This window comes from Chlorocebus sabaeus, chromosome 11 (assembly GCF_047675955.1).
Source record: "Chlorocebus sabaeus isolate Y175 chromosome 11, mChlSab1.0.hap1, whole genome shotgun sequence".
Taxonomy (NCBI): Eukaryota; Metazoa; Chordata; class Mammalia; order Primates; family Cercopithecidae; genus Chlorocebus; species Chlorocebus sabaeus.
The window spans coordinates 23,261,782-23,405,960 of NC_132914.1; the positions used below are offsets into that span (position 1 = coordinate 23,261,782).

The 144,179-nt window shown below is 36.3% G+C and overlaps 1 protein-coding gene and 1 pseudogene across 19 annotated transcripts; one reads left to right on the forward strand and one right to left on the reverse strand.

The window, feature by feature from the left end:
- Positions 1-270: 270 nt before the first annotated feature.
- C2CD5 (C2 calcium dependent domain containing 5) lies at positions 271-95,240 on the reverse strand. 19 transcript variants are annotated; one of them, XM_007967895.3, is made up of 28 exons: positions 95,017-95,239; positions 94,758-94,876; positions 85,640-85,726; positions 77,618-77,789; positions 75,547-75,642; positions 74,406-74,561; positions 73,050-73,248; positions 68,760-68,884; positions 62,961-63,046; positions 56,710-56,818; positions 52,731-52,796; positions 43,238-43,352; positions 40,178-40,273; positions 36,356-36,547; positions 34,189-34,375; positions 30,001-30,165; positions 26,524-26,664; positions 24,511-24,574; positions 24,077-24,138; positions 23,753-23,851; positions 23,174-23,263; positions 22,598-22,685; positions 21,477-21,563; positions 11,176-11,226; positions 10,168-10,239; positions 8,605-8,795; positions 5,560-5,706; positions 271-1,570 (listed from the first exon to the last, which is right to left on the reverse strand). In XM_007967895.3, the coding sequence occupies exons 2-28, from the start codon at positions 94,845-94,847 to the stop codon at positions 1,439-1,441; spliced, it is 3,165 nt and encodes a 1,054-aa protein (XP_007966086.1). In that variant the 5' UTR covers positions 94,848-94,876; positions 95,017-95,239; the 3' UTR covers positions 271-1,438. The 19 variants fall into 19 exon arrangements, 16 of the variants coding, with proteins under 16 accessions (XP_007966086.1, XP_037846189.1, XP_072876638.1 ...); XM_037990261.2 differs by having other exon boundaries at positions 10,168-10,269; XM_073020537.1 differs by lacking the exon at positions 68,760-68,884 and adding an exon at positions 67,637-67,788 and having other exon boundaries at positions 95,017-95,238.
- Positions 95,241-120,751: 25,511 nt separating this feature from the next.
- Positions 120,752-142,267, forward strand: LOC103218879 (leucine-rich repeat-containing protein 34-like; annotated as a pseudogene).
- Positions 142,268-144,179: the final 1,912 nt, after the last annotated feature.

A 144,179-nucleotide genomic window follows, 5' to 3' on the forward strand; every position in this document is an offset into this window, starting at 1 on the left:
TCATTCACTGCCTAAAACTGTGCCCTACCATCTAGCAGGCATTTAATAAATAGTTGTTGAATGAATACCTACCTAACCTGAAACAATAAAAGAGCCAAAATTGCAAACACACACCCCTTCCAAAATTAAGGCCAGGGCCTTGCATTTAATAGGTGCTCAATAGATGTTTGTTGACTGAAGAAATGAATGGAGATGATCAGATAGAAAGTGATTCACAAAACTGACAGTGGTATATGATGGAAATAAAAAAGAGATTTAGGAATATTCCAGTTTATTTTTATAAACTTTTTATTTAAAAAATAAAATTATAAACAAAATACAGAAAAATATTGACACCTGTGATAACAAGGAAATGACTCTTAAGGGCAGTTTGTTGTCCTGGGAGGAAAAATCATAAGTGTTATAAAGAAATATTACTGTGCAAAGGAGGAATGTAATATTTAAGGTTCATTTACAACAGGTATTTGGCATCGACAGAAGAAGTCTTTCTATGTATACATTCAACATTTTGCAGCATATTTACATTCAAGTTACATTTCCAAATTCTATGCCAAATACAGTCTAACTCACCATCAAAAATCCCTCAGATATTACTGAAATCCTGTTTATTTGGTAGGAGTGCAATATTATCTTATTAGAAAATAATTTTATGTTCCTACTAAGTCACCTGTATTTTTACTACTTCAACAAAATTCACTGACATTTTCATCGCAGTTGAAGTGAAGTCTCTTTTAGCCAAATACTAACTCAAATATTGCCAGTTATAAAATTATATAATAATCTTTTCCCCTCTCCTTAGAGACAGTATTAAAACTTTCAGTGAAAGGACACCAGCTATGACAGATTATTTTCTTTCATAGGAGTTAGGATGTATTACAGATACAAGTTCCAGAATTTTAACTTGTTTTCAAAAGATGGCTGAAGCACTTTTCCCTTTCAGTTGTTACCAAATTCCTCATCAAAATAAAACACATTCAGAAATCTACATAGTAGTTTTCTGAAAACTTTTCTCCGTTGTCCCCACACATTTCTCAAATCAGACTGCTTACTCACTAACAATTGGAGAATCTCTTGCTTAGTTTTTCTAAATTACACTACAGTAGCTATCCTAATTTCCTGACAATCTTCCCATTTCATTTTTTAAATTATGATTTTATTAAAATCAACATAAATTACAAAGGTTCCATCTTTGCTACAGTTCTTTTAAAAATTTATCTTAACTTACTGAAGGGTCAAGATCCCACAGGGCCTGTCTAGAACAGGCAAACAAAATGTCAAGATTAGAAAATTCTCATGCCTCCAAAAGACTCCAGGCAAATAAAATCTACTCAATTCTTCCTTATTTATCTCAAGTTCAATTTTAAGTCTAAGAAGATAATGACAAAATAACAGAGATTGATGAATTTCATTTACTTGAACTCTTTTTTCCTAATTTTCCTCAGGTTGTAACTTCGCCTTCAGTACATGATGACTGGCAGTTGGTAGTAGGTTGCTGAGATGACACCACTTCTAAGTCAGATTCACGAACAAAAACCACTGCATCACCACTTACATTTATAAGACACTGTGCCTATAAGAACAATAAACAGGACAGGTTCAGTTATACTCAACACATTCATACTCTTCTGTTACACAAGGGGCAGTGCTGTACAGCCAAAAAAGCACAGGCTTCTAAATTTTAGGATAAAGATAGACAATCCAACAGAAAAATGAGAAAAGGGCCAAGAGGGCAATTCACAGGAAAGAAAACTCAAGGAGCTCCTGTGAACATATGAAAACATATTCAAGCCCTCTATTAGAGATATATAATTAAAATGACAACAAGACACCACTTCATATATATTGGCAAAAAATGTAAAAGTTGGATGTTACCAAGTGTTAACAAAGACATGGGACAACAGCAACATACTTAACACTGCAGTGGGAAGTGCAACCATCCTGAAAAGAACCATCTCCTAAAGCAGAAAAAGAACACACTGCGTGATCCATTAATTCCATGTATATGTGTTCCCTAAAGAAATCTTGGACATGTATACAACAAAGATTAATAAGTGACTTTTCACTGCATCATGTTTAGCAAAATACTAGAAACAAACTAAATGCCCATCAAAAGGGAAATGAAAATAAACTGTGGAATATTCATATCTGAAATACTATATGGAAGTGAAAAATGACCTAAAGCTCAATCAATATGGGTAAATATTATGATGAATTAACAAAAGCAATTTGCAAAATGACATATACAATATAAAATCATTTACTTAACTATATATATCCTTATATATTTATATAAAGTGCAAAATATCTCAATGAAGGGGAACTTTGGAAATCTCTATGAAAATTACAAAGGTACTACTTTTGACCTAGCAATTCTGTTTTAAGAAATTTTCCCTACAGAGATGCTCACACTTGTGCTAATCACTTATGTATCACATTGTTTTTGTAGCACTGTATGTATTGACACAACATTTACTGAAAACAACCTAAATGTTTATCAGTAGGGGACTAATTAAAGAAATTCCAATCGACGTATACCATGGAGTGTTATGTGGTTGTAACAAACATAAAGGTAATCTTTATGTCCTGAAATGAAAACCTTGCCAAGAAAAATCAGGTGAAAGAGCAAGCTGAGCAGCAGTATGTACTGTAAAGCTACCACTTATATTAAACTGGAAAATAAAAGAATATATATTTGCTTGTATGTATAAAATCTCCCTGGTTACATACTCTGGAGTGTTACATCTCTAGAAGTTACCAAAAAAAAAATGAAAAATTTGGTTGCATGTGGGGAGGAAAACTGACTGGCTGGAATAGCAGACAAGGAGAGACTTTTCCATTCATACCTTTTTGAATTTTGAATCATGTACTACCTATTCAAAAATACATTAAAACATTTTAGATACAAAATAAGACTACAATTAATTTTTTTAAGATATAAAAGCATGCATAGGAATGACAAAATTAAGATGGTTCATTCAGTATAAAAAGGAAATAGGCCCACTGAGGCTTCAACCATATTTTTAATACTTTATTTCTTAAGCTGAGGGTTGTAAGAATGTCTGTGTGCAGTTCTCTACATTTTTTGTGTAACATGCAAGATCTCACATAAAAGTGGGGGGAAAAGCTAATGACATAAATCATGGCACCTGATATGATGTGTGCACCTCAGTGGTAATCAGCCGCTGACAGTTATCATTTAGGTACAGAGGAAGAGGGCTGGTGGTGGAAAATCTGGGTATATTCTAGCTTTTCTATTTATAGCCTCAAACCAAACTTAAGTTTTTTAACCCTCAGTTTTTTCACCTACAAAATGGAGTTAATATCAACACTACAAAGTACCAGAAATGGGAAAAAAAAAAAAAAAGCACAGTTCATTTGGAAAACCAAACAATTCAATCTACGTCTTGGGTATGTTAGGAGAGGTGAGGGGGGCAACAGATGAGTCTGAAAAGGTAGAAGACCTGAGAACTGTGGAAGACCTTGTAGGACATATTAAGAAGCATGACTTTGTCTTGTGAGAAATCACTGAAGACAAACATTTAAAAGATAATAGTAACAACCTTTACAGTGCTTACTATCCACCAGGCACAAAGCACATTACATATATTAACTCATGATTTCCCCAATTTTTATCCCAATGTCATAGATGAGAAAACTGAGGCACAGATATAAGTTTTGTTCTGGATAAGCTGATTTTGAGGCATTTGTTAAGGTGCTAATTAAGTCAGTGAACAAGTTGTATAAATTTAACACTGGGAAAAACCCAAAACTACAAATCTCATTCTCAAATACAAAGTAATTAAGCAAAAAAGGATTCTTAAACTAGGGAAAATCCTCTTATATCAAATAAATTATTACAAATAAGTACCCAGTTGAATATAATTTCAAGATCTAATAGATGCTTGCTTTATGACCAGATAATACCAAATTGTATCAAACACTCCTGCTCAGGATGTGCCTGGTTTCCATTCTACTTCCACTTTCAAATGATCTGTGTATAGGTAGTTCTCAGCGCTCCTGGTTTTCCTTCTGCCTTTCTCACTGTTCCTTTCTCAATCTTTCTTCTCCCCATGTACCCCTTTTGACCACTCCACACAACCTCCTTCACTCCAGATCTTATCAATAAGCTGGTTGCAAATCCAGAACTGCAGTAGCCTCACTGAGCTTTAGATATGCCCCAATTATCTACCAAAAATCCTCCTAGGATGTTTCATAACTTCCCTTCTCCCTCTAACGTGCCTTAGCCATTGCCAAAATTTATCAGAAGGTTGTCTCATAGTTTTGTTTATCACTATTTTTCTTCAACATCTTCTTAATGAAGTTTAACATACCATGAGTTATGAAAATGTGTAAACTATCAAGAAAACCTGAAAAGAACTTAGTAAATGAAGTACCCTTCTGAAGAAACTGATTAAACTTCATGACTTCAAAATAAAACTAAAACCAGTCAGGTGTGGTGCCATGTGCCAGTAGTCCCAGCCACTAGGGAAGCTGAGATGGGAAGATCGCTTGAGCTCAGGAGTTCGAGTTTAGCCTGGGTAATATGGCAAAACCCTATCTCTTAAATAAAGCTAAAACAATTTTGCATTTCCATAATGTCTTATCAAACTGCTTTTATATTTATGACAACAACTCACTTTCACTGTAAGATAATTTTATTAATGAAAAAAAATGATACTAAGAATTTAAATGATTTGTCTTTGGTTACAATTATCCAGATGTACAGGTCGGGGCAAAAATATATATATATACACACACATCTATTCATTTTTACTCCTGCTTAGATGATAAGTAATTAGTCTATATTAGAGCTTCTTAAGCTCTGTGTCTGCCAAGATATTGATCCCCTCTGCTCTCAGGGGAGTCACCTGGGTCAGAAACCCAGGGCCAATTACCAGCAGCCACATACAGCTTCATGCATTTACCATAGTATACCAGTGGACCACAGAAATAGGATTTTTTGATGTGTGCCAAGAGAAGCAGGTTGGGAAGAACTGCGTTTAAGGTATTTCATACTATTTAGTATAGTTAATTAATTTTTAAAAAAATTTTAACAATTTTAAGTGAGTTATTATCTTAACACAAAATTTAGAAATTTATTTTAAGATTTAAACTAACTGCTTTCATCCCCATTAACAGAATACACTACTTATTAGAAATAAGCAAGCACTTTGGTCTCACTATGATATACTCTTCATTAGTAAGGCAGCTAAAACTGGACAGCATCATAGTCCAAACTAAAGGACATCTTTAGCTCTCCTCAGTTAGCTATCACTGTATTCCAAACACTTACCAAAAAGAGGGTGGAGACAGTAACTCAGGAGGACAAATTCCAGACGTGATTAATAATAATACCTAGTTACCTGAGATGCTGAAATAGCATGTATTGACTTGTGACTATGTATGACTGTGGTTATTAAGAAATTCATTAAAATGTCTTACACATCTAGACTCAAAGGGTTCTAAAGAGCAATTCTCTTTTGGAGGGGGTTAGGGGTAGGAAGCCATGGAAGAAATTCTCAGGTTCCCGCCAATCAGGAATTTTTAACTGCATCTTACCTGGTTTTTATTTGGATTCTCCATGAAGACACACTGCTTCATTATGTAGGAGACAACAGCATTCCCTCCTAACGCAGCAACATGAGCTCTCACCATTGCAAACACTTCAGCAATAAAAGCATGGAGAAAACCACTGACTCCTCCTTCCTAAATAATAACGCACAGGAAAATCATACCATAGATATGGATATAGGAATATATACAAAATGTCAAAGAATATATATTAAAACATCCTAAATTATCTTAATATACCAAATAACTTAAACTTCCCTCACAATGGGGATTTACTGAATGAACAAACATTGACTGAACACATGTCCAGGCAAGGATTTACTACATTTACTTTACAGATAATAAAACTGAAGCCCGGAGAATTTGTAACTTGCCCATGACTAGCTATGATCAAACAGCTAGTAAGTAAATGGCAGGGCAAGAATTCAAATTGTGCCTCTACCTTCAACATCTCCATTAAATCATGCTCATCATCATTAAAACAAATTGATGATAAGCCTAAACAATTAAACTTACCTGCTATCCATATCTCTCATTCTGAACCTGAACCATGTTCAATCAAACTTGCCTTTTTTTCAGTTTCTCAAATGCACAAGCACTTTTCCTACCTCAGGCTCACTGGCACATGTTGCTCCTGAAGACTTTTCACTCAGTTTTTTTTTTTTTTTTTTTTTTTTTTCCCCACAGAACAACTCATTCACTCCTTGGTCCCAATTTACCTATAATGTCTTCAGAGATACCTTCTCTGACTGTGAACTATAAGTTGAATTCCTCTATTATATTCTCTGATAGCCTCTGTTCAATTTCTTTATATTACTTACTCTCCCTAGTAATTAGATACTAATTATATGATTATTTGTTAGTGTCTACCATGCTCCAGTTCTACTAGATTGTAAGTTCCATTAGGTCAGGGACTGTATCTGTTTTGCATACAACTATATGCTAACATCTAGTTCAACAGGTGCATATAATAAGAATTCTATACATAACTGTTAGGAAATAAAATCCAGTAGTTCAGGGTACTTTTTCCATATTCAAAAACAAGGAAAACAGAAATCAAAGGCTAGTCAATAGCTTAAAATGCTTTTCAACCTAGGTTTCCACAAATTCTATTGTACTTATTTACGGTCTAGGAGGAAATTTCCAACTTTAAACTGGAAGGGGAAAAATCCATCTTTCTGAAAAGCCTGAGGATACTACATATAGTTTTGTAAAGATATCTCTTTTTGTAGTTAAGGAATTAAGGGAGTTGCTTCAGCCTGCCTCCAACTCAATCATAGTTCAGTATATTTTTCTTTGACTTTTATCAATTTCCTCCTGTTTATTAAATCAAAAAATTCTGATGACACAGTAGCTCTGTAGAGGATTAATTTAAAAAATATTAATTAACTGTAAGGAAACAACTCAGGCAATTAACACATTTGGAATATTGTGCTACACAGTTAATATTATAAGTTTCTGTTGAAGGAAAATCCACCAAGAAGCAACATTTTGAGGTATGGGAGCTTAAGTAGTCAAGAAGGCTTAGAAAATAAAATTTTATGGATTCAAAATAGTGTAATATCCATGTGCTACCAACAGCAAGTAGAAAGGTTAATTCATAATACATGCCAGCTTTTTGCACCAAATCTTTGTCAAATGTAAATGGATGTAGAGAAGTATCATCTATTTTAATTCTCTATCAAAAGGTTTTTGAGAATATCTTGATATTTTTCATCTTAACATAATTAAGAGTGATATAAAAACTAATTTATCTTTTTTTGGGGGGAGGACAGAGTCTCACTCTGTCACCTAGGCTGGAGTGCAATGGTGCAATCTCAGCTCACTGCAACCTCCACCTCTCATGTTCAAGCAATTCTTGTACCTCAGCCTCCCGAGCAGCTGGGATTACAGGCACGTGACACCACGCCTGGCTAATTTTTCTATTTTTAGTAGAGAAGGGATTTTGTCATGTTGGCCAGGCTGGTCTCGAACTGCTGGCCTCAAGCAATCTACCCGCCTCGGCCTCCCAAAGTGGTGAGATTACAGGCGTGAGCCACCATGCCTGGCCTAATTTACCTCAAAGAAAACATCCATCTAAGTAATTAAATAATCTGTCAGAAGCTATTCATTCATTTACACAAAAACATATTGTGTTTACTCTGTGCCAGCTAGGCGCAGGATGGTGAGTATGTTATTAAAGATAGCGTGCAGGCTGTTATTCCTAAGAAAGTATAGAAACACTGCTGATGAAAAAGGGCACAGCTAAGTGTGCCTTATTCGTCTTTATAATGAATATACTTTTTAAAAATACAAACTGCAGCTAAAGTAAAATTTGAAAAGATTATTGGATGTCACACTTTAGTAATTAAAAAATTTCCCTATTCACAATATTAATTTGCTTGGTAGCCCCTGTTCCTTAACATATGACATTATATAATTTTTTTCAGTTTACATTCCTGTGTTAAAAAAGATATAACAGGCTGACTCTGATTCTGAACTTTTTCCACATCAAGTAAAATATTACAACTTGTTATTTAAAAACCAAATTAAAGTTTAATGATACTCAGTGTGAGATAAGATTGAAGAAATGTCATCCTCATACACTAATGGAAAGAGTAAAAGATGAGTAGCTTCATTCCTTTCTCAGTAGGAAGAAACAGCAGAGCTAAATTATATATCTATAATACAGTCCTCTATTATTTCTAAATGTGATCTGTCAAAAGTTGCTAAATTACTGAGAAAACGAAGCTGTTCTTTCAGGGCTATTTTAAACCTCTATTTGAACACAGATATTTGTTTTATTTACTATATGATAAGGTTCTAAGATTTTTAACAATAAATAGGTTTAAAACTAACACAATTCTTGTGATAATCCTAGCTGCTAAATGAAATAAACTCTAGACTCAATCCAGATAGATTATTAAAATATAAATAAATATTTGTAAGTTATTTTTGGCAAAAAATAACAATTTGAAACTTGTTTGGTTTTGTTACTAAATCTTCAATCAGAGAAAACTCAAAAAAACAATGAAATAACTTCTATAAAATTACCTCCCGAAGAGAAGTAGTCTCTCGAATAAAAAACATGTTAATTATCCCAAGATACTTAGTTATTTTTGCTCCAGGAATAAAAGAAAGAGGTGTCATCTTAACAACCCCAACTGTGGAATTTGCACAAGGTGGAGCAGAACGATTCCGGAAATTTCCATCACCCACTGGACTTGCTTTTTCAACTGTCACGGCTAAAATTGGAGAAAGAGGAGAAAACATTCAGAACAGACGCTGGTAACACAATTATTCCCTGAGGTTTCCAAATAAGTGGTGACAACATTCAGCTGTCTGTGAGGCTAAGCCATGTCATGAAAGAAAAGAAATTATCATGCACTGCATGCAATTAAAAAAGAGAGACAGAAAAACATGAGAGGAAATGCTGGAATGGAATTCTTTTGGAAGAAAAATGGCATTCCTGCAAAAGAAAATGTTGATGCAGTATAGCTACACACACAATGATTGGTTATAAAGTGAAGAAAAAGAAAAAGCGGCAGAGCATTAAAATTATCTGCTGTAGGAACAAATTATTACAAGGAGAGTGTGAAAGTTGTTATATTTCCCAGCGCAATTTTTCCATCTTTTTCAGACGACTTCATCATTGTCAACTTGTAGATAAACCTTATGTTATCTAATTGTAAGATATTTGCTTTTTCCAAACCTTTTTGAAAACCAACTCATAGTTTTAAAAGCTTAACACAATGACCTCTGCTAGCTAAAAGCTGGTTGTTTATAAAGTAAAAAAAAAAAAAAAAAACAAAAAAAAAAAAACAAAAAAACAAACAAACAAAAAAAACCAATAGCTACCACTTATTAAATAACTGCCATAAGACAGACATATATATATCTAATCCTTACAACAAACCAGAAACATAGGCTATCATCATCATCCCCATTTCATGTATGAGGAAATGGAAGCTTAGAGAAATTAAGTAACTTGCCCAAGGTCTGATAGCTATTAAAATGGCACTTCTAGGATTCAGAACCAGATCTGGCTGGTTTCACATCCTATGTTATTTCCTGTGAAATGTAGTTTTTTCCCCTTCTAATATACGGTAAGCTCTTTCACTCAAATACATTTACCTCAAAATTTACCAAAACACATGGGGTAAAGATCACATATAAGTAATGATTCTGATTCTAGCAGTAAGGTAATAACTACTTTCTCTCCAGAAATTCTTTATTCGTTTAGCCCTCTGCATTTCACACTTAATAAACCAACAGATGCCACATACTAAATAGTACCTTGGGTCCTGGAAGAATGTCTCTTCAATAAGAGAGTTGGTAATTTATTTTCAACTAGAACATATATATCTATTTATATACTTTTAAAAATGCCTGCACAAAAAGGAAAATTTTAAAAACACAATTCTATAGGTAAAACTAATAAATCTAAAGGCCTTTCAAAAGCTTTTCCTAAATGACCATTAGAGTCTGCAGCTTTCACACTCTAATACATGATGGATTGGCAATGTTATTACTGGGTAGTAAGGTCTAGCTTTTACCACTGGGAAATCAGGGATATGTTTCTCAGATTATCATAATGTGGTAGAAACATCCGCCTACTTGTCTTAATTGATCCACGCCTTATGGTCTGAGCTTTCAGTTTAATGAGCTCTATCCAGCTGCTGCATCTGTCTGCAAAGGAACTGTAATCAACTGACGTTGCTGAAAACACAGACAGAAAACAAAAGAAAAAACAAAGAAAAAAATATGGATGATGTCTCTTACTCGTCTTAACACTCCTTTCGATGATGTAATTTAACTGTAACTCAGAAAAAGAACGGTCCTTTTCAAGTCAGATAAGAGAGATAGTAAAGAGTCAAGCTTTAGACACTGATTTGTCCAAAACCAAGTTCTCAGTTAGCAGGCTGAGCATTTTTGGTGATGTCATAGTTGTGTGGTCTCTTAGGGAGAGCCTGATTGGGGTCTAACATAAATATCACTGAAAGGACCACATACTGTGCTTTAACTAACTTTATTTCCTACTCTTCTTAATTTATAATATTTCAGTTGTTCCTATTTTATAATCAAAACTTTGTGAATAATTCATTTCCCTAGTTTTACCCTAAAATTTAAAAAAAAAGAGAATCAAATGTTGAAGAACACATTTAAAAAAGTTACTAGTTGACTTATCTGTTATTAAAATATCTTCTTTCTACAGTTAGTAAGAGGAAAACCAAAGGGCCATTTTTGTTAATGTTTTGTTTCCATGTCTGATTTTGGGCAATGAAGCCTCTGATAATACGGGGTTGGGGCAGGTGTGAGCCTCACAAGTTCCCCCTTTTTAAAAGAATAACTTTTACTACTGCTAAGCTGGGAAGAAATTTTAAGGAGCTAAAATTTTATGCTTAGAAACTGGGAAACCATTAACATACTAAAAAATTTAAATATTAGTTTAATTGATGTTTTTTAAAAGAACATATTCTACCTACAAAAAAAAAAAAAAAAAAGCCAGATTTTGGTGTCTATGCCATATTGTCCAGTGCATTTCTTTGATGTCTATAATTTCATGCACCACCAAACTAGAATTTTACACCTTTGGTGACTATTTGCTTAATTAGACAAACTCACCTCTCTGTGCAGCTGGTATACCTGAGTTAGAACTTGCACTCTCCAGGTGTTCTAATAAGACAATATGAACAACATTAGCTCGGATGCTAAGTACAAGCCAGTACCTCTTCTTTGTTATTTGTTAATACCTCTATAAGCCAGAAGAATAGGAGGAAATCTTTATGGCTTCATTGCAAAAGCAAACCAAATAAAAGCATTTAGGTTTAAAATGCAGTTTCTATTGACACATGAAAACTAGCTCAGTTCATAAATACCATGCCAAAGGAGACTACTTGCTTACTATAACACAAAAAAAGTTTCAGAAACTTGATAGTCACAAGAAAATATAAACATAGTAACAAATGTGAGTATGATGAAAGCAGGATGTGAGACCAGGCAGAGAAAAGGGCCAATGTGTTGGGAAGAATAGCTGAAATGAAACATAGAGGGGAAATGTTTGCTGTGGGGAAGAGCCTGTAAGATTAAAAATTACAGACAAGATAATGATTATGCTTCATAGATCAGCATAAGCTGCTCCCTAGTCTTAACTCTCCTCACCACCAACTTCTTCATTCAAGGACTTCGATATCAACAGCTCCCTCTGGTGGTATCAAGACTTTGCAAAACTAAAAAATGAGTTATCACAGAGATAACTAGGAATCCCAGGCAGTATCACTCCCTTTCCAGTAACCTCATAACAGTAGCATCCAGAATTTTCCCTGATATTTTTTATTACAGGTATTTAAGGTATTGTACAGATTTAAATAGCACTATAAAAAAACTTCATAATCTATTTTTAATGCTCATGTTCTACCCACATTAGAATATTTAAAGTTTTGTTTGAAAGAATTTTACAACTAAAAGAATAGTGTTGCCAATTTAGAAATAACTCATGAAAAGCACTGAGAATAATTTCGGTTGGCCAGTTTAAGTATAGATAAATTGATAGATACAATTTTTAAATTTCTACTTAATGTGATTTTTTTGATAACATGCTGAAATTTAAAAAACTTTTCAAAACATTATTTGTACAGAATGTTTCTACCATAGAATATTGCTGCTAATTGAAAATCCAATGCAAGTATCTCACCACGACTCACCAACACAATTTTTTTTTTTTTTGAGACGGAGTTTTAGTCTTGTTGCCCAGGTGGGAGGGTAGTGGCACGGTCTCAGCTCACTGCAACCTCTACCTCCCAGATTCAAGTGATTCTCCGGCCTCAGCCTCCCAAGTAGCTGGGATTACAGGCGCCCACCACCACGCCCGGCTAATTTTTTTATATTTTTAGTAGAGATGGGTTTTACCATGTTGGCCAGGCTAGTCTCGAACTCCTGACCTCAGGTAATCCGCCTGCCTCGGCCTCCCAAAGTGGTGGGATTATAGGTGTGAGCCACCACACCTGGCCCACAGTTTTTATAAAGTAACTGACCACTAGCTAATACTGCAGCATATACAGAGCTGATAAATAAAAGGGATCACCAGGTGGGGTTCACGAAAGGCCTGTGAGGATACCACGCTGTGGACATGCCCTGACCATCATGCTCGCTGACTGGAGATCTAGACAGGAAAAGTCCTCCTGATTCAGGATCTTGAGGGACTTTGGAAGTCTAGGAGATGAGACCTACAGAAAGACCAGCACAGAGCTGACACTCAGAGGCTTACCTGATCTGCAGGGACACTCAGCACAGAAACTGACTCAATGGAGACACTGGGACACCAGCTGTCCTACCCCTAACTTACATATCCCGAGAGGGTCCTGAGGCTCTCATATGTCTTGTGCAGTATAGATTTGGTTGGTGTAGAATTACAGAACATATAGCTGGTATTAGGAATTCCGTGCATTTTTTTAAACTGCAAGGGAAAGAGGAATGGCTTAAAAATTTCTGAAAAATCACTAAAACTAAAATCTTTTGTATACCTTGATATTATCTGAGTAATATCGAATTCCCTAGTAGGAACTGCGTATATTTTAATGGCAAATGTACAAAGAAAGAGCTTACCTGAGTAGGTATTAAGTATCTGTTCCCATCTCTAATATCAAGTGGAAAAAACAAGGTACACAATGATATGTAAAATACTTGTGTTTTTTAAAAAGGATGAATAGAGTATCTTTGAAAGACAGACAGTAAACTGTTAAAAGTAGTTGCCTCTTGGGGAAGAAAATGGAGAAGGGAGCTTTATTCTGGACTATATGATTTTTGTAGTATTTGAATTTTTCGCGATATACATGTATTACTTTTACCCCACAAAATTTATAAAGGATGAAGAGGGAAAAAAGGGAGGGAAAATGTTTATTCCCTGCTCTCAAATATGAATGTATCTGAATAAAAATCTGAAAACCAAAGTTTTTAAGGGAGAAGATTTTGATTTCACTTAGGGAGAGCAGGTTCATCTTTTAACATGCTTGCTATCTTAATTTTTCTCCCAGAAAAAAAACGCCCAAGAGGCCCAAGGCCAGCTGGTCCCAGCAGCAGATAGACATCAGCACCTTGGACTGGTTTGAATACCTCAAATGTCTGATGACCTCAAACTCCCAGGCCCTCTGGTCCTCCTGATCAGAGTTTGGCTTCTCAGGTGATAGGCTTTTCAAAAGAGAAGGTACTGCAGATACATGCAGTCTGGCTCACTGACAAACTGGGAGTTCTGATTTAAAAGAAATAAAACAATATGCAATCTCTAGGCTAATACTAATTTAAAAACAACATATTTCATTATTCAAGGTAGAAATCTCCTCAAGTCTTTCAGACTTTGTTGAGTTGTGCTCAGTTGTGTGCCATTTGTAGATCTATATGGAAGAGTCTGAAACAAATGCTTTTTATGTCAGATCTCCCTTCTAGCTGCAGAGTCGCAAGCCACACAACAGTCCACTTCTCTTATAATTTGGTTTCCCATTTAATACAAGAAGAAGATTATTTTGCATTTTTTTTAAAGTCACCATTAAGTGATAACCCTGCAAGCCCCAAATAAATGACCCTAGAAACTTAGCAAAGCAAAACAGGGCTATGGTTTTATTATTCCCCTACTGCACTCTAGCAATATTTAACAAGCCCTGTGTCTAGTGGTGTGAGAGGGAAACTAACCCAGGTTAAAAGCAATTTAGTGGAAATGAGCATATGATTGACAAAAATGATTCTTCTTCCCTCAAACAGACAATCTCCAGTGCATCTAAAGTCTGAGACTTTTCCATTCTTCTAAATAACTTGTCGTAACCAATGGCAAAGGTATTTGTTAGCTGCAGCGATTATTTGAATGTATGTGCCCTCCAAAACTCGTTGAAATTTAACTGTCATTGTAACAGTACTAAGAAGTAGAACATTCTGGCCAGGGGCAGTGGTTCATGCCTGTAATCCTAGCACTTTGGGAAACCGAAATGGGCAGGTAGGTTGAGCTCAGGAACTCAAGAACAGCCTGGGCAACATGTTGAAACCCCATCACTACGATAAAACATAAACATTAGCCAGGCGAGGGGGTGCTAGTGGTCCCAGCTACTCAGGAGGCTGAGGTGGGAGGATTGCTTGAGCCCAGGAGATAAAGGCTGCAGTGAGCCAAGATCGCAGCACTGCACTCCAGCATAGGGGACAGAGTAACACCCCGTCTCATAAAAAAAAAAAAAAAAATTAGCCAGGCATGGTGGCAGGCACCTATAATCCCAGCTACTTGGGAGGCTGAGGCAGGAGAATCACTTGAACCCAGGAGGCAAAGGTTGCAGTGAACCGAGATTGTGCCTCTGCACTCCAACCTTGGCAACAGAGGGAGACTCCATCTCAAAAAAAAAAAAAAAAGGAAAAAAAAAGTACGACATTTAAGGCCTGATTAGGCCAGATCTCCACCCTCATGGATGGGATTAGTGCCATTATAAAAAGGGAGGTTTGACCTCCTCTTGCTCTTTTTTTGCCCTTCTGCCCTGTGATAACGCAGCAAGAAGGCCCCAGCCAGATGTTGGTACCTTGATACTGGACTTCCAACCTCCAGAAGTGAGAGCCAATGCATGCCTGGTCTTTATAAATTACACGGTCTCAAGTGTTTTGTCACAGTAGTACCAAACAAAGATAAATACAGTAATAAATTTCTACACTGATCAGTACCTTTTTTGACTACCCACTTTATATCATTCGAATTTACAGATCATCTTTGCTCTAAATAATTAAAAAATATTTGAGAAAATCTTATCTGAATGTCTTATAAAAATTACTAAAACTAAAAAAGTTACTACAAATGATTAGTTACTACAAAAGTTAACTACAGTTACTACAAATGATTCTCTGGCAGATTAAAATATATGCAATTGGGAGTCATTATAATTTATGTTTTATTTTCCTATTTAAACATTCTCAGTTTTATTACGATCAAACCTGGGTTTTATGTTTCTTTAGGAATTTCCATCAATCGATACTGCATTGATTAGCTATGCTTTATAAATATAAAATCTAACTTCATGACTGGGGTAGACAAATGATATACCTAAACATTCAGTATAAACCTGATCTATAACAATACTCAAATATTGATGAATTGATAAGGAAACTGCCATATTGCAGTTACAAATTACTAAGGCAAACCTAAAGATAAAACTAGCTTCAATTTGGACAGTTTACAAGAGAAAAATTCAACTGTGATATCTCGGTAGTACATATATTAGATAACAAAGACAATTAACTTCCCTATTTGGGTCATTTAAGTTTCTAATTAAAGGTGTACGACATCCTAAACCACTTGCCTTTCTTCTTCAATCTGCTTCTTACATTTTCCTGCTTCCATTTCCAAGCATGCAATCCCCCTCTCACTCCTATCTTTTAGAGCTTCTCTTCCACATAATTCATTTTCTGTCAGTAACTCAATGCAATTTTTCTTTGCTTTTTACTCCCTCTTCCTCTAACTGTGGATTTCACTGTCCTCAAGCTGCCTTGAAGAAGCTACTGAGATAAAGATTCTTTATTCCTATTTCTCTATCAATTTTTTTCCTTCCTTCCTTCCTTTCCTTTCCTTTCCTTTCCTTTCCTTTCCTTTCTCTTCTCCCCTCCCCTCCACTCCCCTCCCCTCTCTTCCCTTCCTTTCCATCCTTCCTTTCCTTCCTTCCCATTTCTTGGATGAGTTTTTCACACATTTTCCTCTAGTGAGTTTCTGGTTTTTGCATTTTCTTCCCCCGAGCATCTCTTTCCTTTTAAAACTTGCCATTGATTATTTGGTCATCCAATAACATCAAGAATTTTAGCAGCTTTTTATTGTTGCTGCCACTTGGTCATAGTGACAAAATGTATTTTTTTAAAAATAGTAACAACAGACAGGCAATGGACTATTAATATATAAAAATGCTTTTAATTAGTATAAGGAATTATATATAGTCATAAGAATTCAAACTGTTAGTTGGTAGGAAAAGTAAAAGATAACTTTTGTACTTTTTACAAATGTACACTTCTAATTGCTAGTTTAAAATAATGTTAGCAAGACATTAAACTTAAACAGTTAAACTATTTTAAAATCAAATCTGTGAGAGACACTGTCTCTAAAAAGAAAAAAATCTAACTTGGTTTAACAAAGAAAAAGTAACTCTTGTAGCCTACAATAAAAAACTTCCGATGTAGACACCTAATTTTGAAGTACAATGTATTGTGGGTATAAGCCAACTTGTTTTCTTCTATATTGAAATCCAGATTTTAACCTGTGCTTGCCACAGCAGTCAGCAGCTAATGTAATGAATAGAGTATTCCTGCTAGCCTATAGCTTATGCCACTGAACGTGAGGAAAGTACTCTAGTAAAAGCAAAAGGAAAGCAAGAAACAAGATGGGTATTTAAAAATATATACATATCTTCTATATAGTTTCACTCAATGGCATTTAAAACTAAAATTGACTTAATTAAACCTTTTTAATTTTTAAACGATCAGTGTTTTAATGAAAACTATTATCCTACCTTAGGTAATATTTTTTTAAGAACTTGAAATATATTTCAAGTGGTATATAATTTATACACACTTGTCTAATCTAAGTTCTTAAGCCTTACAATACAGCAACTAATAGCTCAAGATGTAAGCCTTTAGATATTTCTCTGAAGTAATATGCTAACCTTTTATAAAAATTACATGTATAAAATTCTTGAGATAAACTGAAATCTATGAGAAAAATCTTGCCGATTTTTTTTATTCTCCCAGATTACCTCAACCCAGACTCCCCCCATTTTGCTCATTCTTTTTTTCTATCTATCTATCTATCCATCCATCCATACATACATACATACATACATACATTATTTTTAAAGTCTCTTGAAAATCATTTCAGAGAAAAACTCAGGTTTGGACATCAATGATGAGAGAAAACATGAAAACTGTATTAAAAGTTTGCTATAGCTATCATTTTTCTCATATCACACTTGTATAAACATAAATAATTTATGTTGATATCATATCATCTATCCTTTAATAAATTATTTAAGCTCAGCACCAGTTAATATATCAAATCAGAAAAATCAAGATAACCAGCAAGGTAACACCAAATCAACCATAAATTTGAGACATACATCAAACTACTTTGTTACCTTTAAAAACAAAACCAAATATAATAAACGATGGAAAGAAAAAATTGAACATGGATGGACAATTCAGGCCGAGGCTTACTCTACACAGTGAAATAAGATATACGTTATTGAACATTTCTTTACATGACATTCACCCATTTTCAATAACACAAAAAGACAATGAAAGGTTTATCTACAAGTAAAAAGATGGAAGTATTAATAAACACACTATGCTTAGTTCTTGAAACTAATCTCCTAGTCAATATAAAAGGAAATAAAAAATTTTAACAATCATCCTATTTGTGATTAAAAACATGAAATATAAACTGGAATTCAAAGTTACTGAAAGTTAAAAAAAAAGCTATCAGCTTATTCAACTTAACAAAACGATTTAAAAACTATACTTTTATTTATCAGCATTAGTAATTGACTTTTAAGCCTCTTATGGATGCATATTTTATAAAGCAGACAAATCTTCTGAGCATTTATCCTTAACACTCTTACCTTCCTCTCTTCCTGCCTATTTCCACTAAATGGCAATGCTTAAATTTTTCCAGACATTGCCTTCTGTCATGTTACAACACTCGATTACTCCATTTTTAAGACTCTATTATATTTTCAGGCCTTTTCAAAACCTATCTTACTCTCAAATTTTCCAAAACATTTTGAGGTAACTTTAAAAACTATATTTAGCCCATGTCCTCCTGAAAAGACTTGAGGAAGCACAAGACAATAAATAAGCATGGAACATAAACCACAATTTACAAAACTACAGAAATATTGACAGAAAGGTACAGATATACTTTTAAGTGTTTACTGATGATTTTACAATGCAATATTCAAGGAAAAGCACATAGGTTTTACAGTTAAGCACTTAGTATAAAAAGTTTTACATATATTAGTATTAGATGTGATGGTCTCATGATGATGATGATGACAATAAAGGGTGGCATGATCAATTAATGGTTTTCAAACTTTTTGAGACCCTTTCTTCAAGTGAAATCACATACAGAAGATGGATATAAAAACACATGGAATCAAAGCTGCTGTTTCAGAAAAGTAGGGGATCCAGACACCTACCCTCAATCCCATCCTTCTCTGCTCCCTTTCACCCTGCCTCCTGGAAGGCCATGAGGTACCTCTGACAAACCTCTATGGTTCAGAGGAGCAGAATTTAAAATTAAAATTATTGGTTTAATTAATTAAAATTATTGGTTTAATTGATTAAAAGTTATTTGAAATCATTATTTATTTATGTATTTTTTTTTTTTTCTTGAGACAGGGTCACTCTGTCGCCCAGGCTGGAGTGCAGTGGCACAATCACAGCTTACTGTAGCCTCAACCTCCCCGGGTTCAGGTGATTCTACCACCCAGCTTCCTCGGTAGCTAGGACCACAGGCACATCACCATGCATGACTAATTTTTGTATTTTTTGTAGAGAAGAGACTCCTAGAGGCTCAAGCAATCCGCCTGCTTCGGCCTCCCAAAGTGCTGGGATTACAGATATGAGTCACCGCGCCCAGCTGAACGCATGTAAATTACAGAAGCTCAGTGTGACCTTGGGGACTAATTTAGCTTTTGATTTACTTTTCAAAAATGGGAATATGTTAATAATTGAAGAACCATAAACTACAGAAACCCAAGGAATTTTAAAGGTTAGAGAGAACCTTAATCTTTTCACATTTTACACATGAGGAGCTGAGGCTCAAAGAGGTTAAGCAATTGGTCCAAGTTCTCACACCTAATCCACAGCAGAACTGAGAGAAAAACACAGGTCGGTTGCTTTTCCAACCTACCTCATGGTCCCTCTCCATTCTCCCTAAAATGAGTTGCAAATATTTTAGGTACTGTTCAAATAGGACTTACTATACTCAAATTCTTATTTTCTTGTTTTTTAGTACACAAAGTATCATTTTGCATACCACATACTAACGATCACATAAGCACCAGTTATAATTCCTTTGAAAACATTTTGAAAGCTACTGCAGAAGTGGAAAGTTGTCTTTATAGACAAGTCAAACTTAGAGAGCTTAAATCTAATCTTCTGCAAAATTCAGTAGGTATTAACAATATAGTAAAACAGAGTTAACAGGGACCCCAAGTCCACAAATACCTTTTCCTACAGAATAACAATCAATCAAACCTTTGTTGATTAGGTTTTAGGTTTTTTTGTTTTTGGGGTTTTTTTTGGCCCCTATTGCAGGGTAAGGATGTAAGGATAAATGAAATTATACCTAGAAGTGATATGGAACTAATCATGAACAAAAACAAATTTCTGTATAAAGTAGATGTTAAAGAAAAAAAAAAACTTGCTGTATAGTGAGTTCAAGAAAGACTTTTCTTCTTTTTGAGAGAGGGTCTCCCCCTATCTCCCAGGCTGGAGTACTGTGGCACAATCACAGCTCACTGTAGCCTTAACCTCCTGGGATCAAGCAATCCTCCCACCTCAGCCTCCCTCGTAGCTAGGATCACAGGTGTACACCACCACATGCAGCTAATTATTTATTTTTTGTAGAGTTGGGGTCTCACTATGTTGCCCAGGCTGGTCTTAAACTCCTGGAGTCAAGCAATGTTCTCGCCTCAGACTCTCAAAGTGCTGGGATTACAGGTATGAGCCAACAGGCCTAGCCCAAGGAAGACTCTTGACAGTTCTGCTTTCTGCCTGGAAGCTGTATTTAATTCATAAATCTGAACTCACATTACCTTTGAATTTGATTTTTCCTCTATTCTTTCAAGGATATTGAGATATGCTACAATTCTCTATGGAGTTCTAAATCAGAATTTTAGGTGATGACAGAAAGGAAAAAGGATCACAGTTACCACATTACAAAGTTCAGAATCTGGAAGCAGCTTATTTTTCATCTTCGAAATATAAGACAAGATCTATTTATCTACTAAACAGACTTTGTACTGATTTAATAAAGATTCTGTTGACATATACGTAAAGTGAATATAAAACTGTTCTGTATTATACATAATTTGGTATCAAATAACGAGTAGGAATCATAAAATAATATCCATTGTATTATAAGACATAAAAGTTGAATAGCTGATTTCAAATAACTGTATCATTTCTCAAAACAAACTTAGTGAAAAACACATATTTATCTAATACATAATGCTACAAAATAAGGTACAGTAATTTTAATTTTTTTGTAATAAAAATTATACTAAAATCAGATGAGAAAGGAAAACAATACCTCCCACTTTTCTCCAAAGATTATGCAGCTCAAAATAGATTTATTGCTATTAAAGTAAGGAGCTATCAATTTGTACCGGAAAAAAAAAATTGCAGTGTCTTATATAAGTACATAACAATGTTCTTCAATTATCGCCACAGCAAAGACCGGAAGCTCATCCCTTTCTCACTTGTACTACTCCCACTCAAAACCTCTTCATATATCCTCTGAAAAAAAAAGCATTCTGTTGTCCAGGAAAATCCAAAACTTTTTGGGAAGGTTTAATTGTTGCTGGAAAAAACTTACCAAATATAATATAAATATCAAGTATTCTATGTGTGAATAGTTACAGTGGGAAATCCAAACCTTTGAAAATAAAGCTTTAACACATTAAGGTATGAGAATGGAATATCACAGGAAAAATTACCTTAATACCTTATAATGAAATTACTTGAGAAATTAAAATAAAAGGAACATTAATTTATCCCCTTTATGAATATGAAGAAACATATAATGAGGGAATGAAGGATACATTTTCATCTCAAGGTTAGTAAGATTGCCTATAATGAAGTAGCAGTGAAAGGAACTAGAAACTAGGATTTGTGTTTGCTTTTTCCCTTACTTAACCAACCTTTAACTGGTGGAAAAGGATGAGAAGGAAGTGAATCTGAACACAGTTCCAGTGGAAACTGTAAAAGTTCTTCATTATCTGTAGAAGCTAGAAAGGCAAGAAAAATACCAGTTATTTAGTAATGATCTATTATTAATTATTTTAAATTAAGAATCTGTGACAACATACATATACATATTCTCAGCTCCACCTTCCTGCCCCAATTTATTCTGGTCATTTTCTCCCTGATTTCTCCCATGGAAACCCTTCCTCTACATGATGCTGAGACTGGTGCTATCTTCCCTGGTATGACTGTTGTGAGGCTTTAAGAAATTAATATCTGTAAGTAATTTAGCACAGTGCTTTGCAAATAATAAATGCTAGATAATAATAATTAATATCCTACACTTTGTCCATTACTAGTTTTTATGCCACTTAAACCGGTTACATGTCTTCTTTGACAAATATCGGAACACATAATCATTTAATACATCTACCTGACATTAACTCACTGCTCAAATCTTATCAATGCTATACATGTAGAATGTAATCAACTTTTCAAAGTTTAGGACTAATCATGAATATTTCATTTAGCCAGTAAGTCATTCGAACTATACAAGAAAGTACAGTATCCCTCATTATGTGTTTTTCAGAACACATAGTTTCCAGTAATTTGGATTTCTTCAGAATATATTACGAATACTACTTTCTAAATTTTACTGGATTAAGGCCACCTTTGTGGATCTGTTGAACACTATGGAACTTGTCCTGAAAATAATACACAGGCACACAATTGTGCTTACTACATCAGTAGGTCCTCAGATGCCTTGAAGAACTTGCCAGAGATCGTAGTACAGAAACCCTTATATTACTGCAGAATTAATATGCTATAATTTAAGTCTAAAAAACCCAGCAGCATTCCCTATGTAAATATCAGTCAAATACCACCTAGTCATGTATGAAAAATATCAAGTCAGTCATATGCTTATCCACACAGTTAACTTCACAAAGATGAACAGAAAAAGCAGCAAATATTCTTCAAGAAACAAGTAATTTACTGAATCCACCTGTCCTGTATATTTTATCACTGAACCATAACACAGACAAACACAAACCGAACTTCCTATCCAGTAAAGATTTACCTCTTTGCAATGACTTTTCAACAGAGGTTTTTGTGGTTTGTAAAGCCTGATTTTTGTCAAAAGTTATTGCAACTGCCGTGACTGTAACCTAGAATTACAGAAACAATATGGTTAGCAAAATAATCACTGCCAAAACTAAGTTTCTTACATATTTTTTTCAGTACCATGGTACAACCTATACCAAATACCTTTCCTGGTTAAAATCCTCAACCAGAATTATATATAAATTCAGATACACAAACTACAACTATGCCAAACAGTTATACCTAAATCTCGATATTCCAGAAAGAGCTGAAGAACCTTCTCTAAAAAATGGGAACTGGTAAAATCCCACATGATGGGTACAGATCCTACTGTACACATGCTGGAGCATACGTGCACTTACTCCCTCAGATAACTAAAGTTCAGAAAAAGAAACACACATGGCCTGATACATACTAACATATATTTTGTAATACTCTGAGGTAAACTAGTATAAGTTATTTAATTATGGCAAAATTATGATAATGAAATAGATAATAAAAATAATAGATCAGATAAAGACTATTCTTTAATAATGGACTAAATCTTAATTACCTGAATTAATTCATCTTCAGGCAGAGATACTGTAAAATTTACATGGCAAAGGCAGCAGGGGATCATAGATCGTAGTTTAAAGTACAGGCTCTACACAATAGAAAATATTAGTAATGTCACCTTTTTTATTTAAAAATTTATAAAAGCTGATTTTCTTAATGTACATTATATTATAGTAAATGGAGAGTTAAAAAAAATTAAAACAAAACTGGTCCACTTTTTTTGTGTATTTTTACACTAAGGATATACTTTTTAATATTTAAGTAGACAATAAGATTTAATCATTTGTCAGTAAGTCACAAAAAACAATATAGTAAGTTTTTTTTAATGTACACATATACACTAGATTTTTATGGACGTTAAAGCTATTAACTAACAAACTATTTCTTTTATAGTATGATATAGTAAGGGGGAGAGGACAACTTTAGTATCTCACCTGCTGACAGAGGTAAGATAAGTAGGTAGGAGTGATTCAGCCCACAACTTTGTAAAGTATTACAGATAATACAGCAATATAGACACTTTTAAAGTTTCATTATCTTAGACGCATGAAATAAAATTTAGTCAGAAGGTTCCTACCTTGAGCAAATTTTCACAGAGATCATTAAAGTTCTTATTGAGAGCTTGATTAGTCAGGTTGAGGCTGCTTAATCTGATTACTCTTACTGAAGTGAACATCTAAATGTGGGGTGACAGAACATGTCATTTTATTATTTTTAACTAAATATTTTAACAGTTGATAAATTGCCAAATAATGAACAATATTAACTAACGTAGTAGAATAAGGATAGTATTTTAATTGCAATAAGGAGGTTAAAAAAACAAAACAAAACAAATATTTAGATGGAACTTATTAAGATAACTTATGTGTTATTTGCTTAAAATTAAGAAAAAAAGGTTTACCTGTATTTCAGATGTCCAATTATTTATACCGGGCATAATTTCTGTATTACAACTATAAAAGCCTGTCAAAACAAATTATAATCAAAATATATGATATTTCATTGATTTTTGTGTTAAATGACATTTTTCAATTATTACATGAAGTTCTAACTATAAAACCCTTCATTTTTTTTCTTCTAAAATTATACCTGCAGGAGACTTTAAACCATCCTAATAAATTATCATAGGTTTTTTTTTTCCATGTATAAATATAAAAGGACTAAAAATCACTTCCACCTAAGTTATGTTTTCTACCTTGGAGTAGCAAAGTACATGACAAGCTGTGACACTGTGGTAAGTTCTTCCTTTAAAGTAAAATTAGTACTGTAACAATTATGAGCTAAAACATTTATATATAAAACTAGTTTCATCTCAAAGGTAATTTTTTTGTTCACCTGAAGGAGGAGGAACATCAGTAAGTAGAGAATGGACATCTTCCATGGCATCGGTGTCATCAATCTTAAAATAGAGAATAAAACTATTATATATGTAGTAAATGCATAATTATTTCACATTAAAAAAACTATTAATAGAGTCAAGAAAAGCAGAGTCATTTTTCCCTAAGGAAAAATATGTAACAAGAAAATTCTAATATCAGTAAATTCCTCCACAGTAATAACCACAAATACTTCTAAGTGAAATATTTTACATACAAAGTACACTAAGTTAAAAAAGAAAACTAGCTCTTTCTCAAACCTTTATGAGAATATGTTTCTAAAGACTTACAAAGATGTCATAAGCAATCATTATTCCAATTTGTTTAAATTAATAAAGTGTAATCAAATCCTTTGACTAAATGCAGAACTGCTTTACAATGGAATTAGGCAGAGATAAATTTAAAGACATATTTAACAATAGGTCTAAATTCTATTTTTCTAATAAAATAAATAGGTCTAAATTCTATTTTTCTTATATCACCGTATTCCACTGTGAATAATAAACAGGGAAACTACCCAGCTGGACAGGTGCTGACATTCATCTGCATCTCAGTTTCTAAGTCCTAATCTGCAGACTTGCTAAGCTTCTTCTTCCCACATCACCCTCAAGACTTCAAGAACCACTTTCACTTCCACTTCACGTGGCTACCCACAGTCACAGTCATACCTCAACCCACTATTCCCCAAAATGCTCCACACCCAGGATCTCGAGCATTCTCCAACTACAGTCCTGTCTCTTTGTCCTCTCTTACTGGATCTTCTACTTGCCCTCTGTCCTCTGCCCATGTTTGAAGCACTTTGTTCTCATGTGCCTCTCTACTCAGCCAGGATCCCAAGATCAGACATATCAATAATGCCCTAGATCAAACTTCAGGTAATGTTTGACATCACCTGGAAGGTTTGTTAAACAGATTCCTGGGCTCCACGTTTAAATTCTCATCTACTAGGTCTGAGGTAGGGGCCCAAGAATTTGCATTTCTTACAAGCTCCCAGGTAGAGCTGACGCCACAAGTAGTTACATCACACTTTGAGCAGCATTGTTCTAAATAGTACCCTGGAACTTTTAGCCTCCTTGACCTGGCATATTTTCCATAACATATTTTCCATTCTCAGACTGTAGAGAAATGTGGGGAAAAAGTGGGGGACAAATAACCATATATGTTGGGTTTTCTACAAATTGACACTCTCACCTTAGTTAGGCCTGTGCGTCTCTCATAGATCCTTGTTACAGCCACTGGCACTGTTCCTGACTCTTTAAACCTCCAATCCCATCCCAACACTATTCTACCACCAGCTTCTGCTACACTGAGATCAAAGCATCTGATTTTTTTCTCACTCAACTTACATCTTACTCATTTATTTTTCCTGTCCTTCGATATGAAAAAGAAAAATCTCTCTCTTTGGGAGCCAACCATTCTACAGGGGAGTGCAGAGGAAGCAGATCTGGGAGGAAGGAGTCTCCATCAACTTTTCATGTGATATTTACTCTCTGGGAAAGTTCCTAAAGTGTTCTGAGTATCTTTTCATAAAGATGGATCAATTATACCTTTTGAATTCGGTAAGAAAATACTACACTCAGAATTCACAGTGTTTATATTAAAAAATGTTCTAACTACAGTAACATACAAAAAAAGTAATAATTATAGTAAGTTAAAGAATGACACTTTAATTTCTTATTTAAATTCATTCAAGTTTATGAAAATAACTTCAAAGGTTTAATACTATTGTATCATTATTTCGACCCATACATTAACTTTTTCAGAACCATCTGCATTATTGTATCAGTCACCTGGTATTGAACAAACATATGTTACCAAGTTCTGTTATTTTCAAGTTTGTTGTAATTTATATACTAATTTTTTAAATATTTATAACAGTTGCAATGATATAAAAGTATATTAATTTAGCATCTGAAAAAATGTGTATCTTAGCTTCCAAAACCTTTAAGAAATTAGTCCAATGTGACATTACCTCCAAAACAAAAGCATCTTTTTTCCCATGTGAAAGGTCTAATTCTGTAACTTCATCTGAGCTTTCTGATTGAGATCTTAGAAGTCTTGAGCGTTGCCTAGGTTCTGGGATGGGTGATCCTATAATCTCTTCAGATATCTCCTAAAAGAAATATAATTGTTTCATATTAAATGAGATTGTCTTTTCCAGTTTAAATTTTATATCTTTATATTAGTAGACACCTAGCTGTGGAGAAAAAGCCTGTAAACTATACTCAGTGAAGTCTGTACTTAAGTATAACCTTTATAACTAAACTTTTATAGAGGATATGGCAGCCTTAATGGTACGAGGATATGGCAGCCCTAATGATACATGAATCAGAAAAATATATATAACTGTCACAGACATAACAAGACAAAACTGACATCCAGTGTACACACAGGACACTACAATGTGTATGGAATTGGCAGTCCTTACAGCCCAGAAATCCAGTACTCCTGGGTGTGCATATTTTCTATTCAGCATTATGAAAGTCCTAATAGGCCATACAAATTTAAAGACTTATGTTCCTAGAAAAATTTCTAATCTTTTATATCTTTTCTTATCCACTGGCAATTTTTCAAAGCTCCACCATAGCAAAACGTGGAATATGATCAATGTATGAGTATGAATATATATATACATATACGATGCACGTATTTGCTATTTATTAAGCTAAATAAACTTTGGTAGTTACAATAATGATCCTTTTAAGGTCAATGTACGGTGCAATACTGTATGGCTTAGTGAGCTTTTTGCTGTTACATAGCCAAAGATCGCTAGAGGTTCTAAGCACCTGCTGGCCACAGTGAATGCTGGAAGAATGTGAATATGTGAAAACAAAAGCAAAAGGCATAGCCTATTGCTGATGCAACAGAGTTGTCTTTTTAATAAACAAGGAAATTGTACATAAAGTTCTTCAAAAATATATAGTTTTAAATGTTCATTGCTAGTACATACCTTAGATAAAACGCTACCACTGCACAATTTCACAATGTAATGATCTATGGAGCACTTTCACATCCATTTATCTTATTTGTACTCCAAATTAATCTGCCCTCTATAAAGTTAACATTATAATGACTACAAAATGGAAAAGAGCTGTAATTCAGAAGTAAATTAGTAGTCTGCCTAGATTTGAAAACTAGAAAGTGTAGAGCCAGTCTAGATCAGTCTTTTGATACACAGTGCAACGTTATTCCCATTAGATACCACACAACTTTTTATAATTTTACAGTAGTTTTAAATTCTGTTATGCCTTTGTTCACAATGCCACAGACTTAATAAATATAACTGTCTGGTATTTAATACGTTCTACATTCATACTGAAATTTCATCACTAGTATTGTTATTCCAAGAGATATGCATCTTATTTTGATACCTTTGATTATCTACAGAAAGCTTATGTGGTACTACACCTCTGTATTAGAAACATTTTTTAATGTATTGAGAAAAAATTCAAACAGCAGCATTTATTTCATTGAGGGCTATCATCCCAAGAGAAGGCACACCCGGATCCACATATTCAGGGTGGACATAACACAACACTGTAATGTATATAGTGGCCTGGTAATCAACCCTGTATACTGACTCTGTCAAACAAATGCTGAGAGATTATGCTAAAAGACTATAATGTAGTCAGTATCTACAATAAGGAAAGACATATTAGAAGATTCATAAACTGATGAGTACTGTTGTAAAAATATAGTCATCCTCAACACATGAAATTCATATATACTAAAATTTTTAAAATCATAATAGATTCACTCCCTCCTTCTAAATGTAAACTGTGTGACACACAGTAGCAGCTCAGTAAGTACTGAATGGATGAAGTAACTTAATTCATATTCTTATTTAAATACATCCCTGTCTCCAAAGACCTTACATTATAGTAAAGGAAGACAGATATATAAAAACTAAGTATAATAATATGTAACAGTTTCTATACAAGTACATACAGGTACAACAAGTACACAATGGAGGAAGAGTCCACTATCCCTGTGGGAGGTCAGGATGGATTTACAGAGGTAAGAAACACTATTAAGTAAAAGAGATCAGCTCATAGCATTAGAAATAATAAATGAAGAATATATGAAACCCTAACACAAAGTTTTACAAATCACTTTTCCCAAGTGGCAGACTATAAACAGATGTTCAAATATCAAAATATAACTATCAAATAAAAATAATGTACTATAAAAATAAGTAGTCAGTAAAGTGGTGCACAAAGAACTTTTACAGTCTATTTTTCAAATATAAATATGTTAACACATCAACATTTGTATTCATTTTAAAGAAGCCCTAAGTCAGTACTGTTCAATACAAATATAAAGCAAGCCACATACATAATAAAGTAAAAAGAAATAGATAAAATCAATTTTAATAAAACATTTTATTTCATTCAGTATATCCAAAATATTAAATTTTTGACACATAATCAATACAAAAATATTCATATTTTACACAGTTTTTTCACACTAAATCTTTAAAATCCAGTGTATATTTTATACTTACTACACATTTCAATTCAGACTAGTCACAAGTGCTCAAAAGTCACATGTGGCCAGTGGCTCCCACAGTGAATAATGAACAGTGCAGCTCTAGGTCATATCCTTAAAATTCCTCCCAAATTAACAACTATACTAGAATAATATGATGAAAGCTATACTTGTGACGCAACAATCCAGACACACTGTTCCAGAAGATCAGCCAGTTAGGTAAGACATTTAAAATAAAAAAAACAACAATGATGTTATAATTTCCTTTTGTGAAAGTATTTTATTATCAGAGACTCATAAAAAAAAAAAAGTTTCATTCTAACTCCAACACATTTTTCTTTCAATTCAGACTACTGCCATTAGGCATCCACAGAGGAGGAAGCATTGTGATATTTATTGCAAAGTTGGTAAAAAGACTGATTAAAGGAAATGACTGGGAGCATAATTGCAAAAAAAAAAAAACTGTAACTGAAAACCTGTATTCTTTCACATTTTTACCACCGATAAGAATCTCTTTTTACTAACAAAGAACATTTTAAACCATTTATTTCATCACTCAACAAATACTAAGAGACTAATACCAAGAGAAACTTTTCTAGGCAATAGAAATAAAGCCCTCATGGAGCTTCATTCTACTGGTACTAACAGGCAATAGACCAACAAAACACACACACACAAACACAAACACACTCACAAAGATAAGAGCTACAGAAAATAATAAAAGAGGGAAAGGTGATAGGAAGTGCCAAAAATGAAGTCATAATTTTTAAATAGAATGGTTAGAGTAGGCTTACCCGAAAAGGAGACAGTTGAGCAAAGACATAAATGAGGTGAAAGAATGAGTAATAAGGAGAGCTAGTCTAAACAGTGAAAAAAAAATCTTATGTCCTCAATAAGATAACCTAAAAATATACTATTAATAATAACTGATATATTCACAATGTAGGTTTGTTTTACTTACTGGAGGATTGATTTCATATAACTCTTTGTTTTTAGCAATTGTGTCATTTATCTTCTTCTGCATATGAGAGATGTGTTGTTCATATGAGCCATCATTGGGAGTCTTCCCGGCAATCTGAATACCACCAGGAGTTGGTAAAGCTGCTAAATATACACCTGTGGCAGACTTGTAAAAAATAATGGCGAAATAATCAGAAAAAAAATCTACAGAATAACAGTCCTTACGATTTCATATTTAAGAATGTGGTCAACAGCTGGGTGCAGTGGCTCACACCTGTAATCCCAGTACTTTGGGAGGCCGAGGCGGGCAGATTACTTGAGGTCAGGAGTTCGAGACCAGCCTGGCCAACATGGTGAAACCCTGTCTCTACTGAAAATACAAAAATTAGCTGGGTGTAGTGGTGTGCACCCATAATCCCTGCTACTCAGGAGGCTGAGGCAGGAGAATCACTTGAACCCGGAAGGCAGAGGTTGCAGTGAATCAAGATCATGCTTCTGCACTCCAGCCTGGGCAACAGAGCACGACTGTCTCAAAACAAGAAAAAACAAACAAACAAACAAACAAACAAAAATCAAGAATGTGGTATAAGGAAGAATATAATCAGCATCAGGGTATATATAGGACATCTCTGGAAAGGCACACAAAAACAACTGGTAACAAGGGTTGGTTTCTTTTGAGGAGGCCCCTGGGTAGGTGGGAGACAGTTATGAAATGGGGATTTACTTTTCACTACATACTCAATTATATTTTTTATGTTTCTACCTCGCAATCTTTTTTTTTTTTTTTTTTTTTTTGAGACCAAGTCCCACTCTTACGCCCAGGCTGGAGTGTAGTGGCACGATCCTGGCTCACTGCAACCTCCACCTCCCGGGTTCAAGTGACTCTCTGCCTCAGCCTCCTGAGTAGCTAGGATTACAGGCGCCCACCATCACACTCAGCTAATTTTTGTATTTTTAGTAGAGATGGGTTTTCACCATGTTGGCCAGGCTGGTCTCCAACTCCTGACCTCAACTGATCCACCTGCCTCAGCCTCCTAAAGTGCTAGGATTACAGGTGTGAGCCACTGGGCCCTGACCTACCTCATCATTTTTAAAAATACAATTAGAATTAAAAATAGCAAAAAAATATTAAAGGTTGCTAAAAAACAAATTTTTCATGAATGAGCAGACGCTCTATCTTTAAAGGTAGCAAAAGTAAAGAGGAAACTTTTGCAAGGCAAGAGACTGAAATTCAGAAAGGACAGGGAACTTACTCAAGCCAAGTCAGTAAATGTGGACAAACGATTTAAATTGAGTGTTTCTCACTTCAAAACCCAAACTTATTTCACTATATTGCCCTACCTTCCTAATTAGCAGAGAAAATTTTTTACTTGATACAGATTTATTTTAAATATCATCTAATGAAATTACTATTTAATATCTGACTGTGAAACAGTACTACATATCATTACTACTGGAAAACTATTATGAGAAATACAAAACAAGGTAACATTTACATATATCCTTATGTGCACTTATGTGTAAATATGCTAATACAAGCAAAGCAAAAAAATAGAAGTATAAACATCAAATTGTTAACATCAACGGGGTGGAATGGGAAAGAGAAAAGACAACTCTTTTAACTCAACACCAGTCCTAAAAAGGGATTGATGAAGAAGTCTGCATAGTAGATGAAATTATTCCTCAAGAGTGCTTACTCCTGGTTTGTTCATTAGTGTCCATCACTGTATACATGACCAAGTCTCTAATACTCAACCAGGGAACGCCCCTTCGCCATGCCTATGAAGCCTTAGTCCACCACTTCTAATGCGTTTTAGCTCCTCATTAACGAAGCAACAGCCCTGAACGGCTGAGAACATAGACTCTGGCATCATATAGGCCTGGATTTGAAATCCAGTTCTAACACATGTAACCACATCACTTTATAGTCTCAACCTATCACAGTACACATTTTCTCCTCCTGTAAAGTGAAGATAATATCACATTCCTTCTGGAATAGCACAGTGCCGAACATCTAGTCGGCACTCATCAGTGATCACCCCATAAAGAAGCTACTCTTAAGACCTTACGATTTAAGTGCACAAACTATAACAAAGCACAAAGATGAAATGTCAAACCGTGGTAGTTAATAGCACTAGTGATCAAGAAGGAAAAGATTAGTATGAATCAGAAAAGCAATACTGGAGGCAAGTCTTGAATTACATCAGTGTCATAAACTAGTTTCCTGGGACTCAATCATCAAAAATGTTTGCTATAGCTAGCAAAATGTTTTTTAAACCCCTCAATTTGAATCCAGCTCTTAATTGACATGCATAGGCACCCACCCATCATTAGAGTCTTTCATCAAGCACAAATTATACATTTATGTAATGTCCTCACTAAGCATACAAATTTTTAGACCACTGAATTAAAATAACCACTTTTCCCCAAGTTACTCTAAGTATAAAAGAGAGTTTTTTTTTTTAGACAGGGTCTCGCTCTGTCCCCAGACCGGAGGGCAGTGGCATGATCACGGTTCACTGCAGCCTCAAGCTCCCAGGCTCAGCTGATTCTCCCACCTCAGCCTCCCAAGTCGCTGGAACTATAGGCACAAGCTGCCACGCCTGGGTAATTTTTGTATTTTTAGTAGAGATGGGGTTTCGCCATGTTACCCAGGCTGGTCTCAGACTCCTGGGCTTGAGCGATCTACTCACCTCAGCCTCTCAAAGTGCTGGGATTACAGACATGAGTCACCATGCCCAGCCTAAATATCAAATATTTTAATATGAACCAAGTTACTTATTACAAATTTCTGCTGTTAGAAAACTGTTAATACCTAATTAGTTTATCGTCATCATACAATTATCCTCTACATACAAAAATTTACATATTTGCTCTTAGAGAAAGATGAAACAGGGAACAAATGTGCATTCGACCTGCAAATGTATAGAGACAAAAAAGCCAAATTCCATAAATTTCTTAAAATTAAATGTCTATGTATTCTCAAAAAGATGGCAAGAGAATTTAAATTTGAAAACTGCCAGTAACACAGACAAAATGCTGGTTAGCAAAGTACCTAGAAAATGAGAGAATTTCCATAAACGTAGTTCATCAGATTCCATAAGATCAATACACATTTTGCAGGCACCTGGTTCTCTAAGTCCTACACTACTTATAGAAGCAGCACTGGCTTGCCTCATTATCATCTTTCCAGTCTGAATTTATTTGCTAACAAGCCAAAATGAACCTTAAGCTAAGACACAGCTGTTTCTTCTTCTCTTGTATTTCATCAGCACTTAAGAAACACACCTTTTTTTGTTTGTTTGTTTTTTGTTTTAGACAGAGTCTCACTCTGTCGCCTCGGCTGGAGCGCAGTGAAATGATCAGGGCTCACTACAGCCTCAACCTCCCAGGACTCAAGTGATCCTCCCACCTGAGCTTCCTGCCAGCACATCTGGTTAATTTTTAGTATTTTTTATAGAGAGAGTAGTCTCACCCAGGCTGGTCTAACTTCTGGGCTCAAGTGATCCTCCCACCACAGCCGCCCAACGTGTTGGAATTATGGGTGTGAGCCAACACACCTGGCCAGAAACACCTGTATTTTATTACACAGTCTACCACTGGCCACAGGTGCACATTTATGATAAAGCTTAATTGTCTGTCTAATAGTGTCTCATGTTTTGCTTTATCTTCTCCATCAAAACTAAAGATTAATCCACATCCTGGGGTAATTTTGTTCTGCCCACTAAGGGACATTTGGCAATTTCTGAAAACATTCTTGATTGTCACAACTGGGGAGATGCTACTATCTTATAGTGGGGAGTTGCCATGGATGCTGCTAAGCATCCTACAAAGCACAACTCAGTTGCCGGCAACAAAGAGGTATCCTGCCCTGGTACCGAGATGGGGAAACCCTGTTTTAGCAATATGTAAACAATAATAAAGTCCAGAAAAACTGTGGACAACTTATTAAGCAAGTGACAAATGGTAACTTTTAGAAATAGAATTATTAAAGTTATGATCACAGTCCCTTTAAAATATGTGAAAACCTATCACCAGATATTTCACTTCTTAAAATGTCCTCATCCCATAAAGGTCTTAATGTCAAAGTCTTTAGATAAGTCTTTGAAAAGACTCTTTGAATCACATAAAATAGAATCTACTATAATTAAAGAAATCATAAAACAAAACCAAAAACATCTAAACTTACCGCTAAGCCCATCAACATATTTTCACCCACTGTGATCTGAATTCTTAGTCCAAACAAAGCATTCATTCCTTTGAGTTTTAGTTTATTCATTAGCTGAGTATGCACTTCATATTCCATAAATGGCAACAGATTACTGATAGCTGTAGCATTTGCTTCTGCCTGTGCTTTCTTTTTTAAGCGACATAACCTGTAAATGAAAATAAGTCAGTGAACAGTATTCTTGGTACCATCTTTAAAAATGTCAATTTTTAAAACTTTCTAAAAGTGTGCTGAATAAAACATTTACTTGTTTTTAATGGACTCACTGAGTTATATCAATAAACTTTTCTGTTTTTTTGTCATTGTATAAATTTGCACTAAAAATCCTATTTCATAATGGGTACAAAAAAATAGAAAGAATGAATAAGACCTAGTATTTGATAGCACAACAGGGTGTCTACAGTCAACAATAATTTAATTGTACAAGTTAAAATAACTAAGAATATAACAGGATTATTTCTAACACAAAGGATAAATGCTTGAGGGGATGGATACCCCATTTTACACGATGCGATTATTATGCATTGTATGCCTGTATCAAAGTATCTCATGTATCTCATAAATATATAGACCTGTTTACCCACAAAAATTAAATATTTTAAAGAACCATATTTCAGTAAACAAAAATAAAAAAATCTCAAAATCTCTAAAAATGAAATAATGACCAAAATCAGTAGAGAATATCATTTAAAATCTTAGGTTTTATAACTGCATGTGTTCAATATAAATGGAAAGCAGAAGAAAATGTTACTCATTAAAAAATACAAAAGTCACTTGAGCATCTACTTCGTGCCACATAGGCTATATTCAAAGGGACAGTAATTAGACTAATAGATTATTTCTCAACAGTAGCAATGAAAGCCAGAAGACAGTGGTGAAAGAGTATCTTCAATGTGCTGCAAAGAAACAGCTGCCAGCCCAAAATATTTTTTAAAGATAAAAGTAAAATAATCACATTTTTCAGACAGACCAAAAAAAAAAAAAAATAGTTCACTACCAGCAGATCCATCAAAAGAAATACTAAAGTGTACACTTAAGGCAAAAGGAAAACAATCCCAAATGGAAGGTCTAAGATGCAAGAGGGAAAAAAATAAATGGATTAGAAATACATTTTAGAAGAAAAATCAATGGACTTTGTAATACATTTGATGTAGGGAGGTTGAAAAAGAGGATAGTATCAAAGAATACCAAATTTGGCATGAAGAACTGGATAAAGTTACCATTTATTGAAACAAAAAAGGCTAATAAGAAAAGTGGATAAAATTAGCAGTTCAACGTGGAACAAGTATGAGATGCCTATGGCTTATCAAAAGGGGATAGAAGTAGACAGGTATATAAGTCTAAAGCTCAAAAGAAAGTTCTGGACTAGAGTTATAAATTTGGCAGTCACAGATACATAGATAGCATATAGATCTATATAAGTTGATGAGTTCAACTAGGGAGAGAGCTTTGAGCAAAGGGTCCAAACCCATGGCTCTCAAAGATCAAGAAATGAGAAGTCAACAGGAGGCTGAAGATTACACATAAAGGTAGGAAAACATAGAAGGTGTGGCATCATGAAATCAAAGGAATTTCAAGGCGAAAATAATGGTGTCACTATTGCTGAGATGTCAGAACTAAGATGAGGACAGAAGTACCTGATGGATTTGGTAACCTGGCAGCTGTTGTCATGAGTGTCCCAATTAGGATTTTCTACTCCAGTGCATTTTAAAAGGAACTCTTACCAGCTAATTAAAGCAGTAAAAGAAACACTTCATGGCACTATTCTTTAAAAGAAAAAAAGAGAGTCAATTTCTAAAATGTGTTACATATTGAATGTCATTGAAGCAGTCTATACTTTGTCACATCCCTAGCCTTTGGTAGGTTAATAATTCCCAGAATGATAAATATTTGTATAGAATTTAAAAGTTAAAAACTGTTTTTGTATAAAAACTTATTTGAGTTTTACACAGAGGATTTTTTTCTTTTTTTTTTTTACATGCAATAAAATACAAAGTTCCAGCAGAATTGCCCAGTTTGTGCAGGATCAAACAGGTTGGAAACTGTAGAGCTGACACTTGAAAATAGGTTTATGGCTAAATATATCATACTTTTTCAGGGACACCAAATGCTGTTTTCACAAACATACCTTGCTTGAATAAGACAACCTTTTCCAATAACTGTTGCATCTGTTGGGAGGTCTATAGTTGTAAACAGAACATCAGGAACTTTTTGTTTCCTGCAGTTATAGCAATATGTGAGATGAGCTGGAAATGGCATATTCAGTTCATCATATGGTATATGGCAAAACCCACAACGTGTAGACAAATTTTCTTCAAGCCTATATAAATAGATTAAGAAAAAAAAGACATACTTTAAAAACATACAAATTTTTTCAAAAATAATTATGTAAGTGATATTACATACACAGTACTTGTATACGAACTATCCAACTTCTACCACTGTAGGCTACAAGAGTACCACTATGACTGATAAGAATTAAAAACAACCATGAAATCAGAACCATGCATTTCTCCTATGAGAGAAAAGACTTACCAACTGCAAAGTTATTTTGCACCAATTTATTTGTGTGATGACTTATCACCTGACAAACACCACTATCACCTCAAAGTTTTTTCTCTGGGATACAACATTAAAAAAAAAATGGTTAGATGATGATGATGACATTTTCCCACTGGTTGACAAATATAACCACAAAAAAAATTCCCAAAGAAAAAAAATATTTTGGTTACCAGAGGCTGGGAAGGGTAGTGGCAGGCTGGAGGGAAGGTGGGGATGGCTAATGGGTACAAAAAAAATAGAAAGAATGAATAAGACCTAGCGTTTGATAGCACAACAGGGTGACTATAATCAATAATTTAATTGTATATTTTCATGTGCCCTATAAATATATACAGCTACTAGGTACCCCCAAAAATTGAAAAACAAAATCCAAGCATAATAGTTTTTAATTTAATGTAAAAAGTATTAAAAAAGAAAAACAGTAAGTCAAAAATAGGCATACTCTAAGATTTCTAATTTCCTGTGATAGTTTTAACTTTTTTGAAAAACCAAAACATCTATTTCATAAATGATATATCATACATAAACCACAAATGAACCATCCACAACCTCCCCACTCATTATAAAATGCTTGTCGTATTATGCTGTTTGTGAGTTCATTCTAAAATGACTAAGCATTTTTTTCATTCATTAAATTTGAGCGTGTTGGCACAATAAGGATGGAAACAGAGAGAAGCTCCACAAAAAGACTCCACACTTTCACACAACCAGATCCTCCAGAGCTCTGGAAAGAAGTGGGTGTCAATGCTCCCTAACTTAAAGGAACCCATTAGAAGCTGAAACTTGGCAACCAGACAGATTTAAAAAGTAAAGGAAAATTCATATTATAAATACCAGGAAACAAGACTTTTGCAGATTTTTTACATACTTTTTTTTTTGTTTGGATACAGGGTGTTGCTGTCACCCAGGCTGGAGTGTGGTGGTGGTACAATCATAGTTCACTGTAGCCTTCAACTCCTGGGCTCAAGTGATCCTCCTACTTCAGCCTCCCAAGTAGCTAGGACTACAGAATTTTTAACTGAATCTTCATAACTCTCTAACTCACATTAAATTACTCCCAGATATTATTCTTTTACTTTGAAGATGCCATGTTGGTATAGTACAACTAACAGAGAAGTCAGACATCTGAACCGAACTGTGTGATCCTGAACAAGAAAATTATTTAACCTCTCAGAAACTCCTTTATAAAACTAGAATATGTACCTAGAGAAGTTTGTGGGTTTCCTTAGAGATTAAATAAGAAAACTATAGCTAAACACAGTATAATGTTCACCATATAGCAGCAAATAGTAGTTCCACTTAGACTGAAACCAACCTGAGATAACTTGCTAAGTCACACTAAGCACCAAGTAGCAGGCCTCATGTTTGAATTTCAGTTTGTTTGAATCCAAAGCCAATGTGTTATAAGGGGGTATAAAAGGATGAAAACTGAAGCAATTTTTAACTAAACGGCTCACACAAATGTCAACATTAGTGGTATATATAAGGCATAAAAATAAAAGTATTAAAATTTATGAAAGCATTCGAAATATGAAATGTACACAGGGATTGTCCCTGAATAGTGAGATCATAAGGAATCTTTTTTTCCTTCTACTCTCCTACATTCTCCAAATTTTTTCTAATAAGCAACAATAATTTCATAGCAGAAAGAAAAGACATTTTCCTTATTTTTTCTTTCTTTTTTTTTTTTTTTTTTTACAACTAGGGGTAGCACCTATTGTACTGAACTACCATATAAGAGAATGTACTGTATCCACCCAAGCCATAATACAGAAAAAAACCAAGCTACAGGAAAAAGGTTATTTGTTAAATTAGGCTTCCTATCAACTTAAGAATGAAATCTACAGACATGTAAGAACTGTATCGTACCACTGGTACAACTCACTGACAAAGAGAGTTTCTCAACACAACATTCTAATTATTTAGTGTGCTTCAAAATGCCCCACCTTCACTTTCCTATTTACAATGACCTTTAAGGCTCTGGAATTTATAATAGTCAATATCCATTTTAATACTGACCAAAGAAACTGACCAAGTTCCTCTACTAGAATATCTTAAATGCTTGCAAGTTTATACTAAATTTGACAAGGTACAGAATTTTTTTGCTTTCTTTTTTTTTTTTTAAGATGGGGTCTCGCTCTGTTGCCCAGGTTAGAGAATAGTGGTGCCATCTTGGCTCACTGCAACCTCTGCCTCCCAGGCTCAAGCAATCAATTCTCCTGCCTCAGCCTCCGGAGTATCTGGGATTACAGGCGCCCGCTATCATGCCAGGCTAATTTTTGTATTTTTAGCGAAGATGGGGTTTCACCATGTTGGCCAGGCTGGTCTCAAACTCCTGACCTCAAGTGATCCAACTACCTCAGCCTCCCAAAGTGCTGGGAATACAAGCATCAGCCACCACACACTTGACATTTGCTTCCTTTCTTAATATATGCTTAATATATTAATACTGGGTGGGGGGGGGGGGAGTAAATAGGCACACTGTGGCATAAGGGGTAATTAAAATCTGTATTATCCAGGTAGACTCTGGTAACAAACTAATAGTTTATATGTGTGTGTGTGTCTATATATATATATATATATATATATATATGTATATATATTTAAATATACAGTCACCCTTCTGTATCCATGGGTTTAGCATGTATGGATTCAACCAACCACAGGTTGAAATATTCAGGAAAAAAATAAAAAATCCCACAAAATTCCAAAAAGCAAAAAATGAATTTGCCACGTGCTGAGCATTACACTGAATCCATGAAAATGAAATGATGAACAGGTATTGTATCAGGTATTACAAATAATCTAGAGATTATTTAAAGTATAGGGGAGAATGTGCATAGGTTACATGCAAATACTATACCATTTTATATAAGGGATTTGAGCATCTGCAGGTTTTGATATCTGCAAGGGGTCCTGGAACCAATTCCCTATGGACAGGGAAGGACCATATATATTATATCTATAGATAATCTTGATAAAATACAGTACTTTTATTATTTTGTAAATTAAGAATTGTTTTTATAAAAATTGTTTCATAACCTGTTTTTGGACGTGAGACACAGGGAAATGAAAGGAAGACAAAAATCAGAAGATTAGTTCTATATCATGACGAAGCAAAAAAAAAATGTACACTTGAAATTCAACTGGCAATCATACATGTCACTTATCAAGATACTAGAAACAATAATGTTTGCCATATAGTACAGAATCCAATACTCCTCTGTTACTATGGGTTAGTTAAAAATTAGTGAAGTGCTTGGTCCTGATTTCTACACTGTACCACTGTAAGCCACCCTACAGAGAAGAATTATCCCAACTCTGAGAAAAAAAGTCAACCTCTCCCTTCTCTGCCCTTATGGAAAATAAGCCAGGCTGCCATGACAACCTCTGTTCCAAACAGCCTTCCACGGTGCCATCCTGCAGAAATCTAGGATTCAGTACAGCCGCTGTACCAGATGCAGATAAAATGCAGACCTCTTCACTATAAAGGAAAAAACACAAATAAGTTAACATTTTTCAGACAGTGTAACTTTGGAAAATGCGAAATATCAAAATAATTGTAACAGTGACAATTTAAGTTCAAGTTAGACTCTACTAAATATTAATTAATATTTATGAGGTTTAACTCCTAAACCTAGCCTAGAAAACAGAGGTAACTTTATTTGAATGGAGGACAAGAATTCTTCATAAATTAAAAATTGAAATAAAGTATTAATATTAAAGACAGTAACTTCATTTAAAATATGGCAAGGCTGAAAGAATGAAATGTTTCAAAATATATAAGCGGTAATAAATTATGTTGCTGAATCTAGCATGAATCAAATTATATTAAAATATTCTTTAAATGTATATGAAGTTTTATTAAAATTATTCTAAAAGCACAACTATTTAAATATCTCTATATAGGTGATTTATATAGCTTAATCTAAATTTAAATCATTATAAAGGTTTCTGAAACAATACATAAAATATACTAAATGAAGCTTAAACTATATCATCATATAACAGAAAACTGATATTCAAAATAATTTTTAAATTCTTTATATGTCACCCAATTTGAAAGCTAAAAAATTAAACAATCAACATAATTATTGAATGAGATAACCTAAACAAATGAGAAAAGTAGCAACCTAGGGATGAACTGCTGAAAACCAGGTATAAATAAAACAGAAGCCTAAGAGAACAGGGAAGGAACAGTCACCTGAACTGTAAATAAACAAAGGGAGACCAGGCTTAAAGCGTAGGTAGGAATTAAGGATGTCAGAAGGAATAACATGAAACCACTGATGCCTTCAAATCAAGAAGTTGTAAGAGCAGAAGTGCATTTCAGAGAGTTTAATCCAGTAACAGAAAGTAGCATGGGCTGGAACAGAAAAGATTAGTAAAAATTTAAATACATAGATGTTTTTGAGGTCTAGAAAGGAAAAAAAGCTTCTGTCAGATGTACTCAAACTTCTAAGTAAATTAACTGAACTCATTTGCAGACTCCTCCAACTGTGACCTATCTTCAGCCATCCTGAGTCTACATTCTATGGCCGCCTTTTTTTGCTACTCTTTTAAGCGTCGAATGCATCTTGTAAGCTTTGAAACCTCTCCCTATGCCTTTTCTTTTTATTTATATAATTCATATTCATCCCCCAAAATCCAACTCAAGCATCAGGTACTTCATTGACACTTTCTTCCAATTCTACTTCAAGCTTTCAGCCCTCTAGGATCCCAAAGCATCTATATCTCAATTTTAAAATTTATTTTACATCATAATTATCCAGTAGAATATAAATCTGATACCAGGAACTATGTCTTCTTTATAAAACCATATCTCTGGTTGGGTATGGTGGCTTACGCCTATAATCCCAGCACTGTGGGAGGCCGCAGCAGGCAGATCATGAGGTCAGGAGTTTGAGACCAGCCTGGCCAACATGGTGAAACCCCATCTGTACCAAAAATACAAAAATTAGCCAGACATGGTGGCAGGCAGCTGTAATCCCAGCTACTAAGGAGGCTGAGGTGGGAGAATCATTTGAACCCGGGAGGCGGAGGTTGTAGTGAGCCGAAATCACACTATTGCACTCCAGCCTGAGTGAAAGAGTGAAACTCTGTCTCAAAAACAAACAAACAAAAAAACCATTTATCTGAGGCTTGAAAGTTTCTGACATTAAATCCAACAATGCGGCAAGACAACCAGGGAGTAAGGCAAGATAAGCATGACAAAGTTAGTAGTTAACAAGAGTAGAACAGCTACTATGGGAATAAACAGTCCAGGAGTGTAACACATGATCTGCAAAGGAAAAGAAAAGCCCACAGAAGATTAAATAATATGGCTCTGTAATGCCCACATTTACTACAGTTTAATCATTTTTCCCTAACAATAAGGATCACCACGAGAGCAGAGGATCTGACAGTAAGAATTATCTAAGAATAGATGGTAGAAAAATAAGATAGCAGGTTAAACAGTTTCTAGATGATATCAATTGTAAACTTTTGAGGGGGCTGAAAGTAGGGTTCAAGGATGGCAAAAGAACAAGAAAAGCCAGAACCTAAGTAAGGGGCTGAGAAAACAATTGGTTAAGGTAAGGTTCAAAACAAACTAGATATAAAAGAGCAAATGATACTGGTAGAAAAACGTTAAGTTGTGATCTGAGAGTAAAATTTTATAGTTTCAAAATTTTAAGGAGGAACAGTATCAAGTGATGCTGAGATCCAAAATATGGTTGAAAGTTAAGTGGGGTCAGAGGACTTGAGAATAAGAAACTATAATGCCAGCTGCTAGAATGAACATAATCATGTGTAACTGGAAGAGAGAACAGAGAAGTAACTAAGATAGGCAAAAGAATGCTTTGGAAGTAGATAACGGAACAGTAGAGTGGCATGTACTTTAAAGAAGGAGATTGTTCAAATGAAGGGAAGGAGAAAATGGAATTGAGAACCAAGAGTATGAAAGCCCCTCCCAAATTTGTCAGTATTAGGAAGAATGATTTGTTAGCAGGAGAAAGTTACATTACAGTAGGTAAAAGAAGGCAGAATGAGTTTGTGGACAAACTTTAAAGGCACATGGCAATTCATTTACAGTAGATTAAGGGTTCCAAAGGTTCCAGTGAAAGAAGTTAATACAGTTACACAGTAGAATAAAGGAAGCCTAGAGTTAATATTTGCTATGTGCCAGTATTATATTCTCATTTAATATTGATTTAAACAATTAATTGATATGTGGTATTATCTCCATTTTAATGTACAAACTGAGGCTCAGAGGAGTTAAATAACTTTCTCATAATTACACAGTCATTAACTGGCAAAGACAGCATACGAACCTTAATCTAATGTACTCCAAGGCCCATGCTCCTGACCACTTCGCTATTCTCTTTTCTTTTATTTGCATAAAGCTTTTCCCCTTTCAGATGGCAGTCTAAATTAGTGTCTAGAAAATCAAGTTGTTATTATCATTTACCAGATGCTAGTTGATTCACTGTAGCCCACTACAGCATGACAGCCTAATGCTTTAGCATGTGATTTTATTTCTTGTCTGATTTCTGCCCACCATGCATCTCGAGTTTCTGGTTCATCTGAAAAATAAATTTTAAATCAGTTTATTACTCAACAGCACATTATCTATATGAACATGAAATGTTTAAAATAAACATACTATGGGAAGTAAAGAAGTATTATTCTATAATGGATTTTTAAACTTCCCATCTTTAAAATGTTACTTCTCAAAAGGCATAAGATTTAACATTTTAAACTCGATTGCTGGAAAACAAACCACCTATCTGCATTTGCTTTATTACGTTAAGAGATAACTAAAGGAATATATGATTAGATATAATTTTAAATGTAGACCCAGAGTTTCCAAACTCTTATCTTAGCTATGGTTAGAATTTTAGAATTAGACTAAGAGGATATCCTACATCTCACCTCACTGAGTGAACACCTTATGTGTTATATCCACAAATTTAACTTCTGATTTCATTTCTTGGTACCTATTTTTTATAACTCACTATATTGTGGATTCTTTCCAAGGCAAAGATTTGTCAATGTTAAAAGAGAGAAAGCCATCTGTAAGCCATCCTTCTATAGAGATGTGGGTCTTCAGGCAAAATACAAGAAATTAGAGACTAATTAAAAAAAAAAAAAAAAGAAAGCAAACACACTTAAAAAATTAATTCAAATACTTTGGTAATGTATATAAGGAAAAATTTCAGATATAACACTCCATGTATTGGTCTGTAATTTTTAAAAATGATTTAGAATCACAGAATTGTATTTTATTACCAAAGAGAAGTCCAATATTGCTTGTAATGGAGCACTGTAAGTGGAGCATCTGTCATACATATTTCCTAATCACTTGCATTTAGCTGCGAACTACTGGTGATAGCAGCTGCAAATTATAGTAGCTTTTCATGTACAACATGTTAAAAACAGAAAGTCTATAATTAGTATATCATAATTTATTTCTTTTTGTGGCCAATTCTCATTTGGGAACAACTTGAGATAGAAAAAAAAAATCAACTCTAAATAGAATGCTAAGCTCTCATCGTAAATTTTCCATATAAAAGACACTAATAAATCTAAAAACCAAAAAATCCAAAGTTTCCATTTTTGAATTGCAGTATATATCTGATTTTCAAAATATGTTTTTCAAAATTAGTAGAATAAGTAGAATTATACTCACTAGTAAAATAGTGAAGACAGCAAAGTAAAGAAAGGTTAAGAGGCGTGTTATAGCTCACATTCCTATGATGAAATTTTTGTTTCCTCCACAGGGAGGAGGATCAGCAAAAGGGAGAATTAAGGAGATAAAAGCCAGAACTACAAATGATGCCAGCCAGTTCTTGAATTAAAGTTTTGGTTCCAAGACAAAGCTACCTTAAAACTTTCTTTCAGAAGAAAGAAATGCAGAATTCAGGAAACTGAGAAAAACATCAAAGTACAAGATAAAATAAGGATGAGAAATAGAAAAGACTACAATATGGTATTAGCAATCAATGTTATAAATTAAGAAATGTGTGAACAATTAAGTGAACCTATTTTACACAAATACTACTTGTGTTAAAGAATTTCTTCATATTCCCAAATGAAATATATATATTAACAGCAAAAATACACTTTCAAATCCATACTCTCTTTTTCTTCTAAGACATACACACTTACGGACCAATCTGAACATCCATTTAATATCATCCTTTCCTAAAAGAGAATTTTTGTATCATAAGATGAACTATTATTCAAGTGGTTGCTCTAATCTATTAAATTACCTATGATTCTGAGAAAATACTTATCACAAATAACTATAGAAATGTATCTCAGTTTAGAAAATACCTATTTCCCCAAAAAATTGCATGAAATAAAAAGTCTAACTTTTCATAAGCTCACTAATAAAACCTACTTACTTTTTAAACCATTCTAGAAGTTTACAACATTATTTTCTAAAGCAAATACTTATGTACTATGTTCTTATAAGAATAGATTTTTCTCACATTAGGTTTGCCTACATCTGTACCACAAGTAATACATGGTAGCTTTACTGTTTTAAAAAAGAACTTTACAGAAAGTAATCCATAAACAGTGTTTTAAAAATTAATAAAAAATGGAGAAAGCTACTTAAGTTCTACATATATTTATTTTTAAAAGGCCAGCATGTCTAAGTGGGAAAGTATATTATAACAATTCCTACGAGATATCACATAGAATACAAAGTTCATTTACATTAAACTTACCTTAGTATAACACATAAAATAATCAAATAATTAAACCAAACACTATGAAAGAATAAATGGCTGATTCAAAAAACAAACAAACAAACAAAAAAGCTGAATGCAGCACAAGTGGAGCATTCATATTCTTCTGACAAATTCACAAGCAGCCTTTATTTTAACACATGAGCCACACAATTGCACATGGGGATGCCATTATTGTATTTAATAAAGTATTTACAAGTTTAATACAAAGCTAAAGAGTTACATAACATGGGAGCTAAGGAAGCAAATGGCATATGTCCACACTCCAGAAAACTTGTTAAATTTGGTTTTTGGCTAAAGCAAAAGCTCAAAGAACGAAGGGTTTGCAAAGCAGATTCAGCATACAGGAGCCAGAAACAGTGGATATTTTGGCGCATGCTTGGATCAGGTGACAGTACAGACTGAAAACTATGGCAGCTCACTGAAATGGTTACAGAAAGTAATGGCCCTAAATTCTAGGTGAAAGCAAGGCAAGCATACAGTAGGGAGCACTTAATCACAAACTGGTAATTATACTAACAATTAACTACAACTGTAAGCAAGAGACTAAAGGAAAAATTTTTGGCTACTAAATTTAGGGGGCGTTTAATTAAAACAAAATTAAGATTAATTTGTTTAACAGTAAAGAAAAGTTAAATTTATAATCAAAGCTTATTTTATACTCATGCCAGACATGAGCTAGAGAATCTTCAAGTAGTAATTATGATTCCGCCTATTCTATTACCAATAAAAATTCAGAGATATCACAGCATTTAATCCCTACAATAGAATGTTTAAGGTTTAAAAACTGGTAGCTACAGTCTTACAGGAATGTATTGTGTTTTCCTATAAGAAATACACTAATGAATTTGAATTATCTTATTCACCCTACAAAAGTACAAAATTGAGGATACTATACTAACATAAAAGCAAACATGTTTGAATCTGGCTTAAAATTTTGTGGCAACTATATATGCCACACATGAAATGATACTATTTAGTTATTTGAAGGATATACAGCTGAGATGTGAGGTCACATTTAATAAACATTTCAAAGAAGTTAAGAAACAAACCTCTTCACCTTAAACACCATGTTTCTTCTGCTAATCTACAGAATTATTTATAATTATAAAAGTTATTTTAGGAGAATTTAAAATTTAATTATATACAAATTAATATATTTTAACATATTTTTATACTCAAATTATATATTTTATACATATAAGTTTAATATACAAATTATATTTTATACTATTTTATGTTTTTCTTCTATGGGTCAAAACTCTTTGTAGATAATATCACAAATCTTTTAACATATCCTTTTAATTGCAGGCATGAACTGAGCCCTAAATCAATCCTCACTGATGTCTCTTTTAGGGGTAATGTCAGCACACTTAGATTGATATCAGAATTCATTCATTTTTACTATGTTACATTCCTAGAGCATGGCCATAGCTCGATATCTTGCCATCTTTTTAACACTTTGTTTCTGAAGTACAGGTGAAACTGGTAAAATTCTAAAACGACAGTTTATATCTCAGAAAATAACAATGTGAACAACTCAACATGATATGCCCTTATTAAACTCAACCTCTTTGAGATTTTAGGCAATCACACAATTGGCAACTAAGAAACACCAACTACCTGAAATGTTAAGTTCAGTCCATTTTTATATAGCTCTGGAAGAGAATAACTCTGCCTTGCAGATTCTTTTAATATGGTTAAAAGAAAAAAGAAATTATTCTAATGTTTTAAAGCAGATTCACTATAGTTAACAACACTGTACTGTACATTTCAAAACAGCTATAAGAGAGAACTTGAAAAGTTCCCAACACTTAGAAATGATAAATACTCAAGGTGATGGATACTCCACATACCCTGATTTGATCATTACTTATTCTATGCATGTAACAAAACAAAACATGTACCCCATAAATAAAACAAATATTATGTATCAATAAAAAATTATTTTAAAAATGGACAGTTATTCAATCTAATTTATGAATCAACAAAAGGAGATAAAATGTTAGGTTGGATCAAATAAAGGTTAACACAATGATAATCTATCATGTTAACGGACAGTATAAAAAGCTGTATTCCCAAATACCTGAAAGTAACATTCCAACTGCTAACCTCTTGAAGAAGATAAATTTCCCCTAATGAAAAAGAAATTAGAGAGTTCAGGTTCAAAGGAGTATATAACCTCAAACTGGGTGGGGATCAGTAGACTAGGAAGAAGATTCTCATTATAGAGGAAGTCATGTGCAAATACAGAGCAAACATCAAGACGTAGTCATTTGGGATGTTAGGAGGAAACTAAGATATAATCCATGTTGGACCAAACTGGAGTCTTTACTACCTGTAAATTTAGAAAGTCAAATGTGTAGTCTACCCCATAATTGTGAAATTTCACTACACACACGCATGCACACACAAACACACACACACAATGTAACTGGATTTTCATTATTCCAAAGTTACTGGTAATATAGAAAAGCTCACGTCACACATACTGTATTTATGCCATCTTGCATCTTGAACTTATTTATCTACTTCCTGAAAACCTTATTAAAATACTGAAAACCATAAGCCGTATAACTACTTTAGGTATAGTTTGTACATCTGCTTATAAGTATCTCTCAGAGAAAATCATAATTGCTGAGATTATCAGTAGAATTAAAGTTCCAAGACAGCCTACCACCTATCTCCTTTAACCAATACACACATGTGCACACACCAAATAGTGTAAGAATTACCCTAGACTGGGTGTGGACAGGATGCCTGCCTGGCTTAACAATTTTGTTCCCAGTACTCAACACAGTGTTCAACACATGGTAGGCACTCCACAAACATCCACCGAAGAAAAACTTAACTGAATTGAAACTTAAAAAAAAAAATTCATTCAGATGAGCAGATTGATATCTACATTCTATAAATATATCCTTATATAATCAGCTGACTCACACTTTGTTACCATTAAATATTTTGTAAAGTAATTATCATACTTATTTTTATAGGACATAACTACTCACTTTTGCTCCTAAAATAAATTTTCTAAACAACTATAATTCTGATAGCTAACAAAAAAGACTAATATGTTCTAATTTTGAACCATTAATCCAAAGCTTGCCTTATCACCAGAAGTTTATGAATGAGAAAAACTTAAGTATAATATGTCCTAAGATCTATAATCTGTCTAAAATAAAATCTGTTTAAAACCCTTTTAAAAATATTCTCAAAAACAAACAAAAGGCTATCTAGTGTTACACAACTTGTTTTACTAACTCAGGACTTAAAATATCAACTCACAAATTTTGTCTACATCCGGAAACTATCTCCAACTAATATATAATTACATTTTGATACCACACTATGTAACTACTTTACTTCTTCTTGACACTTCTTAAAAAAAAAAAAAAAATCTAAGCTGATATGCAGTCTCCACAGAGGAAAAAATAGCAAATTGTCCACAACTATCAAGATTATCACTGATTTAAAAATTATGTATGTTAGCTACTCAAAAATACTTCTAGTGGTAACTCAAGGGAAAAAAATAAAAGATCATACTTATTTGAAAACTGAATTAGGACTATTAAAACTTGCTCTGTAAACATTTTCCCATCTCAACGCTCAAATAAACTTGAGTTTCCAAAGGGTAGCATCCAATTGCTATGTATAATTTTAGAGCTGTAGTTATGTGGGATAATTCCCCTTTCTTTCTCTTGTATTGAAAGCAGACAACAGCCCACTTCATTTGCCACATTTCACTGGTTACTAGGTCCTGCTATTATTATACTCAAAATATCTCATTAATCTATAGTTAAGAATATAGGTTCTGAAGCCAGAGTACGCAAGTACAAACTGTGACTCAACTACTTTCTAACTATTCACCTTTGGAAAACTACTATTTCACTTTGCTCACCTACAAAACAGGATTAGTGCCGACCTCAGAGATCTGTTTTGAGGATTAAATGGCCTACTATTACAAAACACTTAAAAGACTACGTGGCACATAATAAGTTATTGATCAATGTAGCTCTCCTATCACCACCAAAACCTAGGTTACCTATTTAGCCAAGGTTACCACACAGTCTACTAATTGGTCTCCCTGTCTATAGTCTTATTGCCTTTAAGCCCATTCTCCACCCTACAGTCAATGATCAAATGCAAATGTGAGCATAGGCTACCCTTATTCTTACACACTTCTAATCCTAGAATGTCACACATAAGATCTGTAATGTAAATGCTGCATTCTGCTTCCTAGCAGCAACACTCACCTGCCTGGCCTTTCTCAAAGTCTGTTACCAAGCCAGAAACATAAGCAGCATGATAAGTAAAGGTAACATTTTTTAAATAAATTCTAATATTGAGTTCCCTTCTTCCTGCTCTATAAAAACATTTCTAGGGCTGGGTGTGGTGGCTCATGCCTGTAATCCCTGCACTGGGAGGCTGAGGCAGACGGATCACTTGAGGTCAGAAGTTCGAGATCAGCCTGGCCAACATGGTGAAACCCCGTGTCTACCAAAAAATAATTAGCTGGGCATGGTGGCACACACCTGTAATTCCAGCTACTTGGGAGGCTGAGGCACGAAAATCACTTGAACTTGGGAGGCGGAGGTTGCAGTGAGCTGAGATCACGCCACTGAACTCCAGGCGATAGAGCAAGACTTCATCTCCAAAAAAAAAAAAAAAAAAAAAAATCTAACACTGTAGTTAACACAAACTAAGGCAGCAAAGCAGGAGAAAAGGAGACAGAAAAAAAAGCTAAACTAACCAAGATATTTTGTACTCCGTGGTAAGCAACCTAGTAAGCATGAACTAACTATGTAAACATCATCAAATGAGTACTGGCTAGGACATTGTTTTGCAAATGCTAGAAGTTTCAGAACCACACTCAAAGTATATATAAACATGGGTACCGAAATATAAATCTATGTGATTCTTCCATCTATCCTTCAAATCTGAGCTCAAGAATTACAACTTCTGTAAGTTTCCCTCATACAGAGTTAATCAAGCCTTCTTCTTTAACCTTTATATTGTATCACACCATACTACACAGTAAATTATTTAATGTTTTTCTATCCTCCAAGAATATGAGCTTCATGAAGGCAGAGGGACTGGCAATCTTTCCACCCTAACACCTAGCAAATTGCATGGCACAAAATAAATTCTGATATAAGCTTGCATGACCTGTCATATTTTATACAACATTACTGTATAATAATCTTCCCGTATCTTTCCATATTTTAATGTTTCTGAAATAAGAATGTCTAATAATTAATTATATTTAATATGGTGGTGTATATTTTCTCTTGGAAGGCTGTTATTAAAATGATGATGCTTCATGTAATACATGGTACAAAGAAGCCAGGAAACACAGTGTGAATGAGCAATTCTAGCCCTAATAAAAATGGTATCAACAATTCTTTTCCTACCATGGTTAGTTCCTGATTTTCTACATAGGAGAGCAATGGCTAAATATTCTCAAATTACAGAGAAGAATACATAAATGATTTGCATATATTTACCTATATCAAATTTTTCTTCAGAATTATCAAGTTATTCTTCCTAAACGAGTATGAAAATCAGTTGTTTCTGAATATATACTAGGTCTTACCAGAAAGATTCTAATTAATCAGAAGCATACTACGAGGTGTCATCATTTATGTTCTTTTAACATTCTATAACTTATATCCACCTTTTTTCTTCATACACTTTCTACCTGACATTATTTTAAATGATGGCAAGATATACTGCTTCCTCAACCATGTTTCTCTTTGCCAAACCATAATTCTGCTTTTGTGGGACAATGTCCTTACTATGTCTATAAGATTTAATTATTGCCATTTCCATTTCCAAGATTGTTCTATGATTTGACCAACACACATCTCATCCTAAACATCTTTGCCCTGACAAGATTTCAGTTCCCTACATTATTAATGATGAACATGCTCTCAATGTCCTTTTTCTATATATCTTTCCACTATACTAATCTGCCTATGTTTTAAAAGTTCTTATTTTTCATAAGAAATTAACCTAGCAAGGTATTTTTCAATTTCTCACTAAAAACCAATTATAAAATATTACACTAACAAATGATCATTTTAATTCTAATCAGTGACAGCATGCTGGTAAAAACTTGGATAGGAAATTTCCCTATGGATTTATCGATTGATATCAATCTGCATCTGTAAATGTTGGACTTATCATATGGTTTACCAGACTGAATTTAGGTAAATCTACATGATGAATATGATTTACTTCATAGTCAAACATGCATTACTTACATCAAAACTTATATCTTGAACTCCTAAGAACAAAAAAAGTTTACAATATTGAAAAGATTATGAGATATTATCTAAAATTCTGAGCCCCTTGGTGCCTTTGCTTTTCTGTAAGATATACTTTCTGAGACAAATAACTGAAAAGTTTCTTTAGGCAACATACCAGCTTCTGACTGAATCAAAATGGTTGTATTATTTCATTCTAAAAAATATAAACAATTAGAAATGTACATTATTATGTTTTTATCAAAAAGAAAAATTGCTTTTAACTCTAAAACACATCATCAGCTGTAAAACTTGCTATCTTAGTCTGGTTTATTTAAAAGCTACAAACTACATTCACATGTAAAATTACTTTTTAAAAATTATATTCACATGTGGAAAGGGAAGGAGGAAAGTTTAAGAAAGCTGTTAATCCCCCAAGTCTGTTCTTAGTTACCTATTTTGGAACACTTCTAGAATTATAAATAAAAATGCTAACAGTTACACTTTTACAGTATCCTACAGAACACTAAATATATTCTATTCAAATCTAAATGTGCATTTAAATATACTTTATTTTTAATTTATGAAACATTAAATACTTATATTTAACAAACACTTGCTTAATCTTAAAGCTAAAGCCTACATCATTTACCTGATATAAAAAACCATCTAAAACGTAATAAATATAATTTTAAATGATCATTCTGAAGTTAATTACCTAAGAAAAGTCATTGATAATTTATAATATTTCTATGGCTTTCATTAATTCATTTTAGTTAACACATTTTTATATTTGCATTTCCACTGAAATTACAAGAGTTATTACATACGTAGCACAGAATATATCTGTATAACTGAATTGACCTTAAACTTACTTCATCTAGAACATTTCTAAAAACTTCACTGAGCTGCCATAATTTTTGTCAGCATATGTAGTACTGAATGACCATTAAAATACCTGAATTGAAACTATTCCAGTCTAGCAGTTTGTAAGATCTTGTGTTACCCATAATTCCGACAAAGGCTGAGTTCAAAACAGCAAATTAGTAGATCAGTTTTAGGTGCAGAATAATAGGAATAAAACAAAAAACACTACAAACAAGAACGCAATTGACAACACCACTCGACAGGAACTGGAAAGACACAGACAGCAGAGTTAATAAGAACTAGAAATAGAAAAGGGGAAAGGAGCATGCTATAGTAATCTAACATTAACTAATCTAATTATTGAATTACCTTGATTTTTAAAACCACCCCATTCTTTCCCTTGTTGCAGTCACCTGTTTGCTCAAAATTTACCAAAGGAGGATATTCTTTAAAAAAGCCTCCAAAATAAAAATCCATAGTTAGCAGGTGGTAGTGGTTTTAAAATAAGATTTTTTCCCTTCTATAGTGAGAATGAAACAAAAATTTCCCATATTTACTAGTCAAAAAATAGCTGCAAAATTCATTTGAGAATGCAAACACAGCATTTTTAACATTAGCACATGCATCTCAATCCATCGTAAGTTTCTCTCAGCAGAGTAGCTGTCACAAAATTAAAACATCATCATTATGGTAGATGTTAATCTAGAGTTTTGTTTTGTTTCAACATTCAGCTTTTCTTCAATATATTAAAATTTCTTCATAAATAATTACTTAAAAGGTCTGGAGATTAGTAAATGTTCTTAAGAAAATGTTCCTTTTTAGTGTATTATAATACATAAAACAATCCAAAGAATGTGACATTTTATTTTTTGAGATGGAGTCTCCCTCTGTCAGCTACGCTGGAGCGCAGTGGCATGATCTCGGCTTACTGCAACCTCCATCTCTAGGGTTCAAGTGATCCTGCTGCCTCAGCCTCCCAAGTATTTAGGACCACAGACATGTGCTACCACGCCCAGATAATTTTTGTATTTTTGGTAGAGAGAGGGTTTCATCATGCTGCCCAGGCCGGTCTCAAATTCCTGAGCTCAAGCGATCTGCCCGCCTTGGCCTCCCAAAATGCTGGGATTACAGGTGTAAGTAACCGTGCCCAGTCAGAATGTGATACTTTAAATCAAAATAATATAATATTGGAACCATTAGAATAATTACATGTATTTAACTAAAAATAAACCAAAATGAAAATGTAACTCATACACCATTTGAAAGCACTTATATGTATATGTCCATGACCTTTTGGGAAATAATCCATTAATAACTGAGAATTTCTACATGTGAGCTGAAAAAATAAACTGGGAGGAAAGGCAGACAATGGGTGAGCTGGTAGTTACAATACCCAAAAGACATTCTGTAATAAGAATTACTCTTTTCTTTCCTGGGCCTGGATTCTTACATTTCTTGCACAGTTAGCATGAACTGGCAGGTAAAATAAACCCCAAAATGCAGTTAGTTTTTTTTTTTTTAAAGTAGTGACACTTTAAATACAGCTCTCTACTTAAACTTATTTAAGTAAACTTCACTTGTTCTCCCAGACTCTATAGCTTACTCAGAGTACATGGAAGCAAGAAAATAAAATCAAAATGTTTTTCTTTTTCTTTTTTCTTTTTTTTTTTTTTTGAGACAGAGTCTCATTCTGTCGCCCAGGCTGGAGTGCAGTGGCACGATCTCAGCTCACTGCAACCTCCACCTACCGGTTTCAAGCAATTCTCCTGTCTCAGACTCCCGAGTAGCTGGGACTACGGCACCTGCCACCAGGCCTGGCTAATTTTTGTATTTTTAGTAGAGATGGGGTTTCACCTTGTTGGTCAGGCTGGTCTCAAAACTCCTGACCTCAAGTGATCCACCCGCCTCAAAGTGGCTTCCCAAAGTGTTGGGATTACAGGCATGAGCCACTGCATCCAGCCCAAAATGTTTTTCAGTAAGCAGAAGATATCCAGTAATTAAATATATTCCTGAAACCATGTTTCGAACTATTAGATCAGTGGGTGCCATCTATTAAAATATTTGAGTCAATGGTCCATAGAAACACAGGTAACTGGCCTTGGGTCACAAGGTTGATGTCAGGTATGTTAACTCGGTACTTCCTTGCATTTTCCAAATAATTCAGGTTCCTTAACACAAAGATGTAGAATTTGGCATAGTCTTCAAGATCCCAATACATTAAACTGGCATCAGTCTGAATTTTTCTTTAAGTACTGTACACAAATACCACAATGGAGAAAACATCTTATATTGACCACAAAAATAAGAAACAGGGGAAAAAAAAAACTAAAGAAGGGAAAAAAAAAGAGAAAACCAGTGCTTAAAAGATGTATTTGCCCAGTTTTAGAGTTAAATGATCCTGACTTGCACTGTTTTTCTGAAATCTCATTCAAGGTCCAGAGAATTCTAGTCTTCTCTGAAATAAACTCAAATGACATCAAACTATAGGGCATAAACTTTAAAAAAAATTTTTAAATAGTAATGCTCTGTATCCTCAAAAATAGTCATTATTTACAATGTTTTGGTCCAATAACTTCAAAGCATTTTACCCGTCTTTTTTTCTTTTCTTTTTCTTTTTTTCTTTTTTTTTTTTTTTTTTTTTTTGAGACAGAGCTTCGCTCTTGTCGCCCAGGCTGGAGTGCAATGGCGCGATCTTGGCTCACTGCAACCTCCACCTCCCGGGTTCAAGCAATTCTCTGCCTCAGCTTCCTGAGTAGCTGGGATTACAGGCGCCTACCACCATGCTCAGCCAATTTTTGTATTTTTAGTATTTTACAGGCATGAGCCACCGTGCCCGGCCACCCTTCTTTTTATAGCTGTCAATACAAGCCTCACAAAGAGGTCACTGGATGTGACAATTTAAAATTTTCAAAACTATATACGTCTATATGCCAAATAAGAATACTAATATAACTTCAGGTTTAATGTATGTTGATTGAGCATCTAGTCAATGAGAGATATAAGAACACATTCTATATGGAAAGTTCCCACTATTTATCATGCTTATTTTAGACACAGAAAAATCACTAGAGTATTTCTGATCCAAGGGCCTGAATCCAGTAGGACTTTGATGCCTACTTGCTTTTAATTATGTTCCTATGTTTTAAAGAAGTAACCTACTATTCTTACTCGTTTGCTTAAACAGAACAAATAGCTACATAAAAGAAACTGAGGGACCAGATGTTAGTTTGTTTGTTTGTTTTTCAATTCTTAGCTACTCTAGACAAAGTCTACAATTACTTTGTTGCCCATGCTGGATTCCACCACCAATGACAGAGTGGAATCCCAGCACAGTGCTGGGATCTGTGTCTCCTAAGTGCTGCCTGGGCAGGCTGGAGGGGACAGGTGGCCATGGTCAAAGACAGTCCCAGTGTGTTCAAGTTACACAATGAGCTCTAAGAAATGACAGCTCCAGTCGCCTGCTCAGGAAGAGGGTCTTTGACCCATGGACTCATCTGGTTCCCTCTGCTACTTATCTGTTCCTATGACACCCACAGTGCTTACACAGGTCTTGTCATGTTGCCCAGGCTGTTGCCCAGGTCTGGCTATGTTGCCCTGGGCTCAAGCGATCCTCCTTGCCTCGGCCTCCTGAGTAGCTGGGACTACAGCCACATGTTACTGTGCCCAGCTTTACCATTACATTTTTAAAAATATCTGTTTTAAGAAAAATGAAAATAAGCAATCTATAAAGAGCTACTGCTAATGAAAAGAACTAACATCTTAAACTAATGGCCATAATGGTCAATTTATAAAAATGTTTATCTCCCCTGGGTCAAAGAAAAGTTATTTAAGGATTTCCTTAAAGTGATATTGTGACCAAAAATAAATTAAGATTTGTTTTTTACAGAAAAGTAACTAAAATACACTTAGTTTATTTATAATTAAGATCACTACAAATATATTAAAGTAACATGCTAGTTTATACTTTTCATTTCTCTTTTCAGATAGACTTGGCTTTAAAAAATCATGAAAATCAATTTTAATAACCACAATTTAAATAAAGGAAACATTGAAACTTTTTAAGAACATACCAGGATTGTGGATGCGATCCAAAAGCTTCACAGAACGTGCACTAACTACACCCCCAACGTGTACAAGGAATCCAGGAGGAAATGCCGTCAAGGTGAAAAATGGAAATTCCTAGTGGAAAGAATACGGGAAAAATAAACTTACCGTGTGTAAAGTGTAAAAAATTTGCTGATTAAAAAGCTTGTCATAAGCAAATGTATTACATCCCTTGAAATAAAAGGCCACCCATTCTACATTACACATGCTTTGTAATTAAAAATTTTATTAAATGTTTAGAGTTTCAAATCCATTTCCCCATATATACAATGTTATACAGAATCCAAAGACCCATTTCGTCAGTTCTCAATAAGGAAAAAAAAAAGTGTTCTTTCAATTTAAGATCTTTAAAACATACTCTTCCTTCCTCTGAATCTCCAACTCTGATGGAACTTCTCAATGAGATGAGGGAACTGCCCTATCACTCTACCCCATTATCTATTTCTCAGTGGTATAGACACCCCCTTCACATGAACACCCAGTATAAGACACTGGTAAAGACTCTAAAAACCTGGGGCCAAGAGATCTAAATGAAAGTGGGACCAAGGGAGGGTAAGTGAGAGGCTAAGCAGTGTGGGTTAAGAGAAAGAGGATAGGGGCAAATATCAAGTGGAGGTGGTTAAAGAATCATTGCCTGAGGTTACTCTATCAACACCAATGTGGCAGGAACAAATACAAGAGCATAAAGGTACATTAAGGAAAGGTGACAGGTACATAGATAACAGGAAGGCAATAAAACTCCACAAGTTCTTGCACGCTTTATTCTCTCCTTCTCTCTTAAAGACATAAAATTCATCAACTTAGAGACAAAGAGAAACACAAGAAAGAGAAATGAAAAAGCCGAGAAAGGAAATTCATTGAAATAGCACCCAATAAGAAAACAGAGCTCCTGCAGAAACATGGAGGCCCCTCACATTATACAAATTGGTTGCAAGTAAGGATAACTTGATGTTTGACCTGTCTGGCTGCAAGATTAATGTAGCTCACTTAACTGGAATCACTTACCAGTAGGCTCAGCTATTTAGAACATAATTGAGCATAATTGAGAAAAATAAGCAAAACGGGGCTCTCAACAGTCAAAAGAACTGTTACGGTCTCAAGCGCTAAAGCTCATATACTTTATTCATAGGAGACTCCCACAGATCATATTCATACTATATTATAGTAGTTACAAATTTTTATCTTAAGAACAAACAATTCTAAAATTTATCATGATCTTATTTTCAAGACCACCGCAGATTAAATGCAACCAATAAAAGTTGGTAAAGAGATAAAGAATACCACCAGAAGCAGGCACACTAAAAGCAGCAAGAATTATTCACTGGCTGCTTCAAGCATGGAAAATACAAACTCACAAAAGCATGATCACAAAGCACAGCAACTTGGAATCATTTAGCACAAAAGCAATCAGTCCTGTGCAACTCAGTAACCCATGAAGGTTGAGTATAAAAAACATGTGTACACACACACACATATTTAGAAATAAATTCAGTTCAAATTTAGAAGTAATCTTTAAACAAGAGAAAGAAAAATCTAGGCTACATAAGAAAAGAGTAAAAAAACTACTCTATGGAAGTGGTTAGGTTTGGCCCAGCAGACAGGTAGAGGGAAGATAAGGAAGAGGATGGAAGGAGAGCACATCACTTATAATAAATGTATTATAATATGTTTAGTCAAAATGCATCCTTATTTCCATTTAAACTTCTTTTTCTGTCCTCCAAGTTTTCTTCCTGGAAATCTAATAAAAACTGCAAACTAGAAGATTACCTCATAATGAATTCATATTTATTGTTAAGAAATTTGAATGTAAATGAAGTTTTGAGTCATAAAAATATTTGAATGGATTTATTGTTAGGCACAGCACACACAGGGGTAATTACACGATAATATAAGTGTTAAGAAAGAAGTTGGGAAAACAGTTTGGTAGTCACTGAGCAAGTCCATTTGAATTTTATAAATGTGAGTTTTAAATGAGAAATGTATAGGTAAGCTTATATTATTAATAATGTAGTTAGGTTCAGTGTTAGGATCACTTAAATTTTAATACTTCCTCAAAATATCTGAGGCATGTGGTGGTCTCACAGAATAAAAAATCACTTTATATGTAATCTTTCTACTTAAATCTTTCAAATATCTAGACAAGAGATACTGAAAGTAACATTTTTGTAAGCTAAATGGAAGACAGTACTTCCTTTTCCCTTCTAAAGAAATTAAATAGGTACATTATATATTAGAAAACATTTTCATATAAGATTTTATATAAGTATGAATAAATGAACCTAAATGACTTTTCAATTCAGGGTTCTTTACCCTTCTCCCTAAAGTTCTTTGTTTGGGGTAAAGAAATGAGGGGAAGCATCGTAGTGGAGCTGGTCAGAAAGAAACATATAGGGCAATGGCTGCCCAGAGGCCACAACTCACTCGCCACCTTACATGTCCCCAATTAACTTACTCGGCACACCAATTCATTCTAAAACACAAAATTAAACCTATAAAAAATAAAAAATCTCATTGTTATTTAACCAAAATTCTGTCTTCATACAATTCTTATTAGAAGAGCTACTGCTGAAATCTATACCAGATTGTTAAGTACCTATCATCACCACCATAACTAGCAACTACTGTCAAGTACTTCCATGTGCCAGGCCCTGTAGTCTGTGCTTTATAACCCTTCCCATATGAGGGAAGTACTATTATCTCCATTTTTTATATGAAAAACTGAACTCAAGAGGGCCTTGTATTCCTAGATTCTTTGTGAGCAACAAACTTTATCATCTGGTTTCACTGTCATTTAGAGTTAAGGATTTGATTTTATTACACCTGATGAATTTATAGATTTTTCTTCTGTTTAAAAGAATAGTTTTCGCTGGGCACAGTGGCTCACGCCTGTAATCCCAGCACTTTGGGAGGCTGAGGTGGGTGGATCACCTGAGGTCAGGAGTTCAAGAACAGCCTGGTCAACATAGTGAAACCCTGTCTCTACTAAAAATACAAAAATTAGCCAGGCATGGTGGCAGATGCCTGTAATCCCAGCTACTCAAGAGGCTGAAGCAGGAGAAATGCTTGAATCCTGGAGGCAGAAGTTGCAGTGAGCCAAGATCACGCCATTGCCCTCCAGCCTGGGCAAGAAGAGCAAAACTTCGTCTCAATTAAAAAAAAAAAAAAAAAAAGAATAGCTTTCTTAAGATCAGCCCAAGCACATCCTGCTTTCAACACCTAGATGTGAATTTTAGGAACTGCAGAAGAAATTTTCTCCAGAAAGTCTTCATATTTAAAGTAGCTTTCCCTGTGGTACCTAGATAAAGTTACATGCTGATGATCTGACATAAGCCAAGGGCAGGCAGCATAAACATATTTAATAGTGTGTGCTCAAAGACAGGTTAGTTGAAAAATCATGAGAGCGCAATGGGAGTATTCTTTTAAAAAGAGATTTAAATAGGATTTTTCTTAGGAGATATTTAAATAGTTTATTCTTTAAATCAAATACTCTTTATTATTGCAAAAGACTAAACTTTCTAGATAAAAAATCAATAACAGATTTCTACCATGATTTATTGTACAATTTTACTGTCACTTCTAAAAAGATCAAAATTCTTCAAGAGTTTACCTTATATCAATGTTTCCCAAAATGCATTCCTCACTAACAGGTATTTTAAAAGGAAAGTTCTAATAAAATGTACTTGGGAAATCCTAGGTTAAACTAAGTTAACTAGGTTTCTTGACTGAAGGAACTAAAAAAGTACTTCCATATTTTCTCACAGGTAAAATAAAAGTCTTATTGAAAAACATCTGGATGAGCACAGTGGCTCATGCCTCTAATCCCAGCACTCTAAGAGGCTGAGATGGGAGGATCACTTGAGCCCAGAAGTTCGCAACCAGCCTGGGCATCATAGAGAGAGCCTCTCTCCTAATTAATTAATTAAATATCTATTTACTTTACATCAAAAAATTCATAGGTGGAAGTTAAATCTAAACAAAACTTTTATCTCTATTTCTCATCTACCAAAAACCCGGCAATGCTTCTGTGAGAGTAAAGAATAACACTTTTAATTTTGATAACTACTACTTGAATAATCCGTAAAAGAGATTGGGCAAATAAAGTTTCTCTTTCCTCAAGAAAAAAAAAAAAAAAAGCCATATAATTTATTAAGGGTTGTTTACCAAGAGAGAGAAATGAATATGAAACATCATATAAGTAGATCATGTCAGTGACATAATCTAGCGTTCAGGTTAGCAGAATTAAGTCATATCTGAACACATATGGGGAGAATTCTTCATACTTCTTGTTTTTCCTAAAACAAAAGCCATACTAATGGCAGTCACAAGTGAATAGGAAAGCCAAAGATGATAATGCTTTTGCTGCTTACTTTGTACACAAGGTAGAGAAGTAGTTTCATAAACCTAAGTAACTGCTACTTCGAGGTTAGACGATGTAGATGTACTGCCAACTCAGGACTGACAAAGTTGTAAATGAAACTATAGTTCTCTACACCTTTGTTGTTAATTCCATGAAGACTATTTAGAAATCTATGTCCAATGAATAAATGTGTCCAAAATTTTAAGAATGTTTAAATGCATACTTGAAAACACAAATTTTATCCAAACTAAATTCAAAATGGTTTTCATTGCTTAATATTGTTTTCCCTTAAAGTGAGATGGTTTTTAAAGATTCTTGGTACAGACAGTAAAGTCACAGGCACAACATACAAAGTAAAATCTTATTACATAGAATTTCAAGGGAACCCACATTTTTCTGTTACTGTGAATTCCAGAATGGTAATTTGATTATAAGCAAGCATATTCCTATTGTGAAAAACTCTGTAGAGAACATAATAATGGAACAGGGAAAAAGATAAGAGCATTCTGGCCAAAAAAAATGGTAAGTGAATGCACACACACACCTTCACTCTGACCCTCTTCAATGTTTTCAGTCTTTTGTTACATTTGGTTTTAATAGTTGATTTGAATGTTTAGGTGGGCCTTTTGGTGGCAGTTGTAGGTTTGCCTGCAAGGTGCAAGAGTAGCTGGAAGGTAACTGCTGCTTGATAGAGCATGAAGCAAAAAATGAGCTAAAGCCTCATCATTGCTTAGTTCAGCTCTGCTCTCTCCAGCCTTGTCTAAGTAAACAGTGCATACACAGATACTGTCAGCATAAGGAGGGAAAAGTCTAGAAAACAAATTGTACCAACCTCTAGAGGAGAAATAGTTTAGTTTTATGAAATGTATCCTTTTACAGGTATTTACTCTTTCACCTTTTTCCCCCAAATGCTAGTGTAATATAGAACATGTAAAAGAAAATTCTGTGAATGCTTATAGCTTCCAAATCAGACATAATGAAAGCTATAGAACTATGTCTTAAAATTATTGACATGACATATATAACATGCACCATATTAGTTAGTAGAAAAAAAGAACATGAGCCTCACAGTGCTATTAAATTTAAAAAGAAAAAAAACTTTGCATTATGAAAAGACAAATGCTGTCAACATTTGCTAAAAGCTTAAATAAAACTTAAATGACCAAGATTAAAACTAGAAAAGCTATCAATACAAGAAATAGGCTCTCACACATTTTTCGGAAACATACCCGCCTTCTACAGAACCTATGAGGCGATCCTCCCTTAGCAATGAAGTTTATTAAAAAAAAGAGAGAGAGAGAAATCATCCAAAAACTGTAACTGCTTATTTTCCCAATCAACAAACATAGCTAAATATCAAACTTACAATAACTAAAATAGATGCATTATAATGAATAACCACATTATATTAATCTTTAGAAATACAGAATCTGTACATTTCTTATTCCTAAGAGATTGGCCAATGATAAAAGTAATCTCAGCAAACAAATGTATTTATATACTAAGGAATTATTTTTAATATAATAAAATGCTACTGGAATACTTTTTTCTGCAAAAATGTTTACCATCGCCTTTCCAATAATAAATGTAATGGAAAATTACTTCAGCATTCAATAGGTATTCTCAAAAATAGTATTTCTGATAAAAGATCAAATGACAAAACAAAAATTATTATTATGCAATTATTCCAAATCAAAGGTAATTATCCATAAACAAATTACTTTGACATCTTAAATCCATTTTGGACTTCAAAACTGCAATATTATAGATGTGTAACTAAAACAGTTCATGTACATGGAAGCATAAGATAACAAAGTCATATTAACAGTGTAAGAATAAAGAATATCAAGTGAATCTTACCCTTTGTTCCAAAGCTGATTGAGTCTGTTGTCTTAAAAGAGCTTTAAAGGGCCCCCCTTCTTTTCCAGCACTACCACTTCCCATTCCTACAGAACATCAGTACATAAATAACAACCAAAAAAAAACAACTATAGAAACAAAGTTTAATTGCATTCATCTTCATAAACATCATGAGTTGAAATGTGATAAAATGATCGAAACATTTAAAGCACTGGGGATGACAACTAAAGCACATATTTTACTCTACTTTTATTCACAAAGTTTTCTTTAGATGCAAGATGTCAGAGCCCTACGGACCCCAGCTAGCTTTGGACTTAATTTTTTCTGAAAATTATAAGAAAAATTATGTTAAGGTGATGAAACTTTCCATAATATTCCATTTTAAAAGCTGAGTCTTTCAATTAATTAAAATAATCAAGATAATAACAATTACTATGCTAACAATTTAGGAATACTAAAAAATGAGAAATATAATACGTCTGATTAAATGTAAATATAGAGACAAAAGCACTACTTGTGCTCACTTAAAATATTCCAAGATTCTCTAAAAAACATAAAATTTAGGTGATTTTGAAATATAGTCAAATCTATTTTCTTATAACTTCCCATTTCTAAACATATCATGACAAAACAGTATTAATTTCATACTTGTCAATACTCATTCACAAAAATCAACATAAACTTTTTTTAAATAAACAAAAAACCACGGACATGTAATAGACACATCACAAATGTACATAGTTATGAATGAAAGAAGTACCTTTCCCAAGCTCTTAGATATATTTTTTATGGCTTCATTTTAAATTTCTTTCCCTACCTTATTTTATTGTTCTGACCATGCCAATAGATAACTATGGTCAAAGAATCACAGAAAGCAGGGGACAGGTAAGAAGCCAGTGCTCTACAGACTAGAGTTAATCCCATCCCTTTCAAAACTGAAGATGCATACAGCCAAATGTACTACAATGACTTAAAAAGAAACTAACTTTTACATTTTTAGCTGTTCTTGGATAAGGAAACAAAGGTTAGCATATGTATAGTCCCATTCTGTTCTTAAAAAAAAAAAAAAAAAAAGATTTTTCTTACAGTAATCTGAACATTATTTTTAGAGACTATACAATACTAAACATAGAAATGAAACTAAGATCTTTATATGAAGCATATTAAAAGCCAGAAAATAAAATGTAAATTTGTAGTGATAAGTGAAATATCAGAAAATATATCAGAAAAATTTAATAATTAGTGCAACAGACAGAAAAAAAAAGATAATGAAAGAATACCACCAAAATGAGACTTAAACTGATTCAAACAGGATAATTTACTAATGTAACCAACTGGTTTAGCAACATGATGATACAGGTCCAATGTGAATGGAGTTGGTATGAAGAGAAAGAAAGTAAAGCATCTAAAACAGAAACTGTAGTAATAAGAATCTAATAATATTAGAAATACCCACATCTATGTCCTTAGACATATCTTTTAATATATAAAATAATTTGGCAGAATATTCATGATTAGCCATCAAGTAATCCTCAATTATATCCTTATAATTCCAATTATTTAACTGTCTACCAGTAAGAAAAATAATAGAAAGGCATCTTGTATAAAATATCTAATAATTCTTTACAGCATGAAAAATAAAGGGATTAAAAAGCTGACATAATGTGATCCTACCAGAAGCAGCCAGGAACAGCTCTTCACTGAAAGAAACACTTTTCCTCAGAACTGGGCTGACAAGGCTAGAATGATGAGGGGTAAGGCTAGATTCCGAGAGGAGGAGACAGGACTTTTTAAGATGAAGGGAACCACAAGAGAGAGAGGGGGAGCTGGGACACAGGTAAATCCTAGGTCCCTGTGGGTAAGGTGCTGTGGAGGAAAGTAGCAGAGAAAAGATGCAGATTCAGAAGATGATCAAAAAATGCAGGCTAAGGAAAGCAATGATGAGGCAAAATATAACAATAAAAATGAACTTTAAAATGTACAGACAAATTACACTAAGCAAATGAAAAGTCACTAGCAAGACCATCTATCCCACATAATGTAAATAAAAGGCATAGTCTAAAACTTAACAAAAACTTTACAAACTTCACATTCACTAAAATTTTTTAAATCACTAACTTAGGATTTTATGTGATTCTAATAACTTTTAATTGACATCTTCAAAAACACTTAACTTGCCTGCCCTTTTTGGCTTAAGAATTTGTAAGATTAAAATATAGCACATTTTCAAATGTTTAGAGCCAGACTTGCTGCCTAAAATATAAACACTTATTTAAAGTTATAAAGGTGCAGTACTTCAAATGTTACTAACTTTAGATAGCATTTATGGGCACTTTAATTGAATACCCATAAAAAATACTCAGTACTGGATTAGGTAAACAGTTGTCAGTATTAATTTTAATATTAACTTCTTTCTGTCCAGTTTTGAGATACATATTAATACTTTTCTTTTTCCTCTAAAATGTTTAATACTTTACTCTGATCATAGTATTATTTGCATTTACCGAGATTTGAGTACCCTAAGGGTCAAATATCCTCTGTAAAAACTATACATAGTTAAAAGACTGGCTAAAAATATTAGCTAAAATCAGGTATCAAATCAATATTCTAACACTAGTAAATCTAAAATTCCACTATTAAATACTTGGGAAAAAATATAAAAATAAAACCTTGTAAATGTCAAAATTAGTATCTAAAGAAATAAATATAAAAGTTTTTAAGAGACCTACCAGAAAAACAGATAATGTAGCTTGAACTACAAACAGAAAAAAAAAAAAAAAAATTCTGTCTAAACGTCATTTATTCTACTTTTGGATTCCCAAATAAATTATAATCAGCTTATGTCTGTCCATTATTTCTCAGGACACTGATTCTGATACAGGTAAATTAGAAGGCAGAAAATCATGAAATACAGGCTGAAATTTTAGTTTTAGAACTCTTACAACAATCACAATTTTCCCATTTGAAGTCTCCATAAGATAGGAGTGCTCCTCAGGACAATTCAGAGAGATTCAGGGACTCACAATATAAGGCCAAGGGGCTGAAAATTGCTAATGTTATATAAATAAGCTATTGAAGTAATAAATAATTTTAGGAAGAACAAAATTATTTAGAGGCAGCTTATAAATATAGGAATACATGGGAATAACACCCCATTTGTAAATAAAAATTTTTAAACTAAAAATTTGGAACCAGAAGATAAAATATGACAAGTTCATTAATAATTATTACTTGACAATCTTCTTTAGGCTTGGCCTTTTTGGTGAATTTAAAAAAAAAGAAAAAAGAAAAAAGAAACAGAAAGACCAAGGAAATGCTTTCCAAATGTTATCTATGGTATGGCAAAAAAATAAAAAATAATAATAATAATTAATAAAGGCTTGGAATATGCAGTCAGTGGACCACAGTCTCAAAAATATTTTTTAAACTTATTACTCAAATAGTAATGTAAGTCTTTGTCTTGATTGTCATGAATTTTAAGGCCAGAGTCTTTTACGCTTTATCTGAAAAAAAAAAAAAATCTTTTTTCACTACAGTCTGGATGGTTCAGTTTTTACGGCATAAACCTGGTAAGGTGCCAAATTCCAAAGCATATATTACTATCAAATAACTACATTATGTGTAGGCATTATTCATAATTATCTAGAAAGATGAAGCTGTTATCTTCAAGAAAACAGGTGTTTATCTTTATATTTTATGACTTAATTTATAAAAACAGAAATTAAATCTACAGCCTTTTTAAAAAATGATCTTTCCTTAGAAGTAGCACTGCTTTGGATTTAGACTTCTTTTCCTTGTTTTCACAAAATCTAGGATTGTTTTATAAATTTCTAACATACAAATAGGGCTATTAAAAAATATTAATTAAAAATAACAAATAACTGTTTTAATCATCTGATGGGAAAACTGTCACACAAAAATACTATTTATAAAAATTTCACATCATTAATTTTTAAGTTTAATTTATTTTAAATTTTTCTAAACAATAATACTTTAATGATTTAAATAAGTTAATTCTATTCTAAGGTATAAGGAACTAATCTGATTTTTCATCAACTTTTTATCATAAAACATTTTCATAAAAACCCAGAAATCATTCATCAAAATACAATAGAAAAAGATATAAATTTAATAAACAGAAAAATTTAAGAATAAGTAAAAATGCTATTTTCTAACCTAGAAAGACTAGTAAAACCAAACATTTTAAATATCCAGTTAATAAATAGATAGATGTACTCTAATACAACCATTTCAGTGGTTAAAAGTTTTTTCATAATAAAATCTTAGAATTATATTCATTAATAGGCAGAAATAATAAATTCAAAAATGCTTGTATGCAACTGATTACAAGCTACTAGTGTTACTTTTTAGTCAAATGTTTTAAGATGCTATTCCTCTTAATTTGAGCATAAAATGAAAAATGTCTATATGCCAAAATAAATCGTGGACTTTGATATCTACACTATGATTAAATCAGTGAAATGTAGACCAGATAATTTCTGAATTATACAAAATTTTCATATTTTAATTGCAGTAACTGAAAATGGTCAGTATTCACATTTTCTTTTTAACTTAAGTGCCAAAAACAAGAGGAAAGATTTGGATGGAAAGCTAATAAGAAATAGAAACAAATTTTTTAAAAAAGAAAAAACAAAAGGTGGGTGGAAGTGCCTTACCAGTTTTGGGTGTCAAACTCAAATCTGTGTCAGAAGAAGAGGACTGTCGACTGTAGGACTTGGAAGGTGAAAAGGAATAGGTTTGGTTTTTCAGAGGGGTTGAGGGTCCTGATGAGTGAGTATTGGGATTGGGATCTTCATTGAAGGGAATCCTGCCAGAAGAAGGTGGAGAAATATTAAGTAATCATGTGCCAAAGGGCTTGACGGGTGGCAGCATGATCCAAACACCAGGAAAGAATTGGGGCAGGGCCAGCAGTCATTTCTTACGTGTGGAGCTGGGAATGAGGCCAAAGACAACCAATTGCTGTTTAACCATTCATCACTCTCCAGATAAATATTATCTGCGTTGAAACAGTTAATAAGCCAAGTGAAAAAGCAAAAAAGCATGAAATGACAGACTAAGGGGATAAAAAATATCAAAAGGAGAAATAAAAAGAATATATGACAAAATATTTTCAAATAATGCTGTAAGTTACGAAATAAAAATGGTAACTACAAGCAGTGTGTGTAAATATTCATAATTGTTTTTATATTTGCACACACACAGATATCCTCAAAATAAAAAATGTTTCCTTATCCTATAGCAGCAAGAGTGCCACAGCTAAAAACACAGCAGAGAGAAAAATGAATACAGCTACACAGAAACATTGCCTTTAATGCAGAATAGTTGCTTACCTGTTCTCCAATAGCTCTCTTCCACAGAATGAAATAGAACCTACTGTAATAGGTTTTGTATATAAAGAAAATAAGCAAATTGGAAGCTTTGGCAGCTACTTCATTTAGAATCTAATCATCAATTTTATTTTTAAGCAAATGAAGAAATAATTATAAAATATGTATGGGAGGATTCGCCTCAAAACTCACAGTACACATACACAAAATAGCATTATTTGAGGATCTGTGGAAGAGACTTTGGAAGCTGGAAAAATACCTTCACTTCCATATAGTTAGAGACTCTGTGGCAGCTAAATACAGAAGTTCCTCACTGCAGCTGGACTTCGAGTAAGAAAAGGATGAAGCAAAGACTTGTGGTACCTGCCTACACTACCTGCCTGCCTGCCTCTGCAGCCACTCTGCCCGTGGCCTGCATCTCCCCAGCTCTGGAGTCTGAGCAGTCTCGTACCAGTATAGATGAGAGTGGGAACAGACACAGAGAAGTTCTGAGTAAGTCGTGAGCCAGTAGCAGTGTGAATTGGGCTGTTGTGAGTCGAGCGGCATCCATGGCTTGGAGGATGAACCAGCGGAGACCTGAGGGAATTTGCGGTCAAAGTGGAAGAAAAGAAAACAATACATACAACAGATTGCAGAGTTATGTTAAAATAATTTCAAAGGAGCTTTAGTTAGGGAAGAGAACTTATTTTTTTTAATCCCTAGCATGCAAAAAACAAGTTGAAATTGAAAAATAGCTCAATATTAATTTGTTAGGATACAGTCATAGTTTTAAAGTATCCGATTAATAAATTAATTGCGATTAATTTATTAATTGTGAATAAGAAAATGGCAAGCAGAATAGTCAATGAAATTAAGTGAGAACAAGACTAAGATCTGTATTTTAAGTTTCCTTAACATATTTGTTATTATTTTCATCACAACAGAACTCACTGTGCACTATTTATGGGGAGGGACACCCATAAAAGTAAAAAATCAAATATGAAGTTCTTATATTACCTTTGAAACTGAGATATGAATTGCTGATATAATTAATTATATTTTCTATAAAGAAAATTAAATAACTGTCTAGGTTACTAAGATAGGGGTACTTAAGAATATGAGAGATGACGGCATAAAGAGAAATGAGTGAACTGAACGCATATATGCAGATAAACATATTCCAGTATTTCTATACACCAAATAAATAGCTTAAAATCAGGTTACACTGGAAGCAAAACAAGGGGACCTTGCTTTTAAAGACACCTTCATAAAACAATGTCAATAACTTTGGCTCTCATACAGAATATATTATATAAACTATATTCCAAATCAAAATTTTCTAAGATATCAACTTACATCCTATAATAAACCATATCTATGTGTGTGTATACTTAGAGCAGTTATACGAGAATACATTGATATATAACATTTTAAATTTTTAAGAAAAAATTTGGCTAAAAGGATTACACTGAATGTTGTAAAAAGGTATATTACATAAATAAGAATCCTGAATTTAATATCAGCAATTATTTCATTGTGCAATGCCTTTGCTTACACACAATGAGGGAAACAGAACCATATGAATCATAAGTGAGTACACTCTGAAAAACTATCATCCCCACTTTAAAGGCAGGCCAAGAGCCCAACTTTACCTGACCTGTTTTTTCTTTTCCATTGCTACATTACTGACTGCCCAAGAACAATCCCCAATTCACAATTTGTCAAGGTTCAAACATGAGTTATCACTAATTGATCATAATAGTCCTTCCTAAGGTCTACAGACTACTTTCGGAAAATATTACTGATTTTACAATAGCAGAAATGTTTCTACGTTTGTTGCTAATAGAAATGAAAAGATATTTACTACAATGGACAAAAATCAAACAATTCATTGGTGATCTACTTTTACACAAAAAAATGAGTAAGGTTTTGTTTTTGTTTTTATTTCTCTGCTGAAGTGAGAAAAAGTGTAAGAATTCTCAAAAAGAATTTAAAAATCCAAGACTTAAAAATAAACAAAGCTATATTTATTATAATCAGTACTATACACAGGAGAATTTGTCTCTTAGCACTTTTCTTAAGTAAAGAAGCAATAACTCATACTTAAAAGCACTTTCTATCGTCAAGAGAGTTAAGCTGGAAAACACCAAAGGGATTTATAGTGTGCATGACACTAAACATCTAAAAGAAAAAAACAAATTTAGGAAGTAGAACACACCATTAATATAGGTAAAATAAAATGAAAAACTAAAATGAACAGTGTAAAATGTTCAAATTATGGCATCAAATTAAAATTCAAATGTACTGGAACATCACCATAATGTATTCTTGGAGTTTTCTGATTCGATCAGTGTCTCTGTATGAAAGGATGCCTCATAATAATAACCTGTGGTATTTATAATATTAATATTCCTTTCCAGTCAGTCAATAACATAATCTAGACAACCTTTTATCAAATTCCTGTCTAGAATCAACAATATTACATGATAATTAAATACCAGAATAGTTATAATCAGCTGAATCATAAAATAGGCTTTGAAATAGAACCCAAATTGATTCATTATCAAAAATACAATGAAGCTAGTTGAAATAAAACAGCCTGAGTATTGAGGGTTTTTTCAAAATAACTTGACTTTATTAGTAAGATGCCTTTCAGAAAATCCTAAGGAAGGAACTTAGGTTCATCATGAGGCTACAATAAGATTAGAAAAGGAGAAGACACATACAATCCCAGAAGATTTACGCTAATAGAACTCTTCCTGAATGCATGCAAAACATATACCCCCGCTATCCTTATTTCTAAGAAAGCAATAGGTAATATAGCTTTCTCATTCTCTTTCAACTAAGTAACTTACTTAAATTGGCTTAAACTTCCACTTTAATTTGCTACTAAATATTTACTTAAATTTGCTACAGAGAGAGGGAAAAACAATCTGAATCCCTCAAAAAGCTAAACCTGCAATCTGACTCTACTGCTGGCAGCTGGCAATTCTTATCTTTCTAGGAGATATTTCAAATGGAATATAAAGCAAATTCATTCTTCAATTTATTTAAAACAATTATTTCATTTGCTAATGTGTTTCCAAATAAAATTATGCAGTATGTAACACTGTGCTTCCTCTTATGAATAAAATTCAACCCAAATGACTAATAGCCAGCAGAAACAAAATGGCTAAACAAAAAGAATGCACTTAAGATGAAAATTTCATTTTAAAAAAGATTGTGAAAAAACATGTTTTTTCATACTACGATACCTTTCTATCCAACCCTTCCTGACTACAGCTGAACTGCAGAACGTTTTAGGTTTCCTGACTATACAACTCTGACTCCCTGATTATCTAGGACAGGAGTCCGCAAACTACAGACTGCAGGCCGAATGTGTCCTGCCATCTGTTTTGTAAGTAAGTTTTATTTGAACACAGCCACACTGTATTCATTTGCATAGTGTTTATGTTTGCTTTTGTGCTACAATGGCAGTTATGAAGCAACATCGGCAGAAACTGAATTATTTACCTGTACATTTTGTCATTCACAGACAAAGTTTGCCAACCCCTGACTTAGAAGAATCTCTAGATGAGTGGTCTTCAACCGAAGTTCTAAAGGCATTTAGGATGGAACAAATCTTCATTGTATAGGGTTCCCTTGCTTTGCAGAATAGTCAACCTCTCTAGTCCCCAACAGGACCTAGCCCCCTAATCATTATGATAGAAAAATCTTGTTCCAAACATTCTGTATTGACAGTCACCACTATCATCATGCTGAAAATCTCTGCCTCTGACACAATGATGACACACACAGGCCAAATCAAGTCAACAGAAGTGTTTTGCAGGATCACACATAGATTTTCTAAAATGTATGACTCTAAATTTCTTTAGATTAGGGATCAGCAAACTCTCTTTTTTGTAAATAAAGACAAGAGATCATATGGGCAGACCCTAAAATATTGGCCTTTCCCAAAAAAAGTTTGCCAACCTTGGCTTTACAGGCAGTAGTACACTTTATTTAATTACACTCGGTTAGTTTGTTCATATAAACTCCCTGGCCTCTAGGCATTTGAGTTTAAGACTTCCGCGCAAATCAATTTTTCCTGCTTTATATACTATGTGGCCATTAATAAGTATAATTGGATTATCTGGTAGAGGGTTTTAAGCATTCCTCAGAAAATAAAATGCCACAGAATGCATGAATATTCATTTTATGCTTCATATATGCAGTGTCTAAATATCTGGAATGTTTAATTTTATATTACTTAATTTGTTTCATAGTAAGATGGTATAGGCTGGGCACAGTGGCTCACACCTGTAAATCCCAGCATTTTGGGAGTTCAAGGCAGGTAGATCAGGAGTTTGAGACCAGCCTGGGCAACATGGCAAAATCCCATCTCTACTAAAAATACAAAAATTAGCTGGGCATGCGGGCGTGCCCTTGTAGTCCCAGCTACTCAGGAGGCTGAGGTGGGAGGATCACCTGAGCCTGGAAGGTCAAGGCTGCAGTGAGCCAAGGCTGTGCCACTGAACTCCAGCCTGAGCAACAGAGTAAGACCCTGTCTCAAAAAATAAAAATACAAATAAATAAGATGGTATAAATAAAATATTAGGAATATTTAAATATTTTTAAGTTTTAAATTTTGACAGTCATTGCCAATAAAAATCATCACAGAGAAAATGTTGAACCACCCTACTAAAATGTTTCAAATCAAATGAAAAAGCATAGATAAAAGATAAAAATCTTAGCAAGAACAATTTCATTGATTCATACTTACTCCTTCATTTCTTTGGATGGGGAATTACATGCAGGAAGGAATGCTGCTGGGCTACTTAATTTATCCAGAGTACACGCCGTTCCTATGGCTCTCACCACTAACCCAGACTCGCCCTCCAGATCGAAACACTGTAAGTACCCCACAACTGCATTTCCTCTCATTTCAAGTACTTTCAAGCCAATCTTCCTCTGCAGTTCACCTACAAAAAATGGGAAATCTCATTCTTGCTTCTCTTTACATTACATACTATAAGACTGGATATGGTAGTGGTAAAATAAAAAAAAAAAAGGCCGGGCGCGGTGGCTCAAGCCTGTAATCCCAGCACTTTGGGAGGCCGAGATGGGCGGATCACGAGGTCAGGAGATCGAGACCATGCTGGCTAACACGGTGAAACCCCGTCTCTACTAAAAAATACAAAAAATTAGCCGGGCGAGGTGGCGGGCGCCTGTAGTCCCAGCTACTTGGGAGGCTGAGGCAGGAGAATGGCGTGAACCCAGGAGGCGGAGCTTGCAGTGAGCAGAGATCTGGCCACTGCACTCCAGCCTGGGCGACAGAGTGAGACTCCGTCTCAAAAAAAAAAAAAAAAAAAAAAAAAGTCCAAGAAAATAACAGATTTACAGAACTTGAAGGAAACTTAAAAGACAATCTGGTTTAGCTTCTACAGAATACAGAACATAATTCTATCACAATATAGCATAATTATAAAATATAATTTATACTTACACAGCACAAATATATAGAATAAAAACAAATATACATATTTACTATATAAATAGAACATTGATACTTTGTGTGAAACATATGTATGCATATATATTCACGCATATACATATATAACTCTTAATATAAATATAAACTTTAAATAAAATGGTAAACAAGTTTTTCAAAGAAAAATTTAAAAAGGGAAGGAGGTCAGAGTGGCAGGAAAAGTGGTCAAATGGGTAGAGGGAACTACAGTACCCAGGGAAGAACTGTGAAAAGGCAACATTTGAACAGAAAGTATGACAGACAGAAGAAGGTGATTTGCTTAAGCTCTGACAAATTAATGGTAGAGGGAGGAAAACTAGAATCCAGGTTCCCATTCAGGGTTCCTTCCTGAACCCCCCTTGTTCAGCGCTCTTTCCACTACGCTACCTCAACAATACAATTTCCTTTTACTACAAGCTTCTGATTTGCATTTCCACTTGTTAAAAGAAGGCAATGCAAGTGTGTTCAGGAAGGCTGGGTCGGGGAAGGCATTCAGTCACTGCTAATTCATACCCTTCATTGTAAAAGTTGAGGTAGCATGTCAAAGGAAAGTGAAAAATTTAAGAGAGTACTAAATCAGTCAGTAATAAAGTTATTTTTTTTAAATACCTGACATTAACGAAATGAGTCTCTGTCTGGCCTCATTTGATGCCCTTGGTGTGCGAATTCGATCAATCCACTGATATTCTGGGTCTTCATTGACCACAAGTTCTTCTACAAATCCATGAATTATCACAGCTCTATAGCACTTTGGAATAGATGTTGCTGTTAAAACAAATTATTATGCTTCTGTTTATCAAAAGGTAAAACTCAATTTTTAAAAACTGTTCATCTCAGTTTTCTGACCTTTAGATACACAATACAAGAACATCTTTCACTGTAATATTCTCAATGTAATTATAATAATACTTCCCATCAGTCTTCTAAGATCTATTTCATTTTTAGAAATAATTATTTTCTTTCATGGAGCCTCTCACCTTTCTCATGTAAGCAAAGTAAATATAAATTGTATTTGTATAAATTGGAAAACAGCTATAGACGACTTTAAACAGAATTCAATACAAAGTTTAAAAAATCAAAATTTAAGTCAGCTAGCTAATTATTACATAAATAGGTAGAAAGCAGATAACGAATTTTTTTAAATCTTCAATTATTCAAAGCCCTTTGTGAAAGCACTTCTGTACACCACATAGCACAGTTTCAAAAATCAAACCACTACCTTTCTGACATAACCTGAGGAGTCAAGTTCAGATTCAAAAAGGAGAGAACCTGAATACATCTGTACCAAATTAGCCTCTTAAAATAAACATTAGCGCACTGAAGCTAAGTCAGCTAGTTAGGGATTTCAATCCTACTATTGCAGGCTGGCTGTGAGTCACCAAGATCTGCCCATTTCAGATCCATATATTTCATGGAGTTCCCTAGACCCAATAACCATAGAAGCCTGTATATTTTGGGACAGCACCACAGTGCTTAGCCGTAGTGTTCTGCTCCTTTCTTTCAGTGTCCTATACTACAGTAAAATGTCACTGGATTTTTCTAATAAAAATTTCTATAAATGTTCAAAAACTAAATACCATTTATACTCAAATCAGAACTACTGTAACTATTCTAGAAAATTAACAATTGTCTCTTTGACATTAAAACCAAGTATAATACCCTTTCTACTTGCCTTCTGAAATGCTAACTTAATTTCTCATATTTAACAGTTATTACATTTCCTGTTGAGTAACAGAATGTGTTTACTTACTGCAAAAGAATTTGACTCCACATGATGACTGCCTAAATCGATTTAAATCATTGAAGAGGTCTACTTTGACAACTACATTGATTTCCCCACGGATACCTATAAATTTAAAAAGAAAATCAAGTTTCTACCTTAAGAAAGTAATGTACAATTAAATAATGAAGCAAATTAATGCTAAATAATGATTTTAAAATACAACGATTTAACTTACAATTTTTTGAACTTTACCAGGGTGCAAAACCATTCTGTTTTTCACTTTCAGTAGATGTTCAATACTTTATTTAAAAAGTAGTCTTTGTTTTAGCTGATTCTGTCCAACTGTCGGCTAATATAAGTGTTCTGTGCACATTTGAGATAGGCTAGGCTAAGCTACAATGTTTGGTTGATTAGATATATTAAATGCATTTTCAACTTAGGATGAATTTATTGGGATATAACTCCATCACAAATCAAGGTGCATCTGTAATGTGTTGATCATGATAGTAATGGAAGCTTTGTTTCCTAATTATTTTCATTCTCAGTAGTTTCTGTATATTTTCTGAAGCACAACATGTATGCATTAGAAAATGAGTAATTTTCATTTTCACCACAAGTTTCCACTTTGACCCAAGATGAATTAGAAAGGAGTCCCATTTGAATTGATGATGATGTAATGATTATGGTGACAACATTTGCTGAGCAGTGAAAAAGGATGTACTAAATGCTTTACAGGTAGTATCTCAGAGTGGTCACATTAACCCAATAAGGTAGCATCATCCCCATTTTACAAAGGAAGAAATTAATATTTAATAAAAATGAAGGAATTAACATAGTGTCAACAGCAGTTAAGTGGCAGATCCAGGATTAAAATTCAGATCTTTATGATCCCAGATTATACATTCTTAACAAGTAATGCAAGAATCTGATTTAAAACAAAGGAAGTTTCATTCATTTCAATGAATATAAGTTAAAGTAAGCTAACTAAAAAATTCCAAGCCAGGAGTAGTGGCTCATGCCTATAACGGGAAGCAAGGCAGGAGGACAGCTTGGGCTCAGGGGTTTGAGACCAGCCTGGACAACATAGCGAGAAAAAAATTAAGTAAATAAAAAATTCCAAGAATACGGGTTTTCAAAACATGCTCTGATCAATAAGAATGACCCAGCTCTTATCTCTAAACATTTACTAAATATTTTCATTTGACTGTCCTGACTTCATGTCAAATTCATACTTACAGTGGAAGACCTAAGAAAACTGACTCAATAATTTACCTACTAAAATATTAAGAAAGCAGATCTCAACACTCTGGGAAGCTGAGGCAGACCTGAGCTCTGGAGTTAAGGCCAGCCTAGCCAATATGGCAAAACCGTGCCTCTACAAAAAAATTTAAAAATCAGCCAAGTGTCACGGCATGTACCTGTAATCCCAACTGCCCAGAAAGTCCTGCTTCAGGCAACAAAAAACTTTTAAATAATTTGTAAGCACAAAAATCAGTATTAATCAGTTTGAAAATGTGTTTTAGAAACACAGTATCAACACTAGAACAGTTTTAAATCATGCATTTACTTACCATACTGTACAAATTTAGCAAGCATTATCTCAAATTATGTTCAGAGAAGCAACAATTTTACTAACAATAATTTACTATTATTTGTTTATTTTTATAAAGGCATCATCTTAAGATATATATAAATATATACACACACATACACACATATATGTATATATGGTTTGTTTTTTTTTTTTTTTGGAAACTGTCTCGCTCTTGTTGCACAGAACGTGATCTCGGCTCACCGCAACCTCCGCCTCCCGGGTTCAAGCGATTCTCCTGCCTCAGCCTCCCAAGTAGCTGGGATTACAGGCATGTGCCACCATGCCCAGCTAATTTTGTATTTTCAGTAGAGACGAGGTTCTCCATGTTGGCCAGGCTGATCTCAAACTCCTGACCTCGGGTGATCCACCTGCCTCGGCCTCCCAAAGTGCTGGGATTACAGGCAAGAGCCACTGCACCTAGCCTAAAGATACTTATTTTAAACCACCAAATATAGCACAAATGTCCAAGATTGTTATTTTTAATACTTTCTTATTATTCCTTACCATGTATGGTGTCATAAATTGGAAACCATCCTGAGATGACTGTTGCAGCTTCACTATACAGTAAAGGATCAATATCAATGTACACTTTACCAATGGCATCATTTGCACTGTAAGTATCATGGTCAAGAACTGTGATCTGTAAAGGTTCATCTTGTAAGTCTTCATCATCCACCTAAAAGCATACCTTAAAATTAAATCTCACATAGTTTTTAAATCTTAATTACCACAAATGTACACCTATATCAAATGAAAAGGAGGACCATCTGCAAATAAAATCTTACAGATTTCTAAGCACCAAAGTAGAGAAAAGAATTAACACACAAAAAGTTATAGCTCCTTTTCCTACACAATATCCCATCTTCCTAAAGAAAAAAAGTTTATCTCTCAGCACAAGAGTGGGATGACTAACAACAAAAAAAGTTATATCTCAATTTTTGTACATATCATTCTGTGTTTTACAGCTTTGTCTATGATATACAGCAAAAGTGCCTAAGGAATGTCATATTAGAGTTCATGTAGTATCTATAGAGAGAAGAATGCTAATTGAGTACAATGACACCACAATTTCTAAGGGTGATTTCAGAGAACAAAACCATGAGGAAAACTAACATTATGTGTAAGAAACATTATGTGTAAGAAACTAACATTATGTGTAAGTTATGTGTAGTTATACATAACTAACATTATGTGTAACAAATTCACAAATTAAGTAAGTTCACAAATTAAGTTCATGATATAAACGTCTACCCTTTCCCCTTTTATTTAGTCATTATCGAGTTATTATCATATGCCAAACACCGTGCCCAACGGAGGGATTTACAATGGAGAACAGTGCAAAATGATTTCTCCCTCATGGAAGACACGTTCACTATTTTGGCTGCCACCGTCTGGATATCATGCCATTATCTAATTTGCCAGCCCCCTTCATCAATTATAGTGGCCAGAAGGGAACATATTATAGACAGTATTAAGACTGGGACAGAATGCAAAAGGATTATTTTCTATAATAAGAAAATTACACTTTTAAAATACAGTCTATGGATGTTCTTCTTTACATCAGACGTACCATACTATTAAGATTGAGTCTGTGGTTGGCTACAATCTCTGTATCACTCTTACATATGCTTTGGTCAAGTGATAACTCTACAACCCGTATACTTTGGTTGGTTTTTTAAACTTGGATATGAAACATTATGCCTTTCCCTATCCCCTGTTTAATTTCTTGTTCATGTTAAGCTAATAATCCAGCCTCTGAAGATTATTTTAAGAATTAAAGTACATTAAGGAATTACTGATATCATTAGTGTGATAATGTGATAAGGTTTTGTTTATTTATAAGGGGTCCTTCTTTATAAGAGGTATATAATTTGGAATTTATAGATCAAATCATACAACATCTCAAATTTGCCTTAAAATATCCCCTCTAGAAGGAAAACTGGGGTGGGCGGGAGTTAAAAAGAAAAAACAAGAACAGTAAAATGTAGACAGCTGTTAAAGGTGGGTGAGGTTCAATATACTAATCTACCTTTATGCATGCTTGAAATTTTCCATAATGAAATGTTAAAATAAAATGATCATTTTGAATCCCAACCCATTCCGAATCATCTGTCATCCAATGGCATTCTCTCCAGTACTATTCTGTTATGTATACATTTAATAAAAGAGAAAGAATCATAAAACCAACCACTAACCATTACGCCAAGACATTTCTCCCCATTTCTAACTCCATTAAAAATACTCTCTGTATATACTTATTTAACCACCTGTACATTCACCCCTGAGTATTATCATTTTTTCTCATGGTACACTAAGGTATCCCTTCCCTGACATTAGGGGGTGCTAAACTAACAACTAAGTCACTAAATATAGCTTGTGATACATACATAGATAGCTAATAATATGACTAATATGAATAGGGAAATTCAAGAATTAATTATAATGAAGTAATTAAGAATATTTAGTAGTGTAAATGGAGCCTCTCTGGAATCCCAAAGTATTATAAATTAGGACTTTCTGAGAGATGTTTTAAATGTTTAAATTAGCAATATGCACTGCTAAAACACTGCATTTCTTAGCCTCCCTTGCAACTAAATGTGATACGAGCATAAATCATTATATAGAGTTTGGTAGGGAGGGTGCAAACTTGTTAAAGAAGGCTTGCTCATCTGAAAGTGTTATGTTAACTCATCAGCTCCTCCTCCTGGACTCCCCTTCACTCTAGCTCCTTCTGCCAGCCTGGAATACTCATGTGCTCACTGGAACTCCAGGTGCTAAACTGGAGCCAAAAGGACCTTGAATCGTTTTAAGAGAAGCCACAGGCTATGTATAGATAACGGAGTCCAAAATGACTGTGTGGAGCAACCATACTACCCTTACACTGCCTGGTACAACATTCCTTTCATGTAAGATTAAAACATCTATTTTGCTTAAGACATTTATTTGAGTGCTATATATATATAGAGAGAGAGATAGATAGATAGATCTCCACACAACTGTATATATATACTGTATACATAAACACAGTTGTATATAGTTGTGTATATATATAACTGTACATATATACACAGTTGTATATATACAGTTGTATATATATAACTGTATAATACAACTGTATATATATGTATATGTATATACAACTGTATATACACAACTGTATATCTACACTATACATATATACATATACAACTGTGTATATATATAAACTGTATATATACACAACTGTGTGCATATATATCTATACAACTGAGTATATATATATAAAACTGAATGCAATTAACAACTGATAAACAGGGTTTTAAAAAGGGTTTAAAAAGTACTACATAATCAATGTTAACTGTAAACACAAAGTTTTAAATACATTTTTCACAGTATATACATTATTCAGGAAGACTAGTCAAAACAATAACTTACTAAATGTCTTTTTTTGTTTTTTAAGACAGAGTCTCACTCTGTCACCCAGGCTGGAGTGCAATGGTGTGATCTTGCCTCACTGCAACCTCTGCCTCCCAGGTTCAACCGATTCTCAGGCCTCGGCCTCCCACATAGCTGGGATTACAGATGCGCACCACCACACCTGGCTAATTTTTGTATTTTAGTAGAGACGGGGTTTCACCATGTTGCCCAGGTTGGACTTGAACTCTGGATCTCAGGTGATCCACCTGCCTAGGCTTCCCAAAGTGCCGAGATAAGGCGTGAGCTACTGCACCCAGCCACTAACTTACTAAATTTTAAGGGAACTGCCTGGTAAATCCCTTATTTCAGAAAATAAATATATTATTTTTCATATTGTTAAGTAAGCTGCTTGAGTACTCATTAGCTTTAAAAAAAATCAGTTTATTACCATCATCATTAAAATGAAATATCACTTTTTAAATATTTCCTAGTATCATGAAAATTACTCCGACATATGAAGCTTGCCTCCTCCCACCATTTCAATAACAATGTAATTAAAACTATTTGTTTTTAACAATTTCTAGGTTATAGTTGGGGGAAAGGCCATCAAAATAAACTATATAAACATTCCAGTGTTTTGCTTGGGTAATGAAGATAGACTCTGTAATTCTAATTCCATCTGAAATCATACAAGGAAGGTACTCTAATTATTTTTTGACTCATATATTCCACACCTTTAATAATGTAGTTTAAAATGTCACAATAGACTGAATACATGTGCAACGGGTCTTTCAAAATACATAGTGGCATTTTAGAAACAGCTAAAAGAAAAATCTGTACATAACATAAAAGAAAATGAGAAGAGAATCAAAATATTTCATGATGAAAATATCAACTAAAAATATAAACTTGTAGGACTCTCACTTCCGGATTTCAAAACTCACTACAAAGCTATAGTAATCAAAACAGTATGGTAATAGTATAAAGACAGACTTATAGACCAATGGAATGGAACTGAGAGTCCAGAAATAAATCTTCACATCTATGTCCAACCGATTTTTTTTAACTCGCCTCAAAGGTAAATTCCTAAAAAATTTACTGACCTCCAGTTCAATGTTCTAGCAGATAACATGGAAGTCCAGTTTAAAAGAGGAGTTTACAGAAACCAGGAATTATCTTCCTTAGAGAGATCCATCTGCTTGAAAACCTTTTGGTGAAAGCTACTGGGAGGTTAAGAGTAACAGTTTCTATAACTGAGTCCTTTTGGTAGAAGACTGAGACACAGCCAAGCTACTCTGATGAGGTAGTAATTTTGAGAAACACAGTTATATTCCACAGAGATAATAAATAAAAGCTGTCACTGCCCATAAATGCTCTGAGTCTACAGATGAGGTACACCTTTCTTATACAGACTGAGATTAAATTTGGTAACAAAATCTTTTCAAACTGCAGTTCTATTTTTTTTAGCACACCTACGCCACTCAGACTAACTAAACTATACATTAACGAAAGAACAGAAGATATACCCCAAAATGCTAATATTTAAACTCACTTTCTGCCAAACACCGAATGCCTATCCAAAATGCTGAGTGATTTAAAAATATTATTCCTGGGCTGCGCACAGTGGCTCACTCCCGTAATCCCAGCACTTTGGGAGGTCGAGGCGCGTGGATCACCTGAGGTCGTGAGTTTGAGAACAGCCTGACCAACATGGAGAAATCCCGTCTCTACTAAAAATACAAAATTAGCAGGATGTGGTGGCGCATGAGTGTTAATTCCAGCTACTCGAGAGGCTGAGGAAGGAGAATCGCTTGAACCCGGGAGGCAGAGGTTGCAGTGAGCCAAGATCGCACCACTGCCCTCCAGCCTGGGCAACAAGAGGGAAATTCTATCTCAAAAATGAAAACAAAAACAAAAATATATATATACACACACACACACATACACATACACAAAAGTCTCTTTTTTTTGACTAGTGCAACTCATATTAACATACAACATGCTTCATAGCCACCTCTATACTACTCTGGAAAGGATTCACATTTGAAAAAAACAGAGGCTCCAAATGGTAAGGCTGTCTGAGGTCATCTGCAAATTAGCAGGCACCAGAAATAGAATGTGTTTTCTCTTAATCCAGACCTTTAAGCTTTTCCAATAGAGGGCTGCTACGCAGTATCCCAACCACTACTGAATGTGCCTTCCAACACTAAAAGAAAGATCACGGTCCTAATATAAACCATAAGCAAAGCAGTGCCTAAACATCCTAGTGTTATTTCTTCCATCTTCAGGTATGAGTTTGGCAGGTTCCCCAGCATGATCAAAGCGTCTTTCAAGCAACCCAATACTTTTCTTCCCTTGTTCTCTTTCACTGAAGAATGACACCTTACCCTGCAAGAGCTAAACTTTACCCAGGCTCCATAATGGTTATGAAAGAGGCCTCAGAAAAGGCACAGCAGCCACAGTGCTGCCCAATATAAGGGCTGGCATGAAATAGCAGGGGAGGAAAAACCAAACTGGTCCTCACAAGGTTCTTAAGTAGTCCAAAGAAAATTCCAAAGAAGAAAAATTCTCTTGCAGCTGAGAGGTGAAGGAAGTGGTTATCAGAGAAATGGGCAATATGTGTAGCAAATATTTACTGAGAGCCTATTACATGTTCTTCTGGGGGTTGAGGATATAGTAGTGAAGAAGAATAAAAAAAGCAGGGAAAACACTGCTGGCACAGGGAACAATAACTGACAAGGATGTTTAATTTGGGAAGGGGAGTGGGTAGAAAGGGAGAATGTAAGATGGAGGTGTGGTGATCTGGTAATAGCTTTGGAGTCAAGCTGACTTCGGTTTGAATCCTTACTCTACCACTTAGCTAGCTCTGGGTTGGACTTCCGAGTCATCTTAAAATAAAAGGTGCCAGCTGGGCGTGGTGGCTCACACCTGTAAACCCAGCGCTTTGGGGGGCGAGGCAGGTGGATCACGAGGTCAGGAGATCGAGACCATCCTGGCTAGCACAGCGAAACGCTTTCTCTACTAAAAAACACAAAAACAGCCGGGCGTGGTGGCGGGTGCCTGTAGTCCCAGCTACTCGGGAGGCTGAGGCAGGAGAATGGCGTGAATCCGGAAGGCAGAGCTTGCAGTGAGCCGAGATCACACCACTGCACTCCAGCCTGGGTGACAGGGTGAGACTCCATCTCAAAAATAAATAAATAAATAAAGGTGCCTTCGAGGCATTGTGAGAACTGAATGAGGTTAACACATGTAAAGCACTTCACCAGTGCCTGGGCTATAATAAGCAGTCTGTAAGTGAGAATTGTATCTCCTTTTGTATGTCACCTTGTTGATCCCAAAGCCTAGTAAAGTCCCTATAATCTCTTGGAGGATTGGGGCATGCTGACAGACCAAATCAATGCATGAAAAAATAAACAGATATAGAGAGAAAGAGGGCAGAAACTGCAGGGAGGTGGCTGGGTGCAACATAAAACAGACATTCTAACAGTAACACAATGGACTTCCTAAGAAGAGCACAAGAGGAGAACATGAGTGATAGGCACCTCTACATTCAAGTGTCTCAAGGAAGGAAGCACAAGTGGGAAGATGGGAGGAATGAAAAGAGACCTGGGTGAGGAGATGGGAGGCTCCCCTTTTGGAGAAATCCCCTCAGATCACCAGGCCATGAGCCATTTGAACATAACCACCTCCTGTCTCTGTGTGGACTACCAATCAATGGGGAAAGAACAGTCTCTTCAACAAATGTGCCCAAACAACTGAATTTCTACATGTATGAATTTCGACATACATGAATGAAGTTGGGGCCAGACGTAGTGGCTAACACCAGTAATCCTAGTACTTTGGGAGGCTAAGGCAGGCAGATCACTTGAGGTCAGGAGTTCGAGACCAGCCGGGCCAAAAGGGTGAAACGCCATCACTACTAAAATTACAAAAAAATTAGCCAGGCATGATGGCACATGCCTGTAATTCCAGCTACTAGGGAGGCTGAGGCAGGAGAATCACCCGAACCTAGCAGGCGGAGGTTGCAGTGAGCCAAGATCACGCCACTACACTCCAGCCTGGGCAACAGAGTAAGACTCTGTCTTTAAAAAAAAAGGAATGAAGCTGGCCTCTTACCTCACACCATTATAAAAAGTAACTCCAAATGAATCCATGACCTATACATAAAAACTAAAACCATAAAACTCTTACAAAAACCATAGGGGTAATCTTCATGACCTTAGAGTTGACAATGGATTCTTTCATTTCACACCAAAACAAAAATAAATATATTGGACTTCATCAAAATTAAAAACTTCTGTGCATCAAAGAAAATTATCAAGAAAGTAAAAAGACAACCTACTGAATGAGTGAAAATATTTGCAAATTATATATCTGATAATAAGTTAATATTCAGAATATATAAAGAACTTTTACAACTCAACAACAAAAATAACTCAATTAGAAAATAAAATGTGGCATACATATACGATGGGATATTATTCAGCCATAAGAAGGAATAAAATTCTGATACATGTTACAGTGTGGATGAACCCTGAAAACATTATGCTGAGTAAAAGAAAGCAGATACAACAGGACAAGTAAGCATAAGCAAATTCAAAGAAACAGAAAGTAGATTAGAGGTTACCAGAGTCTAGGGAGAGGAGGGAATGGGAAGTTATTGGTTAGTGGGTACACAATTTCCATTTAGGGTAAAGAAAAAGTTCTGGAAATAGTGGTGATGGTAGCAAAACACTGTGAATGTAATTAATGTTACCAAACTGTACACTTACAAATGATTTAAATGGCAATATTCACAATATATAGTACTACAATTTTTAAAAATTTATTTTAATCCATATATTATTCTTAAGTAATTTTTGGTATATGCTAAAATTTAGAGAAAACTACAATAATAATAATAATATAATACACTTGAGGACTTCTTTTGTTCATGTGTTATCATATACTATATTTTCTTAAATGTAATATAACATTTTTATACTCAATATTCCTAGGTAAGCAGAAAAGAAAATATTTTTATGATGTAGAAATACTACTATGCCTGAAATAAAAGGTTCTTATTATTCCTGAGGGAAAAGATTCACCTCAAAAAAATATACTAAAAAATGTTGACATTTAAAAACTTACCTCAAATTTAAACCATTCCGAGTTCCACTGAGGGTTGAGTGACTTAAGGTACACATCTGTTTTAAAGGTAGTATTACCAAATTTTACCTAAAAATGAATAAGAAATTATTCACATATAAATATCAAAAATGTGAATAAAAGTAAATGTTAATGTCAGCCAACCAATAGAAGGATTAACCATAAAGGGGACAAAAGACTATTATCCTCTGAGACAAAGGGAAGAAAGTACAGATGGATCCAGGTAAGCTTGTAGACTATACCTACAACAAGGGATTACACACTGTTCTGCTTGACCAGCTCCACACATCACAAAGAACTAACTTCCCCCATTTCTAAAGAGCACGTACAGAGCAATAAAAGATCAACAACCCAATAGAAAAAATAGGCAAAGGATATGATCAGACAAGTCACAGAAATGGAAATACAGCTGTCTTTAACCACATCAAAAGATGATCAACCTCATTCACACTAAGAGAAATACAAACTAAAATATTTTTACTTATCAGGCTGGCAAAGATCAAAAGGTTTGAACACAGAATTCGTGAGGTACTGTCATACTTTGCTGGTAGGAGTGTAGAAAAATCTCTACAGAGAACAACTTGACAACATATACCAAAATTTTAAATGCCTTAAATCCCTTTTAAGCTAGCAATTCTATTTCTTAGAATTTATCCCACAGAGATATACAATGGCATATATCAGCTGCATTACTGTAGCAAAAGCTTGGAAACAAGCTAAATATCTATCAATACGGAACTAACTAAATTTACGGTAAAGCAACACAATGTAGCACTAAATAGAATAAAGCAGTTCTCCATGCACTGATAAGGAACAACTTCCAAGATACACCTTTCTACTGCAGATATATGGCATTCTTCAGCAAAAAAAAAAAAAAGGACAGAATTTATATAAGTATATGTCTATATATGTGCACATTATTTCTAGAAGTATATACAAGAAACAGTAACAGTGGTCACTAGAAAGAGCAGAGGAAAGGCTGGGAGAGAGAAGCTGACTCATTTTGTACCTTTTGAATTTTGAACCATGCATGATACTACCTATTTTAAATGCATTATTTTAAAATTCAAAAACATCAAAAATTAAAATTCAAATGGCAATAACTTCATGTTCATTCAAATTGCACAATCCTAGATTTGCTTCCAGGAATTTTAACCTACAGAAGTACTTTCACCTAAGCCCCCCCCCCCCCACCAAAAATATAGTCATTCAGCAGGAAAGTGACTGAATAAATCATGTGCCCCGATAAAGAATGGAGTCGATTATACACACTGTCATGAGAAGATATTAATTACACAATAACTGAAAAAATAAGTAGCAGAATATATAAAGTAGGATTATATTTGTTTCTAAAAATGCAATATAGATATACAAGTATTTTTTTAAGGGGATGAAGAAAAGATTAACATAAACCAAAGAACTGACAGCAATTATCTCTGTAGAAGGGACTGATTGGGTGTAGGGAATAGAGTACAGTGTTGTAAGAAGAAAGTAAGGGGTTTTCAAGTTATATTTGAGTGTTTGAATCTTTTTTAATGGGGAGCATTCAAGTATTACTTGCATAATTTTTAAAATCACAACAATAAAGAAATGAAACTTAATAAGGAAAAACTTAGGGAGAATAGAGGTTCTTGCTTAATTACTAATTTAATTTTCATTCCATTTCAATATTCAAGGCATGATGGAAATACTTACTGTCTAATTTATCTAAAGTTGCTTTATATGAAGTAAAATACTGTTAGGATTTATAAAAATATTCAAAATCATTCAAAAGCCAAATATACTTAACGGTTTTGGCTCAACTGCCAAAAGTAGCACATGATTTTTTAAGTGACAAATTTAAAGCACTCTACAGTTTTGTCCCACTATAACAGTTTTGCTATACTGTGCCTTTTTGTTGTTGTGCAACTGTTCATTCTAAATAAAGATGTGATAGTCCACAAACTGCATTAAACAAACAAAAAAGACTTTAGAAAAAAGGAAAAGGCATCAGCCAGGCAGGGTGGTGCGTGCCTGCAGTCCCAGCTACTCAGGAAGCTAAGGCAAGAGGACTGCTTGAAGTCAGGAGTTCAAGGCGGCTGCATTCAGGCCTGAGTGACAGAGCAAGACCCAGTCTCTCAAACAAGTAAATAAAGGACAAGAAACAAAAAGAAAAAGGCTGGAGTGTGTATTTTGCCAACATTGGATGATTTCCATTCTAGCACAGGAGAATCTCAGTTCACTTAGTCTTATTTAATTAAAAGGACATTTTATTACTCAGCAATTAAATGAATGCCTTATAACTTTGTTAAAGAACATCAGGGATGTTAATGGAGATCTTCCCCAGTAAAGTAAAGCATTCTCTTTACCTACTCATTAGCTAAATTACCTTGAGAAAGTTAGTAATCTGTTATTTAAATTGGCTTCTTCCTCTGAAAAGTGGGATTAAGTGAGCATTACGTGATACAACGCATGTAGAGACCTAGCAAAATGTATGTACGTAGGAAATATTCATTAAATATTTATTTTCCTCTCCCTGTTCCCTCAAAGGTTCCTGGAAAAACACAAGATGACAATGCAGTTTAGCCAAACAATTGGTAACACACATTAATATTGAGATATATTTCCATTAATACTTCCCTTATTCAGAACCCCATCTTACTCTAGAGATTCCTGCAAGACTAATCATCTTTAAGTATTACTTGGTCTTCGCTGGGTCCCTACACTCCTGACATCATATATAGTGGAAATTCTCTCAATCAATGCAACCAGGACCAATACTTGATCAGTTAATCAAATAACTTGGTTAAATTAGAGGATCACTAAAAATAATACAAACTGTAAACATTTTAAGATAAAGCATATAAACAAACATTCATTCCTGTCTTTTAATTTAAGGCTAAGACTTCTTTGCATAAAAGTCAACTGTTCAGTCATCTTTTTTGCATAAGCCACATTCATCTCTGATTTCCAGTTTGGGATGCTTTAAAAAGCATGAACAAAGAATACTCTATTTTTTACAATCTTTTCTCCACCTAATTCAAGAGTAATTTTTAGTGACCATTTTCATGTCTTTACATTCACTAATCCTCTATTTTTTACAATCTTTTCTCCACTTAATTCAAGAGCAATTTTTAGTGACCATTTCCATGTCTTTACATTCACTGATTTATATAAGCTTTAAATAAAATATAGTAACAAATACAGTTGACATAAGCAGATTTGGGAATAAACACAACTGCCTCTTGGTAAAGTATATCAGCCAACTGATGGGAAACTCCAGGCACACTAGAGTAGTCTTACCCAGAGGAGTATTTACGAATACGCTTTATGGAAGGAATGCAGAGCACTGAGGATTGCAATGAGTCAGTTAATGGAAGTTGTTAAGAGAGCTTCAACTGTATAGACTTCTCCTCCTAATTTTTGGACTATTCAGTAATCTGTATCCCCCTTTCCTAGCCAGATTTATTTCCCACTTCTGTTCAACAAGAATCCTCCTTCCGATTACATACGAATGAAATTCATTCAATTGAAATACATTCAATTACATCGATACATACCCTATTTCTTCTTTTGCTTTTATCAAGTTTATGCTAGTCACCTGAAAATTTTTTCTTCCTTTTTCTCTCTGCCTTTGGAAATTTTACCATCCTCTAGGCCCAGGATAAAGGTTTCTCATGACTAGCCCACGCTTCATTATCTCCCTCTTCTATGAACTTAGTCTATATCAAGCATTTTTCCCTTTATCATATTGTAATCCTTCATTATCCCCCTTTTCCTGCATTAATTTTTCCCCTTTCTACGGGATTATTCCTATTATCACACAAATAGTTTCTGTATCTTTTCATTTACTTTTTAAGTACTAAAACTATTTCTTAAATACCACACTATTTTTCCTCCCCCCTTCATAGCCATACACCTTGAAACAGTTGCCTATTCATGCTCTTTCTACTTCCTCACTTCCCATGTACTTTAATTCTCTTTAAATCACTACAGGATGGGATTCCACCCTCATCATGCCTCTTGTCACACCCCCATGTTGTCCAATCCAATAATTTTTCTGTCTTCTTACTTGACCCCAGTAACATCTGACAGTTGAGCTTCCTCTTTAAAGAAACTTCCTCTTTTGCCTTCTAAGACATTATGTTCCCCATTTTTCTCCCACCCACTGGCTCATAATCTCAGTTTCCTTCCCCTAGTCCTCCTCCTCTAATAAACCTCTTAATAACAAGTTTTTTCAAGGATTCATCCTGTTTCTCTCCCTTCCCCTAAGTCACAGGTTTGCAAAAAAGACAGAACCAACTCCTAAAGAAGCTTTAGAAATTTCTAGCAGTGTTTTTGTAGAAAATAGTAATTGCATTAAGTGAAGAAGGGCCAGAAATGCTAGGCATTTTTCAATGCAAGTGAGTTCCCAACAATGAAGACTTTTACCATGTCATGATTTTCAAATGTCCCACTAGACAATCACATGGGTAAGAAACCTACCTAGAAGGCCGGGTGCGGTGGCCCATGCCTGTAATCCCCGCACTTTGGGAGGCCAAGACGGGTAGATCACCTGAGGTCAGGTGTTCAAGACCAGTCTGTCCAACATGGTGAAACCCTGCCTCTACAAAAATACAAAAAATTAGCCAGGTGTGGTGGTGTACCGGTAGTCCTAGCTACTCAGGAGGCTGAGGCAGGAAGATCGCTTAAACCTGGGAGGCGGAGGTTACAGTGAGCTGAGACAGCGCCATTGCATTCCGACCTGGGCAACAAGAGCAAAGCTCTGTCTCAAAAAAAAAAAAAAAGAGAAAAAAAGAGAAAAAAAAGAAACCTACCTAGAACCTCAGTTTTAGAGATAAAAGTATTACAATCCGGTTTCAGTGTACATAATTGTCAAGAACTACAACCATCATGTAAATCAAGAGGCAACTCTGCTTTTTCCCATGAGTTGACTATTTTGAAAAATCAGATAACCAATGGCAATGAAGATCTGAGATGCCAAAACTACACAACTGTCTCGCTCTGTTTGAGAAGCAGTTATATTCACGTGATTTTCACATAGGCGCTGCACTGCCTATTCCGTGTCCCAGCTTTATTTTCTCCATATGGGGCATTTCTCAACATCCAGCATACTATATCTTTTATTTACTTACCTTATTTGTGAACTCTCTCCTCCCACTAAAATGTAAGTTCCATGACTCAAGTTTTTATAATTTATTGCTATAGCCCCAGTATCCAGTACAGTGTCTAATACATAAAAAGGTCAAATAAATATTCATTGATCCAGTATACTATATCTTTTACTTAATTATCTTATTTATGAACTCTCTTCTCCCACTAAAATGTAAGTTCCATGACTGAGGTTCTTTTAAATTTACTGCCATAGCCCCAGCATCCAGTAGTGTCTAATACATACAAAGGCTGAATAAATATTCATTGATTCATCTGATTACCTCATGTTTTCTATTATGGTCATGAAAAAGTACTTCCACATTAACATAATAACAACAGGCCGGCACGGTGGCTCACACTTGTAATCCCAGCACTTTGGGAGACCCAGACAGGTGGATCATCTGAGGTCAGGAGTTTGAGACCAGCCTGGCCAACATGGCAAAACCTCGTCTCTACTAAAAAATACAAAAATTAGCAGGGTGTGGGGGCGAGCGCCTGTAATCCCAGCTACTCTGGAGGCTGAGACAGGAGAATCACTTGAACCCAGGAGACGGAGGTTGCAGTGAGCCAAGATCACACCACTGCACTCCAGCCTGGGTGAAAGAGCAAGACTGTCTCAAAAAAATAATAATGATAACAACAACAACAACTTCTATTTCTCTGTCATAGTTAGACCATGATACTGGTTTGTTTTTAATTGTAAGAATACACAGGATATATTAACTAAAAAATATCATGCCAGGATAGAAAGGGTAAAATACCGGCTATTTAAAGGGAGTCCTGGGTCTCACAGGACTTGAGAAACACTGGCTCGTGTCCTCATTTTTACTCAGACCTTTTTTTTTTTGAATGCCACAGTCATAAATCACTTCCTTAACATCTCCAATTAAAGGCCCTACAGACATCACAAACCTAACATGCTGAAATGGAAAATGATCCACCTCAATCTTTACCATCTCCATGGAGTTTCAGAAAACCCAATACTTCAGAAAGCTAGGAGTCATCTTTTAATCTATCTTCAAAATACACCTGGAATTCATCCACTTGTCTGCATTACCAAACCCATCACCTTGGCCCATATCACCTGTTACTTGAACTATTACAGAATCTCCTAACTGCCTGATTTCTACTCTTTCCCCTTCAATTCATTCTCCATATAACAACAGTGCTCATCTTAACAAGGGCTTTTCAATGAATTTAGGGTAAAATTCAAACTGTTAATCATGGCCTTAGTCCTTGCAAGACTGGCTCTTTGATTAACTCTCCAACTTTATCTTATACTACTCTTCCCTTCACTGACTATGTGCCAGCCACAGGCATCTTCCTTCACTTCCTGAAACACACCAAATCTCTACATGAGATATCTGGGTTACCTTCTGTCCACCCACTCCCCTACACACACAAATATGCTCCCTCAGCAGCAGGCTCCTTCTCATCCACTAGATTCTGGGTTTGACAAACACTTTTCTCAGGGGCCTCCTCTGATAACTCAACCTAAGGTAGGTGTTCCCTGTTGTTCTCTTTCTATTGTTCTCTTTCATGGCACCCATCCCAATTTGTAACTATACATTTAATAATTTATTTACCTTTTAAATAATTTATTTACCTTTTTATTTAAATAATTTTAAATAAATTTAAAATTTATTTACCTTATTTACCTTTAAATTTATCTGTCTCTCCTACTAAAATATAAGCTGCATTAAGAGCAGGAACCAAGTCTGTCTTACTCACCATGTTTATCCATTGGCTAGACCAGTGACTAGCCCAGAGCCTGGCAAACAGCCGACACTCAATTTGTTCAAAGAAGGAAGTAGTAAGTAACCTGTGAATCAGCCCCTTCATCACCAGCAAAATCCACCTATCAAGGCCTGACAATTTTAACCTAAGAAATGTCCCACAAATCTTTCTGTTCAAATCCATTCCTATGCACATTCCCATATATTACTTGGATAATTTTACCACCTTCTTAATTGATCTCCCTGCCTGACTTCCCATCTGTCTAGTCCATCAATAGCATCCCCATTCAGGCCATCCTATAAAGAAACAAACTAATACAAACACGATCTTATTTTATTTCTGCTTTAAAAACTCCCCTGGCCAGGTGTGGTGGCTCAGGTCCATAATCCCAGCACTTTGGGAGGCTGAAGCGGGAGAGGCAGGAGGATGGATGGCTTGAGGCCAGGAGTTGGAGGCTGCAGTAAGCTGCATTCCAGCCTGGGCAACAGAATAAAACTTGTCTCTTTAAAAAAGAAAGAAAGAAAAAAAAAAGTTTCCTTGTCCCTCCTTATAAATATTACAGAAAAGGAGATTTTATAGAAAATAGGGCTTTCCAGCCTCATCCTTAACAAGCTCCACTACCCACATATCTCATACCCTTTCCTCCAGACACATACCAAACTAAGGCAGTTTCCTGAACATACTATATATCCCATCCTATGACTGCCTTTGATGTTCCCTTTGCCCGGTAAAATCCTGGGTGTCCTTCAAGGCCCATTTCAAATGTCACTTTCACAGCAAGCCTTTCTCAACCTTCAGAGACAATTGTTTCCATATTCTAATACAATACTCATCACTTTGTCTGGTGAGGCTGTATTAGCAGAGCGGTTAAGAGAACAAACTGTCAGGCTATGGAGGTTTGCAAGCTATGTAACCTTAAGCAAATTATTTACCCTTCCCGGGCCTCAGTTACCTCAACCGTAACATGGGACAATAACAATACTCCTATAGTAGGACTGTTGTGAAAACTAAGAATTTAATAGTACTTAGCACAGATCAGGCAATTATTAAATTCAACACGTTACCTATTAATTATTAAATAGGCTGTGTGGGTCGATGTCTGAACTACCGGAAAGCAAACACTATGCTTCAGTTATTTGTGGATTCCTATTACCTAACATTTGGCACAACAGCACTCAAAAACTTTCTCCAATGAAGTGATTAAGAATCACCATGACAATGGGGAGGGGCAGTGAACTGCAATTTTTAGGTTAGAGAACACTTAGGAAACATCAGGAATATTGAGATGAAATCGGGCTATATATTATGATATATCTATCCATCAACTCTAAGCACTAATAGCCCAAATGATTACTGCTCTAACGCTCTGGCTCATCACGCCAATTTTTATTACAATCTTTACTTGGCTTCTTTCAGACTCTGGGTTATTACCTTCCGGGCCCTAGGCCTTTACTAATTTGCATGACTTTTAAACTAATCATTAGACTTAAAAAGCAATTTTGCAATTTAAGTCCATGGCAATTAATTGACTTCCTACCTCAAGGCGCTAAATTACTCTGAAACACCTCATCAGACCTACCAGTCTATGCAAGAGCAGGAAGTGTTACAGTTGTGTTTTAGAACGTGCATGGCAGATTCACAAAATGTTAGGCATGTGGGACGCACTGTGGGACTCCAAGTGTCCATAAAGGGATTCATGCACCTTCTTAAACATGATGTCCACCACTCTGGCCATCCCTTCCAAGGGTGGGTGGGTGTGTGTGTGTGTGTGTGTGTGTGTGTTTCAGTGGCTGTGGGGGTCACACTTTGAGATCTCCTAAGTGGCAGGTGGCCTGTTAATGAGTCCTGACATCAGAGTCACCCCGGCATTCGTGTGTGTGTGTGTGTGTGTGTGTGTGTGTGTGTGTGTGTCGGTGGCTGCGCGGCCACGCCTTGGGATCTCCTGAGTGGCAGGTGGCCTGTTAATGAGTCCTGACATCAGGGTCACCCCCGCATGCAGAACAGTACGAGCCTCCCCGCGCAGCGGACTGTGCCGCGGACGCCTGCAAGCCGTGCACCCATCGCACGCACTGAAGTCTCGGCGGTCATCCCTCGTGGGACAGCTGGACAATCACGGCCGACGGGAGGGCAGTCGAGGGGGGAATAGGCTGAGGGGCTGGGGGCGAGGTGGGTAGATCCTTCACAGGGCTTGGCGCTCCCTGTGTTTTGAGGGGCAGGACCCCGCACCAACCTCCACGAAGGCATCAGTCAGGTCACTTGCACGGTCCATCACTGGCAAATGGCGCCCAGCCACGATTTTCACCTTCAGCTTCCCAGGCATGGTCTCGGTTTCGGCCTCTTCTTGGGCTCCTGCAGAAACAAACAAACGAGTCTGCGCCGAGCGCGAGGCCGGCAGGAGAGGGGCGGAGGCGCGCGGGGTAACTGACAGCGAAGGGGCGCGCGGGGGCGCGCGCGGGTGCCCGGCAGTCGCGCCGCAGGTTGCCACTCACTCAGGCAGGAGGAAGGGTGGTGTCCCACGCGGGTGCTGAGACCTCATTCCGGAGAGGCGGCCGGAGGAAGGGCTTTGCTGGGTTCTTCTGCCCCGGCCCCACAGGGCTGGGACGAGAAGCAAAACCCAGTCAGCATCCCATTAAGCCTCTGCCGCCGCTGCTTGTTTCTCTTCCCCCGCCCTCAAAAATGGCGGCTCTCAGGGCCCGAAGAAAGCATCGATCGTTCGGCGCTCTGCCCACTTGGCGGGGGTGAAACTAAACTCGCCGAGGAAAGATAAGGGGCGGGGCTGACTTTGAGAAAGCTGGAGGGCAGGGAAATGGGCCGAGTCCTGCATCATCCACCGAGTCGAGGCTGTGCATAGGTGCGGCGCTGCTTCCCTGGAGGGAAACGCTCCATCTTGCGGGCTGAAGCGCGAGTGCGGCTCTGTGACTTAGCTTCCGGCCGCGGCCTTCCCAGCTGCTAACGCCGCTTTTCGGATGGGCTGTGACAGATGGAGTAGCAGCGAAGGCTGCTAGAACAGCGTTTTCAGTCGGCCTTTAGTGACCCGTTTAGTGATTCGTAAAACCAAATTAACTGGTTTCTACTTGGAAGGGGTACAGTTGCGTGTGGTGGTTTCAGTTTTCTATGAAATAGAGTTAGATGGCGGGGCGCAGTGGCTCACGTCTGTAATCCCAGCACTTTGGGATGCGAGGCGGGCGGATCACCTGAGGTCAAGAGTTCCAGACCAGCCTGGACAACATGGCGAAACCCCATCTCTACTAAAAACGCAAAAATTATCTGGGGGTCATGGCAAGTGCCTCTAATTCCAGCTACTCAGGAAGCTGAGGCAGGAAAATCGCTTGAACCTGGGAGGCGGAGGTTGCAGTGAGCCGAGATCACTCCTCTGTCTCCAGAAAAAAAAGAAAGAGAGATACCAGGCACATCTCGAATAGTGAAATAAATATTATTTGGTGAAATTTTGTATTCAGTCATAGGCACTTGTATTGTTTACTGGGTCACAGATATTACTGTGGGCGGGGTGGGGGAGGTCACCTTGAAATCCAAAGTCGCCTCTTGAAAAAAAGTTTCTGCTGGTGGGTGTGGTGGCTCAGACTTGTAATCCCAGCACTGTGGGAGGCTGAGGCAGGAGGATCGACTGAGGCCAGGAGTTCGAGACCAGCCTCATGAAGAAGGAGCAACATAGTAAGACAGCTTCTCTAAAAGAAATGCAAAAATTAGCTGGGCCGGTGGCTCATCTGTGGTCTCAGCTACCTAGGAAGCTGAGGTGGGAGAATCTGGGAGAATTGCTTGAGCCCAGGAGTTTGAGGCTGCAGTGAGCTGTCATCTCACCACTGCACCCCAACCTGGGCAACAGAGTGAAACCCTGTCTCTTAAAAAAAACTTTTTTAATAAAAAAAAAAGGTTTGCCCTGCACTCTTCGATCGTCACAGTGTTTTTCTTAAGCATCCGCAAGCCTAAAGATAAGACCTACCATGGAAAGTATAGTCAACCACAAGAAATGAACCCAGAGAGCATTAAACATCTTGAAGCATTGACTCAACTATACATAAAGTAAGGTGTTATCTACAGGGTCAGACTACATTAGGGAAATTGAGGCACACACGGGATATAACATAAACCAGTACTTACCAAATATCAAAATCAGCATTAACTGTATACCCAGTATCAACAAAATCAGAGCTCATGCCGGCTGAAAGAGTATAACCTTTCATTCCTAAGTGAAGATATCTGTATGATCTTTTTAACTTCAAAAATACTCAATAGAGTAGATTAAATACTCCAAACAGTAGTGATCCCGAATTATCTTTTCATGAACAAAAATTCCTTCTGTGACAGGAATATTGTTCACATACGTGAGAAGTTGAACTCCCACAGAGAAAACGACTTCCTCAAAATAAAAATCTAAAAAAATCGCTTGCTTTTTGGACTAGAGAAACTTTTATCAATTCGAACTATGTCAAAAGATAGGGGTCATAGGTCCCATGCAAATTTCCTTAGGTCCACCTGCAGCTTTTTCTGGAGTCTGACTCTACCCTTAAAATACCCTTGCCAAAATTCTGAAGGTTGACTACACTGTGTGATCAAGGTTATTTATTTATTTTGAGACAAGGTCTCTGTCACCCAGCCTGGAGTGCAGTCACAGGATCATAGCTCACTACAGCCTCAATCTTCTGGGCCAAGCATCCTCCCCTCAGCCCACCAAGTTCCTGGGACTACATGCACACACGACCAAGCTCTGCTAGTTTTTTTAATTTTTTGTAGAGATGGAGTCTCCCTGTATGGCCCAGGCTGGTCTCAATCCTGGCTTAAGCCATCCTCCTGCCTTGGCCTCACAAAGTGCTGGGATTACAGGCATGAGCCATCTTGCCCGGCATGATCAGTGTTGTTTGTTGTTTTTGGTGGTAGGGTTGAAATGGTTTTTGTGATAAAATAGAAGTATTACCATATTACCAACTCATTTTTAAAAATATGAAATGTATAAAGAAAAAAAATACTAGAAAAATGAAGTTTAGCACCAATATTAATGGAAAATAATGCATTGCATTACAAAATGTAATGTAAAAAAAAATTTGCAAATTGCACAATTAGAGGTTAGCAATCTCAGCCTCCTAATGAGTAGACTTTAAGGTACTTGTACATACTTGTTGCCTTAGGCTTCATCAACAAGAGATTATAATTAAGATGCTTCCTGAAAACTATTTTTAGTAGACTTAAGCCTGACTTCAGTTGAACTGTTTCCTAATAATTGTTCTCGTTTGTTTTAATTAATGCTGGGAACAGTGCTAACTTTCCTGACAAATCTACCATAATGTGACTCCTGATTACCTTCTTTAGCTTCATACCCTGCCACTCTTTTTGAATTTTAAATTAACAATAACAAGAGTTAACATGTATTATTGGTTTGCTGCATGCTAGCTACTGAATTCAGTTTCACAGCTTTAAGGCTCCCTAAAATCCTGAGGTAGGAATTATCAGCCTTCATTTTATAAATGAGAAAATTGTGGGTTTTCAAAGCTGTGGTGATTACCCAAGGTCACAAAGCTGCTAATGATAGAGGCAGGTTTTAAATCTAGACAATGTCATTCCAAGAACCCACCTCTTTAAAGATTACATGTAGTTTTCCAAAAAACTATACTTTTCCTTCTTCCTAGAGTATGTCTCTCATAGTCATCCTACCAAACACGTATGAATTCATAACTCAGTTCAAAAGTCAATCCTGTTTCTTTTTAGAGCATATAAATCTTTTGCCTTTTACAGAAGTCACTTCTACGTCTTCTCTGATCTCCTTCCTAATAAATATGCTCTTCACTCTCACCTATGCTACTACTAAATCTAATACATTTATTATTATACTTTCCATGCAATAATTATGTATCCATCTCTCCCCCCCCAACCCACTAAACCACGAGCACTCTGAGGGAAGGGATTGCTTCTTACTCATCTCTCAATTCTCAGTTCTTTGCCTTGTGCCTTTCACGTGATCAACAAATTATTGTGGAATTAAATTAACAGTTAATATGCATGCTATTACTACTTGGATCGCTCTTATTTACTGGCTTCCTAAAATGTTCCTGTTAATCTTTCCCATCCTTTCAAGGTTAAATTTCTCAAGGGTTGTCAGTACTTAATGCCCTCTCCTCACTTCCTAAGCACTCCAAAAACTATTAATATCTGGGTTTAGCCACCACCATTCTACAAAAGCAGCTTTCACTAATGCCATCAATAACCTCTGGTTGCTAAATGCAATGGACACTTTTTAGTTTTAAGTTTTTGTTTTTGAGATGGGGTCTTGCTATGTTGCCCAGACTGGTCTCAAACCCTTGGGCTCACGCAGTCCTTCTGCCTCAGCCTCCCAGGTTGCTGAGACTACAGGCACGTGCTACCATGCCTGGCTTCAGTTTTTTATTTACATGACTCTCAGTAGCATTTGATGCTGTTGACCACGCTCTCCTTAAAATAATCTTCCTTTTGGTATTCAGAAACCAAGCTTCTCTTACCTATTCTGGTTTATACATCTGTCTTCTCAGCCTACTCACTGTCCTTAACTATTAAATATGTGTTTTTCTCAGGTTCAGTTTTTGTCTCTATTCTCTTCCAACTGTACTCTCTCCCTAGGTGATCTCATCCATGCTCATAATTTTAATTTCCATCTGTTTAGCCAAGGACTCTCAAATCGTTATCTTTAGTCTATAACTCACTTCTGGGATCTTGACCCATATATGCAACTGCCAAGTTACTATTTCCATTTGTAGTATCAAAGTGACCTCAAATGTCAAGATGTCCAAAACTGACCTGATTTTCTTTGCCTTTCCCATAACCACAACAACCACAATGACAACGACAACAACAAAAGACCTGGGGGTCTTCTACTAAACAGCAACACCAACTACATAGTCAATTGCTCAAGCCAGAAACTCACTGATTTTAAGTTTGAAGGTGGGCTGGGATTAGAAGTATAATTATACAAATGACAACTTGGGCTCAGTTCAGTTACTTTCGCTTTGATTTTTTTTTCCTTTGGCACAGGGTCCCACTCTGTTACCAAGGCTAGAGTGCAGTGGCAAGATCACAGTTCACCGCAGCCTCAATCTCCCAGGCTCCCAGCCTCAATCCTCCCAGGAGGATCCTCCAGCCTTAGCCTCCTGAGTAGCTGAGACTATAGGCGCACACCACCACATCTGGCTAATTTTTATATTTTGGTAGAGATGAGGCCTCCCCATGTTGCCTAGGCTGATCTCAAACTCTTGGGCTCAAGTGATCCGCCTGCCTCATCCTCCCAAAGTGCTAGGAATGCATGTGTGAGCCACCGTGTGGCCCACTTTTGCTTTGGTTAAGGAGTAAAAATGAGATAAGTAGGCATCTAGGTAAACTCATCATCTTGTTAGTTCCCTTATATTTCATGAGGGCATACCTAATGTACCATGGGCATAAGGACCACATCAAGTAAAATATTCTCTAAATTGGAAGATTATTACAGTGAAAGACATTGCTTTTTTAGGAGTTTTGCTCTTGTTGCCCAGGCTGGAGTGCAATGGCGCGATCTCTGCTCATTGCCACCTCTGCCTCCCAGGTTCAAGTGATTCTCCTGTCTCAGCCTCCCAAGTAACTGGGATTACAGGCACCTGCCACCACACCCAGCTAATTTTTGTATTTTTAGTAGAGACGGGGTTTCACCATGTTGGTCAGGCTAATCTCAAACTCCTGACCTCAGGTGATCAACCCAACTTGGCCTCCCAAAGTGCTGGGATTACAGGCGTGAGCCACCACACCCGGCCCACATTGCTTTTTATCAGTGCCTATCAATGCACTCAGTGAGTCAATGCACTCAGTGAGTCATGGTACTGAGATATAAATAGGCAGACACTTCCTTATTGGGTTAGCACCAAAACAAGTTCCCCTTATTCATGCTGGTACTGCAAAGCCTGCAGGTTTTCCATTTATGTCTACATAAGGACTTTGTGGAAACTCTAGTCTGAACTGACACTTATCTTTGACTCTTCCTCAACCCTGACCAATTACTCCTGTACTCCCAGCACTTTGGGAGGCCATGGCGGGTGGATCACTTGAGATCAGGGGTTCAAGACCATCTTGACCAACATGGCAAAACCCCGTCTCTACTAAAAATACAAAAATTAGCCAGACATGGTGGTAGGCACCTGTAATCCCAGCTACTCGGGAGGTTGAGGCACAAGAATCATTTGAGCTCAGGAGGTGGAGGCTGCAGTTAGCTGAGATTGCGCCACTGCACTCCAGCCTGGAAAACAGAGTGAGACTGTCTCAAAAAAACCTAAAAATAAAATTAAAATTAAACTCGATGGCTTTTCCACCTTGTGTTAGCTTGTCACCTAGTGCTAGATTGTTCCATTTTAATTTAACATTATCTACAAACTTAAGGAGGTCCCAGTTCACCTCAGTTCATGGGATCCAGGTTGTACTCCTGACTCTTAAAATTTTTAACCCCAAAATTTTAATCCAACACTACATATTTTCTCTTATGCACACCCCTTTCCCTTTGCCAATTAGATGGCACTAATAATTAGAGTTTTTTTAGTCCTATAAGCCATTATCTTCACAGAGGCACTAACTGTAACGTTAATTAGATTAATTAAATTGACATGTAATTTCCCAACCCACTTGTTAACTTCCAGTCTTTCCCTGTTGTTAGAGGAGCAATCTAATAACATACCCAATGTACCTTGAAAAGAAAAGCTAGATATATTTGCTAAATCTGTAAAGACTAGGATACCGTGGCCCTTCAGCTGAACTCGCTATGCACTAGCGTTATTTAAAGGAGTGCTGACAAGTGGGCAGTTACAAATTACTGCAATTGATGGGAAGAGCAAGTGAGCTGAATCCATGGCTAGTGTCCCTGTACAGCCCACGCAATATGGCACCTATCCAGTTTGTTCCAGACAGCTGCAGAAGAGAATTCTAAACTTGCTACAGGTTGTGTTGCTTCCCACAGAGGGAGTAGCTTCACTCATTACAGGTCACACATCATGCAGAGCAGCTCCTGCAGTTCAGATGAGGTGAAGTGGAAATTTTAGCTTTAAGTAGCAATACTTATGGGAAACATGTTAGAATGAGAAAAATCAATACAGGTCTTCTAATTCTAAAGCTATTGGGGCTTTAGTATCTTTAATACTAAAGATGCATACCCTGGGACTTTAGTCATTACTTCTGCCCCTTGTGGCTTGGTTACCGGGCCCTCAGTGTCTTGCCTCATATTTGAGCAAATAAACCTATAATCCCCAGCTAAAGGAGATTTGCTCAAACATCCCCTGATACATACTGCCTAGCTTGAAACTCTTCAGTGGCTGTCTACTGCTATTAAGATAAAAACCAGAATTTCCAGGGTAGACCGTAAGACTATGATCTGGTCCCTATCTACTTTATTAGCTTTATTTCACATGACTCTCCAACTACCCTATTCCAACTATATTGGTCTTATTTCAATTGCATAAAAACCACCATATTCCATTTCTTAATCATTGACGTTGGGATAACTGGATAGCTAGATGAAAAAATGAAAAATTGAATGTTATTCATAATATTTGGAACTTATATCACAGAAAAAGAATTAATATATAAAGGGCTGATATATGAAGAGCTTCTAAAAGAGCTAAAAATCCTTTTGAAAAATAGACAAGAAATATAAACAGGTGAGTCACAGAAAAAGAAAGTCAAATGGTCCTTTACCATGTAAAGACATGCCATAATAAAAGAGATGCAAATTGATCTTATAACGTTGTATATTTTTTGCATATTAGGTACAAATCCAAACATTTGACAACATACTCTGTTGAAAAGGCTGTGGAGAAATACACACCCTCATATGTTTCAGCTCAGCATGCAAATGATACAACCCCTATAGAGGAGAATTTGTCAATATCTAGCACAATTAGGTATGGATTTGTGCCTGATCCAATAATTCTACTTCCAGGAATCTATCCCAAAGAAACACCAGCAAAAACACAAAAAGTTGTGTGCACAGGGATATTAATGGCAGCACTCTTTGACATAGCAAAAAGACTAGGAACAATGCACATGCCTACCATAAAAAGATTGGTTGAATAAACTGTGATTTTGCATATTTGAATAATATTCAGCCATAAAATAAATATCTACATACGACTATGGTGTAATCGCCAGGGTTTACTAGGTAAACATTAAAAAACAAGCTTGTTTAGAGAAAAAAAGCATCTTTTATCTAAGAAAGGAGTGGACAAATAATATAGAGAAATCTACTTGTATGTATTATTTTTAAATGAAAGATAAACAAAAATGGTTATCTATGGGGGGCAGAGAGGACAGAGGGAGTAAAAAAGTGATGAAGCTAAACTTTTCTAAATGTACCTTGTTTGATCGTATGTATCAAACATATTTGGAAGCATGTAAGTGATTTATATCATTTGATATGGTTTGGATTTGTGTCCCTGCCCAGATCTCATGATGAATTGTAATCCCCAGTATTGGAGGAGGGGTCTGGTGAGAGGTGATGGGATCATGGGGGCAGCTTTCCCCCATGCTGATCTCATGATAGTGAATGAGTTCTCACGAGATCTGGTTGTTTAAAAGTGTGTGGCACCACCCTGCCTTCGCTCTCTTCCTCCTTCTCTGATCATGTGAGGCGTGCCTCCTTTCTCTTTGCCTTCTGCCATGATTGAAAGTTTCCTAAGACCTCCCCAGCCATGCTTCCTGTACAGCCTGCATAACCACGAGCCAATTAAACCTCTTTTCTTTATAAATTACCCAGTTGCAGATAGTTCTTTATGGCAATGCGAGAACAGACTAATACATCATTATAAAGTAAAATAAATGAAAATAAAATTTTAATGGAAAATAAAATTTTAATGGAAAATAAAATTTTAATTGAAAACAAAATGAAATAAACTTAACAAGGTAGAGATATGGAAAATTAACCATACAGAAAAGAATTATTTTAAGTTATTTTACAATATAGGAATTTATCTATACATCCTTACTGGGAAATAGCCTAAGGACAAAAGTAACTACAAAAAAAACCTTAAACTTTTTTTTTTTAAATCATACTGCTAGCAATAATACCAGTATTATATATCTGTAATTATATATATATATATATATGTATGTATATATAGAGAGAAAGAGTGTTCACACAATTATTTCAATCTTATCAGGAACCAAGATTTTCAGGGTTAGAAAAAAAGAGATACCATATAAAAATTAAATAAATACAGTCATCCTAATTCACAGTTAGAAATAACATTATGAACAGTATGAATTTATAATATATTTTCTCTTTTCTTTTTTTTTTTTTCTCCTTTTGTGGCCAGTCTTGCCTTGTCACCCAGACTGGAGTACAGTAGTGCAGTGGTACAATCACAGCTCACTGCAATTTCAACCTTCTGGGCTCAAGTGATCCTCCCAGCTTAGCCTCCCAAGTAGCTGGAACAACAGACACACACCACCACACCCAGCTAACTTTAAAAAAAAAAAATGGGATCTTACCATGTTGCCCAGGCTGGTGTGGAACTCCTGGGCTCAAGTAATCCTCCTGCCTTGGCTTCCCAAAATGCTGGGATTATAGGCATGATGTTTTATTTATGTATTTAAGTTTTTTCTAATGGCATTCATGGAAATGTCTTAGAAATATTTACCGAGAAGTAAATGAATTCACCCAGTGAGGAGATTGTGGCCTCTACAATAAATGCTATTTCCTACATAAAAGAACCAAGACATGTCTGTAGAGAAAAGGCTAATTGGAAGACTAGAGCAAGATGAGTTCATTATACTGGAAAGCAAGGAATCTATCCAAGACTAATAGGGTCACAACAAAGGAACACAGGAGCCAATAAAAGAGGCTCCCAGTGTCCAGAGATGGAGCATTTGAGCATCAAGATCATCAATACCTGCAATGAATTGGAACATGTCAAATTTGTAATAATCCAGAGTTCATAATGATATTAACAACAACTACTACTACAGACATTATTGGGGGAACCCACCCCCAACATTTCAATGTAGGTTCTTTCTATTTTCCATAAGTGTTGGCCAGTTGAGAAATAAAGAGAGATAGTACAAAGAGAGGAATTTGACAGCTGGGCCGCCAGGGGTGACATCACATATTGGTAGGACCGTGATGCCCACCTGAGCCTCAAAACCAGCAAGTTTTTATTAAGGATTTCAAAAGGGGAGGGGGTGTAAGAACAAGGAGTAGGTACAAAGATCACATGCTTCAAAGGACAAAGAGCAGAACTACTAAGTTTGTTAGAACTAATAAGGTTCTAACAAAGATTACATGTTTTGAAGGAACAGGACAAAGGGCAAAAGCAGAACTAATAAGGGTACAACAAAGATCTCAAGGCAAAGGGCAAAAGCAGAAATACTGATAAGGGTCTATGTTCAGTGGTGCACGTATTGCCTTGATAAACGTCTTAAATAACAGAAAACAGGGTTTGAGAGCAGAGAACCAGTCTGACCACAAATTTACCAAGGCAGAGTTTTTCCCCACCCTAGTAAGCCTAAGGGTACTGCAGGAGACCAGGGCATATCTCAGTCCTTATCTCAACCGCATAAGACAGCCATTACCAGAGCGGCCATTTATACACCTCCCCCCAGAAATGCATTCCTTTCCCAGGGTATTAATATTAATATTCCTTGCTTGGAAAATAATTTAGTGATATCTTCCCTACTTGCATGTCCATTTATAGGCTCTTTGCAAGAAGAAAAATACGGCTCTTTTTGCCCAACCCCCCAGGCAGTCAGACCTTATTCCCTAAAAATCTTCCCTTGTTCCTTAAAAATCACTGTTATTCTGTTCTTTTTCTTTTTTTTTTTTTTTTTTTTTTTTTTTGAGACGGAGTCTCGCTCTGTCGCCCAGGCTGGAGTGCAGTGGCCGGATCTCAGCTCACTGCAAGCTCCGCCTCCCGGGTTCACGCCATTCTCCTGCCTCAGCCTCCCGAGTAGCTGGGACTACAGGCGTCCGCCACATCGCCCGGCTAGTTTTTTGTATTTTTTAGTAGAGACGGGGTTTCATCGTGTTAGCCAGGATGGTCTCGATCTCCTGAACTCGTGATCCACCCGTCTCGGCCTCCCAAAGTGCTGGGATTACAGGCTTGAGCCACCGCGCCCGGCCTATTCTGTTCTTTTTCAAGGTGCACTGATTTCATATTGTTCAAACATACATGTTTTACAGTCAGTTTGTACAATTAACACAATTATCACAGTGGTCCTGAGGTGATATACATCCTCAGCTTACAAAAATAACAGGATTAAGAGATTAAAGACAAGCGTAAAAAATTATAAAAGTATTATTTGGGAACTGATAAATGTCCATATTAAAATGAAATCTTCACAATTTATGTTCCTCTGCTGCAGCTCCAGCCGGTCCTTCCTTTCAGGGTCCCTGACTTCCCGCAACAAGAAATGACCAACAAGCTGGACATGGTGGCTCACACCTGTAATCCCATCACTTTAGGAGGCCAAGACGGGTGGATCACGAGGTCAGGAGATTGAGACCATCCTGGCTAACACGGTGAAACCCCGTCTCTACCAAAAATACAAAAATATTAGCCAGGCATGGTGGCGGTTACCTGTAGTCCCAGCTACTCGAGAGGCTGAGGCAGGAGAATGGCATGAACCTGGGAAGCAGAGCTTGCAGTGAGCTGAAATCACACCACTGCACTCCAGCCTGGGTGACAGAGCGAAACACCATCTCAAAAAAAAAAAAAAAAAACAGAAATGACCAACAAAACTTACTGATCCCTTTGGAGAATGCCGGGAAACCAATACATTATTCTAAAAACAGAAACAACAAAAAGAATGAATCAAGTGTTTATCTTGCCCTTCCTGGAAGAACTGCACCTCAAGGTAACCTAAGGAAATAGTTGATGAGAGAAAGTTTTTCCATATAGAAATATTGTACTTAATAAATGAAGAAGAATTGGTAAAATTAAAATATCACCTGTCTGCAACCCCTAATGAAATCTTGGGTTCAGCCAATGGTGATTAGTGGTTGTTGACATCACAGAAACAGAACCAAGCTTATGTGTCTCCTGATTTGATGCAATAGTGCAAACACAATACTTCCCATGACGTATTCCTTCTTTAAAAAAAAAATTGAAACTGAATTGAATCAAACCTCATACCTATTTGCCAATTTTATAAAAAATACAGTAGACAGAGGAGCATGTTAAATAACACCATTGGGATGCAATCAGGAAGATCTAAAATAAAGACAATTCTGTAAACAAATTCATGTTTCTTCAACAAATACATTGCAAGAAAAATAAAGAACTGGACAAATGTTTTATATTTTAAAAGATTTAAGACATAATTCAACCAAAGACAATGTTTGAATCCTGATTGGATCCTTCTGTTAACAAACCATAAGATAATTTCTGAGACAATCAGGGAAATTTTAATCTTGCCTGGATATTTGATAATATTTATTGTGAAGTTTTTAGGCATAGCATCTGTGTTGTAAAGTGACAATTGTGGCCACAGGAAAAGTACCTAAAAGCAGCCTCTAGTTGCTGAGAGGAATTCCTAGCTGATAGCCAGCAAAGAAATGGGACCTCCGTTCCACAACCACAAGGGACTGAATTGTGATAAGTGTAACACTGAACTTGGAAGCAGATTTTTTTTCTCCAGAGCCACCAGATAAAAACTCAGTCTAACACCTGACTTAAGCTTGTAATACCCTAAGCAGGTGACCCAGTCACACCATGCCAGACTATTAAAACAGTTGGTGGGTTATAGGATGGGAGAGAAACAGGTGATTGTGTAATGACTTCTCCCTTTGAGAATCAGCATACTGAAATTACACTGTTAAATTAGGTGCTGTGGTCTGAATGTGTCCCCCCAAAAATCATATGTTGAAACTTAATCTCTGATGTGATAATATTAAGAGACGGGGCCATTGTAGTGATGTGGAACCCTCACGAATGGGATTAGTACCCCTATAAAAGAGGCCCCCAACAACTATCTTGCCCTTCCACCTCATGTGCACAGAGAGAAGATGTCATTCTGTGAACCAGGAAGGAGGCCCTCACTAGACATCAAATCTGCCAGTGCCTTGAGGCTTCCCAGCCTCCAGAACCATAATAAATATCATTTATAAGTTACCCAGTTTATGATATTTTGTTATATCAGTTGAATGGAGTGAGACATAGAGCATTACAAAGACTCACAACAAAAGGAAAATAGGAATAAAATGTCATGTGTTCCTGACTTGTGTTTGAGTCATATTCAACAGTAGCAGGCCAAGCACAGTCCCACTCAATTCACCACTGTCATGAATAAAAACTTCTCGTAGCTAGCACATATGTCATTTCTAAGTGTGTGTCTTACTATGTAAAAAACGTATAAGCCTATGTTAAACTTCAGGTTTTCTTTTCTTCTTCTTCTTCTTCTTTTTTTTTTTTTTTTTTGAAACAGAGTCTCTCTCTGTTACCCAGGCTAGAGTACAGTGGTGTGATCTCGGCTCACTGCAACCTCTCCCTCCCAGGTTCAAGCAATTCTCCTACCTCAGCCTCACCCGAATAGCTGTGATTACAGGCCTGTACCACCACACCCAGCTAATTTTTGTATTTTTAGAGACAGGGTGTCACCACGTTGGCCAGGTTGGTTTTGAACTCCTGATCTCAGGTAATCCACCTCGGCCTCCTAAAGTGCTGGGATTACAGGCGTACACCACCACACCCAGCTAATTTTTGTATTTTTAGAGACAGGGTGTCACCACGTTGGCCAGGTTAGTTTTGAACTCCTGATCTCAGGTAATCCGCCTCGGCCTCCTAAAGTGCTGGGATTACAGACGTACACCACCACACCCAGCTAATTTTTGTATTTTTAGAGACGGGTGTCACCACTTTGGCCAGGCTGGTCTTGAACTCCTCACCTCAGGTAATCCTCCTCGGCCTCCTAAAGTGCTGGGATTACAGGCGTGAGCCACCGTGCCCGGCCCAGAATTTCTTAATTACTTTACCCTCTCTTGTTTTATTGCTTCATCTGCTTCTCTGAAGAAAGCAGTTTTCTCATTACTGTCAAGGTAACTGCTTCCCCCTGCAGTGTTCATGGGATTCTTAGAAAAAAGCCCACTCTGTGTCCTTTATGTTTTTATTTTTTCTTAACAGGAAGGCAAATTTGGTTGCATTTTTAGCTTAGTAGTCATCATTTTACACATAATTGTAGTATAAACACATAATCCAAACCCTCTTTGACTGAGAAATCACATTCGTTTATTCACTCAACAAACGTCTGTTGAGCTCCAACTGTGTATCTTTAAGTAACGTTCTGAGGATACAAAAGAACGAGATCCCAGTCAAAGGAACTTACCACCTAGAGGTAGAGATGGGCTCATAACCAGGAAATGCAATGCAACACAGTGAGTGCTGCGTAAGAGGCAAGAACAGGAAATTGTGGGAACATTTGGGAAGAGCATCTAATATAATTTGAGGGGACCAGGAAAGGCATTCCAGAGGAAGTGTATTAGTTTTCCATTGCTGCTATAACAAATTACCAGAAATTTAATGACTTAAAATAACACAAATGTATTAACTTGCAGTTCTGGACATTGAAAGTCCAAGATCAAGGTGTCAGCAGGGCTCCATTCTCTCTGGAGGCTGTAAGCAATAGTCTGTTCTTTGCCTTTTCTGACTTCCAGAGGCTGCCTACATTCCTCATGGCCCCCTGCCAGCAATGGCATCACTCTGATCTCTCTGCTTCCATCATCGTATCTTCTCTCTCACTCTGATCTCCCTGTCTCACTCTTATAAGGACCTTTGTAATTACAATGGGTCCATTCAGATAATACAAGGATAACTTTCCTATCTCAAATTCTGAACCTAATCACAACTGCAAAACCATTTTACCATGTTAGGCAACAGGTTCCAGGGATTGGGATGTGAATGCCTTAGGGGAGCCACTAATCCACCTACTGCAGGAAGTAACCACAGCAGGAGAATGGAGAGTTTTCCAAGGAGGGGAAATGTAGAAAAGCATAAAAAGACTTAGGGGAAGGGAACTGTGAAACTTTATAGCTTAGTGACTGACATGGTTTGGATGTGTGTCCACTCCAAATCTCATGCGGAAGTGTGATCCCTAATGTTGGAGATGGACCTAGGGGGAGGCATTTGGGTTATGGGAGCAAATCCCTCATGAATGTCTTGGTGCTGTCCTCATGGTAGTGACTGCGTTCTCTATGAGTTCACGTGAGAGCTGGTTGTTTTTAAAAGAGCATGGCATGACACTTATCTCTCTCTCTGTCTCTTGCTCCCTCTCTTGCCATATGGTATGGCAGCTCCCCCTCTGCCTTCCACCATGATTGTGAGCTTCCTGAGGTCTCACTAGAAGCTGTGCAGATGTTGATACCATGCTTGCACAACCGGCAGAATTGTAAGCCAAATAAATTTCTTTCTAAAATAAATTCCCAACCTCAGGTAACCCTTTATAGCAATGTCTTTGGCTATAAAATAATATAGAAATAATATAATAGCATCTATATCACCTCATCATATAGAATAAAATAATACATGTAAAGCTCTAAGAACATTATGTGTTCATTCTGTGTCTGTACATAATGTTAGCCATGGCAATGACAAATAGAGGAAAAAGAGGAAATCCACAATAGAGACTGAAATAGAAAGCAGGGACCAGAACAAGATTGATCTTGGTGAGGTCTCATTGAATTAACCTGAGGGGAATACTTTGATGAATTTTAAGCAGGAATGTGGCATGATTACTTACGTATTTTATTTGACTGGCTGCCTGGCTAAATGGAAAACAGATTGAGGGAGACAAGACTAGAGGTAGGAGAAGGGCTAGGACAAGAGTGAAGTGAGGACAGCACTTGCTTTTTGTGCACATCGTAAGGAGGCACCAAAATATTTGGGTATCAAGATAAATGAAATTTTAATGCAATATTTTACAAAATCAAATTAACACAAAAATCAATGATGAACAACTTATGAAAATTTAAATAAAGCAAGATTATTAGGGAGTTCATTGAAAGGAAGTTCTAATAATCCAAGTCAGAGTTGATGGGAGCCTAAAGCAGAGGGGTAGCACTGGATACGAAGATAGTTGGACAGACTAAGGAAACCTATGGATGGAGTTGGGTAAGGAGAGGGGCTGGTAATATCTTTTACTGAAAGAGTTACACAAAAGCAGGAAGAAGTTTACCTGGCAGCATGGGCAGAATGTGTCAAGTTCTATTTTGCGCATATTGAGCTTAAGAAGCCTCTGATTCATTCAGCTGGAGATTCTAGTCAGCAGTTGAAATATATAACCACAATGGAGCAAAACCTGTAACCTATAAACATCCCCAGCTTTTCTATTTCTTATATGTTAACCTCTAAATTTCTTCACTAATGTTTTCTTCCCAGTTCCTGGCCGGTTCTTTGGGAGGAAAGAAAAGGATCTTAAAGGACCTAAGTCCTTGGGGTATAGAAGCAAAAGTTGGGAGCTAATTTTTGGAAGGGAGAGGACAAGAGAGTGTCAAGCATGAGTTAAAGTGACTGATCTTCCCTTTGTCCCTGAACCATTTCCAGATCATTACATTTTTACTGTCATTGTTTCTTTATGTTCGTAACATCAGCTGTGTCAACCTCTAATCTCTGTCGGTGCTGTCACTTATTGACAATGTGGCCATTTTCTCTTTCTCATCAAAGACTTTGACCCCTTGGATGTGCCACACACTACATCGTAAAATTGCCTAAACTCTTTCACTCTTACATCATACATTCAAACATACCTCTCTAGGACTTTAATGTTCCAAATCTTCCCTCAATTATTCCTATTATATTGGTTCCTTGAGCTCATAAACACTTAATAGGGCTGGGCACAGTGGCCTGTAATCCCAGAACTTTGGGAGGCCGAAGTGGGCGGATCACCTGAGGTCAGGAGTTCGAGACCAGCTTGGCCAACATGGTGAAATCCCGTTTCTACTAAAAATACAAAAATTAGCTGGGTGTGGTGGTAGGTGCCTATAATCCCAGCTACTGTGGAGGCTGAGGCAGGATAATTGCTTGAACCCGGTAGGCAGAGGTTGCAGTGAGTCATCTCATCATTGCACGCCAGCCTGGACAACCAGAGCCAAGAGCAAGACTCCATCTCAAAAAAGAAAAAAAAAAAAAATACTTAATGGCCCTTGATCCCCTTGACTGGATGTCTATCAGCACCTTTCCGCCTTACCTCCCACCCCTATTCAGATAACACTAAAGTGACCTGTCTTTTCAACCATTTTTGTGCCAATATCCTCACTTTCCATGCTGTATCTGAAACAACCATCATTAGGGGGTCTGATAGATTCCAAAATCTGAAAGCATAAGAGCAGTTTGTGCACTGCACAAAAGCACCCAGCAAAGGGGACAAATGGAAAACAAAACTAAAACTTTGTTCAGAGTCCTGGGGTAGATCTGTCCTGAGCAGGTACCTTTCTCTAATTTGCCCCAAAGTTTAGGGCAAAGGTTTACAAACTACGGACCCCACAGATCAATCAACCCGCTGCCTATTTTTGTATGGCCCACAAGCTAAGAATTGTTTTTATGTTTTTAAATAGTTGAAAAAAATCAATGGAAGAGTAATGTTTTGTGACATGAAATGTCATGGCACAAAATTCAGATTTCAGTGAATATAAGTGTTACTGGAACGCAGCCATGCTCATTTGTTTATATATTATCTATAGCTGATTTTATACTACAAAGGCAGAGTTGAATAGCTGTGATTGAAACTGTATGGCCTGCAAATCCTAAAATATGTACTATCTGGCTCTTTACAGGAAAAGTTTGCCTACTTCTGGTCTAGTAGGTTTATTGTCTACTTTCTCTGTACTGATACCTGGGCTCTTAAATATTTGCTAGAGAAAATCCATCAATCATATAGATTGGTGCCACAATACGTTCATAATTTCTAACCCCACCTGGCAAGTCAACATTACCTGGAAACCCTCTAATTTTCCTCGTTAGCTCTCTCTCCTCATTTCTTCAGCCTTTCACGTTTCCTACTCTCCTAAGCCTCCGAAACACTTCACCCCCTCATTTCAAAAGATGCTTCACTCCTGCTTCAAAGTGAAAATAGAAACCATTAGATTGACACTCCCTCCGTTTCCTGCTACTGCACCTACAAATTTGCCCACAACTGCCTTCATCCTTTATTTACTACCTCTTGTTTCAGAAGTGGGAACTTTTCACTCATTTAAAACAATTTCTTCAACCAGTGCCATGAGTCAACTTGACTGGTTAATTGATACCCAAATAGCTGATAAAACATTTCTGGGTGTGTCTGTGAAGGTGAGAAGAGATTAGCATTTGGCTCAGTAGACTCAGTAAAGATTATCCACCCTTGCCAATGTAAGCAGGCACCATCAAATCCCTGAGGGCCCAGATAGAACAAAAAGGCAAAGAAAAGGCAAATTCTCCCTGTCTTGTGTAGCTGAAACAACCATCATCCCCTGCCTTGGCATATCAGAGTTCCAGGCTCTCAGGACTCATACCAGCAACCCCTATACACATACCCTACTTGTCCCCGGCTTTTAGGCTTTTGAACTGAGAGTTACTGTGTTGTTGATTCTCAGGCTTTTAGATTCAGACTGAATTACACTATTAGCTTTCTTGGTTCTCCAGCTTGCAAAACAGCATATCATTCTACTTCTTGTCCTCCATAATCACATGAGCCAATTCCCATAATAAATCCTCTCATATGTCTATCTTTCTATGTATCCTATTAGTTGTAATTCTCTAGAGAACCTTAACTAATACAGATTTTATTAACAAGAGTGACTCTAGAGAAATAAAATTTTTAAAATGAGTTTTCTGAATTGGTTTTGGGGTTTCTGGAACTGGCTCTTTAATCTGTTTAGATCTAAAAATGCTAAGGATCTCATTTCCATAGTAAAGAAAGCACTAATAGTCCATGTTGTGAACTATTTATAGAAATATGCAAAATATCTGCATTGGATACTCCTAATCAACCCCTTACAAGAGGCAAGGAGGTGAGTAACTCTGTATGTGATAGTTTCAAATATTGTTGTAAAACTGAAAAATATAATGATGTTGATTGGTTGCTACTAATGCCACTGGATAAAGTAATGAAAGAAAATGATGAGCTCAGGAATTTAAATTCCTGGGTCAAGCACACCGTAAATGACCTAAGAGCTTCTAGGCGTGCCATAAGGGACAGGCTTATTTCCTATAGTGTAGGGTATCTACTATCAAAGTATAGGCACTGACTGGGAAATAATGAGATCCTATAAGTTGGAATGGGGACATGTGGGAAGACCCTGATAACCGTGGGGACCTTGAGTCCCTAAATTCTGATTAGTCCTCTTTGCCAGTAGATGAGGTCTTCTCACCCTCAGCAAAGGCCTCCCCAACCCAAATGGACTAAGACAAGTGCCCTGGATGCCTTCCTCTTCTCCAGTATCCTACAGTCCTATTAGCCCTACTGTCTCTTGAAACTCAACAAGCTCAACATTTCGCTGTCTATTGGTCCTTTATCATTAGCATTTTTTTTGAGACCAGTATCTGGAGTGAAGTGGTGCAATTATGGCTCACTGCAGCCTTGACCTCCTGGGCTCAAGCGATCCTCCCATCTCAGCCTCCCAAGTAGCTGGGACCACAAGAATGTGCCACAGCACCAAGCTAGTTTTTTTATTTTTTACAGAGATAAGGTCTTGCTATGTTTCTCAGGCTGGTCTCAAACTCCCGGGCTCAAGTGATCCTTACTCCCTGGCCTCCCAAATTGCTGGAATTACAGGCGTGAGCCACCTGACCTGGTCCTCCTCACCATTAGCATTCTGATGATGCTATTATCAGATGACACAGTTAGTCTCACACTCTCCTCCTTTAAACAAGTTGTTCACTTGGTTTCCATGATATCCCATTTCCAGTTTTCCTGCTTCCTCAATGGGCCACTCCTCCACTGTCTCATTTACTGGTTTCTTCTCATGTCTCCTGCTTACAAACCAGTAGTTTTCAACCTTTTTGGTACCAAGACCCCATTTCCATTCTGAAAAACTATTAAAGCTCTCAAAGAGCTTTCGGTTATGTGGCTTTTATCTATCAATTATTACTGTATCAGAAATTAAAGTTGAGACTTAAAGAATTATTGATTAATTTGTTTAAACATGATCATTAGAAACCTACTACATATTAACAGAAATACATTTTTTATGAAAAAATAACTGTATTTTCAAAACCTACATACAATTTTTATGGAAAAAACTGTTTTTCAAAACAAATTAGTAAGAAAACTGGTATTGTTTTATAGTTTTAAAAATATCTTTACTGCCTAGTGTGGCGCTAGGTTCTGCAAACTACAGCCTATTGGACAAATTCGGACCACTGCTTATTTTTATAAATATTTATTGGAATACAGCCATGTTCATTAACTTACATAGTATTTGTGGCAGCTTTCTCACTACAATGAAAGAGCTGCATATTTGTGACAAAGAGAAACTATATGGCAGGTAAATCCTAAAATATCAAGTATTTGGACTTTCATGGAAAAGATTTGCCCACTCCTAGTCTAGTTTAAAAGAAGACAGCTAGAGTGTCATTTCTCCTTCTAATTCAATCTATTCTAATGCATTGTTTGGGTTGAAGCATATGAAGAAAATCTGATCTAACTTAGATAATATATTTGGAAAAAGGAAGAGTATTTTAATAGCCTTTTGAAATAATTTTGGATGTTTCCCTTTGATTTTGTACCTAACTCCAAGTGTTAGTTTCTTGAAGGTTAATTGTAAAGTGCAGTCTAAAACTCTATCAGTAAACTTTTTGTACTCAGTTATGTGAAAATCTATTGTCAATCCTGCACTTTAAATGGCTTCTTTACCCATTCATGATTTTGTAACATTATGCATTAGTCAATGGGAAAATATTAGTTCCCTGAATTTTGCAGATTATTCAAATATTGACACGTCTCATTATATAATATCAAAAAATCACATTTCCTAATATCACTACTGACCTCACCTGACAATATTGGGAAGCTGTCAAGCTTACAGAGGCAAATTTTCCAAAATTTTTGCTTGAAAGTTCAAATGTTATCACTGGCAACGAAGACAGTCAGTTGTTTTCTTTAAAGTGACAATGTCACTTGGTTTATTTTCAAGAAAATGTCTGCCAAAAACCCAAGTTTGAATAAACCTAATTTTTCTGTTAGTTGATTTTCGGATAAAAAATGTGTTCCCTAAAGAAAGTCATTCAGCCTGCAATTCAAACAATGGCACAAGTGTCTTTCCTTGAGCCAATTTCACTTTGGACCAGAAGTAGTTTATGAGAAGTTTCCATGTTTTTATACAGAATGTTAATATTTCTATGTTTTTATACAGAATGTTGTTAATACATAGATGTGTAATAAGTGGTCATCAGGAATGGTTACCCTCTCCTCAAGGGCATTCTTACATTTTCATTTTAAACTACAAGAGCAATAGTTGGCATTTCATTTTAAACTACAAGAGCAACAGTGGTGAAGCATACAATTAACTTCTAATTGAGTTTAGTACCACTGTCTTCGATTTATGCTAAAGTGACAGCAATTTACCCACCATTGTTTTTGTATTTCAATGCAATTGTCAATACAGTTAAAAAAAAAAAAAAAAAAAAAAAGCAGACAATGTCTTTGTATGATTATGAAAATGTGGTTTTGATCTCCAGGGTTCCATGTAAGAGTGTCAGGGAACCCCATGGGACCACAGATCATACTTTGAGAACAGATTCTCTAAACATTCAAGTGTCTGTCTCAGAATTTAGTTATTGGATCTTCTCTTCTCAATTTGCTCTAAATCCCTAGAAAATTCCATCTAGCCTCGTGGCTTTCAATCTTATTTATATGCTCACAGCTCTTAAGTTTATAGCTCATATATAAATCCTGAATCATTGTCCTGCAGACTAGATGTCTACAGGTATTTCTAACTTAACATTCCCCAGCAGAATCCCTGATGTTATTGTCTTCCCCTAGCTTACAAAAAGAGTTTTGCACTCTTTCTCATGTTATCATCTGACAAAAAAATCCATGAGCCTTCTGATTCTCTTTCTTTCACCTCACATTCAATCTATCAACAAACTTTCTCTTAATTTAGAACCCAGATTCTGACCATTTCTCATCATCTGCACTGCTACTACCCAACTGCCACCATCATGTCTCATCTAGCTCACTGTATCACCTTGCCAAAATTGTCTCCCTCCTTTCTTTAGTTACCGATGTCATTGTGTTTTGTTTTTCTTTCTTTTCCAGCATAGCAACCAGAGTAATCTTCTTGAAAGGTCAGATCATGTCGCTCTGGCTCAAAATATTCGAATGTCTTCCCATGTCACTCAAAATAAAAACCAAAATTATTACAATGGTATATTAATTACCTATTGCTGCACAAAAAATCAACACCAAAACTTAGTGCCTTGAAACACCATCCCTTTTATTTGCTTAAAATTGTATGGGCCAGTGCAATTTGAGCTGGACTCGAGTGAGATATTCTTCTATCGGTTTTGCTGGGAATTACTCATGGGACTGAAATTGTGAGGTAGCTTGACTGGGGCTAGATTGTCTGAAAAATGCACTTACATGCTTGGCGGTTAGTGCTGCTGTTGGTTGGGTCAAATGACTCCAGCATGAAGGCTACTAGCTCAGGCTTTTTCATATGGCAACCTCAGGGCTATAAGAGAGGGCAAAGCAAATCACAGGGCCAAGCCTGGAGTCAATGTGTTGCTGCAGGATATTTTCTTGACCCCTTTGCAGGACTTGCAACAGAAGTGCCCCATTGACTCAGTCCACCCCACTCAATCCCTCACAGGTGGGAGAACTTAGGTGCTGGCGGGAGCAAGCTCCACTCACTCAGGTCTGCTGTGCTGCAATCCTCAGGGGAGGGAGTGCTCAGGTGAGCAAGTGTAGGACCCAGCTGCTTTAGTACCAGCAGGAGCAAACGCCACGCAGTCCCCATGGCAGCATCCAGGTTGGGGTACCTGTGACTCCAAGGCCCTGGAGGGTGTGTTGCAATGCTCCCTTAGTTCCACTGTCCACAAACAGCAGTGTCACATGGGGCAGCTGCCCTCCACCAGTGAGGGCAAAGGGCCAGTATGACAGCTTTTTTGGGGTACCCATGCTTAGTGTATCCCGAATTCTTTTCTAGTGCCCAAAAGGAATGAGGTCATACAGACGACCTGAAGCATGGTGAATGTATAGAATTTTATTGAGTGATGAAAGCAACTCTCAGTGGAGAGGGGAGCTGGAAGGGGGATGGGGAGGGCAGGTCGCTCTCCCTTAAGGTTAAGTCACCTCTCTGCTTCTCTCTTCTGAAGTCAAATTGCCTCTTTCTGACATCCAGCTGCTTTCTCTGAAGTCAACTTGCTTCTTCCCAACATCAAGCCACTTCTCTCCTCTGCCAGCTGAGTCTGGAATCTTTACAGACACAGGATGAGGTGGGGAAGGCCATAGACAGTTTTGGAAAAGGCAACATTCAATTGGTAGAAAGACATTATTCAGAAAGAACCAATAGGAAGGGAAAGAGTAGGCACACAGGGATGGAAGTTCTCACTTTGAGCACTGGGGTTCAGGCTTTTCAGCTGGAAGGTGGGGTTTTGCCAGAGACCCGCCCCTGTCTGCCTAGAATTTCTCTTCCAACCTCTATCACTGGATCAGGGAGAGGGACTAACAAGTATGAACCAGTGGTATGCCAAGGGTGGGACCGTGAGAGCAGCCTATCCTAAGGCCAGGCACTAAGCAGATGTATTGTCCATTGAGAATCTTGAAACAGTACTAAAACCTACTGAAAATTACTTTTATTTTTATTAGCACAGTGAGCCATTAATTCTAGATAATGGCAATGATAGCATACTCCTTCCTGAAAAATTATTTTGTTGGTTTAGTTTTAATAATTGTTGCAGATACTATTACTATTTTATTTTATTTTATTTTATTATTTTTTATGAGACGAAGTCTCACTCTGTTGCCCAGGCTGGAATACAGTGGCATGATCTCGGCTTACTGCAATCTCTGCCTCCCAGGTTCAAGGGATTCTCCTGCCTCAGCCTCCCAAGTAGCTGGGATTACAGACGCTCACCACCATGCCCCACTAATTTTTTGTATTTTTAGTAGAGACGGGGTTTTACCATGTTGGACAGACTGGTTTTGAACTCCTAACCTCAAGTGATCCACCTGCCTCGGCCTCCCAAAGTGCTAATATTACAGGCATGAGCCACTAGGCTTGAGGTTGAGAAGTGACTTAACCTCAGGGGAGAGCAACCTGCCCTTCCCATCCCCGTGCAGCTCCCCTCTCCACCAAGAGTTGTTTTCATCACTCACCCAGCCACATTTTTATTACTTTTTAAATAAACATTTTATTCTACATGGTAGCTAATTCAGAGAACTTCCAATTATATAGTTGCCTCCAACATACATAGATTCAGCTACCTGTGTTGGTTGCAAGATTACATTTGCAACATTTATGAATAAATTGAGCTCCCTTGGATCCTGTCTCCAATCTCCATAGCACTACCTATTCCTGAATTTATACGGTAGATTCTAAATTGGAAATCAGGCTGGGCACAGTGACTCATACCTGTAATCCCAGCACTGTGGGAGGCTGAGGTAGGAGGATTGCTTGAGCCAAAGGGTCAAAGTTCAAATGGTTTGGCAGACAGAAAAGACGTTAAATAAGTCATTGTGCTTTTTAGTATATATTTGCTCTTTATTTTTTATTGGTAGTATTGTATAAAAGTTGAATAGAAGAACATTTTTACTATGTTTCTTTTATGGTCATTATTATGATTCATTTTATTTTATGATTATTTTTAAGAATCATTTTTTCATGTCAAAGAGGGAGTTGTTAAAAATTATTGCAAGATGAAAAATTTCTGGAAATAGTTGCTAGTTATGGTTGCCAACAATGTAAATGTATTTAGTGACACTGAATTGCACACGTAAAAGAGGCTAAAATGACAAATTGTATGCCATGTATATTTTACCACAATTTTTTAAAAAAAAACTTGCTTGGGTCACACTCCAGAGTATTCAATTGGTATCTCTGGGAGTGGGACCTAAGTATCTTTTATATTTGTTATTTGTAAGTTTGCTTTGAAAGTAGTAAAGAACAGAATAAGTACAGAGAAAATGGGATTTGTGATAGAGAGGGCAGATCTGAGAATTTTCTAAAAAAAGAAAAGCCCACAAAAACAGATCAAAATAATGAGAAAGATGATAAAGATGGAGAAGAGTAAAAAAAAAAAAAAATCCCATTTAATAAGTATAGGATTGCCTGAGAAGCAAATGAGAACAACGGGAACAGAAACAAAAATCAAAGATGTAATTGAGGAAAATGTTGCTGAGAGAAAAATAAAAAGAAAACAACCAATTTGAGCCTATAAATTAGAAAAGTTTCCTGTATTTCAGGTAAAGTCAGTAACAAGGGATGCATACCTTTATAGAGCCTAAAGAGAATGACAGTTTATTTTGCATTACCAATAAATTTTGTTTAAAAAATTGTTCTGTGGGTCAACTGTACTAGGTATACCACCAGTATGTATATAAGGTAGCATAATTCACTTGGAACAATTATGGAAACAATCTACCAGAAAGCCTTATGATATAGGTGACCACAGGTGGAACGCGGTGGCTCACCTCTGTAATCCCCGCACTTTGGGAGGCTGAGGTGGGCAAATGACCTGAGCCCAGGAGTTCGAGACCAGCCTGGGCAACCTGACAAAACAGCGTATCTACAAAAAATACAAAAATTAGCTGGCCGTGGTGACATGCACTTGTAGTCTCAGCTACTTGGGAGGCTGAGGTGGGAGGATCACCTGAGCCTGTGGGAGATCAAGACTGCAGTGAGCCATGATTGCACCACTGCACTCCAGCCTGGGTGACAGAGTGAGACTGTGTCAAAAAAAAAAAAAAAAAAAAAAAGTGACCACATATCCTACTGCCTGCTCACTTTAGCATCTTCCTGGATTTTTCATTTTAAATAAAATATGATTATCATTTTAAATAAAATATTATAATGCAATAGATGCATTTTAATAATCTGAGATGATTTTGGTAAGCCTTCACTTTCTATTTCCAGCTTCTGTCATGGTCTCTTCTAGTAGTATGTGAGATGTAAGTGCATCAAACAGAGACTTCAGCTACACACATGTTAAATCTTAAATATGATCAGGTTATCACTCTTTCCCCAGCCCTTTCCAGACATAGAATAACTTATGCTCCATTTTGAAGATACCCATTCAGGGAATCTGTGAATATAAAAAAGTTCACTTGGACATGAGCAGTGAGGGTCAGCTGAATTTGTTCTCAGATGGCAGTGAGTGAAGTTATTAATTAACACAGCTGTTCTTTCCAGCCACTTAGTTGATCAGCCAGTTGTGCCATGACCTGTGCCTGGCATGTGTTTTAGCTTGCAAGATGCAAATATCCACCAGTCTGCCAGTCACTGGAGATGAGTGAGAAATATAATAAATTGTTGGTTAGAAGTACATTAGTTACAAGTACAGGAGATACATGCAGGGAATAAAGGCGGCACAGTCCTACTATAAAAGTGTATTGAGAAGTCTGGGAATTTTTTTTTTTTTTTTGGAACGAAGTTTTGCTTTTGTTGCCCAGGCTGAAGTGCAATGCTGCGATCTAGGCTCACTGCAACCTCCGCCTCCTGAGTTCAAGCGATTCTCCTGCCTCAGTCTCCTGAGTAGCTGAGACTACAGGCATGCGTGACCACGCCGAGCTAATTTTGTATTTTTAGTAGAGACGGGGCTTCTCCATCTTGATCAGGCTGGTCTTGAACTCCTGACCTCAGGTGATCCACCCACCGCAGCCTCCCAAAGTGCTGGGATTACAGGCATGAGCCACCACGCCTGGCCGGGAATTTTCAGTACTGTATATTATCATTCATCGCACAATTCACATATAAAATGACTTACTTATGCTATTGAGTGGTAATGCATTTTTATTTTATAATAAGCCTTTTTAGCAATAATGTACTTAAAAATAATGTAAGCTCATTATATTAGTCTGTTAAGGTTGCGATAACAAAGTACCCACAATTGTGGGTTGCTTAAAGCACTTAAATTCATTGTTTCACAGTTCTGAAGGCTGGAAGTCCAAAATCAAGGCGTCAGTGGGATTGGTTCCTTCTGAGGGCTATGAAAGAGAATCTGTTCCGTGCCTCTACCCTAGCTTCTGGTGAATTGCTGCTAAACTTTGGCATTCCATGGCTTGCAAAAATATCACCCCAATTCTCTGTCATTATTTTCACATGGTATTTCCCTTGTATTCATGTCTGTGTCCAAATTTCTCTCTTTTTATAAGGACACAGTCACATTGGATTAGAGGCCACTCTACTCCAGTATTACCTCATCTTAACTGATTAAGCCTAAAATGACCCTATTCCCCAATAAGATAATATTCTGCAGTACTGGCGCTAGGACTTTAATACACACATTTGTGGGGGTGGAGTGGGGCACAATTCAACCCATAACATACATGTTTAATGAAAAAATGACTGTGTTTCCATTTCTTAAGAACATTAATGGTGGACATGTTATCTGAACAGCACGTTTGCCACTATTTACATCTACCATAGGGACCATGGTAGTATCACCGACTGCTGAAAATCCGAAATAAACAAATCAGTTAAAGAAACATTGGCTTCTACTTTAAAAGTGAATACTTAATTTTAAAAGACTGTACCCAGAGACAAAAATTTAAAATATGAAGATGTAGAAAGCCTATTTACATATCACTTTGTGAAGCACACCTTTGAATTAGATCAATGTTTCAATTAATTTTGCCCGTTTTTATTGAAACTTCTTTTGTGCACTTATGAAAAGTGGAGCAATAGCTATTAAGGTGTTGGCTCCATTAGCAGAAGGAAAGGCTTTGCAAACAGTTAAATGGTGGCTGTTTTTTTTTTTTTTCTCCCAGTGTTATCAGATGCTTAAAATAGAATATCAGTTAATTTCAGTAATAGAGTTTCTTCATTTGATTCTTCACAAATCTTTTGGACGGTCATTTTTCTGTCTAAAGTGAATTACCTAACATTATTGTAAAGGCTCATCTCTTTACAATCAAAGAGATGAGGTAGGGACCTCATCTCTACAAACAATTAAAAAATTAGCCAGGAATGGTGGTGTGCACCTATAGTCTCAGCTACTTGGGAGGCTGAAATGGGAGGATCACTTGAGCTAGGGAGGTTGAGGCTGCAGTGAGCCATGGTTACGCTACTGCACTCCAGCCTGGGCTGCAGAGCAAGACCCTGTCTCAAAAATTAAACAAATAAACAAACAAACCCCCCCCCCCCCAAAAACGAATTAGTATTGAATGGTGGCACAGCTGCTGAAGCCTGTGGGGTAAAAGGAGTACGTGGAACAGCTAGTAGGATGCCACCTCTTGCCCTGGCTGGTTCACCCCCTCTGCCACCCATTCTGGCCACAACTCTGGCATTGACCCCAATGGGCATAACTAGAAGAAGGAAGCACATTAAATATTGCTGTTAATAATTACTTATTACCAGTGAAAAGAGTAACAGGTGAAGATTTTTGGGTTCTTTCTAGAATTTTAAATAGTTAACTAGCCTGGATGCAGTGGCTCATGCCTGTAATCTCAGAAATTTGGGAGGCCAAGGCAGGAGAATCACTTGAGCCCAGGGGTTCAAGGCTTCAGTGAACTATGATAGTGCCACTGCATAATCTTAGTTCCTTTTTTTTTTTTTTTTTTTTTAAGAATCAGTTATATATTAAGAGTTTGGATGTTAGATACAACCTCATAAGTGATGTTGACACATACTATAGTGTAAAACTGCTTCAGAAATAACTTAATCTCATTTACTTAAACCTTATGTTTGATGATACTGGGCCTGAAGGAGGAGTGTTTTTTTGTTTTGTTTTGTTTTTTGTTTTGTTTTGAACAGAGTTTCACTCTGTTGCCCAGGCTGGAGTGTAGTGGTACAATCTTGGCTCACTGCAACCTCCACCTCGCAGGTTCAAGCAATTCTCCTGCCTTAGCCTCCCGAGTAGCTGGGATTACAGGCATGCGCCACCATCCCTGGCTGATTTTTATATTTTTAGTAGAGACAGGGTTTCACCATGCTGGCCAGGCTGGTATCAAACTCCTGACCTTAGGTGATCCACCTGCCTCGGCCTCACAAAGTGCTGGGAACACAGGCGTGAGCCACTGCATTCAGCCAAGGTGGAGAATTGATTGGCAAAGCAGTAAATAAGAACGGAACTCTGAAATACTTAAGAATGACTGGAAACAAGATTAAAAATAAGAGTGGAACATTTTTTGCTGCAATGCTGCAAATTAATTCATCCTTAGAGAAAGTAGGTCTGGATTACTGTGATCTGGGAATGCAAAGTCTGATAGCATTTGCTACAGTACTAACTAAAAACAAAGCAATTAAGGGAATGAACCTAAACGGACCTGTGCAGTATGGCAAACACAAAGAGTCCACGGCCCACCTAGGCCATATGTTGAAAGAAAATAACTGCCTTGTTCAACTACACATGTGTAAGCATAATATAAAAAACTGTAGTATACAACATTTGCATGTTATTCACTGTATCTGAACAGTAGCCTATGCTGCCTTGATGTCAGCTGCAATCAAATAACTCAGGATGGAATTATGTATCTGGCTGATGTAAAAGCAATATTACCCTAGATGGAGTAGATTTTTCTTTTAACAGAATAGAAATTTCAGGAGCAAAGTATCTCCATGAAATTCTTACTTCACACACTGGGAGTTTTAAAGCATTGTCAGTAGTCAGCAAAAACGTAGAGGAGGACTTGCACTTTCATAATCAATGAAGACAAATCCCACATTTTCTAGTATCTACATTTGGGGAAACAAATTTAGCCTGGGCAACATAGTGAGACCCCATCTCTACCAAAAAATTACAAAAATTAGCTGGCCATGGTGTTACGTGCCTGTAGTCCTAGCTACTTGGGTGGCTGAGTTGGTAGGATCACCTGAGCCCAGGGAGGTCAAAGTTGGAAGTGAGCTGTGATGGTGTCACTGCACTCCAGACTGAGCAACGTGAGACCCTGTCTCAAAAACAAAACAGAACAAAAGGAAAACAAATTTGATGAGGCTACATGTGTATCATGTTCAGACAAAATTCAAACATAATTCAATCTAGAAACAGACAATAGGCCAGGTGCACTGGTTCATGCCTGTAATCCCAGCACTTTGGGAGGCCAAGACAGGCAGATCACTTGAGGCCAGGGGTTCGAGACCAGCCTGACCAATATGGGGAAACTCTGTCTCTACTGAAAATACAAAAATTAGCTGATCATGGTGGCACATGCCTGTAGTCCCACCTACCTATTCGGGATGCTTAGGCACAAGAATTGCTTGAACCCAGGAGGCGGAGGTTGCAGTGAGTCGAGATCACACCAGTGCACTCCACCTGGGTGACAGAGCAAGACTCTTTCTCATATATAAATAAATAAACAAAAGCAGACAACACAAATATGGAGTTATTTGTGGTGGATGGATGCTCACAGAAGTCTCCAATGACCTTAAAAAACATTATTATTGAACACCAACTTATGGAGAAGTTTAGAGCCTCTCATCTAATGCAGATTTTGCTCTTGTTCCAGTAAGTCAACATCTATGAAAAAGAAGACATAAAATCTTTTTTTTGTTGTTGTTGTGGGGGATAGACTCTTGCTCTGTCGCCCAGGCTGGAGTGCAGTGGCGTGATCGCGGCTCACTGCAACCTCTGCCGCCCGGGTTTAAGCGATTCTCCTGCCTGGGTCTTTTGAGTAGCTGGGATTACAGGCGTGCGCCACCGTGCTCGGCTAACTAAAATCGTTTTTATACATTTGTCTTATTGCTTTCACAGAGATTTTTATAGTTTATTAAATTTTTCTTTCATAAATTAAAACAAGTTACTTTTATCAAATGTATAAAAGGTAATCACTATGTTAAACTTTGTATAACTGTCCATTGTGGGAAAAAGAAAGCTTTCAGCCCTGAAACATAATTTTTGCAAAAATTACTCATCGAAACACAGATGCTGGTGAGTCACAGAATGATGGTAAAGACAATGATCCTAATGAATTAAGAAATCTGTGGAGCAAAATGTACTAAGAATTGGTTTTGGTGCACAAAATTATGAATTTTATGCAGACATGCACTTCATAAAAAAGAGCTAAAGATACAAATAAGCACATGAAAAGATGTTCAATATCATTAATCACTAGAGAAGTACAAATGAAAACCACAGTGAGATACCACTATACAATCTGTACTAGTCTGCTTGGCTATCATAACAGAATACCACAGAATGGACTGCAACAGGAATTTATTTTCTCACATTTCTGGAGGCTGGAAGTCCAAAATTAAGGTACCAGCATGTTGGTTTCTGGGGAGGCCTCTTTTCCTGGCTTACAGGTGGTGCCTTCTTGTTGTGGTCTCACATGGCCTTTCCCCTGTGCACGTGTATCCCTGGTGTTTCTTCCTCTTATAAAGATGCCAGTTCTGTTGGATTACAGCACCACCCATGTGATGTCATTTAACCTAAATTACCTCCTGAAAGGCCTTCTCTCTAAATACAGTCACATTGAGGGTTAAGATTTCAGCATATGAATTTTGGGGAGGACAAAATTGAGTTCATAAGAACACCTATTACAAAGACTAAAATTAAAAAAAAAGTGAGAATATAAAATGTTGGCTAAAATACAGAGCAACTTGAACTTCCATACATTGCTAATGGAGATCCAAATAATACAACCATTTTGGAAAACAGTTTGGCAGTTTCTTATGAAACTAAATATACTGTTAACATATAACCCAGCAATGCCAGTCCCATGTGTTTACCCAAAATAAATGAAAACTTATATTCATACAAAGACGTCTGCATGAATATTTACAGCACCTTTATTTATAGTAGCCCCAACTTGGAAATAACCCAAATGTCCTTTGGCTTGTGAATTAAAAAAAATAATAATTATACACACACACACACACACACACATATATATGGCATACTACTTAATAAAAAGAAACAAATTTGTTTGTCCATTCACCTATTGATAGACATTTGGGTTGGATTCAGTTTGGGGCTACTATAAATAAAGTTACTATAAATACTCAGATTTAAATTATTATGTGGATATGTGTTTTCATTTCCTTTGGATAAATACCTAGGAGTGGAATTGCTGGGTTGAACTATATGTTTAACTTTAAAGAAATTGTTAAACTATTTTCCAAAATTCCCATACCATTTGCGTTCCCATCAGCAATCCATGAGTCCTGGTAGATTCACGTTCTCTCCAACATTTGATGTTAGCAGTCTTTTTAGTATTAGCCATTCTAATGGATGGGCAGTGGTTATCTTATTGTGATTTAAATTTGCATTTCTATGATGACTTAAGATAATGGACTTTTTTTGTTTTCTTTTTTTGCTATTCATATATTTTCTTTTGTAAAGTGTCTTTTCAAATCTTTTGCTCAGTTTTTTTTTAAAAGTGGAATCTTACTATACTGCCCAGGCTGGAGTACAATAGTTATTCACAGGTGTGAGGATAGTGCACTAAAACCTCAAACTCTCAGCCTTAAGTGATCCCCAACCTCAGCCTCCTGAGCAGCTGGGACTACAGGCGTGTGCTACCATGCCTGGCTTTTTGTTCAGTTTTAAGAACTGGCTTCTTTGTCTTTGTGAATTGTAAGAGTTTTGGATGTAAGCTCTTTATCAGTATATATGTGTATGACAAATATTTTCTCTATGACTCACCTTTCATTTTCTTGATTGTATTTTTCAGAGCAAGAGTTCTCATTTCGATAAAGTCCTGTGTATTCATTTACTTCTTTTATAGCCCATGCTTTTTATGTACCATCTAAAAAGTCTTTACCTATGCCAAGGTCACAGATTTTTATAACTTTTAACATTTACATGTAATTCTGTGACCCATTTCAAGTTAAGTTTTGTGAAATGAAAATTAAGGATTAAGCTTCATTTTTTTTCCTTCTTGTCTTAATCTGTTTTGTGCTGCTGTGAAGAAATACCTGAGACCAAGAAATTTATAAAGAAAAGAGGTTTATTTTGCTTATGGTTCTGCAGGCTGTGCAAGAAACATGGCACCAACATCTGCATCTGGTGTGGACCTCAGGCTACTTCCATCCATGGTGGGAGGTGAGGGGGAGCTGGTGTTGCGGAAATCACACAGAAAGAGAGGAGGAAAGAGCAAGAGGGATGAGGTACCAGGCTCTCTTTAACAACCAGCTCGCTTAGGAACTAACAGAGTGAGAACTCACTTACCCCCAGGAAGGGCACTAATCCATTCAAGAGGGATCTGCCCCATGACTCAAACACTTCCCATTAGGCCACCTCCATCCTTGGTATCAAATTTCAACATAAGATTTGCTGGGGACAAACAACCCATATCCAAACTATAGCGCTTCTGAATCACCAGTTCTTCCAGTACCATTTGCTGAAAAAGATTATTCCTTTCACATTGAAATACTTTGGCATCTTTGTCAAAAATCAATTGGCCGTGTATGTGTACAATTCTATTTCTGCCTTTTATTCTGTTTACATCTATTTCCATATATAAAAATACATAATTTATATAAATATATGGAATATATATAGAATATATGTATATATATGCATGCCATATATGGAGTATATATAGAATATATGTGTATATTCTATATGTGTATATATGTGCATATATGTATATATGCATGCCATATATGTATATATTCTATATATATTCCATACACATACATATTTATTGTATATATATTCCATATATTCATATAATGAAGGTCAAGACTTACTATAAAGCTACAAAAATTAAGGAAGTGTGCATGCCAGTACACACTTTCTTAATTTTTGTAGCTTTATAGTAAGTCTTGCAATCAATAAGTGTAAGTCCTACAAATTTGTTCTTCTAGACCATAATATTTTTAATACAGAAAATATTCCCTCTACAGATTCTGAGGTACTTCGGAAATTCAGAGAAAATTCTGCTAAACGGAAGATATTATAAATTTTATTTCATTTGTATTGATATGTAAAATACTTTGGGCTCAAATATTTTCAGAAGTAAAGATTTTTAACCTCCATTCATATTATCTTGTGTGTGTGTGTGTGTGTGTGTGTGTGTGTGTGTGTGTGTAGAGATGGGGTCTCACTATGTTGCCCAGGCTGGTATGAGATTTCTGGCCTCAAGCAATTCTCTTGCCTTGGCCTTCCAAAGTGCTGGGGATTACAGGCGTGAGCCACCATGCCTGGTCCATAGTATCCTTTTTAAAAAAAGATTTTTTTCAAGATAGACCTTCTTAATTTGTGTCTAGGTTTTGTAAGAATAATTAATCAAATGTAGCTGTGGTAAAACTATTAGATTTATCAATTTCATTCTTTTCATTATAAAATATATTCAAAGAATGAACCTATTATGATGGAATTCAATTTTTATTAATTTTACATTCTCGTTAAATGTTCTACTTTTTCTTTGCTTTCATAGAGGTAATTTTAATGTCTTCCTGGTTGAAAGTTTAGTTTTAATAATCAGAATTTCCTAAAAACTTAAAAAGCTGAAGTCTTTTGATTCTGCAATGTTTTAATTAAATTTTGCAACTGATTTTGAACAAAATTAAACCCAAATATAGTGTACTAGTTTGCAAAAAGTTCAATACCATTATAAAACACTTAGATTGGTTCACAAAGTAATTATTAAAAGGCTCATTTAAAAAATCTTTTTCATATTTGAGAACAAAGAGAAAGTATGTACTGTAATGCTAAAACTTTTGATTGCTGTATTCAACCTCAGCTTTATTTTTTTTTTTATCTTGCTCTGTCACCCAGGCTGTAGTGCACTGGTGCGATTTCGGCTCACTGCAACCTCTGCCTCCCAGGTTCAAATAAATCTCATTGCTCAGCCTCCCAAGTAGCTAGGAAAACAGGCATGTGTCACCATGCCTGGCTAATGTTTATATTTTTAGTAGAGATGGGATTTCACCATGCTGGCTAGACTGCTCTCGAACTCCTTGCCTCAGGTGATCCTCCTGCCTCGGCTGGAATTATAGACATGACTCACTGCAGCTGGCCCAATATCAACTTTATAACAAAAACTTTTTTGTTTTGTTTTGTTTTGTTTTTCTTTTTTTGAGACAGAGTCTGACTCTATCGTCCAGGCTGGAGTGCAATGGCACGATCTCGGCTCACTGCAACCTCCAACCTCCCGGATTCAAGCAATTCTCCTGTTTCAGCCTCCCGATAACAAAAGTTTTGTAGTCAGTTTTTCTGAATGGATAGATAGAGATAGAGATGGATAGATAGATCGGTGGACAGATAAATATAGATATTTATCTTTTATAACTACCATAAAAAATAGAAATAGAGACGATGTCTCACTATGTTGCTCACATTGGTTTCAAACTTCTAAGCTAAAGTGATCCTTCTGCCGTGGCCTCCCAAAGTGCCAGGATTACAGGCATGAACCACCACACCCAGACATTAACTACAATTTTTTGATAACTATGTATTTCTATTGGTAGAATATAGCAACTTGTTTGTACACAATTATTAATTATGTATGTATTGCAACCAATTTCAAGTATGTTTATACCTCATAACTTTCTTAATTTAGTAACCACCATTTTTTCCTTAGTGCTATGCTTCTTTTAGACAGACACACACACATACATATACATATATTATTAAAGTCAGGTTTATTGAAGTAAAATTTACACCCAGTAAAAATCATCCTTTTTAGGTATACGGTTATATGAGACTTTATAAATGTATGTAGTTATGTAATGCCCATCACTTTGAAGATTTGGAATATTTTCACCACTGCTAAAGAACTTGAATCAGAATATGTGTAGCTGTTTTATTCGTAGCAGCTAGAAACTGGATCCAACCCACATGTCCGTTAATAGGTAAATGGATAAACAAACTGTAGTGTGACATAGTCATTCAAAGTAACACTATTCAGAAATAAAAAGGAATTATGGATACACGTCTCAACATGGATGAATCACAAAAAAATTTTGCTGAACAAAAGACCAGACACAAAAGAGTACATATTATATGATTATACATTGTCTAGATAAGGTGCAGTTGATGAAGTCAACAACTCTTAATTAAATAATTAAATGCAGCCCTCAAAAAGATTACAGAAAAATGTTATGAAAAATATACTAAAACACCATGTTAGGAAAAAACACATTCTTCACAAAAGCACCAGTCACACTATATAAGAGACAGAGGGCTGAGCACGGTGGCTCACACCTGTAATCTCAGCACTTTGGGAGGCCGAGGTAGGTAATCACTTGAGGTCAGGAGTTCCAGACCAGCCTGGCCAACATAGTGAAACTCCATCTCTACTAAAAATATAAAAATTAGCTGGGTGTTGGCACATGCCTTCAGTCTCAGCTACGATCTTGTATTTAATAATAAAGGCATATTAATTGCATAAGTGCAAAAGGGCTATACCAGGTCAGGCGCAATGGCTCGCACCTGTAATCTCAGCACTTTAGGAGGCCAAAGCGAGAGGATCACCTGAGGTCAGGAGTTTGAGACCAGCCTGACCAACATGGTAAAACCCCGTCTCTACTAAAAAACACAAAAATTAGCTGGGTGTGGTGGCAGGTGCCTGTAATCCCAGCTACTCAGAAGGCTGCGGCTGTGAGGCTAGAAAATTGCTTGAACTCTGGAGGCAGAGGTTGCAATGAGCCGAGTTCGTGCCACTGCACTCCAACCAGGGCAACTGAGTGAGACTCTGTCAAAAAAAAAAAAAAAAGGGGGAGGGCTATACCATTGACCCTTGAAAAATGGGAGTTGGTGCATTAACCCCACTTGCAGTTGAAAATCCATGTATAACTCCCCTAAAACGTAACTACTAATAGCCTACTGTTGGCCAGAAGCCTTACTGATAACATAAACAGTTAATTAACACATATTTTACATGTTATATGTATTATACACTATATTCTTACAATAAAGTAAGATAGAGAAAAAACAAAGAAAGTTGTAGGAAAGAGAAAATATGTTTACTGTGCATAATATTAAGTAGAAGTCGATCATCATTAAGGTCTTCAGCTTGGTTGTGTTCACATTGAGCATGGAGTAGGTGGAAGAGGAAGAGTTGGTCTTGCTGTCTCAGAGGTGGCAGAAGTGGAAGAAAAACCACATATAAGTGGACCCAGGAAGTTTAAGCCTATGTTGTTCAATCGTATAATGTAAAAACACATAATTTGTAGCAATAGACACTTTTATTCCTGAGATATTTTTCACATCTGTAATAATTTGCTGATAGGAATGAAATTTTCTAATTTTAAATATTTTTCTAATCTTTCTTACATTCCACTTACACATAATTGTTACCACAGAGTTATGTCTTACTGTTCCATGCATTTGTCCAGAATAAAATTTCAAATTAATTTCCCCCATAGCTCCATGTGAAACAGAGTAATAGCACTGAATCAACACACAAATAGTAGCACTTAAGATGAAGAAGGCAAAGAAAAATTCTACTATGTCACCTGGTATGGATTAAGAAATAAGATTTATCTGAGAAATAAAAAATTAAGGGTCAGGCTGGGCATGGTGGTTCATGCCTGTAATCCCAGTACTTTGGGAGGCCAAGTTCGAGACCAGCCTGGCCAACATGGCTAACCCCATCTCTACTAAAAATACAATAAAATTAGCTGGGTATGGTGGTGCACACCTGTAGTGGCAGTTACTTGGGAGGCTGAGGCAGGAGAATCACTTGAGCCTGGGAGGTGGAGGTTGCAGTGAGCCAAGATCACACCACTGTACTCCAGGCTGGACAACAGATCAAGACTGTCTTTAAAAAAAAGAAAAAAGAAGGATCAGCAAAAAGAGACATATATAAACTTTAGGCCCCACAAAATCCTAGATCTAGTCCTTCCTGGAGATCTTGGGGCCCGTGGGAAATTGTAACCTTCCTGCTAGGGAATAAGAAATCACCAGCCTATGGATAGCTAAGTTCATTGCATCCCCATCCACTGGGAGAGGGAGCTGTTAATTGTCTGAAAAGCCTACAGTGAGTTCTCTGGGTCACCTTTGGACAATTCTTGAAGTGCAATACTGAAAAATGAAAAAATAAAACCCTCTCTCTTTAGCAGTGTATTACTTAAAATGCTTAAACACTCAAATTAAATTTTAGAATTGTAAATTTTAGCTATTAAATTAAATAGAAAAATAAGTCCAAAGAACACACACACACACACACACACACACACACGATATTCCTTCATTGTATTCCTTTTCAATGAAAGCTGTTGTCAAAGGTATTTGAACCAGAACGACTCCGTCTTGAATAAGGGCTGGGTAACATGAGGCTGAGACCTACTGGACAGCATTCCCAAGTCAGGCATTCTTAGGTACAGTTAAGGAAACAAGTTAACAATGTTTACCAAACAGACTCAGGACTTAACAGACATAGAAAATAACAAACCCGGAAAATGTCCTGAGGTCCCATATCTCAAGAACAAAAGCATTCTTAGTTTAAGAATAAATTTCACTTTAAAGATAATACAGGCCAGGCGATGGCTCACACCTGTAATACCAGCATTTTGGAAGTCTGAGGAGGGTGGATCACTCGAGCTCAGGAGTTAGAAAGCAGCCTGGGCAACATGACAAAACCCTGTCTTTACCAAAAACACAAACATTAGCCTGGCATGGTGGCGCACACCTGTGGTCCCAGCTGCTTGTGAGGCTCAGGTGGGAGGATCACTAGAGCCCAGGAGGTGGAGGCTGCAGTGAACCAAGATGGCATCCCTACAATGCTGTCTGGGCAACAGAGCAAGGGCCTGACTCAAAAAAAAAAAAAAAAAAAAGAAAAGAAAAAGAAAAAGAAAAAGAAAAGATAATATATATTACTGCAGAAGAGAGTAGTTACACAAAGAATAATCATTCTTTGTTACACGCCCTTGTAGGACAGCACATCTCCCCATTGGTGTGCTCCCCATTTTTTTCTTTATTATATTATAGTTAAACAAGCCTCTACCTAAGGTGGATGTGTTCCTCCTCTTGCTTTATCTGCTCTTGAATGCCCTGCTCTATGTAGTAACCATTCTTACTGTTCTTTTACTTCTTAATAAACTCGCTTTCACTTTGCTCTGTGGACTTGCCCCGAACTCTCTTGTGTGAGATCCAAGAACCCTCTCTTGGGATCTGGATCGAGATCCCTTTTCGGTAACACTGTTACTTTACACTGATGAACTTGATTCGTTTTTGTCAAGGACAATATTTTGATGTTCTTGAGAATGACTCAGGAAAATATTACTTGAAGTTATTAAATTCATATTTGATTTATTAATGTTACAAATTCAAAAACCTATTTCTTAAGCTTTTAAGTTATGAATCAAATTATTAATTTATAAATCTGACAAATTTTAACAGTTACTTTTATGAGGCCTTTGATTTATATTTGGTTTCATTTACAATTTTAGTTAAATGTTTAAATTGTCCATTTGACAAAATTTCCCAAGAATGTGTATGACTTGTAAATCTGGCAAATTAAATATGTATACATATTAATATTGAATCTCAACTTACTGTAGGGGTTAAAATGCCATTTATATAACTAATAACATTACCTTATACCTTTCAACTTGAAATTGCAAGCCTGAATAAATGAGACATTTTGTATTGGAATCATAAAAGCAATCTGTAAGATACTAAATATACCAAACTTCTTAAAACATAAAACAGTAAAATATATCACAACAAACAACTTATTCTCAAACCTACTGCAAAAATATTAATACTGTGACTTTTGTCTGCTTCATCATCTTACTATTTCTTTTTTTTTTGAGATGAAGTCTTGCTCTGTTGCTGGGCTGGAGTGCAGCGGCGTGATCTCAGCTTACTGCAACCTCTGCCTCCCAGGTTCAAACAATTCTCCTGCCTAAGGCTCCCAAGTAGCTGGGACTATAGGTGCGCGCCACCACACAAAGCTAATTTTTGTATTTTTAGTAGAGACGGGGTTTCACCATGTTGGCCAGGATGGTCTCGATCTCTTGACCTCGTGATTCGCCCACCTTGGCCTCCCAAAATGCTGGGATTACAGGCTTGAGCCACCACCCCCAGCCCTTACTATGTATTTCTTATTAGAATTATGCTGTATTTTGTCATGGAAGGACTATAATTTCTGTGTATATTAAAATGGTATTCTAGTGAATATATTGGTCAGAAATTCATCTATGACTTACATTTATTATAAGATACCACTTACCATACACTGACATCAAGGCTATTGGAAATTGGTGGAGGGAGGTAGACCCCACCTACATTTAATTGTTAGAAGCTACCAATATTTACAAAAATATTCTGAAAATTGCTAACTGGTGAAATTAAGTTTTCTTGCAACACTAACATTGTCTCTTAGCTCCTATCACAGTGTCTGGCACAGCATAGATTTTCAATAAATAGCTGTTGGATAAATCAGTGCTTAAATCAGTCTCTACAGATTACAAGCTTGATAATTTTTCTGCTACTACATACTCTGGGTTCCCCTTTTCTAGTTTCCAATAATTGCCTCATTGCCTCTCCAGCCTCCTCTAATGCTCTTTTTGCTATTTCTCCAGTCTTTGTTGACAGCCCCCTCACTGCTTTTCCAGCCTCTCCAACAGTCTCCGGGCATCCTTCCATTCTCCGTCCACCACCTAGTCCAAAAGCCATTGCTGTGTATTTTTAAGTTTTTGTTATGACTGAACTCCACACCCAGTAGCAATTTCTGTCTAAGTTTTCTGCTGCAGAAGATCAAACTCTCCCAAAAAGCAGAGATTAAACAACAACTAAAGGTTGAGATTCATAGAAGGTAATCAAATCACACAATGGCTATTATTCATCATTCTTTTGATTCCAAATATATTTCATTTTATGCATTAAAAGTTATTCTGGGAGTCCATACACTTAACTAGAAGACCAATGGAGTCCACAGCACAAAAATAACTAAGAATTCTTTTTCTTTTTTTTTTTTTTGAGACAGAGTTTCACTCTTATTGCCCAAGCTGGAGTGCAATGGCGCAATCTCGGCTCACCGCAACCTCTGCCTCCCAGGTTCAAGCGATTCTCCTGCCTCAGCCTCCTGAGTAGCTGGGATTATAGGCATTCACCACCACGCCTGGCTAATTTTGTATTTTTAGTAGAGATTATGTTGAGGCTGGTCTCGAACTCCTGACCTCAGGTGATCCGCCCGCCTTGGTCTCCCAAAATGCTGGCATTACAGGCGTGAGCCACCACGCCCGGCCAAAAATGACTAAGAATTCTTGACTTAGGCAATGGTGAAGAGACAGGATGGAAAAAATCAGGGCCAATTAATGACCATGTAGAGCAGAAACAGCCAGAAAACTTGGTCCAGTAGCCTCAGGATTACATGTGAGAAAACTAAATACTTACATTTTAAGTCATTATTTGTTGGAGTATCTTTTCTACAACGGTTTACCTTAAGAAATATACAGGAACCCTCATCAACATAGCAATACCCTGTCTCTACCAAAAAATTGAAAATTAGCTGGGTGTGGTAGCATGCATCTGTAGTCCTAGCTAATCAGGAGGCTGAGGCAGGAGGATTGCTTGAGCCCAGAGGTTTGAGGCTGCAGTGAGCTGTGATCCCACCACTGCACTCCAGCCTGGGTGACAGAGGGAGATCCTGTCTCTAAAAAATTCTCCTGGGCTCAACTGATCTACCTACCTTAGCCTCATGAGTAGCTGGGACTACAGGTGTGAACCACCACACCTGGCTGATTTTTATATTTCTCATAGAGGCAGGGTTTCACCATGTTGCCCAGGCTGGTCTCAAACTCCTGGCCTCAAGTGATTCACCCACCTCAGCCTCCCAAAATGTGGGGATTACAGGCATGAGCCATTGTACCTGGTCTAAAAAAAGTTCTTTAATTAAAAGAAAAAAAGAAGTTTGCTCTCCATTCTTAGATCATCTCAGCATGCTTATTAGGCATCCATACACCTGAAGATACCTACAGTACTGGTAGAAGTTCAGAACCTCTTTATCTGGATGTTCATTTTTTTCCTTTAAAACAAAGGAAAAAAGAGAAGAAAATGTATGATGAGACCTACTATTTGAACAGATAATAAATAGGATATTCTAGAATTAAAGAATGTCATAAATCTTGAAAATCATAGTGTACACCAAAGTTTAAAATAAAATAATCTGCACTTAAACCCATCATAGTGAAAGGAAAAATAGATTATCTTAAAAGTAAATAGGTGCAGTTGCTCACACTTGTAATCTCAGCACTTTGTGAGGCCAAGGTGGATGGATCACCCGAGGTCAGGAGTTCAAGACCAGCCTGACCAAAATGGTGACACCTGTCTCTACTGAAAATACAAAAAAATTAGCCGGGCATGGTGGTGGGTGCCTGTAATCCCAGCTACTTGGGAGGCTGAGGCAGGAGAATCCCTTGACCCTGGGAGACGAAAGTTGCAATGAGCCGAGGTTGCACCATTGCACTCCAGTCTGGGCAACAAGAGCGAAACTCCATCTCAAAAAAAAAAAAAAAAGTTAAAAAGATATTCAATGTAGCTGAAAAAATGTTCTCTAAATATTGATATAGCATAAACTTTAAGATAATCTTTTCCTTAAACTTCTACAATTGTTTATTTCTCGTGCCATTTAATCACATAGATATCAAAATTGCAAATGTATCATTTCTCTCTCTCTCTCTCACACACACACACACACACACACACACACACACACACGAATGCATTTTTTTAACTATAGAGACAGGGTTCCCAGGCTGGTCTCAAATCCCTGGTCTCAAGCAATTCTCCTGCCTCGGTCCCCCAAAGTGTTGAGACTATAGGTGTGAGCCTCAATGCCTGGCCTTATTTTAGACTTAATAGTAAACCTATGTCCTATGTATTTCTTTTCTTTTTTTTTTTTGCCGGGGTTGTTGGGGCATGGGGAGAGAGTCTTTGTCACCCAGACTGGAGTGCAGTGGCATGATCATGGTTCACTGCAGTCTCTTACTTCTGGGCTCAAGCAGTCCTCCTGCCTTAGCCTCCTGAGTGGCTAAGACTGCAGGCACACACCATCACACACAGCTAATTTTTAAATTTGTTGTAGAGGTGGGATTTCACTATGTTGGCCAGGCTTTCCATATATTTCTTAAAGTAAACTAATGTAGAAAAGATGTATTTTTCTTCAATCACACATATTAATAGAACATTTACAAAAAAAAGAGAGCAAAGCCAAAGAAAACAGAAAGAAAAATAATAAGGATAGAAAATAATGAAAGGTGATCAAAGGAAACAATAAAAAATTAAGAAACGGATTTAATTTTTAATGACATTTTAATCATTAATAAAAAAGCAGTTTGGCGATTGCTATTTTTAATATAGCAGTTGTGTAACATTTGTAAATATGCAAAATAGTACTACACAGTGTTAGTATATACATATATGGTTAAAAAAACACACAAACATGAATGGGAAAATTGTACATATCAGCTTTAGGCTGGAGAAAGAGGAAGGAAAACGATTTAGGAAGGCTCAAATTCTTTTTTTTTTTTTTTTTGAGAGAGAGAGTCTCACTCTGTCACCCAGGCTGGAGTGCAGTGGCAATATCTCAGTTCCCTGCATCCTCTTCCTCCTAGGTTCAAGCCATTCTTGTGCCTCAGCCTCCTGAGTAGTTGGGATTACATGTGTGTGCCACTATGCCTGACTATTTTTTATATTTTCAGTAGAGATGGGGTTTCACCATGTTGGCCAGGCTGGTCTCGAACTCCTGACTTCAAGTGATCTGCCTGTCTCAGTTTCCCAGAATGTTGGGATTACAGGCATGAGCCACCATGCCTGGTAGAAGGCTCAAGTTCTATAATGTTTTATTTCTTAGGAAAAATGGCTGCATGATAATATTGGTTAATTATGTGTACATAGTTAGTTGTTATATTATTCTTGATACTCCTCTACTTGTTCTCATTATTTCATTTTTTAAAAGTTTAAGACATTTATCTCATGTGACTAAAGGAAAATGTTTGATTTAGAGAGGGTAATAGTGGCTCCTACAGAGACCATAAAGCCACAGTTAATTATACACTAGTTCTAATATTGACATTTGATTTTAGTTACCTCTTTAGCTTCATTCATTACCATACCAAAAGGGTGTGTCTTCAGAGTTTGTATCCTTGGGAACTGCATGGTTGCTAGGTTAACCAATAACAGTCCTAAGATTCACATGCTGTTGTCCATGACTGTTACTAAGCTAAACAGAGCCAAAGAGAGGTAGAAGAACTCGTATGTTCTAAGAAAATTAGTAGCATTTCAATCTAATGCTCAACTTACATATGGAACACCACATTAATCCCTTGGAAGAGTTCAGAAAGATCCAGAATGTTGTCACTGCTTTCAAATAAATTCCAACTCAAATTTTAGTTTATATACTTCAAATATAACCATAGGGGAGAGTATGAAAATGAGTGGTAAATATAACAGGAATTCAGAAGCAGAAAAACATCTCTGTGGAGTGAGATGGCTGGTGAGATTTCAAGAGGAAAATAGAACTTGAGATGGGAAATCAAGGGTGAGAACTATTCAGATAAGAAGGTGGCTGGGCACAGTGACTCATGCCTGTAATCCCAGCACTTTGGGAGGCTGAGGCGGGCAGATCACCAGGTCAAGAGATCAAGGCTATCGTGTCCAACATGGTGAAACCCCACCTGTACTAAAAATACAAAAATTATCTGGGAGTGGTGGCGTGCACCTGTAGTCCCAGCTACTCAAGAGGCTGAAACAGAAGAATCGCTTGAACCCGGGAGGCCCAGGTTGCAGTGGGCTAAGATCGCCTCACTGCACTCCAGCCTGGTGACAGAGTGAGATTCCGTCTCAAAAAAAAAAAAAAAAAAAAAAAAAACGGTAAGGGTAAAACAAAGTCAGGATTTATGATGAGGAAGTCTGGCCATGGAGCAGACAGTATAGGATTTGAATGCCTCTTGCTTTATTCACTTCTACTAACTCCAAATTATTATTTTTAAGTGCAAACAACACTATTTTACACATAGGTAATTTTCCTAAGATGTAGAAGTATGGCATACAGAGAATGATTTAGAGCTAAATTTCCATGAAATGAAAGGTAAAGGAGGGGAAAATCCAATGTGAGGTGAAAATTGTGCTTTGTTCTAGGGAAGGATAACATTTTTTTTCTCTTATAGAGACAGGGTCTGGCTTTGTTGTACAGGCTGGTCTTGAACTCCTGGGCTCAAGCAGTCTACCCTCCTCAGCCTCCCAAAGTACTAGGATTACAGGCACGAGCCACCATGCCCAGCCTCAACTAACTCTTTATGTGGAAAAGAGTACAAATATATTTATTATTTAACTCTTTATGTGGAAAAAAGTATAAATATATTTATTATTCTACTTGCTTCTGTATTTTATTATTTGAGAGCCAAGGGTTGGGGTTACTAGTTCAGAGAACACCTTTCTCTATATTAAGCTTAGGAGACATGCTGCCTATCCCTACCACTGACCCTTGGATGAATAAAGCCTACCTTCTCTAGCTCAGCAGTATTCTCTAATTTCACATCTCAGAGAAAGAGGAAGCAGTATATTCCCAGAGAAAATATTTAGGATTCTTTTCCCCTCCCAGAAGGCCCTGGGTTCCTCATGCAAATGTGCCAGTAGTCAGTCTCACATTCCCAGAATCACAGTGAGTGACTGATTCAATGGAGTCATGGAAGATATTTGCTATATCATCACTACAGGGCAAAGAACCCTGCTTGTCTTGCATTTGCATAAAAAATAGGGCCACTCTAGTGAGTCTTCAAGAAATAAATAATAGGCCGGGTGCAGTGGCTCATGCCTGTAATCCCAACACTTTGGAAGGCCAAGGTGGAAGGATTTCTGGAACTCGGGAGTTTGAAACCAGCCTGGGCAACGTAGTGAGGCCCTATCTCTACAAAAAAATTAAAAACTTAGTCGGTGTGGTGGTGTACACCTGTGGTCTCAGCTCCTCATGAGGCTGAGGTGGGATGATCACTCGAACCCAGGAAGTCGTCGCTGCAGTGGGCTATGATTGTGCCACTGCAGTCCAGCTTGGGCAATAGATTGAGACACTGCCAAAAAAAAAAAAAAAAAAAAAAAGGAAAATAATAATAAGCTTATTTTAATCAATATTTTAAAATGTCTTACCCTGCTGTTTGTATATATCCATGATACTGCCTTGGTACATAATAGACGAATCAAAACATGTTAGTTCTTTTCCCTTCTCTCTTTAGTTACCACCATTCCTAGTATTGGTCCCAGTTCTTCTAAGAATATTTTGGATCCAAAAGCCGTTTTATCTTGAATCCTACATCGCGTATTTTCCATTTTTCCATTCAAATAAACCAACAAGAGAACAATCGAGTGAAGAGAAAGGGTGTTTACACCTAAATCCAAGACTGAGGTACAAGACCAAGAAAAGTGGGACAGAAGATGGAAAAGAGCAAGCGAAGAATCTTGGAAACAATTCAAAGGCACGTTGGATTCTTTGCTTGTACTAAGAAGTGCAAGTTGGTGTTACTTCTTAATGTCTAACGTTAAAATGTCTTGAATCTGATATTTATCATATGCATATTTTTTTCATCCTTGGATAGTTAGACTTTTTTTATATGTCAGGAACTCATCTGTATTTTTTCATCTATATTTATTCTACGTAAATCAATAAATCAAGATGTAATATAAAAACAACTTTGTTGATAGAAAACTTTAGTTTTAGAAACTTTATTTTTTAAAACAGCTCAAAATTGCCTTCATCGTATTACTGATTTAAATATTATGGAGAATGTTAAGCGCTCACAAAAGTGTTATAGAAAGACTAGCATAATGAACCCTCATACATGCACCACCCAGATTTTGTCATATGGGCTGGAATTTTGTCATCTGGGCTTTAGCTACCCTTATTTTCTTTCTTTTTGTTGCTAAAGTATTTTAAAGTCCCTCCAGGACCTCATGGGACTTTATCCTACATACTTGTAATTCTACTGATTTTTAATTAAATTATTGATTAAGTAGTTAACAGAAAACAGGATATTACAGGAAGCATCTAGCGGGGTGCAAGGTCTAGCAATTAATCTTTTCTCATTTAATCAAAGACAGCAGCACGGCTCTAGTAAAATCAATTATGTTTAGAAATTGAAATTTTTAAAAATTCAAAAACAAGGAAGCGTTTCAAGTATTCTTACAGCCCTCACTTCTGTCTTCCTTCCTCTTGACATATTCCCCATTCACAACTGGCTATTTCTCATCTCTTTTGCCCCTCAATGTAACCAGGATTTATGTAAATCAGACGTCTTAACTCAGCAAGAAATTGGCAGGGTCCTAAGACATAGTTTCAAATAAGTTTTATTTTTACGGTAAAATCCTGGCCCTTCTGTGTGGGAGACCTTTCTAGTCCTTTACATGTCGGCACCACCACCTATGCTAATATTATAATTGTGTGTTTGTCAGTATTTTCACATAATTTTTGTTAGTTTTGCCTGAAAAAGGAGACTAAGAAATAAAATGCCCAATGCTGATGCAGGCGTATATTATGGATATTTTCATGTATTTCTGGTGGGAGTTTATCTATTTGAACCAAAACCAGTTTGACTATAAGACTTGAGTACCAAGTTTCAATATTTGGTATCTTAAATTTTGTTAACTGGTTTATAACTAAACAGGATACAAAATTATTAATGTGGAGATGACCTTCCCTCTACCACAAGAGAGAATGCTGACTTTGTGTGTTTCATTCCGGCGTCCACCACCTTTCCCCCAGAGAAGACTCATCTTCCGCCAGGCTGTAGTGATGGACTTTTGATATGTAGAATTCAAAATTGGGAAGGGGTGAAGGCAGGGAGAGAAAAATTAAATTGATCTGGGATAACTTAAAAAAAATAACTGATAGAGGGGGATAGAAAGAAAGAAAGCAGCTGACAAAAGGAGAAAAGGGAATATTGGATTGTGGTTTGTAAGTAAGAGGCTCCAGAATAATGTGGGGTTGCAGAGAATTGAAAAGAAGAGGAAAATGTGGGAAATGTTACTGAGGTATATGAATGGAATTTATTCACAATTTTAGAAGAGAGCCAAGTAAATTTTACAAGTCCTTTTAAAAATGTTTTGCCTATGTGTACTCAGGCTGGAGTTCAGTGATGTGATCAAAGCTCACCGCAGCTTCCAACTCCTGGGTTCAAGCAATCTTCCCGCCTTAGCCCCCTGCTGATACACATTCTTTGACAACATCCTTTTTTTGGCGGTGGGAGACGGAGTCTTGCTCTCACTCTGTCGCCCAGGCTGGAGCGCAGAGGGGCAATCTTGGCTCACTGTAACCTTCACCTCCCAGGGTCAGGTGATTCTCCTGCCTCAGCCTCCTGAGCAGCTGGGACTACAGGTGCATGTCACCACGCCCAGCTAATGTTTTGTATTTTAGTAGAGACAGGCTTTCACCGTGTTGCCCAGGCTGGTCTTGAACTCCCAAGCTCAGGCAATCCACCCTCCCCGGCCTCCCAAAGTGTTAGGATTACAGGTGTGAGCCACTGCACCCAGCCGACAACATCTTTTTGATGGCAACATAACATTCTATCCATTGAATGTGCTGCAGTTAATGTACTATTCCTCTATAATTGGATTTATATTATTTCCAATTTTCTGCTATTTAAAAAACGCACTGTGATGAATATGCTTATGCTCACAGCTTCTTACGATTTTTTTCACTAGGATAGATTCACAGAAGTAGAATTATGGTGCGGAAGTTATAAATGTTTTATTTTGTCAAATTATTGTTTGTTTAAATGTATCAATATACATAATCCTACCAAAAAGATATGACAATATCCATCATATGTACCATCAACATTGATTATTTTGTATCTTAGGATCTTTTTATGTAATTAAAAAAAAATTTTTGATATACTTACCAGATCATACATTGGATAAACCTTCCTATTCTCTTAGGAAAACAGTGACTCATCTTAAATTTACTTTCCATTTACTTCTTGAAAAAATCTTTAACAGATCATCCCTTATGTTTTTCCCAAACTCTCTCTCTCTTTTCTATCTTCCTTCCTTTCTGCCTATCTTCCTGCTTTACCTTCCTGCTTTATTTCTTTCCTCTCATTTTTTGGTATAGCTGTTTCGTATTTGTTTTGGAATAAATTTAAAAAGAACAAAAACAAGCTCTACCCTGATAATGATAATCTTGAGCACTTTTAGCAATGCAAAGAGAACTCATTGACTCACAAAGTCTCCCTGTCCCATTTCATGTATCTTATTTGTGCCTGGCAGCAATACAAAAATAAGATCCAATCTGTTCTGTACAAAATGCCCTTCAAATATCTGAAGATAGCTGCCTAAGTAGTCTCTTCTCTATGCTAAAGTGTCACAGTGATTTTAACCTTTCCACAAGCAACAGCATTTTTGAATGCTTCACTAACCTGCTCAGGTTTCTCTGGACGTGCTCTTAACTTTCTCAGAGCAGCAGGATTTCAGCTGTGGCATTATATAGCATTCATACAACTACAACTGAAAATAATTGTCCATTGTGGAAGAAATGCCCTTTAGGAATGGATTCACACAATTACCTAATATTGCTCAGTTTTAGTAAGCAGTTTTTCTCTCCTTGAAGAGAACTATATACTGAATCATGATTTTCTTTCATAGAGTGGTTGTGAAAATTAATGATATTTAGGCCAGGTGCAGTCGCTCATGCCTTAATTCCAGCACTTTGGGAGGCT

Excerpts from the sequence above, each read along its gene's own strand:
- C2CD5 (XM_037990266.2), bottom strand. The coding sequence starts at position 94,847 with ATGCCTGGGAAGCTGAAGGTGAAAATCGTGGCTGGGCGCCATTTGCCA. Across the intron at positions 73,249-74,405 it reads ACTCATTTCGTTAATGTCAG|GTGAACTGCAGAGGAAGATT; the intron begins GTATTTAAAAAA and ends CATTTTTTGTAG. Across the intron at positions 64,827-67,636 it reads GAGTTTGACACCCAAAACTG|CACCTTACCCACAGGGACCT; the intron begins GTAAGGCACTTC and ends TTTCCTCCACAG.